The sequence below is a fragment of the Zalophus californianus genome, chromosome 11 (assembly GCF_009762305.2).
Source record: "Zalophus californianus isolate mZalCal1 chromosome 11, mZalCal1.pri.v2, whole genome shotgun sequence".
Lineage (NCBI taxonomy): Eukaryota > Metazoa > Chordata > Mammalia > Carnivora > Otariidae > Zalophus > Zalophus californianus.
In genome coordinates this window covers 29298185-29440962 of record NC_045605.1, presented here as the reverse complement: position 1 = coordinate 29440962, position 142778 = coordinate 29298185, and the positions used below count along the sequence as shown (strand labels likewise).

At 48.5% G+C, this 142778-nt stretch overlaps 1 protein-coding gene across 1 annotated transcript; it reads left to right on the top strand.

The window, feature by feature from the left end:
- The first annotated feature begins 66742 nt into the window (after window positions 1–66742).
- On the top strand, window positions 66743–125838 carry IGSF9B (immunoglobulin superfamily member 9B). The gene is made up of 20 exons (XM_027581076.2): window positions 66743–66933; window positions 77998–78195; window positions 79945–80091; window positions 84903–85054; window positions 85328–85445; window positions 86767–86908; window positions 87230–87375; window positions 90004–90146; window positions 90462–90602; window positions 90686–90802; window positions 91085–91235; window positions 92342–92453; window positions 94826–95001; window positions 96100–96326; window positions 97137–97221; window positions 99390–99551; window positions 99926–99971; window positions 100411–102060; window positions 109885–110006; window positions 113213–125838. Exons 1-20 carry the CDS (start codon window positions 66870–66872, stop codon window positions 113419–113421), a joined length of 4308 nt encoding a protein of 1435 aa, XP_027436877.1. The 5' UTR covers window positions 66743–66869; the 3' UTR covers window positions 113422–125838.
- The last annotated feature ends 16940 nt before the right edge of the window (window positions 125839–142778 follow it).

Here is a 142778-nt window from a genome sequence, read left to right as displayed (position 1 = left end):
TAAATAAATAAAATCTTAAAAAAAAAAAAGAATCAGGCAGTGGGCTTTCAGAAAAATGAATTTACTTTAGCTGTTTTCATGCTGTCATTCTGAGGGAGATTGAGCAGACCATATCATGGGCCAGTGGCTAGGTTTTGGATGGGTTCATGAGATGCTCTATCTCTGGCTGGGGCAACATCAAACATATACCTTGAAAGAAGATCTAACTCTTTTTTGATTTCTCTTTATTCTAAAGGAGAAGAAAACTTGACCAGTAAGAAGAAGGAGGATTAGATTTTGCATGGCTGCCAGAATGCAGAGATGGGATGATTGACAGGAGAGGCAAATAGACAAGATTAGGGATGTCATTTCTTTAACCTCAAGGACACATTAGCCAGAGACTATGATGTGCTCCCAGACAGCTCCTCAAGTGTCCCAGAGCTCTTGTGAGGATCCACAACTGAAGGTGTCCCAACCAAGGGAGTTAGGACTCTGCCAGGGCTCACTCTAAGACGTTCTCTCTCTATTCCATGTTTTTTTTGTTGTTGTTGTTGTTTGTTTCTTTTTTTGATTCCCTCCTGCTCTGATGCCACCCCTGACTGCCTGACCATTCCAGGGGCTCTTGCCATGAGCCAGTCTGTTCAGCAGGTGCAAATGATTTACACAGAGCTTTCCTTCCGTCGCTCAGTGTTTATTATGAAATTGGAAAGAGCAAATGTCATTTTTTCACGAGTGTCCCTTGGTAGGTCTGGGCTTCGAGCCTGTCTGAATTCTGGATGCAGACTGCATCCAGAGCATTTTGTTAGCCATGAGAATTCCCCAATGGAGATGATTTAACCATCAGATTGGGTAGCCAAGTAACCAACATCATTTCCTGTGGAGACCATTAGAAATAAAATCCCAGGGGCACCTTGGTGGCTCTGTTGGTTAAGCATCTGACTCTTGATATTGGCTTAGGTCTTGATCTCAGGGTTGTGAGTTCAAACCCCATGTTGGGCTCCATGCTGGACGTAGAGCTGAAAGAAAGAAAGAAAGTCCTAATTCTTACATCTACTTGGAGGCACAGCGTTCTATGGTGGGAGGGGCCTCATGGCCTATGAAACATCCTTCTCTACAACATGGAGTCCAATGCTTCTCCCCCAAGTCCTGGTCCTCATAAATGCTTCAGCTTCCACCAGCGAGAGAGCAGTAAACCACTCTCTCCTGTGAAGCTTCGTCCCCACTTAACATTCGGGGGCTGCAGCTTCTTGCCACTTAATGCAGGCACAACAACAATCAGCATATAGATTGAGCTGCTAATATAAGGAGAGCAAAGCGAGAAAGGAGAAGAGAATGTTACAGAGCCAGTTTAGCCTCTTCTAGGGAGAAGGTAACTTCTTAGAGGAGGGGAAATCAGCTGCTTCTGCCACTTTTCCAAGGAGGTGGAGAGTGTTTTAATAGGGGGTTTTAATCACAATACCTACACCCTGCCTGCAACACACAGAAAGGAAGGGGAGGGAAGACCTAAACCCAGGCTGCTGGCTTATGTTCTGTTCCTCTCCCCATCTGTCAGTCAGCAAGTGATCATTCAGAATGTGTCCTTACTGAGAAGATTTCTGTTGTACATCCTCTATTTGTGAGTTTGGGTCCTGGTCCTCCTCAAATCCACCTACTTTGAATTTCTACCACAACCAGATCTTTGCTGACTCTTGTCACTAAGAGACATTTAAGATGCAACGTTGATCCCCCCCTAGGTGTGGGGGAGCAGGAGAGCAGATTGGGGATCACACAGGGTGAGGGAGCTTGAGGGGCAGGTAACCATAGAAGCATAGACTTAGAATATACATTTGGGATTCCACACTAGGGAACTGAGTCCTCATGAGATAAATTGGTTTGTGAAAGATCTTGCACATTGGCAGAAAAGCAAGATTAAAACTCAGGTCATTGAACTCCTGGCCCTCATTGTTGCTGACTGAGCCTTGTCTAAGCAGGGAGCTTTGCAGATGATATGGCTGTGCCACTCTGGCAGTTGAACGGCAACCCTGCCAATCATTTGTTACCTCAAACCCTTTTCAGGCATCCTGTGCCTCTCACTAAAGGTCATGCACATTCTGAGGTCTGTCCTAGCCTGAAAACATCTGGGAGAAACATATAGGGAGGCCATGACACTTTGCGCATTAAGCCTGAATAGGCATCGCAGATTTTGCACAATTCAGAGCTCTGAACAAAGTCACAAAAGTTCTTTGAGTCTCCTGGTTTTGTTACCTGGGCTCTTCTGCTCAGTCTCCTTCATTTCTCCTACATCCAAGGTGGCTCATGATTTTCCCAGTGATTGCTGTCATTTCCATGCACTTGGACTTGTCATCATCACAACTCCCACAACTGATCTCAAGAGTTTCCCCCCCCTTCCTCCACCTCCACGGTGCCTCCTCCACTCCAGGTGTTGCTCCTTTCAGTACTCTGTATAGCTGCTCTGTCCCCATCAGACATACTTTCTTTTCCCCAGGCTGGAGCAGAGCACAGGAAGGCTCACTAGTGCCCAGAGATAGGGCATACATCTTTCAGCAGACCAGACACCTGCTGGTAATGTGAGCAATTCTGTACATATTCAACAAATTTCTATTGCATACCTGCTATGTGTCAGGCACTATGCCAGGGGGTGGGGGTGCACTGTCACCTAAAACAGGGTCTCTGCCTTCACAGGAGTGTTTGGTTGAATGAGAAAGCAATCAAGTGTACCAATGCCTTCACTACAGCATAATGGACTTATATTGGCCCATAATGGACCTCTGCAAAAGGAGTTTTAAAAACAAAATGGAGAGACAGTCAAGCAAACCTGGGGAGTAGAAAGCTCTCAGATAAAGTGATGCTTGTCTGGAGTATTGGGAGATGAATAGGGTTGAACTGAACCGGGCAAATAAAGCTGAGGGGAAGGGCATGAGGGAAGGCTACTCCTGTTCTCACCTGGGAAAATGCAAACTAGAAGATCAATGGGCAAGTGTACAGTTACCTTGAGTTCACTGAAAATCTCTCCACCCAGTAGATGGCTGGGGTCCTAGTAAGCAGTTTTCTCACCAGGGACAAGATGTTATGGTGGAAAGAGCCTTCCAACGAGCAAAGTAAAAAGACACAGGCATGGACCTTGGGTTTGCTGTGAGCTAACTACAGGGCCTTGGCAAATCACTGAGGCTTACCTTGTGAAAGGTGAGAGAACTGGACAAGATGACTTCTAAAGTCTCTTCCAGCTCTGGAACTATCCTCTCCCTCTAAAACATTTAGGAAACCAAAGAAAAACAAACAAGTTTCAAACACGCTAAGACCTCCTCCTAGGAAGTCAGACTGGGGTCATTAAAGATGGTGGTAAGAGAAACTGTCCCTTCCTGGTGGGTAGATTGGACCAGAGAGGAGAAGAAAGGCTCATTCCCCTTTGTTGGGTCAGGATTCTCGTTGCTTATGAGAAAGAGGACATAGGGGCCAAAACCCACAATTGATTGAGATGCAGTGGGAACTCTTCCTGTCACGATGTTTCACTCCAGCACCTTCATTTCTATTATTATACCAAGTCATTTATTCCAAAAACATAAACCAAGCGGCAAAAGAATAACTGGCTCCCTAGGGAGAGCCCTGTCGTCTTCATCCCGTCCTGCAAGCCATTCCCATGCTCATAGGGCCTGCTTTAGGTTCATTGTAAGCCCACTCTGTGTGGGAAGGCCTGCGGGGCTGGTCAGGGAGAGGAACTCGGTTTCATCTTTGAGTCTGCCCAGAATGCTTGGCCTTCACAGTCCTGGCCTAGCAGTGCTTTCTACAAGTTTCTACTTTGATGTATTTGAAGCCTGGGTAAATAGCACTCTCTAACTTTGTGCTGTAGTTTCTGTCTCTGAAATGGGGAGGAAAGTTCTTGACAGCTTTCCTTTTTAAGCCCAGGGAAATGCTAAGGCTTGGTTCTAGCCTGATGATTGGTTAGATCAAAATCATGCCTCTCTCCTCTGTTGTTGTTCCCATCTGAAAACGATGAGCATAGCTGAGAGCACTGCCTTTTCTCCCACAGGGCCATCATGGGGAATTCCTGTTAACACTACTCCCCAGACCATAAGGCTAGCAAGGGAAGCACTTTCATGGAAGGCCTAAAGACCACATGCTGTGTCTTCGGACACTAAAACCTTGGAATTTCTAAAATTCTCCCAATAATGCATTTTGCTTGACTTCTTCTGACTAAAATGGAAATTGGTTAAGGTCAAGTGGAGCCCTGAGTTATATGGGGGATGTGGTGGGAAGAGCATGTTACCATGGCGTCTCTGGATAATCACTTCCTCCTCGGAAACCAGGAGGACATTTTGCTTGTACAATTGCATCATTTGTCACTCAGCATATGTTATCTTATATTTTAGTGATTAAAAAAAATACAGCCCATCTATATTTTAAGCGTTTTAAGGGAGAGAGTAGAGTAGTACACAGTAGGTTTTCAATAAATAATAAATAATTGATTTTGCTGATGATTATAACCCTAGCTTCAGGATTTATAAGTCTATTAAAGAATCAGAATCATGGGGCACCTGGGTGGCTCAGTTGGTTAAGCGACTGCCTTCGGCTCAGGTCATGATCCTGGAGTCCCGGGATCGAGTCCCACATCGGGCTCCCTGCTCAGCAGGGAGTCTGCTTCTCCCTCTGACCCTCTTCCCTCTCATGCTCTCTATCTCTCATTCTCTCTCTCTCAAATAAATAAATAAAATCTTTAAAAAAAAAAAAGAATCAGAATCATGAACTGTTAGAACATAAAGGGTCTTAAAATCCCAGGCCAGCTTCCTTACAGACTTGCATAGCATAAATTAAATTATTTTGTCTTTAAAATCCTTAAAGATGTGGATAGGAATGGAAGAATTACATCTTTCATCATTTGATTCTCATTTTACATCTCACCCATGGTCACACAGTTAGTAGGGACAGAGCTCAGATTAGAACACCACCTTATCCAAGGCTCATTTTCTTTCTACTACATCATGGTTCTTCTTGGTGAAAGGACAAAGGCAGCAATGTCCTGACGGTTCTATGAGCTCTGTATGGATCCAGAGACTGGGGCTACGGAGGAAAAGGGAACTAACCCTTCACGGTGACCCAGCAAGTAAGAGGCTGAGCCTGGCATGGGAACTCTTGTCTCCCGATTGCCAGCAGGCATCGTCATGCACTCCAGGCAGCCTACCAGTTTTACCTCCAGCGTTACCAAGTTCGAACGTGCTGAGAAGAAAATGTATGGATAAGGAAACACTCTGCAGTATTCTAACAGCGAGAGAAAGTCAGGCTCTCGGGGTTCTAGAACAGGGACTGGCATTCCCAAACTCCTATTGCTGTTCTGTCTCCTTCTACCAGGAGAGGAACGACAGTCACAGCTGTGACATTGTTGGCTATAAAGGCTTACTGGACGACCTCTTAGGGGAATATGTGATGTATGCATGGGAGTGGGAAGAAGCAGGATTAAAGGGTGTTTTCTCTTCTCTCACCAAAGGGAACAACTCCCTGCAAAGCAATGAAATGGCAATGAGCTTTGAAGAGGGCTTCCTCACCACCAAGAAGCCAGTCCTGGATTTTGATGCTATGTCATTTAGCACCGTTCCTTTCCCACCAACTGTCTGATATGACACCATGGAGCTAAATAGCAGAGCTGCTGAAATAACAGTCAAGGGAGAGGGAAATTAAGACACATCAGCAAGGGAGAAGAGATTTTTTTATGCAAGGAAGAGAATAAGACAGTAACCAATGAAACAGACAGAAGCAAGATGTCTGTGCCAGGTGGCAGGAGGCAGAGAAATCTTTCATGTGGCAACTAAGTCTAGGATGACAGGGATGCACTGAGCAGAGAAGCCGTGACAACAGCCTGGATTAACACGAAGCTTCTCATAAACATTTACTTATTTGATCACCTTGCCACCCTATGTGAAGAGGCTAATAGTAACCTTTATCTGACTTTAGTGGGCTAAGCATATGGCTCATGAGCTCAGAAGTTCTCATTCTTTAACTTCAACAAGAGAAGGCTAGACCAGAGGAGGGGAGAAAGGGCCACAGGGAGGGCAAATTTGCCAATTTGATGCCTATCATTTCACAGTGAGTTCTCAAAGTAAGGGCAGATATGCATCTAGTACCCAATCATAGTGCTTTTTGACCAGACTGTACTGCTTAAGCCAATGCCAATGTATTTGTTCAAAGGACATAGCAATGGGTTTTCCAGATGATGGAGGGCAATACAGAACAGGTATGTGGCACAGATATTTGAATGGAGAACAGCTGTTTTAAGATCCTGCCGTGCTTTCAGCCCTTGTGAATGCTACTCCTTTGCAGCAGGAACATCTATCATTGGCAGGGAGCACTGAGTCTGCCCTCCCTGTCACCTGCCTCATGTCTAAAAGGGACATGGAAGATCTGGGCATAAATATTATGATAAGGTCAGTGTCTCCCAGCTCAGCTTGTGATTTGTCTAGGAGCAAGAATAAATATGTACAAGTTTTCCTCTGACATGATTTTCTCTCTTCCTTGGACAGGTATCTATACAGGTCCCCTCCCACCCCCTCCAAGTCCCCAAATGGTGGAGCTTTCTCAGAAGAAAGTCTTGGTTCTCCTACCATATTTTCTCATGTCTCCCCTAGCCCCCATTCTTTCCACTAACCCCTGCCAAGTGAAAAGGTCTTCATCAATTTGAAGACTATCGGTCCCATTACCACTGTTAATGGGCGGTTTTCTGTGAGCCTGCATTCTGCCTGGCCATGATCTATTCTTTTTTTGTGGCATCAGAGGAGTCCAAGACTCTACTACAGGTAATTGAGAAAATTGACTTGCCAGTTACCAGTGATGTAACCTTACAAACTCCAGGACTCACCATTTAGAATAAAATTCTTCTCAAGCTGGATGAGACCTCCAGAATTATAAAATGTTAGAGGTCAACAAGATCTTAAAGATTTTCACTTAAACTTCTGCTTCAGTAGAAGAGGAATCTGCAGTCCAGAGAAGTTAAAGGACTTGTCCTTCAAGTCACTCTTTCCTCAATGTTCTTCCTACTACTCCAACTCACCTTTCATTCATCCTGCCCTCATGTTTAGGTACAATTACTTTTTTTTTTTTAAGATTTTATTTATTTATTTGACAGAGAGAGAGATAGGGAGAGCAGGAACACAAGCAAGGGGAGTGGGAAAGGGAGAAGCAGGCCTCCCGCGGAGCAGGGAGCCCGATGTGGGCTCGATCCCAGGACCCTGGGATCATGACCTGAGCTGAAGGCAGACGCTTAACGACTGAGCCACCCAAGCGCCCCTAGGTACAATTACTTTTAAGTCATCCTTTTCCTAAACATCTTATAAGAGAAAGTGTTTTTAAGCTTGGTATGTAGAAGATGATTGAAATGTCTCTCAATCTTTTAAGACAGGACATGTTATGTAACACCAGCAAACTCTTTAGAATTTTCATTCATCTTCCTGCCAAATTTCTTAAACACTTTCAGTGAATAAAGGAAGGGGATCTACTCTTACGTACTTTTTCATAGGTGTAAAATAGGCGAATTTGCCCTTCCTATGGCCTTGTCTCCCCTCCTCTGGTCTAACCTTCTTTCGATGAAGTTAATGTAACAGAACTTTTGTGTTCATAAAGCCATATGCTTAGACCCTAAAGTCAAATAAAGGTTAGTCCATTGGAGAACTGACTCTTTGCCTAATGACAAAAAGGTAATATCTTTAAAAGCTTTCTCTTTTATTTCATGCCAGAGTTAAAGTTGATTTATACGCTGGATACAGCCTGGGCTTCTGGCACCCAGCATGTCAGAGAGGAAAACTGGGACAGGGAGCAAGATAGGGACCCTCATAGGTGGAGGCTGTAGAATAAAAATGCAGTGGGCAGGTTTCCCCAGTTTTGTACAGTGTAGTTCTCAATATGTGCCCATAAGTATCTTGCAAAGCTTTTGAGAAACTGCCAAGAAGCCAAGCTAAAAATACCCGTGGAACAGCGCGATCAAGGAAAAGTGCAGAGATGGGTGTGAGCTCTCCATGGAAGGTGTGAGACTTAGAGCACGGGCCGACTGTGGCACACGTCTCAGGCTCTTGCTCTGGAGACTGAACCATGAGTCAGTTTGATAAGGTTGGGGAGAATGATACATCTGGTTTCAGATTCTGCTATATTTTTGTATCAGTCCAGTCTGATAGTGAAGCCTGTATGTTCAATGAGTCCTGGAATTAAAAGTGTAAGAACACACCACTTTGAGGGGAAAGTTTGCATGAATTTTTGAAACCTTCTGATGGCTCCCCACTACCCTCTGTAACAATTACAACTTGGCTTAATAAATGGCTTCCCAGTTCTACCCCAGTTTCAGGAACCTACTTCTAACACTAAATCATGCGTCCCTGACAAATATTTTCTCTAGTCTGCTTTTTCCAGTTATGAACCTTCTGTTCTTAATGATTGGGAACATTTTACCATTGGCACATTCTCTCCCTCTCTTCCATCGAAATTTAAGAATACTCAGGCTCTCACTCTCCAGGCACAATGGCCCCACTTCTACTAATCTCTCTGCTCAAGATGTTTCCAAATTGCATTAGCCTCCCCTCAAGTGCCTCTTAACTTGAGGGGCAAACGATGGGATAGAAGATGAATGGTGGGTAGGGGGAGAGATTTGCTTTTTTCCTGAGGGTACATCCAAAATCAAATTCTCCATGTTGTTTAAAAACATGCAGAATCATGTACTTGTTCATATTTTAAAATAACAATTATTATTTGAGACAAAGAGTTGTCTTGGAGAAATCAGTAGTCTAAAGACAGATGTCACAACATGGGCAACCATCCATAGGGCACAAAGAACATAGTTTAAAAAAGTAACATGAAACATTAAGCATTTATATCATGCATAGATCAAGGTGTTTGTCACTCTGATACAATTTGGTTAATCTGTCCCTGGCTGTTCCCTTATGAGGGAAACTTTCCCTCCCTTGTACCCTAAATGATTTTCTAAGTCTATTCTTTTTAGAGGACAGAGAACAGATTTGTGTGACCTTCTGATGATAGAACCTTCCTGCTGATTTGTGAGAGAGGTTGATTTGATGCTGATTCGTAATTTCTGAGAGATGGATTGAGCTAGAGGTCATGAAGTGACTCAAGGGAACTGAGTACTATTGATGAACTCCTGGGCAGTTTTTCAAAAATGTAAAATACCTGTTTTCATTTGTTCAGCTTTAACACATTTCTACAATTTTTATTTTTTGTGTATATAGTATATATAATCATTACTTAAAAAGTTAACACTCGGGGCAACTGGAAGGCTCAGTTGGTTGAGCGTCGACTTTGGCTCAGGTCATGATCTCAGAGTCCTGGGATCGAGCCCCACATCAGGCTCGCTACTCAGCGGGAGCCTGTTTCTCCCTGTCCCTCTGCTCCTCCCCCACTGCTCATGCTCTCAAATAAATAAAGTCTTAAAAAAAAAAGTTAACACTCAAGTTTGCTTTGGAGGTAGGTAGGCTTTGCTTTATCCAGTAACTCTGAAGTGCTTCACATATCATGAATGGACAAATGGTAAGTTCATTGTTGGCTGGAATCCAGGGAAGTTGAAGCGGCTCTACTTTTCTTGGCGCCAAGAGCCCTTTGTACCCCCCAGTATCCCATTCTCATCAGAGATCAGGGGCTCTGAGTTGAACGGCATCTTCTGCCTTCAAAAGCAGAACTGTCTCCTAATTTGCAGTTTATAATGCCCCAGTGGGAGAAAGTAGCATTCAACCTCCATCTTCAGTGCCACTGACAATACTCATGGGTCCTAAATCCCTGAGACAAGAGGTAATTGTCTCTGGACCCCATATTCTCTTGGCCCTCTTTTCTGTGTTGATCAGACCTGGTGCAGCTTCCCTCTGACCACTGTGCCTCATCCAATTTTGGTGCTGATATGTTTCTACAAATTTAGGAGATGTCTGTGCTTCTGAATTCCTGCACTAACCTCCTTAATCCCATTTCACCTTCAGCCAAGCTATCCCTGTCTTCCACCCATGGCAGTAACCACAAACTCTTAGGGGCCATTACCAGAGTAAACCTCTGTTCTCTGCAATACCCTATCTGGGTAATTTGGGTGGGTTGTATATTCCTCTGGAGTTCTTGTCTGAGGCAGCAGTTGGAGGACACCTTTTGGGAAGCAGTGAAGACCTACTCACTAAGAAAATGGAGGCAGGAGAAGAGAGGTTTTTGTTTGTTTTATGCATAATAGGTGTTTAATAAATATCTATTGAATGAATGAACATGACTGACTGAATGAATATGGTGGAGAGGAGAAAAGGCAGAGAATAAGAGCTCTAGGACACAAAGCAGATACAGAGAAGGAAGTGAACAGATGAAGATGGACATGGCCTACTCCCACAAAGGATCCCAAGTCCTTTCCTGATGTTTTGTTCTTTGGAAAATTCCTGTAAGTACCAGAGTGACTTGTCCATGAGTTGGATTGAGGGCAGAGCCCAACAAAGTCCCAGCATGAAGTCACTGTGCCAAAGCAGCCACAGTGGGAAAATAAGGCATTAGAAAGAATATCAGAATCAGAGGCATTGAGAGCCACATGAATCTGCCTATCTAACCTGTGTGTTTGTAGAGAGTGGCTGGCAAGCTGTGAGGTCCAGGGCTCAGGGAAAGCGGGGAAATTGGCAGGGAGGTACCAAGGAAGGGAAGAGGAAAGGGGGAACATGATGCTTGGGAGTATAATCACCACACCATCCTTGACCAGGAGTTTATACTTCTTGGCTTCTTCTTGGCTGAAGAGGATGATTTAATTAAGGTGTTTATTTCAGCCACTGAGAAATGGCTTCTTTGACTACCTTCTCTGAGACTCATGTTTTGTTTCTCCTGAGAACTAAACAACAACGACAAAACCCAAAATACCAAATACCCAGAGCTGGACTCTGTGCTGAGTGCCTTTATAAACTTCCTCACTTAATTTTTTCAGCCCTTTTGTCAAGGAGGTCTTATTTTTCTCCTTTTTTAAGGAACCTGCATCTCAGGGAATATGCAACTTATCCCATATCCATTAAAAGAAAACAAAAGCAGAAATAGGATTTGGATTGAGGACCAGCTGACTCCAATTCAAGTACTTATCCTACTATAACATATGTGCCTAGTTCCACCCTCCCCAGAAGCAGTCAAATAGTGTACATCCCAGGAAGGAGGTGATATCTATAAGAAACATGTAGAGGTCCGAGTATGTTGGGAGTGACACAACTAGAGTCCTAGGTCATAGAATTGGATACAATTGTGGGTAGAAACAATATTAAAATTTAACTTTCACTGAACATGTTTACTATGGACCACACACGCCTTCCAATAGGACCAATGAAGATGGTACTATTATTTATCTCCAGTTTCTTTCTTTTTTTTAATCTCCAGTTTCAAATAAAGAATCTAAGAGACAGGGTCATTAGGTAACCTTCAAAGGATATGCAGCAATAAGTGGTAGAATCAGATTTTGAACCCAGAAACAGCACTCTTAACCTTTATGCAAAGTTGCCTATAATGTTAGAGGGAAGGTTTCCAGAATTCACATGCAATCTTAGTGTACCTATGACAGTTTTAAAAGATGGCTGCAAATTCTAAGTCCTTATCCCTTGAATAAGGGCAGGTGTGTGACTGCTTTGAACAACAGATTCTGGGAATTCACTAGATGACTTCCAAGGCTGGGTCATCAAAAGCAATGTGGCTTCTGCCTTGTCCACTAGCCCATTCCCTTTTGGAGTCTTGGGGCCACTATGTTTTGAGAAAATCCAAACCAAATGGAGAGGTCATGTGGAGGTGCTCGGTCAGAGTCCCTAGCTCCAACTGAGCTCTCTGCCAAAATCAAGTATTGACCGCCAGAAAGCAAGTAGCCTCTTAGATGTCCAGCCAAGTTGAACCATGAAATGACTGCAACTTCAGTTGACATCGGAATGCAACAGCATGAGAAGACCTCAAGTGAAAATTACCCAACTGACCCCTGCCTTCCCTCCCTTCTCTAACACATGGAGTTATAAAAGAAATTTATAAAAGAAAATTGTTTTTAGCTGCTGAGTTGTGGGTACTATGAATATTATATATTCATACCAGAGCAGCAACCCAGGCTTCCTGGCCAGTCTTTCCTCCTGCAGTCCTTCCTACAATGCCTCACTAATGAACGGTCCCAAGTTAAAAACAAAACCCCAAAAACTGGTAGAGAAATGAACTCTGGGGCTTCACTGTGTGCCTGACATGTTTGCATGTTAGTTCACTTAATCTTTATGAGCTATCTGAGGCAGGTATTATTCATCCCATTTTAAAGATATGGTAACTGAATCTTAAAGAAGACAAAAGGCTCTCAACCTAATTTCAAATTCAGAGTACTTTCCACTCTCTCACAGTTTTGGCTGAATAGATCAAGGTGAACTCATGGCAGAGCAAGAAGCAATAGCCACTCTCACCTACCATTGGTTGAACACCTACCATGTTCTAGCCCTGTGCTGGGCCCTTAATATGTTCTTGGACATTTTCATTAATGTCTATTTATTAACCCTATTTATTAATCATTATCATCCCATCATATAGGAAAGGAAACTGAGGCTTACAGAAATTAAGTAACTTGCCACAGTCCTATAGGTGGTAAGATAGGAGCCATGACTTAATCCTATGTGAGCCTGGGCCCACCTGTGTCCTTAATGCACATCCTATGGGGGACATGTAGGGCTGGAAGGGGTGACCTTTTTCTGTCTATTGTTTTTATTGCTGAACATACACACAAACAGAACAGCATACAGAAAAATGTGCAGCCCAATGAATTATCAAAAACTAAAAAATCTCAAGCCAAATATTGACCACCCAAAGTCAAGAAAACAGAACACTGCCAGTACCCTAGTAACTCCTCCCAATCACTACCTCTTCCACTGTCCTGAAGTTAACAATGAGCATTTCTCTTATGAAAACAACCTAAGACTGGTAGTTTGCCCATTTAGAAATTTTATATAAGTGGAATCATACAGCATGTTTTTTGTGTTTACTTTCTTTTATTAATGATTGTTTCTGGGATTCATCTATGTTGTTTTGTGTAGCTATAGTTTGTTAATTTTCATCAGTAAATAATATTCCATTATATGAATATAACATAATTTATTCATTTCATTGCTGATGGACCTTTGGCTTGTTTTCAGTCTTTATTAAAAATTACACTGCTGCTATGACATTCCAATCCATGTCTTTTGGAGGACACTTGCACACCCTTCTGTTGGGTATATATCTAGCAATAAGGCTGCTAAGTCATAGGAGATGCCTATGTTCAATTTTAGTAGGTATTGCCAAGCAGTTTTCCATAGTGGCTGTACCAATTTGAACAATGGCCAGCAGCATATGAGAATTCCTGTTGCTCTATATCCTGGTGAAAATTTTATATTATCACTTCTCTTAATTTTAACTAGTCTGATGGGTGTGTAGTGGTATCTCTTTGTGGTTTTCATTTGCATTTCTTTGATCACTACTTAAGCTGAGATATTTTCATTATATAATGGCCATTTGGATTTTTTTTTAAAGATTTTATTTATTTATTTATTTATTTATTTGGCAGTGAGAGAGAGCACAAGCAGAGGTAGCAGCAGAGGGAGAAGGAGAAGTGGACTCCCCGCTGAGCAGGGAGCCTGAGGCAGGACTCCATCCTAGGACCTTGGGATCATGACCTGAGCCGAAGGCAGATGCCTAACCGACTGAGCCACCCAGGCGCCCCCCCATTTGGATATTCTTTTCTGTGAATTGCCTGTTCAGGTTTCTTGTCCACTTTACTTTTGGGGTGTCTGCATTTTAAAATATTCTTTAAATATGTTTTCTAAAATAAAATTTTCTTAGAATATATGTACATGTATGTATGTATGATATGTATGTATGTGTGTTTGTGTGTGTGTGTATATATATTTAAGACCATATGTGTGTGTGTGTGTATATATATATTTAAGCCCTTTGTCAGGATAGGGATGCCTTTGCCAGGCCATTAGGTAAGGGATTAGGGACTCAGATTAGGGACTTCTCTCCTTGAAGGTGAAAATATGCAGATTCTCCTCTTTGGGGCATTGTGCTGGGAGAAACAAATAACTGCATGTTGGAAACCAGATGGCTCTAAAGCAAGGTAAGATTTGAACCCATGTATGATATAATCCATGCAAAACCACTAGAGTGAAGCATAGCACCGTTTTACAGCTCTCAGGAAATTGAGATGACTGAATCTTTTAGGTGTTGGGGTTACGTAGAAAGGGAAGGACCTAGAGGCCAGGATGCTAAGTGGGAGCCTGCCGTAACTGTGGGGCAGTGGGGTGGAGGCAGAGGAGTTGGCAAGGGTTTGGGTGGCTTCTCCAGGCAACTAAGGAGCTCCGGGATGAACATCTTTCTGCTGAAGCATGGGCTTAGGGAAATGCTGTGATCTCTGCTCTCCGTATTTGCATCTCAATTCCCCCTTTGGCAGATCTTCTGTTTGCATAATGTGTTTCATTTGGCCAGAGTTGCCACATTCTGGCAAAGATCCTGGAACCTACCTGCGGCTCTGAAGGGTGTGGAAGTAGGTAAAGAAGCTCTCCCCCAGGAGAGGCCAGAGATCTCTGCAAGCTTCTCTTGTCAGATGATGTCATTTTCATGGGTGACAATGTCCCAGCTGCCCTTCCATCTCTCTGTCAGCATTCTGTACACCATGTTGTCCCTTGAGGGATGAACCCAGGTGGTTCTGAACAGCTCAACCCTGATTTTATTCTTCACCAGAGTAAACACCGTCAGCACAGCCCACCAAGCTCTGAAATCAGATTCACTTCCCCACAGGACTGAGGGCCCCAGGAGGATAACACCAGCCCTCTGTTGTCAGCCCCCTGAAGGAGAGTAATGCACTGGTGGGCAGTTTTTCCTCTCCTTCTTCATCTTCCTTACATTTGGGATCTTCAGAGCTGGACATGGAAGGGAGAGCAGAGGCCCACTTTATTACCTATCATCATCTCAAAGGGCAGCAGAGACACAGTCAGCTCTGCTCTTGGAGCTTCGCTCTGGGGCAGGGGCAAGCAGCTTGGGTAGACTCGTGAGGAGCTGTCCAGACCTGGGCCTAGAGGCCAGGAGGCACTCCCTCAAGGACATGCCCAGGCAAGAAAAGAGAGCCTTAGGAAACCACATTTATCTGCTTAGTGGGAAACAGGGAGCAGGGAGCATTGGAATGGTGCCTTAGATGATAACACTTTGAAACATAACTTATCATCATATCTCAATGACAAGACTGACTGCATAAATTACTAAAGGCAGGGGGGAAACCAAGCCAGACCCCAGTTTCAGGGTCTAAGTTGATGGGCCACATGGAGGTTGATATCCAGGTGAAACCTTTTAATGAAGGGTCTTTATAAATGTTTCTTTCTTGGGATCGTCCTGGGCTCACAGGAAGAAAGGGAATGTGGCTCGGAAGGTGGAAAAAGGGAAGGGAAACCGGAATTCAGGCCTGCAGGTGGGCTAAATGTAAGAGTTGATCTGTTTTCTTTGATGAAAAGAAAACCACAAGCTGAGTGCAGGGTCATGGTACATGACACCCGCAGACCCTCCCACCTCCCCTCGTGTCCCAGATGTTGCAACAGGATGCTGCTTTGGAGGGGATTACACCTTGGAGGTGATTGCATGCTGCTTATGCCTCCGGCCCCCCACAGCCTCTTCTCTCTGCTCACGGGACCCCCAGTGGGCAGCATCAGCCCTCCCAGGACCCACTGCCTCTGACCCCTCCATAGTCTCCTTCCTGCCTATACTTCCTGTGGTAGGTGCTTGGCCTCTGGTGGTCAGACACACTCCCTACCTTCCTAACAGAGGTGAAATGTATTGAACAGTTTCTTCTTCTCTGATCTTTATTCCAGTGGATGGCTTTGTTCCTTCCTCTCTTACTCTCTGGCTAGAATTATTGCCCAGGTGTCCTCTCTATGGCCTAAAGTCAAAATTCTCATTCTGTCCAATCCGTGTGGTGGCCAGCCTCTAATAAGGATTGGCTTATCCTTATTGGATAAGGATAATTCCACACTGAATTGGCTTGACCTGTGACCAGGAGGAAACTGCCGAAGTGACAGGAAGCATGACTTCCAAGATAAGGCCACAAAAGGCGCTGGCTTGTACCTTGCTCTCTCCTGGACTGCTCTCAGCTGGGGAAGACAGCTGCCAGGTCATGAGGACAGCCAAGCAGCCCTGTGGAGGGGTCCACTAGGGGATGAGCATGTGCCAGAAACCAGACTAACTTTCCAGCCATGCAAGTGAGCCAGCCTGGAGGTGGATCCCCCGGCCCCAGGCAGGCCTTCAGATGACTGCAGCTCAGGCTGACACCTGACTGCAGTCTCATGAGACTCCCCAAGCCAGCACCACCTAGCTAAGCTGCTCTTGGATTCCTCCTGGATTCTACAAACTTTAGGAAACTTTTATTGTTTTAAGCCACTGAGTTTCAGAGTAATTTGTTAAATGGTGGTAGACAACTAATATAATATGTTTCTCTAGAAATAGGTTTCTTTCATTGTGTCCTTGCCAATAATGTCTTTTTTTTTTTTTTTTTTTTTTGAGAGAGAGAGAAAGAGTGAGTGCATGTGCACACAAGTAGCAGGGAGGGGCAGAAGGAGAGGGAGAGAGAGAATTTAAGCAGGCTCCACATCCAGTGTGGAGCCCAATGTGCAGCTCGATCTCATGACCCTGAGATCCTGACCTGAGCTGAAATCCAGAGTTGTTTGCTTAACAGACTGAGCCACCCAGGCGCCCCTCCAATAATGTCTTTTAACATAGCCACACCTGTTGATAAATCAGAGTTGCTTTATCCTAACAAAACAAATGTTCCTTTCATTTATTTTGAATACTTAGCATAATGCCTAGTAAACAGTATGTCTCAGTATTAAAAAATATGGAATAAATGTCAGTGGAATCAGCTGAAGTAATTAAATCAATGAATTTCAAGGTTCTATGTCAAATAAGGGAGAATAGTGTTACTGATAAAGTTAAAGCGGGGCCCCTGGCTGGCTCAGTCAGTTAAGTGTTTGACTCTTGATTTTGGCTCGGGTTATGATTGCAGGGTCCTGAGATGGAGCCCTGTGTCAGGCTCCACGCTCAGCAGGGAGTTTGCTTCTCTCCTTCTCCCTCTGCCCCATACCCCGCTCACACTTTCCCTTTCTCTCTCTGTCTCTAAAATAAATAAATAAATCTTAATTTAAAAAGAGTTAAAGCAAAATAAAACTCATTTCTGTACATCTTTTTGTGATTTATAAGGGAGGGGAAGTCAGGTAATAAAGTTTGTAAAGTCAGTAAAGTTATTGCTAGATTGGTGTTAAAAATAACCACTGTCACTAAACACACACCACATGATGATGGTAAGGCATCAGAAGTGTAACTGATATTAGAGGATGGCCAATAAAGTGCACGGCGGGGTCTTTCATTTAAGCGATTAGTCCCATGTATGACTGCATCTGAATCTAGACCTTTGAAAGTTATCTTAGTATTTATGAAGTTAATGTTGCAGGTATCCCAGCCACAAACTCTCTCTCTTCTCATCTAGTTGTGCTCTGAGGTTTCCATCCCAGAAAAGAAGAAATTATAAGAAAGAGGAAGTAAAACTGGACTTTACTTCCATAATTGCATTTAAATTCTGCAGCAACCTTGTGAGATAGAAGCTATTATGATCCCTGTTTTATGGATGAGAATCAGGGCCCCATGCTATTAAGCAATTTGCCCAAGTCCACCAAACAGGTAAATAATGAAGCCATTATTCAAACTCAGGTCTGTCTGATTCAAATCTTTCCGTGGCAGCTTTTCACAGACTTGAAGATCTGGAAGGTGACTTCGAAATCGTGTAAACTAACTTCACTAACATGCGTGAGGACATAGAGACTCCAAGAGGTTAAGCGACTGATCAAAATAGCTCAGCTATTAATGGTGTGACCCAGATTGATTTTGAACCTCTGATTTGTTTTTCTTTTCACTTCATCATTGAGACAGTAAGACTGACTTTGCTCCCGGAAAACCAACTCAAAGTTCCACTCAGGCAGAAAAAGGTGCACACCCTGGGGCCTCAAATACAGCCATGCTATCGGCAGCGGGTGCTAGAGCCTGGGTGCCATGTCTGGTGGCTTCAGCAGTAATAGGAGACCCTTGTGGTGGATCAAGGCAAATTCTGTGCTCTTCTCTGATAATAGCACCAGTTTAATTATAATCGAGAAGTGTAAATTCCAGTTTGCTTACATCTCTAGTATGTTTCATTTCAAATGTGACTTTCTATCTCCTTCTCTCTCTTTTTTTTCTCTTCGTGCCATAAAATATTTGCATATTTGAATGTCAAATTTTCCAAGTGCTGGAAGCAACAGGCTCTGGTATGTTCTTGAGTTATTTTGTGTAGCAGCATCTGTCTTATTTCAGCAGCCACCAGAGCTGAGAAGTGACCCAGGAGCAGCCTGGCAGGAAGAGAAAATGTGGGATCCAAGGGGGGGGGGGTTCCTTGTAATATGGAGCCCAACAAAGCCTGGGGAGGCCCTTTGGTCCCAAACAGCTTCATAACAGATGTTTTTTTCCCAGTTTATTTTTATTTTTATTTTATTTTTTTTAGGAAGGCAGATTACCAAATGAAACAAATACTGAATGATGACTACAGAATGTATCTTTGGAACTTGCTAGACTAATTACTGAGGTTCCAAAATCACTTTAAAAGCAACACATTTTGTTTTGCAATATACATTCTTGTTGCCAATTTTTTTTTTTTATAATTTCAATCAGAATCCACCTCAAACTGGATAGCTGATTGCGGCAGACGTGGAATTTGGAGGGAATAGTGTCATTGGGATAGTGCATTTCAAAGTAATTCCTCACTTCCTCTGTGTATCTAATGATGTCAGGGACATTTTCCGACAACATATTCTCAGAACTTGAAACAGCTTCGTTCTGAAGTGATGCCTTCTGTTAAGCCATTATGATAATAGCTGCTTGCTGGGTGCCAGGTAATGTCTCACAACTGCCTTAGGTGGTAGGCATTCTTACTCCCCTACATTGACAGAGGAGTAAACTGAGGCTCAGAGGGCATATGATGGAAAATGGCAGAGACTGGATCTGGATGGGGATTATTCATATTTATTGTGTGTGTTGTATTAGTTATTGAGGAAGAGACTATGGCAGCAACATCTACCCATTTGATACCCTGATGTTTGAATGCTCAGACCCTGAATTTCCAGGGAGCTTCCTAATAATTTCCAGCTACTGTGGGTTTCTGGTTTACATTTCATCGATGAAATAGGATTCTGGCTTATGCACAGAAATGTGACTGCTTTGAAACCACACCTGCCAGAAGCATTTATTCATTTAACAGAAATGTATCAAGACTTACCATGTGGTCACCACTGGGGAAATAACTGTGAGCAAGCTTCCTTTCATGTTGTGGTGGCAACTACTATTTTGGAATTCAGAATATGATACTGAGCACTATGAGTAGGTCCAGATCTTCTGGTTGAGGTCCTTTTGTAGGTCTCACCAGAGACATTCTTTCGCCCTTATCAAGGATGCTCTCAGAATCCAGATAGGTGACCTAGTTCATTGAGGCGTATCTTGTTGTTCCATCCGTCCATCCATCCATCCATCCATCCATCCATCCATCCAATTACTCATGTAATTCCTATTTATTTAGTACCTAGTATGTGCCAAGGACAGTAATAGATCAGGTACAGTTTCTGCTCTCATTGAGTCTAGAAGGGGATGCATTAAATATGGGCAAATAAACACATATAAATACCTAGTCATGACTTGCAAGTGCTAGGCTCAGGTAGCCGCTGTGAGGGATATTTGAGCTTGAGAGCCACTCTGAGCTGTGTGGCAATTGTGAGCAGGAGTGGCAGCCAGGTCCCACCTGTATGCGTCTTCCAGGCTGAATGCCTGTGTGACCTGAACCACCCAAAGTGGATGCCTTTTCCTCGTTCACAGTTGCCCTTGAAGAGGTGTCACCAGGTGTGGCGGGGTGTCAGGTGCTCGGAAAGGAGAGAACAAGATATATGAAGACACTGAGAGAGGCCAGATTCAGAACACGTAAGGAGACCCTGAAGAGGCAGGGAAGGCAGGTATGTGGTGGGCTTGGAGCAGGGTCTTGGGGGCCACGCTAGGCATTGAGGTTTCATTGTCAGTGCAGTGGGAAGCCTGTGAAGGCTTTTATTTTTATTTATTTTTTTTGAGAGAGAGAGCACAGGAGAGGGAGGAGCAGAGGGAGAGAGAGAATCTTAAGCAGACTCCACACCCAGCGAGGAGCCCAATGCAGGGCTCAATCTCACAAACCTGAGATCAAGAGCCGAGCCAAAATCAAGAGTCGTAGGTAACTGACTGAGCCACCCAGGCGCCCCAAAGTATTTTTAAATTTTCTTAAAGATTTTACTTGTTTATGAGAGAGAATGAGAGTGCCCACGGCTTCACTCTAAATGACGCTGCTCAGCATGTGTGCATGGAAGCCCATGGAGAGCACTCTCCAGCTTGTCATCAAGCGCTGCACCTCCCGTTTGGAATAAGAATTGTCCTGACACAGTGACTCCAAGAAGTTTCCAAGAACTGATTGGAAAGACCTAATCTCTGTATTTGATTCTCTAACATTGGTGTCCCATTGGTGCTAATGTCTTGGAGGAAGGACTATGTGGGAAACATCTTATTTCCAGCCATCCTCAACATTGGTGTGTGTATGGTCTTTCTACCCCTCTCATTTGGCAGGAAATCACCCAGAAGATGTAAGGTAGCTGAAAGCTTCTTTAACTTGGTAAAACTATAGAAAATGCAGCTTTAAAAGAGCTGACACCTCTGTTATATTTTGGATCCATCGGAAAGAGTGCTGGTATTTAGGGACCTGCTGAGCTCTTGCCGACAGCTCTGCAGGTACAGTCTGTCCTGAAAGGTGTTTCCTCTGGCTTCAGGCTGGGCTGAGACAGCTAAAGTGGAGCCCCTGGGGGTGGTGACATCTGGGCCATGTCTCAGGTCATTGGTGCCTGTGGCTTGGTGCTCCTCAGGATGTGGCTATGACACTTTCCTCGTCTGCCTGGGCCATCCCAGAGCCTGGCAGGCCTTGTTTGACAGTGCTGTCCATGAGTGAAGCAAAACAGGCATAGGGAAGAGCAAATAGCCAGAGCCTGGACTTCAGCACAGCTGTGCTGTGCGACCTTGAACGAATCACCCAGACTCCAGGAGCTCCCAGGGTTGTATGAAGATCAAAAGATGACATATATTTAAGTATATAAAGTGATGATTTGACTTTCATATGGTGTGATATGTCAATTATAGCTCAATAAAGCTGGAAAAATAAAGAAAACTTCTTTTAAAAAAAGATTTCTGGACAATAGCACTTAGAAAGGCTTAAAATTGGGCACCTGGGTGGCTCAGTCATTAAGCGTCTGCCTTCGGCTCAGGTCATGATCCTGGGGTCCTGGGATCAAGTCCCGCATCAGGCTCCCTGCTCCGTGGGTAGCCTGCTTCTCCCTCTCCCTCTGCTGTTCCGCCTGCTTGTGCTCTCTCTCTATCAAATGAATAAATTAAATCTTAAAAAAAAAAAAAAAGGAAGGCTCTGAAAATCAGAAATACCGTGATTCCTCAAAGGTAGGGTTCTGACCCAAGAAACTGAGACCTGATCCTGGCCCTAAGCTTTCCTGGGGAAGGGACAAGGGAGACTCCCCTGGGGGCGAAGGTCCATCTCCTGAGGGCCATAGGCTCAGGGAGAGGGCCACTGCCTTGCTGCTGTGTCTAAATTAAATGTGTTTTTGTCAAAGCTGTCAGCAGGACAGCAAGGAAGTAGGAGCATGCAGAGCCCCGAGGGGAAGATTTTGGGGGACTGAGCCCAGCTTTCAAAAACGTGGGTGGTATTTCATTAATAAAATGACCCTGAGCCTTCTTCTGGTTTCTCACCCACCTCTGGATTCTGCCTTCATTCCTTATCCCAGGTCATCTTCTAGAAAGACTAGTCTTGCCCTGAACATGCTTTTCCTTGTGCCTAAGACTCAGATGAGCACACTTTCCCCACCTCTTTCTTTTCTGGGCTGGAGGAGGTGTTGCCAGTGCAGGGATGGAGGGAGGTATGGGGTTGGACGGTTCTGTGGAAAGTGGAGGGATTTGAGAGAGAAGGCAGATTTAGCATCACAAGTCCACCCGTCCTGTTACTGAGAGCATGCTTACTGGGGGTGGAGAAGGATACGGTGGTGTGCTCAGGGATGTCCTGGGAACCCCTCAGTCCCTGGCAAGCCAAGATGGCTGGTCACCTCAGAAGGATTCTAACGATCACAGATCTCCAGCCAGTAGACCAGCTTTGCGTCAAAGCCTTTTCTGGTAGATATGTTATATCACTCCCTTATATTGAGAACAGGAGGAATGAAGTATAACAGTGGGTATCAGGGTCCCTATGGTGCCCTTTGCACCCTGCTGTGATCTGGCCCCAAGCACAGCTTCCTCTCCACAAGCAAACAAATATGCAGACCTGAAGAAAAGTCCAGAGAATCCCTGGCTTTCTCCTCATCCTGCCGGACTGCTGCTCCAGGGACTTGCTTGCTCCCTGTATCTCTGGCTCAAGGCCCCACAGCAGGGGCTGCTTCCTGGGCTCCTCCCCTGCCCCACTGCCTCTCATCTGTGTCAGATTATGTGTCACGGGTAAAAATCAAGGCTGGAGATGTAGGGACGGAGCCAGATGATGGACGTTCGTCCCTGTCCTGGACAAGGATGCAGGAGTGTCCGCCACCAGGTCACACTGAACATGGCTGGGCAAGGAGAGGGCTGAGAGAGTGGGAAATGCAGGTCGTTCCCGGCAGCCCTGGAGGTGGGGGTTGAGTGGAGAGCCAGACCCTGAGCCCAGCCTTTGTGTGTAGCAGTTCATGCAGTCCCCTCAAGGCTGAGGGATGTGTTGTCCGTCTTGCAAACACGAGCGGCCAAGAGGGTAAAATGGTTTGCTTAACACACACAGTGGGGGGCGCCTGGGTGGCTGGGTCATTAAGCGTCTGCCTTCAGCTTAGGTCATGATCCCAGGGTCCTGGGTTCGAGCCCCGCATCGGGCTCCCTGCTCTGCGGGAAGCCTGCTTCTCCCTCTCTCACTCCCCCTGCTTGTGTTCCTTCTCTCGCTGTGTCTCTCTCTGTCAAATAAATAAATAAAATCTTAAAAAAAAAAAAAAAAGACACAGTGAGTTGGTGGCAGAGCTGAATCCAGGAGCAGGTCTTTTAATTCCAGGCCACGGTCCCCCAGCTTTCCTATGGGCCTCTCCGTGCAGCCCTGAGTGCCCTGGCCAAGTGTCCGCTGTTGTGGGAGCCTTTTGTCCAGAGAGGCCTGAACGTATGCCTTGCCCAGCTCCCGTGCCCATTGCTGGGTGGCATCCTGGGCTCTCATAACCCCTGCTGCAACCCTGCCACCGCGGAAGCCCTGACCCGTGGCCCTGCGGCCCGCCCTGTGGCGGCTTCTCTACTTTGCAAGAGAGTCTTCCCTCCAGTGTTTAGAGATCACCATGTCGGTGGTGAATGATCTGGAAAAATCTGTAATTATACTTCTCAGAGCTCCGGGGGCAGCCTTACCTCTTTCCCTGTTTAAGGTACCCTGTGTAAAGGCCTGTATCAAGTGTGCTTGGAGGCGGCCGGGAGGAGGGAGATGACCTGGTGTCACATCAAAGTCTGGCCCTGCGACTCTAAACTGTGGTCCCAGCGTGGAAAATGGAGTTTTTGGCTTCATCTTGGTGTGAGCCTCCCCACGTACTAGTGGGAGCAGCCCTTCTCGTCCATCCCTCCCTGACTCACAGAGGTTGGCAATCTCTCATTATTCTTCTTTTAAAAATATGTATGATAAGCTCCTACTATGTGCCAGGCACTTTTTATTTGGAAATATTACTCATGAAGTCCCTGTCTTTTTTTTTTTTTTAAATCATTTCAACTAGGAAACTACTTTCCTTTGGATGAGGAGAAAAAGAAGGAAAATCCTCCTCTTTGCCTTTCTCACCTCCTTCTTGTACTTCTGTGGGATAACGAGGAGGGCAAATGGGGAACAAGGGGCAGTTATCCTCTCTGAAGAAAGTCCCAGAAGGGACGAGGGAATGGGGTGAGATGAGCGTCACTGTCTATATTAAAGGGAAGGAGTGCTAGCCGGTTCTCCCTCCCGCTGTGCCAGGGACCCCGACATCTGGAGGCTCAGAGTGGTGAGTGCATTTCCTGCTTTCGTTCCTGGAGACAAACCTTCTCCTGACATCCAGCGTCTGTTCTGCCCAGGAGGGCTCTGCAATATTTAGCAGACCCAAGCCCCACAAGGAAGCACTGGAGTCAACCCTTGGAAGGTCATAGTGGCGGCCTGTGTCAGGAGGAGAGGAGGCAGAAGCGGAAGGGGGTGGGCTGGAACGTCCAGTTTGGAACCCCCTGCACCCTCTCACCTCCCCCTTTCTGCTTCACAAACACATTTGTTCATTCAGGCGTTCATTCAGCAATGACTGTGTGTGTCCCTAATATGTGCCCCTGGCTGCTCCAGGTATTGTAGATAGAGCAGAAAAGAAAAAAGTTCCTACCTTCATGAAGCTTGTTTGTTAGTGGGGAACCCAGAGGGAACCAGATAAGTAAACTGCTAAGTAGTGATATGGGAGAGGGGCTGAGAGGTGTGTGTGTGTGTGTGTGTGTGTGTGTGTGTGTGTGTGTGAGAGAGAGAGAGAGAGAGAGAGAGAGGGAGGGAGGGAGAGGGAGGAAGGGAGAGGGATAGAGATGGGGGAGGGAGAGGGAGATTACATTTGCAGTGATTAGGGGAGGTTTCCTGAAATTTCTTTTTTATTTTTTAGCAGACACCTGAATAAAAAGAGGAAGCAATCCATATGGAACCCAAAGAAAGAGAATTCCAAGTGAAAGAACAGCGAGCATCGAGGCCCTGAGATGGGGACCATGGCTGACATGTTTGTGGAGGGAAAAGGAGCCTAGGTGGGCTCGAATATTCTGAGGGAAAGGGAGAATGAGGAAGCTGGGGCTGAGAAATCATCTTGCTGGGGTTGGATTGTGGAGGGCCTTACAGACAAAAGTAAGGACTTTTCCTTTTATTCATTGCAGGGTAGCTGCCTTTAAAGAGATCATTCCAGCTGCTGCATGCTCTACTCCTGTTGGGGGCGATTACTACAGAGTGGGCACTATCAGGAGGTAACACCTGGATAGATGCTTAAATTGCAGGCGCTTTACAAGCTATGTCACCACGCCCCCCACCCCCTGCCATCTGGAGACAGGTGCGTGGCATGGTAGAAAGACAGGCGTGTGCACAGACAGAACTGCACAAGGTCCCCAGCTCTGTGACCTGGGCAAGTTGTCTAAGATTACTGAGCCCCAGAGACGCCCATCAGTGTGTGTGGGGGGTCAAACAGGAGGATGGGGTGACATTGCTTTCATTATGTAAATCATCACATCCACATCAGACCCTAGACCCCTACGAATCATCAAGGGCTACTGCTTGCTTAGCGCATATTCCCACCTTCTCTTCATCCTGCTTTTACCTCTGTGAGTGGCCTGTCCATTACAGTCTCTTCTTGTGAAGCAGCAGGGGTGAATTCATTTTTTTCCACCAGGATTCTGCCTGATAAAGACTAAGGAATATAGGTCCATTCGCTTGGTGTGGGCATCTACTGATGATTCCCAAATCCAACCCCCCCAGTTGTTTCTCTTCCTTAAGATCCTCACTGACATTGAGTCTCACACTCCTGAACATCTTGTGGGTAGAGACACTGACTCCCTCTTCCAGATGATCTTTCTAAGGATGTTTGTTGAGCAAATGGATTTGGGAGATTGAGATTAGGTCTCCTTTCAGAGTAAATGGCAGGCTCCCTTACTGTCCACTTCAGTAAAGATAATGTCTCCCCCAGGACAAAGGGCAGGCAGGCTTTCAGCTCACTATAAAGAATCTGAGTTTTCTTTTCTTTTCTTTCCTTTTTTTCTTTTTTTAAGTAGGCTCCACACCCAGCGTGGAGCCCAACATGGGGCTTGAATTCATGACCCCAAGATTAAGAGCTGACCTGAGAGGAAGAGTCAGATGCTCAACTGACAGAGCCACCCAGGCGCCCCAAGAATCTGAGTTTTCTAAGCTGAGAGCTCCCCTCCTGGAATGTATCTGTCCCACTTGTGCAACCATCATCTGGCCCTTTCCATGGTGTCCTGTGGGACAGGGGCTTGGGGAACTGGCATAAGCCCTGATACTGTGGCTGTTGTAATTGATGTAAGTCGTTTGTCTCTGACCCAGCAGTCTCATGTCTTCTGCCAGCATTCATGAGGCTGTAGCAGGCTACCTTGTTAGCTTGCAAATGGAGTAAAATCTCAGACCCTCCCCGCGACTTAACAACTGGAATCTTCCATAGTTCGTGGGAAGTTTCTTTGAAGTACCTTGCTGCCACCTTAAGTTCAACATGTTCAGAACTGAAACCATCACTCACATTCCTACTACCTGCCCCCCACCGTAGCACAGCATTCCTGCCTCTGCCAGTGGTACCTTGTCACATTTAAGGAAGCTGTGCCCCTTTTCTCTCTCTCCTTGCCATGCCAGACCTTTTATGAAGTTCAGGGGTACCTTCTTTAAAATGGCACTCACATCCATGGCTTCCACATTCCACAGTCATCCCCAGCCACCATGCCCATCTGGGGCCCCATCATCTGAGCCATCACTGCACCATCCTGCCCTGCCTTACCCACCCAGACTCTAGATTCACTCCACTCAGTTCTGTTTACTGCCTCTGGACCATGGACACTGTGTTCATCCTGACTGCATTCTTAACAACACTTGATAGTTTCAAAACACTTCCATATACATTCTGTCAGATATGTGAGTGAATATGACCCTCACTACAGGGCAGTATATTAGTTTTATTGTATGTTAATTTTATGTTTCTTTTGGCTGGGTGTACAGATATGTGGTCAAACTTTATTCTGGATGGTGTCTGAGGGTGTCTTTTGGATGAAATCAACATTTAAATCAATGAACATTTAGTGAAGCACATTGCTTCCCATGCTGTGGGAGGGCCTGATCCAGCCAGTCGAAGGCCTGAATGGAACAAAAGCCTGACTCTCCCGAGCAAAAAGGAACTCTGACAGCAGACAGACTTTGGACTTGAGCTGCAATATTGCCTCTTCCCTGGGTCTCCAACCTGTCAGCCCACCCTGCAGATTTAGGATCATGTGAACTGATTCTTTAAAGTAGATTTCTTGGTCTTTTAATATACACATCCTATGGCTTTGTTTCTCTGGAGAACCCTGATTAATACAGGCAAGTATTATTCCCATTCTATGGACAAAGAAATTGAGGTTCAGAAATGGCCAGTCACTTGTTCATAGCTAGTTAGGAAGATGCAAATCCAGCTTGTTTAGGCCTCACATCTCTCAGCCTTTCTTCAAATGCCTGCTACCTTTGTCACTTCTTGGCTAAGAAATTTTCAATGATTTTTCATTTCTTAAGTCATCACATCTAAATTCCTTCTCCTTGATATCAAGGTTCTTCATAGGGGCGCCTGGGTGGTGCAGTGAGTTGAGCATCTGACCCTTGATTTCAGCTCAGGTTGTGATCTCAGGGTCGTGCGATCGAGCCCCTCATCAAGCTCTGTACTCAGTGAGGAGACTGCTTGGGATTCTTTCTCTCCCTCTCCCTCTGGCCCTCCCCTCCACCTTGCACTCTCTCTTTCTCTCTCTCTTAAAAAAAAAAAGTTTCTTCATAATACCATTTTATTTTCTCCTTTGCACTCAGGGAGTTTTCCTCAGCTTCTCAGGCACCCACAAGGGAGAAGTTCCTGGGGAAGTGGTAGAGTTCATAGTCCTAAACTGAAAAGAAACAAATCATTCAATGGGTTAAAGGTATAATTGGAAGTTAAAGATATACATCTGCTTTGCAAATATGATGAAAATAAGACATCTCTTAGACCAAATAGGAGTTTAAAAGTAAGATCCACTGTAAGTGTTCTTGTAACTTAACAGGAATGATGGGCAGGCAGTTGACATGAGCCAGGCAACGCCAGGATGGTAGTGTCCACAGGCCATGTGGACTAGAGCTGCACGTTCTAACATGGTAGCCACTAGTCACATCTGGATCTTTAAATTTAAATTAATTATCATTAAATAGAATTAACAATTTAGTTCCTCAGTTGCATTAGATCCATATTAAGACTCAAAGGTCATATGTGCTGCTAAGTGGTTGCCATATTGAACATCTCCCTCATCGCAGAAAGTTCTATCTACAGAAGTAGGAAGTCTAGTCTCAAATATAAATCTCACTGAGCCCTTAACAACAGTTGGTTAGTGACAGAAGACCAAGGTGAGAGGAGGCTTCCAGGGCTGAGAGCCACAGGCCCTTCCAGCAGAAGGACAAAGCAAGAGTCCTCATGGTTCAACTTAAGGGATGGAAATGCCTGTGGGCCGGAGGAAGTAATTCCTCCCTCAGGTTGGGGGTGGAGATCAAGGTGTGGCCATAGCAGCCTGGGCAGTAGGCAGAAAGACACCCCTGCCTGGACGAGACACCCAAGGGTGTCCTGCCCCAGAAGGACTCAACCAGAAGCTACTTCAATTTTGAGGTCCAGGTGAGGCCTCTGTTTCTAGTTGCCAGGTGGTTTTAATAAATGTGTTAGCTATGCATGATAAAATTTTATGGATCAAATGAAAACACAGGATAGAATATTTGACTATACTCTATATTGCAGTTTATATTATTTCTTAGAGTATATACTGCTGTTGTGCAAATAAGTTATAATAAAACTCAATTTGAAGAAAAATAGGACAGTTATAGATTTAATATTATTTTTAATGAACATAAATCTCAAATCCTGAGGACACTTGGAAACTCTATCAGTAAGCAAGGTTATTCCCACCTATAGAAAAAGAGCCATTGTGTTGGGGGAAAAAAAATGGCCTTTTTTTCTGATTTCTCATTTTGCTTTTCTCTTCTTACATTTAAAGAATTCCCCTGGAAAAAAATTCAACCTTATTATCAACTAATCTAAGGCAAAAAGATAATTGTTCAGAGTCCAGGGCTAGCTCAGAGATCAGATGAGCATCCCTTAAGGGGAGGGAGGGCCAGCAGTGACAGTTCCCACTCAGAGAACAGGGTGTGGCTGAGGCAGCTGGTGAAGTGAGCTGGGTGACTTCTGGTGATCCTTCCTGCCTGGGGTGTTCCCTTCCAGAGAGAGTATCTCAAAGGTGTGACCCGAGGCAAAATTCTGAAACAAAAACCTTTGTCTGCAACACTTGCTTCCCCTTCCTTTTACCTATGCCCTATTCTGGTTCCCTTCTTGAGGATTTGATCTGTTGGTATGATAAATGATAGTGTGGTGATACTGATGTTTCATTCTTCCAGTTTACATATTAATGATACCATTTACATTTTTAACAAAAAGCTTCTAGAGACAGTGCAGGAATTAAAGGCAGGGAGCAGATACCTCAAGTCACAAGAAGGGGGTGTTTACCTGTGGAGCTAGTTGGGCCAGGTCACTGGCATGTGTGAGGCTGCTTCTTACAACATTTGTTGTCGTGAGTAAGCCCCCTAGTCTCTGCGGACAGCCCTAGCACTTGGTTTCCAGATGTGCCATCAGATAAGAGATTTATCAATGAGCTCCCAAGACTTTGCTAACCTGAAGTGCCATGGAGCCAGTGAGGATATACTTGGGACTAAGTTACAGGGTCAGTCACTATTCAAAAGTTCTTAAGACCAAACCCTGAGCAGGATGGGTCTGTTGGTCTGAATGTCAGTGGGTTTGTGTATACAAAGCAAGCTGGGATTCTGGAAACCTGAATTGGAGAACTGTAAGAAATCAGGCCTAGAAAGAATAGGGTCTGTGGGAAATGTGCCCATGTTCCCTGGCTGCTTCCTGTATTGACAGGTGACACTAGATGAAGTGTTCAGAGAGGCAGGGAAAACTTAAGGCACCTCTGGGCTGACAGATGTGAGGAGGGCTGCTTAGGCAGGGAGAGCCCAGGAAGAGACTGCCATAGAGCCCTGGTGGGTCCTCAGCAGACCATGGGTCAAACTTCTGAAGACAGCTGGGTGTGGAGTGCCCTGGGGGAGGGGGCTGGTGAGAGCCAGAGGGGGGCAGGGAGGGGAGTCTGGGGTTAAGCGGCCTAGAGGTGAAGAGGGGGCACCAGCACTGTTGTGGATGGGGGCGAGCCTGGTTACGCAAAGACCACAGTGAACAGGTAGGTGCCAGGGTCTTTCACCCAGGAATGCCGGGGGCCGTGATTACTTTTGCCAAACCAGTTCCAGAGCCTGCCCCCTCCCCCATAGTGGGGGAGAGCTTATTCTACTCTGCATCTTTCAGTGCCCAGCATGGTGTCAGGATCAAAGTAAGTTCCCAACATAGGTTTAATAAATATTTAGCTCCTACCATGTTCTGGGCATACAGGGGTGAAGGACATGAAGTTCTTGTCCTCATGGGAGTGGATAAACAAGAGTGAAGCCAGCAAGCAAATGCACATGATCAGTTCATAGGGAATCGAGTGCTCTCAGGAGAGAGAATAGAAGATTAGTGTTGTGGGTGGAGGGACCACCATGGATCGAGTAGCCATGAAAGGCCTCTCTCAGGTGGTGACATGGGACCTGAAGGACAAGAAAGAACCAATGACACAACCATTTGGGGATGGGGGGTTGGAAACCACTCTGGGCAGAGAAGATGCGGAGTACAAAATTCCTATGCGACAACCAGTTTGCATTTGGGAAAATTCCTATGTTTGGGAAACAGGAAAGGAGGCCAGTGCTCTCATGTGGCTTTGGAATGAGCCACACCAAGTGAAGGGGATGAACTTAGAGAGACTGGCTAAGCGTCAGTCCAGATTTCCTTAAAGGAGTGCTCTTGGCATTTAGGGTGAGATAAGCACGGATATTAGGTGGCATTTAGCGTCCCTCGCCCTCGCCCACTAAATGTGAGTAGTGCCTCCTCTCCCAAGTCATTCTGACAACCAAAAAATTCCCCAATGTGTTTCCATTCCCACACATTGCCTAATAAAGACCTCTGGAAGATAAGCGTATTAGTCAGGGCTCTTCAGAGGAACAGAACCAACAGGATTCTTGTATATGAAGACATTTATTATAAGGAATTGACTCATGTAATTATGGAGGCTGACAAGTCTCAAGATCTGTAGTCAGCACGCTGGAGACCCTGGAGAGCCAATGTGTAAGTGCCAGTCTGAAGGCCAGTAGGCTCGAGACCCCAGAAGAGCTGATATTGTAGCTGGAATCCAAAGGCAGGAAAAGACTGGTGTCCCAGCTCAAAGCAGTCAGGCAGGAGGAGTTCCCTCTTACTCTCGGGAGAGTCAGTCCTTTTGTTCTAGGCGGGCCTTCAACTGATTAGATGAGGCCCACCCACACTAGGGAGAGCAATCTGCTTTACTCAGTGTACAGAGTCTAACGTTAATCTCATTCAAAAACACCCTCACACACACACAATAACTGGGCACCCTGTTGATACATAAAATTAACCATCACAACCATGTAGGCCTTGATATTCTTTCTGTGTGTCAAGACCTGAGAGGGCTGAGCTTGCTGGGGTAAGCCATGAGAGACTCCAGGAGAATGCGACTGGGAAAGGTAGGAGGTGACAGTCCCTAGGCATTAAAACTGCCCCCAGTCCCACTTTATGATGATCAGGTTTGGGATGGGTTATTAGACAGGAATAAGAATAACAGTAAGTCTTATAGTACTTCGCAAATCCACATACATGATCTCATTTTACCTCCCAGTAATCCTGTGAGGTGGGTGAGGGTGCACTATTATTGCAATTTTGCAGAGGAGAGAAGAGGCTTAGAAAATGTCAGAGGTTTGCCAAGGTTATACATGTTGCCATGGTGTAGCTAGGGCTGGGGTGACTTGGGGGCCCCCAGGATGTTGGGGGGTTCAGGGTGGAAAGAGCAGGCTGGGTGCAGAGCATGGAGAAGGCTGCAGAGGGCAAGGGGACAGCCATGCGCGTGCACTGCAGGCAGGAGAAAATCTTCAAGGGCGCAGCGTGCTGCCGTGCTGCATGATGTAGCAGACCTGTCACTTACCAGAAAAAGACCGCCGTGGCTGACAGAGCCTGCTGATAGTGGCAGCTGGGGTCAGGGTGACTCAGAGGGAGCAGAAACCCAGGCCTGGCAGGGAGACAGCCAGACAGTAGGGTGAGGGGCAGCCAAATCTGTCACCTAAAGCCTCAGAGGATGAGGCCAGGGACATGCAAAACAGTGTGGGGCAGCTCTGTCTTTGCAGCCCTTTCCTGGACACCCCCTGTGGGGCCGCTGCCTGGACCCGCTTTCCTACTTGGATGCTTGGACTAAAGAAGTGTCAGGGAGTCTGCTCCCGGGTCTTTCATTATTGATGGTGAAGGCACAGAGAAGTAGGGCAGGCTAAGATCTCTGTGGCCTCTCCCAGTACATTCTGCTAAAGTGTCAAACAACCAGGGACTGAGTCTTTTCATTTTGGGATCCTTGGTGCCTGGCACTGTGGCCGCCCCCAGGGAGACCCTGATGCGTGCTTGCTGAAGGGAGAGAAGTCTGCATGAGGCCCTGTGGGATTTCAGAGAAGGGGAGAGGGGCTCTGTCCTCAGGAGCTCCTAGTGTAGGTGCGATGAGGACAGCTAATTAACAACACTGTGCCAACAAAAGGACCAGAAGGCCCGCACTTCCATTGGCTGAGCTGTCTGTGTCCAGGAAACAGACTCACGCCAGGCCACAGGAGAGCAGTCTGGATCCAGCCAAGGGGTCAGGGGGGCGGCTGAGCCTGGCAGCCTGGAGAGACAGGCTTGGAGGGCCTCAACTGGCTTGGCTATCTCCTCTCAATGAAATACGGTCATGCAGAGAAGAAAAAGAAGAAAATGTGGAGATCTGGAAAATGATGACTCTTTTCTCCCTGCGGATTCCTCTGAGGCAGCCTGCTGTGGTGGGGGGCACAGGCTTTGGTGCCAGACTGCCCGCAGTGAGGACAGGCTCCCGTCTATGGATGTGTGTGTTCCGCAGGGCTAAGCCACATGGGCCTGGCCATGCTGCCCCGCTCTCACATAAGTACGCTCACTTCTGTGCCATGTCACTGACACTCACTGCTTGAGTCCACCTCCCCACGGGATAAACCAGCCTCAGTTCTCTGCAGTGCAGCAGAGCCCAGAATTGAGTTATGACCGACCGCAGACCTTATGGGAAGCTTTTGACCAAGAAACCATGCACAAAGATGTCCAGGCACTTCTCCTCAGACCCTGGTCACTACTTACTCTTGCCACCTACAGACAGGGACACCACGGTTCAGACTGAGGGAGGCCTGGGCCAAAGTTGGGTCAGTTCGGTGGAGTCCTTGTCCCCAGAATATCAGGGGTTGTGAGGTTACTGCTGGGGCTGAGGGCAAATAAGGTCAGACTTCACTGGGCTAGGCCCTGGGCTTCCTGAGATCTGTGGTCTGTCCTGCTAGGAAACCACCCCTGACTGATGCTGACTCTGCAGTGATCAATGCAAATTACTGGGAGAATATAAGTATCTTCATTTTTCTTAGACTTGTAACTGGCAGACCCTTAGGCATCTCCTTCCTTCCTTAATCCGCCCCTAAAGTGAGGCAGGCGAGAAGATGGCAGTACTCCCAAAGACAGGCTCTGTGAAGGCTGGGATGGTGGTGGTGTGGAGATCTCTGCTGTAGAGGGACATAGGACACCCTCATCTGTGTATAATCATGGGGGCAGGAGTCCCCTTTGGGACTTCCCTGAAGGGCTGAGGAGCATCCACAAGCAGGCCCCCAGGATGCACAGATGGTTTGGGGCTTCCTCTGGCCCTTGAGAGAGTGACACAGAGGAACTCTGGAAACTCAAGTAAACTTCACACCTGTGCCTCCTCTTGGCTTTAGATACAGCATCTCTAGAGAGGTTCTAGCTATCACTCCATCCTTGATGAAATTTCTTGTATTCTGCTCCCAGCCCTCAACTGGGACTCAAAAATGCTAATGACTAATTACTCCCTTGAAGGAAGAGCGAAGTCCATCTGAAGAGAAAGAGCTCTGGACCGTGGCACCCGGAGCAGATAACATTCCTCTCTGGATTGTATGCCCTCATCTGTGTCAATAGGCATCAGAGCACTTGCCCGTGGGGAAGTGCCTTAAAATATTTTGGGAAAATGCTACAAGTATTGTTGATTCTTGAGCTTTTGCATTGTTTTGTGAGTCTGTATCTATCATTTCTAGTTACAACTGTACCTACATCTATCATCTATCTATTATCCATCATCAACCCATCTATCCATTGTCTTATTTCTTTTTATAAATTAATTAACCTAATTAATTTTTATTGAACTATAATTGACATATACCATTGTATTAGGTTCACGTGTACAACACGATGATTTGATATTTGTATACATCATGAAATGATCACCACAAATCTAGTTATCATCTGTCACCATGTATAATTACAAAATTTCTTTGTTCTTGTGATAGGAACTTTTAAGTAATATTTACTCTCTTAGCTACTTTCAAATATGCAACACAGTATTAACTATAGCACCATGCTGTCCATGACATCCCTTTGACTTATTTATTTTATACTGGAAGTTTGTATCTTCTGACCCCCTTCACCAGTTTCATTCCTTGCCTCCCCTGCCTCTGACAACTACCAATCTGTTCTTTGTATCTTGAGCTTGTTTTGTTTGTGTTTTTAGATCCTATATATAAGTGAGATCATATGGTATTTGTCTTTCCCTGTCTGACTTATTTCACTTGGCATAATGCCCTCAAGGCCCGCTCGTGTTGTCATGAATGACAAGATTCATGGTTGAATAATATTCCACTGTATATCCATCACATCTTCTTTATTTGTCTATGGATGGACACTTGGGTTACTTTTATATTTGGGTTATTATACGTAATGCTACAGTGAACGTGGACCTTTTCAAATTTAATGTTTTTGTTTTCTTCCGATAAATACCCAGAAGTGGAATTGCTGGATCATATGGTAGTTCTGTTTTTAATTTTTTGAGGAACCTCCATACTGTGTTTCATAACTTCCATTCCCACCAACAGCATGAGGGTTCCCATTCTCCTCCTCATCAACATGTTTTTCTTGATAAGCTTTTGATGATAGAGGTAAAGGAACCACGGGCAGAAGTAATACTACATCTTAATCTAGATTCTATAGGAGGGAGGTGTTTCCCCAAACTGGGCAAAAAAGATCCTCCTGATAGAAAACCAATGTGAAAAAAACTTAAAGAATATACTGTTTGCTTTTAATCTGCATAGAAATTGCTCCTCTCCAACTTGCTTCTTTTGATTAAATGCAACAAACATTTTTCCTTGTCAATAAAAATAAATCTTTGCCACCGGTTGGGGAAAAAAAGCAGACCAAGGAGATATTTTCAGAGTTTAGGCCTCTGCTGTTCCTTTCCCCATGAAAAAGTCCCTCAACTCGTTGATCCCTCCTCGAGATGCTCCCAGTCCTGCCTGCCTTCTGCTTCCTGGTCTGAAGCGTTGCCTGCTGAGGGGAGTCAGGGTCTCCTGGCCATGCCTGATCCTGTGTCCTACCTCCTCACCCTTGCCTGGCTGGGGGTTCCAGCCCTGCCCCACTTGCCAGAAGCAGACCATCCCAGAGAGGACCTACCTGCAGGCCAAGTCAGATGGGCCTGTGGCCTGGGCTGGGAAGAGCAGCGGTGGTCGAGGTCGGTGGTGGTCTGCTGCGGGATGTGCAAGAAGGGACTTGCTTCTTGTACGGATGGGGCTCAGGAACAACTGTGCATCCTGCTCCTCCTTCAGGGGTCCCTGACTCCCCCCACTGAGCCTTAGGTGACAGGGAGGCAGCCGCCTGTTGCTGGCATCTATGGCTTTTCTGTCAAGCGGGTGGATTAATCAAATACACCACTCATCAGGGGGTATTTATGGCCGTTTCCCCTGATTCTAATGTTCAGTTTTTATTTTCTAACTAGACATTTATTACTCCTCCCTCTCCATCATTTCTATGACAAAGGTGAAACTGTGCACTTGCAGTATGTTTGAGCTCTGATACTGTCATAAATAACAGGGACATTTACAAGGAGGGGGCTTCCAGGACAGCCCGTCCCTGCTCCCCTTGATATCCTGCCCCATTTGAGCAAATCTCAGGGGAGAGAAGGTATGATTGCATCTTGCCCTCTACTGTAACATCAGTGTCATATTAGACATTTTTCAAAGGATCCAGGGCACTCTTTACTTTTTATACTTCTTCCTTTTAAGGCAACGTTTCTTCCTCTCTGCTGCGTACTGTAATTAAACTAGTCGACTGGAGTTTCCCTCACTCCCTCACTCTTTCTGTGCTTTAGGTTGACATAGACCTTGAGAAGTGTCCCCCCAGGATTCGAGGAGTAGCCTGTAACCAGCTCCACAGGACAGCAAGACCGTGAGGCTGCAGGAACTCCGTCCTAAAGCCCATTTTGTTCCTATCATCGCCACTAATCTTTACTGACTCTCTGCTGAGTGCAAGGCATTATGTTAGGTGTGGAATCTTCCTTCCACTTCTGGGGGTAGCAACTTATATTCCTTGTATGTATCTCCCTGCTCCTCCAGTCTCAGGAATCCTGGGTGCAGAGAAGACAGAACATACCTCCAGCCCTTCTTTCGGCAACTCCACTCACAATGATGTGGAAGGAGTCTCCACGGGCCATCATCCAGTCCAGTCTGCTTCTAGGCTGCACAAACCAAGCTCTAAATCTAGTTCCCTTGGACTCGTCTACTCACTGGCTTGCTCTTGCTGGCACATTAACAGCCAGGGGGAGAAGAAAGAAACTCTGGAAAGAACCCAAAGTGCCCATTAGATGATTGTTATTATGTTGGTTCCTGTTGAAACGATGTAAGTCTGAGGTCTTAATAAAATCCAACATTTTCCAATTAGCTGTTGCTTAATTAGCAACATGAATATTCAGAACCCTCACGCCCTTCTGCATCTTCCTCCCTCAAGTGTCTCCCAGCCCAGCCTGATCCATCAGATTGTATTCTCACATCAGCAGATGGGAGGTGGAGGCCCATAGAGCTCAGGCCTCCTCCCTGAGCTGCAGGGTTCCCTAGCTCTCACCACCTCCCCTCTTCTAGGGGTCAGAAAGCTCAAGCCATCAGATCTCCCCATTTGGAAAAATGCAAAATGCACAGGTTGCCTTACTCACCACAAATTCTATGAGGTTGATTACTTCTGGGAAAGGCCCAACCTGAGCACTAGAATATGTGGTCCTCTAAGCACAGACTATTAGAGCAATTAGAAGTCTGGTTGCTTCTGGTTGCTGGTGGTTTCCTCCCTCCCTCCCTCTCTCCCTCTCTTCCTCCCTCCTTCCTTCCTCCCTCCCTTTCTTCCTCACGTTCTCCTTTTTTAATTCCGTCCTTTTTTTTTGTTTGTTTTAAATTAGCAACAGAAACTCCTTCAAAGGCATCTTCCCTAGACGCACAGTACATAGAAAAGATAAAAACAGCATTGGTCCAGTTAATGTGCAGTTGAGGATGGAAAGAATTCTGCCTTCTCCACCTACTCTCCTATCAGATCACTTTTGGGATACTTTCTGGAGATCTAAGGAGCACAGTGTATGAAACATTGATTTTATTTTTTTATTTTTATTTTTTCAGGAAAGAAAATGGAAGGCCAGGGAGGAAAGGTAAGTTGCCCAAGATCAAACAGCTCATGAGGAACAGAAGGAGGGAAGTAGACTTGGGCTTAGGGCTTCCACATCCATCCAGTGTTTCCCAGGCCCCCCAACCTGGGAGCCCAGACAGAAATGCAAGCACAAGGCCTCCTCAGATGGAAGGAGGAAGGGTCTCCCCTAGCTGCACTAAGATCGATTTTGCTTCCCTAGCAGGCGGTGGTACTTCTTCACTGTGCTGACTATGGGAAGAGAGGAGAGGAAAGATGTCCATCCTCTGCCCTCCAAGCCCCTTCCCGGGTAGCCCCTCACCCACCAAGCACTGAATATGCTGCATTGGCTATAATTTGGGCTTAGCTTGGAGGTAATTTCCCGGTGGTGCCTGCAGCTTCTTAATGCAGGCTGTCAAAATGATGTAGAAGTGTGCTCTGCCAGCCGCCCGGCTGACTTTATTCAGATACATCTAATGTGACAATTTTGTCAAAGCTTGTTTTAAAGAGCTGTTTTGACTGCGTGTTAATGCAGCCTTCCTAATCAGCCAATTGCTGCATCTGATCCCCCATACCAGGAATAAGAGGGTGATGATTTCTCCGCAGGTAAATGTCTCCCTTGTCCCTGGAGGTGACCTGGCCCCATGGCAGGGGCAGGCGTTGGGACAGTGGGCTGAGCCCCACCCCAGCTCCCCAACCCCCTGGAGGCTGTGGTGGCAGTTTGGGAGACTGTCAGGCCCTCAGGCTCAGGAGCTGAGCAGAGAAGAGCCCCCTGGAAGCTGAGGGGGCACATGAGGAAAGGGGCTCGGGGAGCTTGTGCTGATGAGGGCAAGTTAGGGGACTTTGGATGTGCTCTGAGAGGCTGGGGACAAGAGCCTGTGAGGAGAAGGGCCAGCCGGTAGGCTGCTGCAATGAGTCAATCACAGTGGTTAGTTAAATCTCTTTTCCGGAGGGAGGTTCTCCTAACTGCATGTCTGGGTGGGACGAGCCAGAGCCACCGCTCTGGGCTGATAGACTGATTCCCAAGCTTGGGCAAGTCACCTTGCTCTTCTGAGTTCCTTTCCATATCTGCAAACCTATGAGGATGGAATATGAAATCATAGGTAGACATGCCTGGCAAGTAGGCAGAAGATCCGAACAGCAGCTGCCTTTCTTCTCCCATCTCGCCATTGCTTCTGGGTGGGACTGAATCTGAGCCGGACAGCGAAATCTACGCGGAAGGGGATAACACAGCCTTATCAGCTACTGTTTCCCTCGTGCTCAGTGGCCTTGACACCCCTCTTTGATTTTTTTAAGCTCTGTGTAGGCAGGAGTTGGGAATTTATTATTTAGAATATATTCCAAAGATCTCACATATTCCTGTAAAATCCGTGGCACCTGATTTAGTATGAGATATTTAGTTAAGATTTTTATTTTCTGTAATTTAAATCACCTTTCTAAATGGTGAATTTCATGTTCTGAGAGAAGCAGAACACGAATGAATAGGCAAGTTCTTATTGGCACTTGTGCACCAGGCCCTCGCTGGGCACCGTACCTACATCAAGTCTTTTAACTGAGGCGTTGTGGTTCTCTGCCTCGTCCCAGCTCACACAGCTGGGGAGATCCAAATTTGTCCAGTGTGCTGTTGCTGACTCTGAAGGCACTGGGTGCAACAGGACATCACAGTTCTGCACTAAAAAATTGGCAGCTGCTGTTTGTGCTGGTTCCTGAGAGGTATGGGGGCTGGAGGGTGGCCTCCAAATTGTCCTCAGGCCAGGTATGCTGAGGGGGGGGGTCAAAGGTTGACTACTCTCATTGCCTGGCTTTGGGACTTCCCACGTCATTTGCACCTCAAAATGTCACCCCCTTTCTCCACGCACTGATTATTGATGTTTATTTTTAACTTGCATGTGATTAAGATGAATCAGAGCTGTCTCTACCAGCCGCAGATGGTCCTAACTGGGGCATTAGGGTTTTGGGTCTCTATGTCCTCTTTGCAGGAGGGGGTCTTCTTTGCTCCTGATCAATTGAACTGGCTGGTCACATCTGACATACTGTCTTGTTCCCAGAACCCACTGTCTGGGCTACAAGAGAGTCCTTGATCCTGTCTGAGTCCTTGCTTCCCTCTCCCCTCTTTCTCTGCACCTCTGGGAACATCTGTGCTGCTGAAAGCATTTTATTTGTCTTCATAAAGCAAGAGTTAAAAATAAAAATCAATAACCACCAGATTATCAAGGGAGGATTAATTCAACTTTTGTAAATTCTAATGAGATCTGGAACCCTAGCCAGTGGTCCAGGCATGGATTAGTGCTCTTCTGCCTGGCTCTAGGAGAAGGACTTAACAAGAGCTCTCCCTGGGGGATGCCTGCCAGACTCAAGTGTCCCTATGGCCTCAGTTTCACGAGGCCTATGCCGCCAGGATTCAGGCTCTTTCTGACCCCTGGCACATCTCCTGTTGGATCCTTGGCTCAAGGCACTCCTGGCAGAGTGTGACCAAAATACGACTTTCCTGGGAGCAAAGTCTGTTGGGTCAGGACCTGGGAGTCTTTCAGTTTGTCAGGTTGTTTTCGGGGTTGACATTCATTATGATGGAGCTTGGGGAAGCCTGCCAAAGGCTCCCCACCGTGAGAACATGCTCGAGTCTGCTTCGAGAAGCTCTTCTGAGCTTGGCTGTCCAGAGATGAATGAGAGACCCCTGACTATCCTGCGTGTTCGGAGATGTTGCTGTGAGAGGGAGCTGGGGGGCGGGGTGGGCGGGTATGGTGGTGCTTGAGCTCTTCTCCCAAAACCTACTGCACTGCTTATTTTGCTTCCAAAGAACCCTCCAGGCTTTTCCCCGACAAAGGTGTCTCCCTCTGCCAGGCTGTTCTTCCTTCAGGAACCAGTGAAGCTCACTCTCTCTCCTTCAAGTCTCTGAATGTCTCCTCCATTTCTAAACCCAGCCTCTTCCCCACACTTTTTCCCCTTAGTGCTTATCACCTCTTACCCTCTTATATGTTTATGGTGCCCTGCCTGCCTTCTCCCTCTAGAGCTATGGCGCCCAGGGCGGGCTGCCTGTCTCGTTCCGCTGCGCAGCTCCAAGTGCAGAAGAGTGCCTGGCACATGGCGAACACCCAAATACTTACGGAGTGAAAGAAGATGAAAAGTCAGTGTGTCATTCCTTTTTGCTTTCTTTCTCAGTGCAGTCTTTGAGAAAGGTACTCCGGGCTTATGAAGGGAGCATACTGTGGTGCCTCCGTCCTGTGCAACACGACTCGACAGAAGGAGGCTCAGGCTGCTGGTACAGGCTCCAGCTCTGTGACTCTCCAAGAGAGTGCTGAGTAAGAAAACCAGTCTCACAGGCTACGTACTGTATGATTTTGACATGCCGGGAAAGACAAAACAATAGTGGTTGTGAAGGGTGGGGAGGAGGAAGTTTTCTGGGGTGACAGGCTATTATGTGTCTGGTTGTGGTGGTGGTCTCATGAACCTGCATGTGTGTAAAAATTCACAGAACTATACACCAATGGAAAAAAGAGCCAGTTTTTCTCCATAATATTTTTTAAAATAAATAGAAATACCTTTAAAAAGGGAAGAGATAGGATTTATCCAGAAGCACAAGTTCTAGGATAATCCATAACTGGAGGAGGAGCCCTGCATAAATGGACAAGTGTTTCTACTATAGAAACTGCTCCGCTGCCCCACCTCAATCAGAACACCTTAGGCCCTGTGTTTATGAATGGGGGCTGTGGACAGGTTTCTTTCTTTATGTACACACAGCAGATACAATGCATGGGTGTCTGCATGCAATTTTGAAAGGAGAGCCAGTTTTTAATACAGAGCAATACCACTTCGGCAGATCATTTGCTGCGATAAGAAGGAAATACGCGCCATGAATAGAATTTTCTTTGTAAATCCCTTTCCTGGCCTCAGACCCAGTTATGGATTTCCTGCTGTTAATAGATTTGAGTCCTTTTGCTTTTCTCTTCTTGCCTGTTCTGCTGTGGTCGCTGTCCCCTCTGCCTCCAGACAGCTCTCATTTCCCTACAGAGTCTGCTGTTCTCGCTCACCACTGGACCCTAGCCTGAAAGCTAGGCAGAGCAAGAGCAAGTGGCAGATCCCACCAACCAGAAATGTTTTCTATGATGACGCCGAATGTTCTGTCAGCAGTGGGCCCTTCCTGTGTGCTAAGTGCCCTTTTGTGAAACGCAGCTGTCCCTAGGAGGGAGAGCACAGCAGTTCCTAAAGTGCCAGGAGACTTGACCGTTCCTTTTCTTCCTTCACCACTTCGCCTTTATTCCTCTGCTCATTTGGTCCACAAATGTTACTGGGACCTTCTATTGTTGGTCACTGGGCTAGGGCTAAGGGATGGCCCTGAGACAGACCTAGCTGATTTTCCTCCAACCAAATCAGAAACCTGGGAGCAATAGCTGGGTGCTCTATCTCTGCCTCCACCCTGTCTGGCTGTCCCCCAACCGTAGGAATTCCATTTGAAATATTGCTCAGATATGCCTCTTTTCTCCATCCTCACAGAAGCTGGCAAAGCCTCTTGTGGGACCACTGACCTGGACCCCTGGTCTCTTCCAAGTTCTCCCTGATAACCTTTCCCCTCTACCCCACCTTCACCCTACGCTGCAGATGCAGCTAAAGGTTTATAGGAGCACTTCCCTGTTTAAGAACATTTAATTTAAGGAATTGCCTCTGGGATAAAGGTCAAGTTCTTTCATAATGGAAGCACAGGTCCTTCCCCAGCCTCATCTGAGACCACCTTGGGAATAGCTCTGCCTCTCGCCCTTGCTAAAGCTGCTCTCTTTACTCAGGCCCCAAGGGTCACATGTCATCTTCTTGGAGAAACCTGCCCCTCCTCCACAACCCCTAAGCAGAATTAATCTTTTCCTCCTCTGTGCTCTTATTATACTTTATTCCTAACAGTGGCACACCAGTTCTCATGCCACAAGCTTGGATAAGCTTCTAGAGGGCAAGAGGTGACTTTGTGTCTCTTGGCATTCCCAGCACTGGCAAGGTACCTAGCATGGAGGAGAGAATGAATGCATACACCTGTTGAATGGAACTGATTTCAATTTTCCAGAGACCATCTTTCCAGGGGCTGTGTGTGTGTTCATGTGGGTGGGTGTGGGTGGGCGTTGGAGCTGGAGTGTAGGGGGGTGAGGGAAGGAAAGGGTTCAGGGGAGCCATAAGATCTTTTCATGGGCATTTGGCCTTCAGCCACCCTGACCCCTTTTCCTCCTCCCCACCCAATTTCTGGCTATAGGCTCAGCATTCTTACAGAAGGTATTGGGTGTCACTTTAGCTTTCCTCCAACTTTTCCATAACAGTTCAGTCATGGGGAGGACAGTGCCTCTTACTGACTCCTCCTCTCCCTGGAGGGAGTGATCACTATGGCTTCAAATATCTCTGGGGCTGGCTTCCAGGAGGCTTCTTCTCAGACTCCAGGGCCTGACCACAGGCTGAAGTCAGGTGCAGCAGTCACCACATGTCCTTCTCTCCAGGGAGCTCTCTGTTCCAGCTTCTGAGGTTGTGTGAATGGAGAGTTACCCCCTTGCCTTTCCCACTGCTCAGACCATTCAGGTCTTCAAATCTATGTCAGACTTCTTGGGGAAGGGGAGGCCTATAGTTTGGTTTAATTTACAATTTAGTTTTTGTCAGGAAATTTGTGAATTCTTCTGGGTCAGAGAGTTCTAAAAATGAGAGCGTTCTTGCTTCTCCTTCCCTTGTCCCCACTGAAGATCCCAACTGGGAGTGGGGGGTGAGATGGGCTGTTCCTGTGGTTGTTTGTTTTTTTGAGAAATTAATTTTTGATTTGTTATGTTTTCCCCAACCCACTCCTTTCCAAGAAAGTAGCCAGGTCTTTTATGTTCCCTTGCTTATGCAGATTGTATTGCCAAAAGAGAAATTGCTCAAAGACCAATTTCCTTCCTAGCTTTTGCTTCCTGAAAGTCTGGGCTCCTTGGAGGAATTCTGTTGGGGATGGGAAGAGGTGGACAGAGAATATCAGAGGAGAGATTCTCCATGGGAGGGAGTGGGGTGAAGGTCCCCTGCGAGCAGGGGACACACACCCAAACTGTCTGATAAATGGGGCCTTTGTACTTGCTCTTTGCTTAGCCTAGAATGTTCTTCTGGTCAGATACTCATATGACTTGCTTCTTCACTTCATTTAGGTCTCTGCTCAAGTGTTATCTTCCCAGGGTGACCTTCATTGACCAAACTATCAGAAATGGCAACCTTCAGTGGTTTCTTTCACTTCACCTGATTTATGTTTCTTCTTAGCTTTAGAACTACCTGACATATATGTATGTGACTATTTGTTTATTTTCCTACCCCTGGAATGTAAAAAGCTCCAGTAGACCAAAGATTTACTCTGATTCAGTTTACTACTATAGCCTCAGTGCCTAGATCAGTCAATGGTACCTATGATGTTTAATTTTATGTGTCAGTTTGGCTAGGCCATGGTACCCAGATATTTAGTCAAACACTAAATATAAAGGTATTTTTTTAGATGAGATCGACATTTAAATCAGTAGATTTTAAGTAAAGCAGATTCCTCGCCATAATGTGTGGACCTCATCCAATCAGTGGAAGGCTTTCTCTTTTTAGGAAAAAAAGAATGAGGTCACCCCAAAAAGAGGGAATTCTACCAGCGGACTACCTTTGGACTTGAGCTACAACATCAGCTCTTCCTTAGGTCTCCAACTTGTTAGCCTGTCTTATGGATTTTGGATTTTTCAGCTCCAATCTATCTATTTTCCATATCTATCTATCTATCATCTATCTATCTATTTATCTATCTCTTATCTATGTATCTATCATCTATTATCTATCTGTATCTATCTATTTATCTGTCAATTTATATATCTGTCATCTATCCATCTACCTGTCTATATGTATTTCTATGTATGTGTATCTCTCTATATATCCTATTGATTTTTTTCTCTGAAGAATCCTAATATAGTACCCAATAAATATTGTTGAATGAATGACTAAGTGAGGTGTAGGACCTCAGAAGAGAATGGCTTTATTGTATTTCTGAGAGATTGTATTCTAGACATTGAGATTCCTAGGAAAGTCCTTATAGTTGTAGAGAAACACAGCTTTAAGGAACCATGATGTGTGGGCTTTGAAGGCATCAGAGGTGACTACAATAGACTTGGGTAATAGAGACACTTCCCCCATATGGGATCCTTTCTTAGATCCTTGAATGAGGTTGAAGTAGGGATAGAAAGGGATTTTGGGTGACATTAGTGACTTATAGCCAATTTACTTCGATTTAAAGAAAATGAAGTACTAGGACATTTCTTGAATATCCACATTTATGGGTTAAGTTTTATTATCTTTCAAACATTTCAAATATTTGTTCTGGTGACGATCACTCCCCTTTTCCCTGCCAATGGTCACAATGTTTGACATGTGGTTCCTCCACTAAGAAGCTTTACTTATTCATCCATTCATTCAATTATCAAATATTTCTTGAGTACCTGCTGTGTTCTAGGAACTGTGTTAATGCTAGGGGTATATATTAGTTATCTCTGCTGCATAACATATCATCCCCAAACTTAGTGGCTTAAAGCAACCACACCCATTTATTATCTCTCAAATACCTGTGGATCAGGAATTCAGCAGTGGCTTGGCTAGGTGGTCCTGGCCTGGGGTGTTTCATGAGATTGTAATCACGTGTCAGCCTGGGCTGTCATCATCTGAAGCCCTGACTGAGGCTGGAGGATCTGCTTCCAAGGTGGCTTACTTACATGGCTGCCAAGATGGCTCCAGTTCTTGGTGGGAGTGCTCAGTTTCTCTCCATGTTTATCCTCCATGGGCTGCTTAAGTGTCCTTGTAGCATGGCAAGGACTTTCCCCAAGCAAGTAATTCACGAGACAAAGTCAGAAGCCATAATACTTGTATTTATTTATTTATTCATAGTGCCTGATCAGTGGGGGAGGGAAGAGGGGGAGGGAGAGAGACTCTTTTTTTTTTTAAAGATTTTATTTATTTATTTGACAGACAGAGACACAGCGAGAGAGGGAACACAAGCAGAGGGAGTGGGAGAGGGAGTAGCAGGCTTTTCCGCTGAGCAGAGATCCCCACATGGGGCTCGATCATGACCTGAGCCAAAGGCAGACGCTTAACGACTGAGCCACCTAGGCGCCCCAGGGAGAGAGACTCTTAAGCAGACTCAGCACAGAGCCCAATGTGGGGCTAGATTTCACCACCTTGAAATCAATAACATCGACACTTAACTGACTGAGCCACCCAGGTGCCCCACCACAATAGCTTTATGATCCAGCACTGCAAGTTGCATACCATCACTTCCACAGAGTTCTGTTGGAAACACCGGTCAGCCCTAAGGAAGGGGACTATATAAAAGCTTGGATACCGGAAGGCCAGAAGCATTGGGGGCCATCCTGTAGATCTACCTGAGGATACAAAGATGAGTAAGTTGAACAAATTCCCTGTGCTGCTTGTGTCTTGTGAATAAACTGGCATGGGCTGAGCTTTGCATATGCCTATATTATCTCCAGGTAACCAATTCTGCTTAGGGAGTCCTCTTATATCCAGTGTCATCATCACCACCAGCTTCCTTCTCTTCATGGTACCATCATTTATAACTATGAAGCACAGGACATTATACCTTATATCAGGACATAGCCTGTGTCCTGGTCATATTGTGGGTGAGCATGTACAAATGGCTTTATGTTACACAAAGACCCCCAAAGAAATGTAAAAGTCTGCAAGGACAAAGCATAAATCATAGGCATAGGGTTTGGCCCCTGAACAGGACAGATACCCTTAGTGACATCGTCCCTGATAGCTCCATCAGGCTCATCTCAGTGACACATTTCCTTGGTTCTTTGTTACCTCATTGGTTGTAATATGTTCATTTGTACTTCTTTCCTACTTGATTCTATATTCCTTGATGTCAGGGAGTAAGTTTTCCCCTTCTGGGGTGTCTTTCTCCCCTTCTAAGTCAGTGTCTCAGTGAGGACCTGGAATATACCCTTAAATAACTGGTTTGACTGACTTCAGTAGATGGTCAAGGACCAAGGTCTTTCACTGTTGTATCCCCAAAGCCTGTCATGGAAACTCTTTCAGAAATAAAATTCCATGAGGGTAGGAACTCTGTCTGTCTTGTTCACTTTTCCTCAAACAGTACTCACCAAGTAAAGGTTTAGCAGACATTTATTAAATGAATGAATGAATGCTGGCACCAAGTAGTGCTAAAGCAGTACGTGGATGAGTTAACAAGTCTCAAATTGCCATAGCTCCAGCCTCTTTCTCCATATTCTGGGCCCAGCAAATCATTAAAACCATCTTTCATTTCCTCTGGACCTTATTTTGCTTTCTAGACCTTTCCCCAACTGAGGGTAGGAAAGAGGGCTAATTGGAAGCCAAGACTTGTGGGTTCCAAACGCTGGCTTTGGACACTGTTACCTTGGAGCATAGACACAAAAAAATTATCCTCCTCTGACTTTAAGAAGGGGTGCTGAGCCCAAGGCAGATCCCTGAGTGTGGGATGGGGTTGCAGATACAGGGAGAGCAGGTGTGGTGCCTCAGGCTATAGATGGGATCTCATAACTGACTGAGGAGAGAAGCAGGGTGAGTGTGCATCATTATCCTATGATTAATATATAATAATATAGTAATCACCAGGCAGAGCTATGTTAATACAACATTAGGCTGGAAATAATACCCACAGGAAACACCATTTGAAGCCTCCCACAGCATCAGTAATTTGGCTTCTCATCATGTTAGCTTAGGTGAGAGTAAGAGGACCCTGAAGACACTGGGGATATGGTCAGATTCCTAACAGATTTATGCAGTGAAGTGCTAACTGACCTAGGGACCCAGCTTGCCTGGGACATTGCTACCAGGGGAAGCTTCAGGATTTCTCTGCTCCATTGTACCCTCCCTCATTTCATGCACAGGTGGAAAAAAGATGGGTCTCCATGGGCCAAAGGCAAGGATGGTTTGGGGCCAAGGTGCTATAGGTATGGTCTTTTTTCCTCAGGATTGTGAAGCCCTAGGACTCTCTCCCCCACTCATGAACTGTCCTGGCCTGTGGATTCCTAGCAAGAGCCTTAGGAAGAAGTGCTCTGCTTTCATTTTGTGCTTTGCTTTGGGATTCTCTCTCTTCTCTGGTCAAGAGCGTATAGACCTTGGAAGAAAAGGAAGAACACCTGCCTTCAGTCTTGGCCACAGAGACCTCTATGTGTATAGACTGCTCCCCAGGGGCTGTTTTAGGGTTTGCAGCACAAACTTTGAGAGCATGTTTTGGCCTAGCTTTGCTCTCCACACATACATCTCTCTCTGCGGGAACACTGCAGGGTTGGGATGCAGTTGACAGTGGCTGTGGCAGGGCAGGATGTAGGCAAGCCAGCTCTGGATCTCTGGCCAAGCATCATCTTCTATCTTAACATGATTTATGCATAGTAATAGGAGAATACCTCACATTCTAGGAGGTGTAAATTTCTAGAGGTAGGGGGTTGAATGGCTTGACCTCTCTGCATGACCCCCAAATTCACCAAGCCTTTGCCTTTCCAGTTTTCAGCAATTGCTTATGAAAATGACTCAAGTAAGAAGGAGCAGTCTTTGGAGTGGAGCCAAAGCTGTGTTTGCCATAGCAGAAGCAGCATTGCGAAGGTTGAAGAGGTAAGTGGGTGATGCTGGCTGCAGAACATGGGGGATGGAAAGGTTAATAAGGGTAGCTAGCTTTTAGTGTGAAAGACTGACCAGGGCCCACCAGCTGATCCAGACAGACCACATGCTTGTGCCTGCTCTGCCTGGTGATGCCCCCTCCTCCTTACCCCAGCCCTATCATTCCCATCTTTCTTAATTCCTTGGAGCCTGAGTCCCATCTTCTTGGCTTAAACCTCCATTTCTAGAAGTTTCTCACCATGTGAGGAATGATCCTATTGCTAAAAGTGACCCTTTCTTCAATGCTCTGGCTCAACACTCACCCTATAAACAAAAGCCAATCTGACTGTTGCTCACTCAATGCCAGACTACTGAGCAGGAAGCTACCATTTGTCTTGTCTCTTTAGGAACAGAGTGGGGGCAGCCTGCCAGGGACCCGGGGCTGGAAGGGGCCAGGTGCAAGGTTTACTTCTCTGGCATTCAATGTCTCTAGACAGGCATATTCTTTGGGACCTGTTGCTGTCACTTTCTCTTCTTGGCCAGAGGAGATACTCCCCTGGGCCAATTCTGCTCTGAGAAGGCAGACATGGGAAGGCAATAAGGCTAAGGGTAGTGGAAGTAGACCAGCTTAGAAAAGACTTCTGCAGAATTCCTCAGAGCCGTTCTTTTCCTGGTTTGGTGACTCTGACCTCCCAGAAGTCTGTTGTAGGGGGTGTAGAACTCAAGATTCCTGGCTTAGAGGTTAAAAAATCTAACAGACTAAGATTGGAGGTTCACCTTAAGGCAAGTAACACATGGCCCTTATGTCAGGCCCCTGGGCACAGAATCCCAGGCATCAGGTCACTGTGACATCGTCCCTCCTTGCCAAGGTGCAAGGATCCAGGTCACCCTGTAGACTCTTGGGTTGTGTTTCTTCTGTGTGAGGAAAGCCAGCTCTGGCCAGCTTTGCTTTTTCTCTTTCTGAGCTAAGGACTGGTTTAGGCGATATATTCCATTTGCTGTGTCTTTACAAGGCTGTCACTGCATTCCTGACACAAAAAATTCTTGTCCATTCCTGGCTTCTGGATAGAACAGCACTGACTCCCAGCTGGGGCAGAAGGAGGCCTCCCTACAGGCTGGTCAAAAATAAGGGGGGGGGGGGCAGACATTCCATTGCCTCCTGGGAAGAGGCTGAGACCATGTGGCTTTGGAAAGCATTTCAGGCAGAATGGCATGCTCTCTGCCAAAGCACAGCCCCAGATGTCTTCCACCTGCTATGCCCTTCGGTGACCCACAGGTCCAACCACACAGTTCAGAATTCATTGCAACCAAAACAACATCTCTGTGGCAAATATGAAAAACACATCTTGCAGCTTTATGTTGCTTAATTAATAAGCTTGCTATTAATCCCTAAACACCTCAAGCATAACCAATTCTTTGTTATGACCATGTTGCTGTCTTGGTGGGAATCTGCTTTGCCCAAGCTCTGGTTTAGCTAATGGGGGAGAAAGGCAACTTGATTAGGAACCTGTTGTCTTTCCCTTGACCCCACCTGCCCAATTCTTATTCTCTAGGTTTTTGTAGGACATTTGCTCTTTTATACATCTTGCAGTTGGTGCTTCTCCCAGATCCCTTTATTGGGTAGCTATACCCACCTCAGTTGCTCCAGGAGTATTGGCCACTATTGGTTTATAATTGTACCCTTGCCTGCAAGAAAATGCTTGGGAGGTTATGCCCCCCACCTGGGGCAATCTAATCCAATCAATAGAGATTACAAAGGGCAATCCCCCTTTTCAAGATGGGACAGCTCTGCAGTGCCCATCGAGTTCATGCTCCAGAACTCCAGGGGGAGAGCAGACTGAAGTTAAGCTTCACTGAAACCCCATCCTTCTCTGGTTTCTTCTCCAACTCATCCTGCTTCCCTCACTTTTCTTAGATTCATTCTGAGATCCCTCCATCAATAAATCCTTGGCACAAGAATCCCCATCTCAGATTCTGCATCTAGGGAACCCAACCTTAGACATAATTTACTTCAGTGAGGGTTGTGTCTGTGTGTGTGTGTGTGTGTGTGTGTGTGTGTGTGTGAGAGAGAGAGAGAGAGAGAGAGAGAGGAGTGAGGGGGAGAGGGAGAAAAGGGGAGAGGGTAAGAAAGAGAGAGAGAGAGAGAGAGAGAGAATGAAACAGATTAATTCAATTTATTGAACACTTTCCATAAACCACATGGAAAGGGTCAGGAGAGACGTTAGCGTAGAACAGAGGCATTGAGGGAGAAGATCCAGGAAGACCTCAGGGAGAGGACATCTGTCCTTCAAGATGGATGAATGATAACAAACACAAAGGAAAGGAGGAGCAGCAGAAGTAAAGGACAGAAACTGAGCCTTAGACAAAGCGTAGGCAACTTGCCCAAGTTCATTCAGTGGTAAGCACCGGAGCCAGGATCCAACCCTGTCTATCTGCCTCCAGAGGCTGTCTTTCTTCCACATGCCTCTCTCCCTTTTGTTTGGATGACTGGGTGGATACTAAAACCTCTGGTCTCCATGCCCTTCCTATTCTGCCATATCAGGACCTTGTTTACATGTGCCTTATGTGTCTCTGTGGGCACAGTGCCAAGATAAATTGTTTGTGCTCATTAAATATCTGTTGAATTGAGCTGACAGCAAAACTGCTCTTAACCCAGCTTCACCTTGTCTGTCAAGATTGAGTGAAAGAAAAATTCTCCACTCTAGAGATTTCAAGCAGAAAGGGATTTAATACAGAAATTTAGGTCTTACGCATTTGTTAGAAGGGCTGGAGAAGCAGATTCAGTATTGAGATTATTAGAATGACTCCCACAGCAATACAGAATTAGGAATGCTGCAGCTCTGAGGTGCCCCTGGGGCTAAGCCCATCAAGGTTGAAGCTGCGATTGGCCCCAGAGAAACCTCTGGAGATCTTGAGGTGGGAGAATAGACAGTAGAATCCAGGGATTAAGCAGTCAGATGAAGAGCCCACTGCTACTGTTTTTGAAACTTGGAAAATGAAGAATGAAAACTGAAAACTCCTGCAAGACTATTATGACCTTGACAACCATCAGCAGCCTCACAAATATCAACTCTATCTCCTGTCTGTCTTCCAAATCTTGAATAAGTGCATGTAATGGGTGAGATCTAATTCACATGGTGGGGGACAGAGCATCCACAGGCTACTTTTCTGCATCAGATGACCCTCTATTGGCCCATAAGTGACAGGTGAATGGCAAAAAATGCTCCTCAGTCCAAGCAGTTCTAGGTAGTGGGGTGTGGAGGCACAGGGGCATAACTGATGGTCCTCAAGCCCTTAAGGGAGGGGTTGGAAAAGTTCTGTGTGAGTGAGAGATGGCAATAGATTACACGGAGAAGTTTTAAACCATGCACTTGGAGAACATGAATTCAGAGACTTCCTCGTTACGTGGGAAGGTTCAGATTCTGGTGCTGGAGCCAAGGCTTAGGTGTTGGTGTACAGGCATGCACAGCACTGAAAATGTTCTCCTCAGACCTTAGACACATCATCATCTGTTGTAATACCATTAACTCATTTTATTTTGGGGAAGGCTGAGCCCAGAGGGTCCCAAGAAAGAATTTTCCCACTGTCACAGGAAAATTAGTAGACAAAATTGGAGACAAAACCAAAATTGGGCTTTCTCCATAGGTTGAAAACTATCTTAGCCATTTTCTTTTTTTTTTAAGATTTATTTATTTATTTGAGAGAGAGAGAATGAACAGGAGGGGCAGAGGGAGAAGGAGAGAGTCCGAAGCAGACTCTGCGCTGAGTGTGGAGACCGATGTGGGGCTGGATCTCACAACCCTGAGATCACAACCTGAGTGGAAACCAAGAGTTGGTCGCTTAACTCGTTGCACCACCCAGGTGGCCCTATCTTAGCCATTTTCAAGGCCTTCTCCTTGCATACAGGAGGTTAAGGTCACCTGCACATCCTTCCAAGGTTCTGGCTCTGGGTCTTCCACCTCTGCAGACAGTCCCATGTTAAGAACTGTGAGAAGTATAAAACAGTGTTCCTTCCTGTAAGCAGCTTCAGTAAGATCACCAACCGTTTCCAATTAAGATGGCTTTCCTTCTTCTTCATGCCAATTGGTGGACATTATGGGAAGGAAGATTTTGACTCTATGTTGAATTTTATAGCTGTTCAGCCAGAGAACTGGCTGCTTGATGAGAGTCCTCCATTCGCCAAGGTGTCCCAGTGAACAAGTTCAGTATGATGGATAGTCACTTGTTGAGAAAGTCATTAAGGAAATTTAGGCACTGAGAGAATGAAGAAGCGATGACTTAAAAATCTCTAAGGGTTTTTCTACTTCTGATGTTCTGTATTTCTGTGATTTGACCTAGACGTAGACATGGCATGAGGCCAGTGGAGTGTAGACAAGCTTGGCCTCAAGGGCAGGGGGCAGTATAGTCTGAGGCCTTGGGCATGTGCTTGGGCTGTTTGGAATGGTGGTCCCATTCTGCCTTCTCTCTATTCTGCACTTGACATTCTCTTTGTGTCCCCATATCTGTGCCTGATGGGATTTGGCTGGCGGCTGTCATTCTGCATTGGCTTCTGTAAGGCTTGGCACCTCATTTCCTGTTGTTTGGGGCCTCAGGTGCAGATGTACTCTAAGCTCCTCTGAGAATGGAGGTGCAGAGAAAGCCCAGCTGAGTTATAATGGGCTCTGTCTGGTACAGAAGTGGCTGAGCATTTCTCCCACACCCCCAAAGAGATTAGCAGGCAAGGCATGTCCCATAGGAGTGGGAGCCAGAGTCCTACACAACTGGCAGAAGAGCTTCTGCTGGAGGTGTGTGTCATAAGCGTGTTGGGCTCATCACACCATGACTCACAGGCAGTGCGTGCTCCTGGGTTTGCAGCTCAGAGGGCAGGTGGAAAGGGGGCTGGTGAGTAGCTAGAATTCTGTTCAAAACTTGGCCAAAACATGCTTTCTATGGTTCCAAAAGGACACTCTTCTAGTCAAAGGCATGTGTATGTGCCCCCATATGTGAATGTATGTGTGTGTTTGTGTACACATGTGTAGACATATACGAGAGCATCTAGGTATATTATATCAAACTATTTATGTGTCTCCATGGGAATATCTATGTGTGGCCCAGTGCATTTCATGCACATACTCATCCATATGCCTTCTTGTGCATACGTGTGTGTGTGTGTGTGTGTGTGTGTGCGCGCTTGTGTGTTTGCTGCCAAAGTTTGAGTAGGCAGATCTCTCTGCTGGGCTTTGCCTTGGGCCATTGGTTTCCTAGAGGCTGAGTTTGGATTCGTCCTCTCTGTTCTGGGTCGATGGCATTGATCCAGGAGGAGTGAAGAATCAATTGTTATTTGGTTGGAAGGCCTGGCGCCAGAGTGTGTGAAAAGTAATTAGAGGGAGAGGAGCTGATGCCAAGGGCTGGGCCCACTGCCCTTGACAGAGCTGCTGGCCTAGGAGCAGACTGGGGCCCTAGTTGGTAGATCATGGTGGAGAGGAGACTTGCTTAAGGGGATGCAGGGCATTCTTCCTTGCACCCATGATGCCAACTCAGCCTTCCTCTTTCTACCAGGCTCAGGACAGGCTCTGAGAAAATCGCCTATGGAGTGGTGGAGACTGGAGGACAAACTTGTTTCTCTGTCCTTGCTGATCTGCAGCATGGGAACAGGATCTCTTGACAAATACTATATCTTTCACTCCCATGCATTTCTTACATAATAATAAAAACATATGTCATTTATTCAAGTCTTCTAGTTTTTCAGCAAGCTTTCACTTTTCTTTTCTCATCTGAACCTTACAACATAATTATGAGGTGAAAACACAAGTATCACACTCCATTTTTTGACAAGGAAATACAGGCACATGTGCAAAGTGACTTGCCTAAGCTCCCATAGGGAGTTAGGTATAGAGGTGGGATCACAGTCCAGACCCAGCTGTGGGCTGTAATAGGAGTTCTCCTATGCCAATGATTCTCAAATAAGGCACAGACATGCATGTGTATGACCTTAACTCATCTGGGGTGAAGGTTGATGAGAAAATAAGTAACCCAGATGGCTTTGGAGGATGGTTCTTGCTACATTAAGGCAGTAGTTCCTCAAACTGTAGCATGTCTGAGCCACAGGAAACGTTGTAGGGTGCAGGTTCTCAGTCTCTACCCCCAGAGGTTCTGATTCAGTCTGAGGTAGAGCTGAGATGGGGCCCAGAATCTGTGGCTTTTTAATCACATGCTCTAGGTGATCCTACTGCAGGTGGTCCAGGAGCCATGTTTGGAGAAACATAGCTCTAGGGAGTGGAAGGAGGAGGGTGGATGACAGGAAGCAGCTAGTTCCAACTCAGGTCAAGGAACAGCTAAGAGGAAATATGAATGGTGGGGCATCTCGTCTTCCTGTGGCAGTTGGAAGAAGGAAGGGAAGCTGCTAGAGAGAGTGGGATCTCTAAACCATTAATAAAGAGGGAAGGGTGCAATAACAATTCTTTAAAACTCAGGCTATTCTGGGGTTCAGTGGGACTTCTTCACAGTGTTTCCAGCTGAACTTAGAGGAGAAGCTATAGTAGCCTTCTCAGGCAGTAGTGGGGGGCAGTCCAGATTAAGTTGTGTGGAAACATGTTAGGAAATGGAAAAGGAGCAAGAACCAAATAGAGAGCCAGGAGTCCTTGTGTGCCCTCACTGCACTGCTAATGGCATCAGGCTCACAGCCATTCTTGTTAAACACCTGGGTTCATTTTGCCAGCTTGAGGGGCAAAAGGAAAGAACTCTATAATGGATTCATCAGCCAGGAGAAGAAGGGAGGGAGAACTAGGTTAGGGGAGATTCTGGGAAGAACAGGAGGATTGGGAAAAAGTAAGACGTGGGATAATACAAGGATTTTGAAGGATCCTCCTTCCCCGGACAGTGACTATTCTATCTTATATGGTAGTCATCCAAGGATCAGGGAAATGGGACTTCCAAAAATGAGGAAATCTCATGTACATGGAATGATTCTTTTCTGAGAACTAGAGGATCTTCTTCAGAAAGCAGTAGGTCATATCAAGATGAGTCAGGTAAGGAATCAAGGAGAGTGTCCAGAGGTCTCTTTTTTCTGAAGTAAGTTGCAAACACAGTTCCTGGTCTCCATATCCTACTCTTGGAGGCAGCAGAGGGACCTGTTCTGATCCATAGGGGCCACTTGACTTGACTGTACTTCCCCAGGATCCTCTGGGAAATAACAACAGTTCTTCCATAACCATGACCTCAAATACATCATGGAGTAGGTAACATGTTTTACACTAGGGACTGTGGTTGAGGAGTGGTAATAAAAGGTGCAGAGAGGGAAAGGAGCTGGTGAGACCGTGGTTAGAATTAAGAGGAACATTTCAGGGTGACTTAAAAATGATCTTCTTAATGTTCTACAAAGTAATTTCATCTCCAAGCTAGTAATGGGTTAAGAGTGAAAAGCCATGCAAGGATGCTCATGGCTGCTTGGCACTTTTGGCCTATCCTCTACCCGTTTCTCTCTTCTTGGTGTGATGCGCCAGTCCCAGATGGCACCTATCCCCATCCTGTTTCCTGTATTCATCTTGCTTCTCACTCCTTGTGCAATTACTCATAGCCTGAGCTGGGCTGAGATGCATAACAATATACCTTTACTTTTGTATAATGCTTTGCCATTTTCAAACTACTTTTATGCCCATGATGTCATTTGATGCACACAACTCACCGTGAAGGAGGCCGTGCAGTGTCATGGTTAGGAACACGGATTCTGGAGGCAGGCTATCTGCGTTCCAATACTGTCTCTGCTCCTACTATTGGTGTGATGTTAGGCAAGCACTTTCATTTCTTCTTCTATAAAATGAGGATAATAACCAATTTTTAATGTCATTAGAATTCAATGATTCAATCTTTGTAAGGTATTTATAACAGGGACTACAGTGTGAAGCACAATTAGTGTTATTATCATTATTGTTATTATTCCAGGTTAACAAAAGAAGAAACTATGACTTAGATAGGGTAAGTGATCTGCCTATGTTTTAGAGCTAAAATTTGGCAAGGTTGGGTTTGAACCCAGATCAGTCACCTCATTGTCCCACAACACAGCAATGCCATATTACCAAGCCAATCAATATTCTCTGCACAGACTGTTCACCTTCTGGGCTGGAAGTTCATGAGGGATGGAACCCAGAATAGGTGTGATTTCTAAAGTTTCCTCTGGTGCGTACCAGGCATGGTTCTGGGAGTGTAATGGTCTTCAAGTCATTTGATCCTCACAAGAGCCTGGAGAGGCAGGTATTTTATCCCCTGATTATAAGATTTCAAAGTCAAAGGAGTTGGGACTTCAATGTTTCTGACTTCACTTGCCCTTCTGGATGCAGATAAGGGAGTTCCAGTGTCCTGAACCTCTGAGAACCGCTCTGGGGATGCAAGACCCTGCTAGCTGAGGCGCTGTCCACAGTGCTGAGGGATCTCAGCAGGACCCATGGGCCAGGGAGTTACCGCTGCGGCTCATGACTCCAGCAGAGGGTGTGTAGAGTGGTTGTTACGTGTGTTCCCACAATCCTCAGACAAGGGAGTTGTCAGATTTCACACATCTCTCTTTAATTCCTAGAGGCTCAGAAATTAGGATGCTGTACAGGCTCAGAGAGTTATCTTTAACCTCTCTCTCCTTTTCCTGTGAGTGGGGTGGGGCACTGAGAATTTGGAGATACAGCACAGAATGTGCAAGTGGCATACATGTGCAGGTGCGTGCAGAGCCAATGTGTGCCTGGGTGTCTCTGTGCGTATTGGCTGCATCTATATGTATCCCTGTGGTTCTGTACAGGGCTTGTATATATGTGTGAAAGTGTGTGGGTGGGCAGGTCTGTACGTGGTGGCATAGCACCTGTCTGTGTGGGCGGTGGGAGTGTGTGTGTGTGTCCCTGGAGTGTGTGTGTGTGGAAAGTGTGTGGGAGGGGGCTAACAATTACGGTGTGTGTGGTGCTGGTGGCATTGTAGTTGTGAGGAGTCTAGTTTGCTCAGCTTCATCTTTATCCCTCCCTATGCCACACCAAACACAGTAGCACCCACAGATGCACACACACACACCTGCACGCTCAAGCCTATTCATACCTACTTCTTCCATATTCACTGACACACAAGTAACCCATCAGCATTATAATAGCGCACTCAAATGTGCATGAAAACACTAACACATGTGCACACAAACAGGAGAACACATGTCCAAACCTCTGACAGAGCACAGAAATGCTCTCTGCTTCCCCCTCCCTCCTTACTAGCCCTGATCTTCAACTTCCAATCCTCCCTGTAACTCCACATCTTTTGTCTTCTTCCTCCCCTTCCTTGGGAGTGGCTTTCCTTGGCCTGGTGCTTTTAGTAGATCCATTTACTGGGCTCAGCCCTGGACATAGTAAGGAAGGTTACACACTGGCATAACAACTTTTTTCTCCCAGAAATGTGGATTTGTTCTCATTAATATAAATCTTGGTTACATGAGGTTCCTGCTGGTGCCACCTGCTGGTAGCTGCTACCCAGTGTCTGTAACAGGTTGGGCGTGGAGAGCTGGGTACCCTGGAGACAAAAATTAGACTGAAGCCTAGGACAACCTGAACAATGGGCTCACGATGAGTTTGAGGAAGGTGGATTTCATGTGGACAAGTCTCCTTGGGACCTGGTTTGGCCAGAAGGAAGAGAAGAACGTTCTAGGGACATCCATGCTGGGAGTTCTGGTATGGGAAGTCAGGAGATCCTATATATATATAAACTATGGATCAATGTGTGTCTTGTGATGCATGAGGATATGGCATGGCATCCACTTGCTCATATGAGCAGCTTAAGAGGATGTGGACTTTGAAAATATGTACAGATGTAGATATGACATATATGTGGTTATATGAAGAGAGTCTGCCTGGAATATATGCACAAGAGCATCCTGCATTTATGTGCGTGATTTTGCATATGTGTGTGTGAGTCCTGACAGCGGGTGTGAGTGCAATGTGTTGCGCATGTGTGTGTGTGTGTAGATGTGGATTTTAGTTGTACTAACCTACCATATGGCAAAAGCCTTGGTATTTTATGCCAAATCTTTCAATCTGGACACAGGGCCCTGAGCTTGGGAAGTGTCAACATCTACTCTGTGAACTCCTGATCCCCCTTCCCTCTGAAGGTACTGCTTAGTTTTCAGTTAACACTCAGTTTTCTCCCCTTCTCTCTTTCTGCCCTTCTCTAAATACCCATAGTTCATGGAGCAGAGTTAGATTCTGGAATTCCATGCATAGAAATTTCTCAGCTACCATCATCCCAGGGTCCAAAGGCAGCTGAACTAGCCTCTGACCCCTTCTTGTCTGCCAGGAGTACACCATTTGCCTGGATGATGAATGGTAAAGCATCCACTCTGCCCGTACCACCCCCCCACACGTGTTTTTGCAGGGCTCATGCCTCAAAGAACCTCCACAAAGGAACAGCAGCCTAGGGCAGAGAAAGGCCCCTTCTCCCCACAGCAAATGCTCTTTTCAGACCAGCCTCCCTCTTGTTGGAATGTCGCAGAGGCTTCTTGGTGCCCCTCCATTAACCTTGGGAAGTTGCCAGGAGAGCAGTCTTCATGGCAGCCTGCCCCTTCATCCCCCTTCTCTCCACATTCCTCCTTCTATCAGCTCATTGTCCGGGATTCCCTATGAGACTTTCTTTTCAGTGCCTCAACTGGCCTCCTCCCACAAAACCCTCCTGCCCTGGGCTTCCCTGGCAGCTGTGACTACCCCCAAGTCCATGAGCTTTTCCAAGTTGGTTTCCTAGAAAGGGAGTGGGGAGGGAGCTTAGCTTCTAAACCCTCAGAAGTCAGGGTTCTGGATGAATTCTTCTCCTTTCCCAAATATCTATTTATATTTGCATAAATACATCACTATGTATTTATTTCTCCCATCCTACACCCAGGAATACACCTTTCTCAAGCATATCCACCAGAATCTCCCACATATCTGGGCATTCCCAGGTTGGACAATCCTGTCTCCCGTGTAGATAAATCTTCACTATCTCATGTTGTTCCCTAGTTTCTAACTCCCTAGAAACAGACACTGGGCTGCAAGCAAGGTTAGAAGTTCAGCACCATCTTATAATTTTAAATCAGTGTTGTAGCAGCTGCTACATGTATATAGCAGCTCATATCATGGGGGTTATGGGGCCAGACCACCCTCCTCACTGGGCTTCTGAAACACCTCCTGTGTACAGTGCCTCTTCAACACCTGCTGTGGGCTGGCCACCGTGTTAACCGTTTAGCTCATTCTATTCTTCTGAACAACCCTCTTGGCTATTAATTGCAAGTTCTGTGAAGGGAAGAACCATGTCTGCATTGCTCATCCTGCACCTAGTACAGTGCTTGGCTCACATTAGGTACTCAGTACTTACTTGTGAATGACAGCTGCTGCTTAAATGGTTGGACATTTGTGGAATTCCCAATGAGGCGTAGGGAAGTTACACAAGTTGCTTAAGGATACACTGTTGGTGAGGTAAGACAGGGATGGAACTCCAGTATTCTGACTCTGAGTCCAGTAATTGCTCCTTTATAGCATATTTACGTTGTGTCCAAGCACCATGGAAACTTGTTGCTGTGGTACCCTCTGCCATGGGTGTTTTTTCCAAGAATAAATCCAGTGCTGTCTCTAGGCTCTCCACACCACTCTGAAGCCCAACAAGGGGAGGAACAGAGAGAAAGAGGAGAGAGGGTTGAGAAGTGAGGTCTTGTGATAAAGGGGGCAGTGAAAGAAGGAGGGGGATAGGGACAAAGGGAGGGGGGTGAGGTGGGGGTGCGGCTGATGGGGAGTCAAAGAGGAGCCAGCAGAGAGTAAAGGGAACTGGAGACAGGGAGGTCAGGGCTGACATTTCCATCTGACCTCTGGCTCACGTCTGGTCCCCAGCCCCTCTCTTCCTGTTTCCTGCACCTGGCAGAGCAATGCTTGAGCCAAGGCTCTGGGGAAGGGGTGGAGGGGGAAGCAAGGGAATAAAGATGCATTTGGCATCTCTTAGCACTCCTACACAAGGCCCTTTTGTGTGGGGGTTGAGAACTAAGTGTGGAGGGGTCCAAGAATGAGAGGTCTGGGGGTCGAATGTGTGCCAGAAATAGACCCCCTAAAGCCCTCCAGCTGTGGCTCCAGAGCCTGTTCTCCTCCCCCATCCCCAGCCCATCCATCTGTGGGTCCAAAGCAGAAGCACAGGCCTTCCCACACCATTGCCTGGGCTCCTTGTCACTCCCCATCCCCCACCTCTTTCCCCTTGGTTTTATTTGAGCAAAGAGAGATGCTTTCTCCTCAGCTCTTTCTTGGGCCCAGACGTTTCTCACTGCCTCCCTCCTTACCTCTCTAATTAACCCCACACTCACTTGTGTTACTCCTGTTTGCCTACTCCTCCTCTCACCTTCCTTAGCTGACTTATTTCCTCATTTCCCCTAAAACAGTCTCTGCTCTAAACATGGAAGCTTTTTTTGGGCGGGGGGGACATGCCAGCCATGTCACTTTATTACCACTTCTGTACGTTCATTTCCCACAAATCTCTATTGAACTCCCACTACATGGCAGGTACTAGGGATAGGAGACAGCAGTAAACTAGATAGACCGGCTCTTTTCTCTCAGGGGCTTAGAGACCTGCAGTTTCCCTTGACTGCAGGGCCTTGTTTCATCCATTCTGTCTCTCGTTCTCCTTCATCTGAGATTTGGCTCACACCTCACTTCCTCCACTCAGCTCTTACTTATTTCTACTGTCTCCACCTTCTTGAGGTTCTACGGCAATTCCAGCCTGGGCCACCATCTCTCTCCAGGTTCCATGTTGACAGAGTTTATTAAGTGTTGCTCAGGTGGTCATCTTTATCTTTCCAACCAGAAACTAAGGTCCTGAGTGATAAGGATCCTGGTCTGTCACCGTTGCGTCCTCCTCAATACCTAGCACAGTGCTGACTGTGAATTGGTGTTCAGTGGCTACTTGTTAATTGGAGAATTCCTTCTTCCGGTGTTTCTTGAGCCTAGGCCCTTGATCTCTCCATTCTAGCATGACCCATTTCTTGGCTGATTTCCCATATCTTCCTGATCTTCTGCTCACACCAATCTTTTGCCAATTTCAATGATACCAGCTGCTCTAATCCATGATTCCCTGTACCTCTGTGGAAGCTCCTATACTGTCCTAGAATCCCTGACCATTCAAGAGTCTTGCGGGTAAAGTCAGGTCCAATTTTCCTCCTATATAATATAACAGAGGCATGGAATTGGTCTATGGCTTGAGACTATTGGAGACCAAGACAGAGCAACAACACGTAAAAGCCTTTAAATCCCTCTCCTGCAGAACTTCATTCCTATTTCTGATCTACTATCCTTTCTGTAGATGGAGAAACTATAACTCAGATAAAAGAATGACCCAGACCCCCCCAACTTGCTGGAGCCAGAGCTGGGATGGTTCATCAGAGTCCTGATTCCTAGCTGTCTTTTAGACTCCTGAATGCCAGAGTGTGTAAGTGGGGACCACTGCTGCCTATCTGTTCTAGCACCTCACTGCTGGGCCTTCGGCTCTGTGTAGGCAACAACATACTCAGGTGGGCCAAAGTTGCCTAGGAGTCCTACAAATCACATTTTCTATGATGCAGACCTTGACAAGGTGAGGGGTTGGTGAAGATTAATGGTAGCATATTCTTGGGGGGCACTTCATAAGGAGGGTTATCATTAGGGTACTGAGTTCTGTGGTCAAATTTGATGCAAAACAGAGAGCCTCCTTTCTTCATTCTTAAATTAAGCCACAGAATCATAAAACATGCCTTATTTGAGATTGTTCTGAGCTGTTCTGGAAAACCAAGAGGAAAGGAGTTGGTATGGCTAAGGGGGCTATCTATCTGGTTTTCAGATAAACTTATCTTAAATTGTGGACCTACTTTCTTCCTTGGGCCAGAACTTGTTCCCTTGTCAGCCAGACAAGAAATGAATACAGTGTGGCTAAAATTCCAGGAACTGGTAACTGTGCACACATATATGACAGGGTTGTGGGAGAGTGTCATCTCCTACCGACTCACTGGTGTGTTGTATCTACCATACGCACATGATGGAACATCATGTGGAACATGATGGAACACACAGTTAAGGAACATCATACTGCACCTCTGTAATGGGTGGGGTTCTGATAGCCTCTCTTCCCCGTGCTTGGGGATTCATCTGGATGAAATATCATAAGGTGATCCTATGGTGATCAGAACAGTTGTGTTAAGCCAGAAAGGACTAGATGTGTCTATGGGCCGGTCACCACCCCCTAACCAAGATATGGCCCTTAGGGGAAATTGGAACAGAATAGGGAAAGTCTGGATCCTCTGAAAATTTTGAACGCAATTCAGTTTGAGTTTTATTAAGATAAAGTCTTCAGGAATTTATTTTTGGAGAGGGCAAAGTAGATTGTTAGAATAGCTACTTTTGTCTAGAAAAACAATTTATGACCAGAGGCCACCTGCCCAAGAGACAAGCAGGAATCTGGGAGAGAAGTAAGCCAAGCAAGGTTCCTGTGAAATTCTGTGAGCATTTTGAACCTAGATGGAAAATTCTTATGATAAGAAGGTTTGAGAATCCTGTAAATCTTTTTGCCACTTCTCCTGTATCAGATCTTAAGATTAGATATTTATATTTTGGAAATCCAATTTCCTTTGTTTATTTTCTTCTCTCCTTCCAAGTTCTTTTAAAACATGCTGACTGGTCCCTAGCGTATTAACAGAAAACGAGGTGAGAGGATTTGCTTCACACATGGGCTAAAATTTTATAAGGGTCAAACTTACATCCCTTTGTGCCTGGGACTGGTGGCAGCAGTTTGAATTGAAGTGAGAAAATTCTAAGATCTAGATAGTGTTTGCAAACCCTTTCTTTTTAGGGATTTTCTCTAAAGTTCATTTTTGTCTTAATTTTGGAGACTGTTTTTATGGTAGAGTGTATCATCCCCAACTGGCTGCAACATTACCTCCCATCCCATGAGCTCTCCTTACAATGGGACGTGGACACTGCTGCTGTAGGGACCTACATTCTCTGCCTTGAAATTGGGGCAGAGTCTTGACTCTTGCAGAAGTGATGCTATGCATCTCCTAAAGCTAGGACATAAGGGTAATACATCTTCCGCTTGGTTCTATTGGGATGCCAGCTCTTGGAACCCGGCCTCCATGCTGTGAGGAAGCCCAGGCAGCCTGTGGAGAAGCCTGTATGGAAAAGAACTACAGTTTTGCCTACAGCTTTGGCTAACAATGAGCATCAACTTGCTAGCCATGTGAGTGAGCCATCTTAAAATACAACCTCCATCTCCTAGTTGGTCAGATACCATATGAAGTAAACAAGAGCTGCCCCCACCAAGCTCTGTCCAAATTGCAGATTTTTAGCAAATAAATGACTCTTGTTGTTTTAAGTCTCTACATTTTGGTATGTTTTTTTTATATGGCAAGATAACTGATACAGTTCCTTAATTATATAAACACTAAACATGGTTTCTGGTGCTTATTTTGGGTAAATTATTTTGACTTAGAGCTGCCTCTCTTCCTCACAAGCAGCTGTCCCAACAACTGTTCTAACCTAGATTCTACAGAGATGTCTAGAACTGCTGAAGAAGCTAAGTGGTGACAGATGAGTGGACTATTGTTTTTGAGTCCTACTTGCTCAGTGGATATGAGGAGGGAGTGAGGATGCCCTCTTCTCCTAGGTTTGAAGCTTCTGTCAGCTCCAAGGGCCTCTGGAGATGTGCAGGTAGGTGGCCAGATGTGGTTTTTCATGGAGTAACTGATAAGACTAGCATTTTGTATTTCCAAAAAGAAGAAGGGATGCCATCTACTCCCTTATCTGATATACATACACTGCGTTTATTAGCATCATTGATGATTAATCAGGTACACTCCCATGAGAAGCTCCTATTCTTCCCTAATGTCCCTCTTGGACAGCTGGGGTCCCTGCTCATCTTGAATATTCAACTGGATGTGTCCATGCCAGGGAGGGTCTTCCATCCTTTGTGGATCCAGAAATTAGCCATATGCCATGAGGGGAAGTTTTAATCAGACCTATTCTTCACTGTGACCTGAAACAATATAGCTCTTTTGAGCTCATGTGAAACCAAACTGAGACATGTCTGATGATGATGATGATGATGATGATGATGCTAACTTTTCCCTTTTATATCTCAATTTTCTTCCCTTTTCTCTCTGCCTTCACTTTCTTGTTCCACTTCATCTCCAATAGTCTTATTGAAAAGAAATTTAGTCTTGGGCTGTCTGGGTGGCTCAGTTGGTTGAGCATCTGACTCCTGGTTTCAGCTCAGGTCATGATACCATGGTTGTGGGAGGGAGTCCCACATCTGCCTCTGCACTCACTGTGGAGTCTGCTTCAGATTCTTTCTCCCTCTCCTCTGCCCCTCCCTGTTTGTGCTCTCTCTCTCTCAGATGAATAAATAAAATCTTTAAAAAATAAAAAAAGAAGAAATGTAGTCTCTTTTTTAGATAGTTCCTTTGTATGCCTTCCCAACCCAGCTCATGCTTTTAAGCTCTTTATGTGTTTTGTTTTGTTTTTTTTTCTGCTGCTAACCTGACAGTTTTAATTCCCTAGCAGGAACCACCACACTGAGTAAGACAAAGTAGATGGCCAAGCAGATACAATCAAGATGGATGTAGAGAGTGGCCCCATCTTTTTCCTTAACTCTGCAGGTCATTGGAAGAATGTTTCCCTGAACACAGATGCCTTCCTACTCCTCTGCCTTCTTTATGGAACTGGGACTAGCCCTTGGGAATCCAGCATTTCTCTCTACTCCAGGTAGTTGCTTAGAGGTTTTGGAAGGGAAAGAATTCTGTTATCACTACTTTTGCAAATGGATCCCCATACGGCTTTACAGCCCTAAAACCCTGGGAAAGTATGTGTATGTCTGTTTATGTATATGTTGGGGTGAAGTTGTCATTCTTGGGCATGCTAGCTGGAAATTAGCCCATCAGTGGGGGCTCAGAGCTTCTAATCCACTTCATATTCCCAAGAAAGGCATTGAAGCAGACAAAGAGAGCCAAAGCAAAGGCTCATGGAGAGATGTCCTCAGTGTTATGCTCTTGAGTGTGTTTGCATGACTGGAGGGGGTGGGTGGGTAGGAAGTTCTGGTTCCCCAGGTTATATGCAGGTGCTAAAACTTTACCAATGGGTCTGCTACTCTGCTGGGGGTCCCAATTTTCCATCTCCTGGCTGGCTGTGAGATGAAAGAGCTCAGGTTTCAGGAAGGGTGTTCCTCCAGCTATCAAGGCTAGTTTTGATGCATGTTGTGTGTGGATGTGTTTTCCCAGAAACAAGTCTCCTTCTTGTTCTTTTAGGAGCTTCATGTCCTAGAGCCAGTGCTTTGTGGCCAGTGAGTGCTTTGAGAAGGTGAAATTCCTGAACTCTCCTTTGCTGCCCCTATGTCTTCCTTCCTTGGCTCATAGCCCATCCTAGGGAACTGTGCCACTCTCACATTGCTTTCACTCCTTGAAAGAACAAACATCTTCACTGCAGCCTCAGAAGACTGGTGTGAGGTGATTGTTTATAGTAGATGTTTCCATGACACTCGTTTATTTCTTCTGCAGATACAACTGTGTTGGGGGAGGGGATGAGAGGTTAGAGTAGAGAGACTGCAAAATATGGAGACCTTCCAGTTGCCTCATATATCTTCCTCTGTAGGAATAAGTCCACCTGCCCTTTTCCCTGGGTCCCTCCATCTCAAACCCCTAAACTGTTCCACAAATCCATCTTGGCTTTCTGATGCTGAGATGAGGCTAGGTTCCCAGATAGGTGGGAAGGGGAAGAATTTTGTGCATGAAGAGGCAGCCTTTTTTAAGAGAAGGAAAAAAAAAACTTTTATTGCTCAAAGTAGAGATTTAGTAATGATGAGCAACGATGACCTGCACTGGGGGTGGCAGTATGTATGTGCGTACGTGTGTTCTAGAGGAGGGGGGTCTCTGACACTCCCTCAGCTGAGCCAATGATTCATTCTAAATTGGAGCGACTTTTGGAGGTCATTTTAGTCATCCCCCTGCCTTCAGGCCGGATGGAGTTTGACTTAACAACATCACGTTTGGGTGGAAGGGGGTGCACTGCAGAGGGAAGAATGTCCGTGTGTGGAAAGGAGTGGGGGAGGGTATCGTGTGACCTCTTTGAAAAGATCTCCAGCGAAGGACGTTCCCTAGCTTTCCCAGGCTGCCGGTTCCTGGGTTTCCCCATCATTGAATCAGCATCGTTCTCCAGGGAACAGCTTTTTGCTGGTTGAAAACCGGATGTTGGGTTTCCTGGGTGGGCGGGGGCGACGTCCCCTTGGACCTGTCTGGGGTAATTGAGATTCCCGGGGTCCCGTTAGCAAGCCCGAGAAGCTACCATTCCCTTCACCAGAAACTTGCCATGCAGTGTGAGCAGAGAACAGAACAGAACAGAGCAGAGACGCTACAACGCCTTCTCCCTGGCAATGCGCATGATTCTGCGGCTCTGTGCTCGCCACACTTCAACGCACCTTGAAATGGGCTCGCCTCCTTCGCACCGCGACGGACAGACGTTTGAACCAATCGGCCCCCAGGTTTGCGAGCAGTGTCCAATGGGCGGGCTGCGGGGGCGGTCCCGGAGGCCCGGCCTGGCTAGGCTTCACCGTGGAGCTGGCTGCGCTCTGCCGGGGCTAGTAGTGCAGGTGCCGCTGCGCCGGGGGCCGGGGAGGCTGCGCGCCGAGCCGAGCGGAGCCGGGGAGGGATGGAGAGCGGGCCGCCAGGGCTGCAGGAGCACCGGCGCGGGGCGTAGGCGGGCGCGAGCGGGCGTGAGCAGGCGCTCGGGCGCGAGAAGTGTGCGGGCGCAGGAGCACTTTGCGATAGGATGAGGCTCTTGGCTGGCGCGCGGTAGTACTATGATTTGGTATGTGGCCACTTTGATAGCAAGTGTGATCAGCACCCGAGGTCTTGCGGCTCAAGGTGAGTTGAAGTGCAGCGCCCCTCCTCTGGCCCTCCCTGGCGCTTTCAGCCCCTTCTTCCCCGCTTCGGGGTCCCCGGCCGGGCCGAGCGCTGCGCCTTTCCGCGGGCGAGGCTCGGGTTCCAGCGAGGCGCGCTCTGGGGCACTGCCGGGAAGGGCTGGGGGCCGCGGGCCGGTGGGGCCGGGCGGGAAGGGACCCGAGTCCATGGGCTGCCGGGCACTCGGGGAAAGATCTTGGGATCCGGGTCGACTTCGCCTACCTTCGGCTCCGGGGCTTCATACCAGCGTGCGGAGACAGGTGCTCTTTGCCGGAGCAGCCGCCTCTTCTAGCGTTAGGGAGTCGGCGTTTTTCCTAACTCTGGCTGCCAGGGAGTTTGCGGGTCTTTGGGCAGGCTGCAGCACGCTCTAGCCCCGCGCAGCGCCACCGCTCCGCAGACGAGCCCTTGCAGGGAGGCGCGACCCAGAGCCTTGGGACTCCTGGCATCCGCGGCTCGCTAAAGGGACAGGTTTTTCAGCGCCGCGGGCGTCCCCTGCTCCAGCTCACACCCCTTCTGATTACACATCCTGGCAGCTGGGGGTCGGATCCCCCTCGCGGGGCAGGGGGCGCACGGAGCCCGGAGAGAGGAGAAGAGCTGGTTAAGCGCTTGAGTCCCTCCGCCCCCTCCGAGGAGTGTCCGCTTTTGCCTAGCCCTGCCAGGTGCCCGCGCCTGTCTTAGCCGCACCTGGGCCCCGACCAGACAAAAGTTCCCTGGGAGCCGGCCGCAGCCTGGCCGACCCCACGCCGCCCTCCCCCGCTGTGAGGCAGAGCTGGCTGGGGGTGAGGGCGGCGGGGTGGGGGTCCCCTCTGCTGCATCTCCTAGCGGAGGGAGGTTTTTCTTTTTCTGATTTTCCCCGTCTGAGCTGGGGGTGAGACAAGAGGGAAGCCAGCGAGTTGGGTGATGCGTGCGTGAGCGCGCGCGCTTTTGCTTTGGAGACGGGCAAAGCGACCTACAAGCCTCTGGGTGGCACCCCAGGCTCTCGGCCCTTGTATGGAAGTAGGAGCGGAGCCTGGAGGGTGCTAGGACTCTGAGCTCACTGTTTTCAGCACGCAGACACGACCCAGCTGCGGGCAAGTTCACAAAGCCGGGAGGGGAGGAGAGCAGGGAGAGAACCGGTCGGTGGGTGGAAGTCAGCAGGGAGGACCCCGCGAAAAGAGAACGCTCCCAGCCGCGCTAGGGCAGAGGGGTGTCGCAGGAGGCGCCTTTTACAGCCAGGGTCTTCTACTGTCTGGGGGTGTGTAAGGGGGAGAGGGGAGTGATTTGAGAAAGTTTCTAGAATGGAATGTCTATTTGAGGAAGGGAGTGAGTCTGAAAACGGAACCAGAGGAGGGCGAAGGAAGGGTGATTTTGTTAAATGGTATGTTGCCTTGGGTGGTTTAAAAACTCCATTTGTCAGGTGGGAAAATTGAGGCCAGGGAGACTGAGAAGCTCTCAGCTTCTGGGTGGTGGGTGTGAGGTGGGTGGAGTTGTGTGTGAGAATTTGTCCTTAGCCTCAGCCTCTTCCTTTCCCGGGTATTATTGTAGTCTTCCAATGCCCTGGTGCTCCTCCCCTCCAGTTTGTGGTACGTTCCTGCTATGGGACTGTCGCTGAAAGCACAAAAGGAGCTGCTGGGATCTTTGAATAAAACAGAGACACTGAAAGGAGGCTCTGAAATAAGCCTCCACCCTGAGAAGTCAGGGTGAGGGAAAAGGACTTTGTGCAAGTTTAGACACAGAATAAAGGCAAATGGGTTTATATTGCAGCAACACACAGAATGGCCAGACAGAAGGAAGGACTTCCCAACATTGAAGGTTGTTGGGCATGAAGGTTATACCCTCTTTCTGGGTGTGGAGAGGTCCTTTTGTCTGGGATGGCTTGACATGCACCCTTGAGCCTGCCACCCCTGTTGGTCTTGGGGTCCTTTTAGCTTAAAAAGACTATTTGTATGTGAGTTAAGGACCGAGGTGTAGAGTCCCATGATCTGGTTTCAAGTCCTGGCTCTGCCACTTGCTGGCCCTGTGACCTTGGACAAGTTGCTCAACCTTTTAAACGTCACTTGCCTCAATGGAACATAGGCTTAACAGAATGAGCTTGTAGGGTTTTTTGGTGAACGTTAGTGCTGTAAAGAAACGAATGACTACCTGATATATATAGTAAGTGCTCAATAAATGTTAACATTATTATTATTATTATTATATTCAGTATCTCTGGGGTTCCAGGCCCCTTCTCAATTTATCTACCTTCGGCTGTTCAGGGCATTGGGAGCTGGAAGTGTCCGGAGGGGAGATCAGAAGTCCGCCTGTGTCAGGAACCAGTACCCTTTCCGAGGCTGACCTTGTCTGGGGAGAACCTCTTTTCCCTCTGAACCCCAGGGAGGTGCGCAGAGGGCATGCAGACCTCAGGACTGCTTGGAAAGATCCGCAGAACTGGGAGTTCTGTCAGTGGCCAGAGGCTCGTGGGAAGGATGCAGGGAACCCAGGAGGCAAGCAGGTCATAGCATCACAGCCTCTGGAGGGAGGGTGAGGGGACCTGTGTGGCAGGTCTTTGCTCACATGGGAAATACCGGCCGCTGTTCGAATGCTGGCTCTGTGTGAGAGCTCAGCGGTTCTCGGACTGGCAGAGGCGACTTCTGGGGAGATGCCTGCGAGGTAGGGACTTGGAGATGCCCAGCCTTTGGGGTTTGGCTGAAGCAGGGGTTGCTGTAGCAGAGGGGTAGAAGGTAATGGGCCGCATAGGCAGTGTCGGGTTGGGACAGAGTTAGGGATGACTCCCCTTTTGACTCTGATCATGTGTGTCCGGATGGTGATTAAGGTCAGCGGAGAGGTTGGGGAGGTATTTGGAGTATGGGAGATGGTGACTGGAGACTCAGCATCCCAGACTGAGCAAGCCTGGGGGAGGACCCTGGGCCATGCCTGGATGACTCTGGACCTGCCATACAGGAGAAGTCTGGGCCTTTATTCCCAGGGCTGCCTCCTCCTGTCCACCACAGATTCTGTGGCTGGATTAGCCCTGACTACAGTGTCCCCAAACCAAGAGGGGTTTTGACTCAGGTCCTGCTGCTACAGTGCCCTCTACTCTCTGCCTGGCCTTGACTCTCCTTTCTTCCCTTTGCCAATGAAGATGGGAGGGAGGAGGTGCAGACCAGGAGGCTGCTAACAAGACCCCATGGGCAGTCCATCAGCAAGGGACTCTGCCCAGCAAGTGGCCAAGTGGTATGTGTGTGCATGTGTGCCTGTGTGTGTGTCCCCTGCACACACGCCAGAGGCAGGGGTGTGTCTGGCAGCATGCATCCTAGGAGAAGCTGAGGATGGGATGTGTCAGAAAGGGCATGGCAGCGGGGCAGTGGGAAGAATCAGCTTTCAGTTCCTGGCCCGAGGCCCAACATGCCCCCAGACTTGGAGTAGGCAGGTCCCAGAGCTGGTGGTTTCATGTTTGTGGCTCTGAGACAGAAAGATAGGATCTGGTTACCCAAGGAGCGGAGGCTGCCTGGCTGGGGAGATGCTGAAACTCAGCATCTCTCTGCTCCTCCCTCTTTCCTGGCTCCTGGCACTGCTCTCCTGAGTTTTTCTCTCCCCTCTGCCCACCCCAGCCAGGGTGGCCTGGCCTGCTGCTCTGTCTTCTCCCTTGACCCTGTCTTTTTCAGGCCTGCTGGCTGCTTGCTTCTCTCTCCCCGCCTTCCTGTGTGCTGGGGGTGGGGTGGGGGGGGGGGGCTGGTGTGAGGGTGGGGAGATAAAGGGGGCTAGGCCTGAGATTTAATGCACTTCTCTTCCTCTTGAAAGTCTCCTCCCTCCCCAGACACATCCTGTGACCTTCTCAGGCTGGGACCCAGGGTCTCAGGGGGGCAGTTTTCTTCTCTCTGCTGCCTAGGATGGGTTAAGCAGCTTTTGTGAAGAGTGGCTCTGAATTTTGAAAAGAGCTGTAATTGGTGTGAGCTGTCTGCAGATGTGTGCCACACCCCTGTATAGGTGTGCATGTTTGTGTGTATACATGCCTGTGCCTATATGTGTGTGCACATACCCGTACGTGTGTGCTTGCGCACTTGTGTGTTTGCATGCACATGTACAGAATGTAGCAGGACAGGGGGACGGTTAGGCTCCAGGCATGACGTGGGGAGTGAGACTAAGAGCAGATACCTTACTTTCCTCATCTCCTGCTCTGCACCAGAGTCTAGGAAGCCCAGAAGTTTTTGAAGTTGGAGGCTCAGCCCCAGGGCTGGATTGAAAGATGCCTGAGGTCCCTGAGAGGAAACCTAGGTGGGGGGAAGGGACAAAGCCAGGCAGAGCTCCAGGGGACACAGAGAATGGGCCTGTCTTGCTACAGTGGGCTCTGGTATCAGTTTCCTGTTAACGCAGTGCACTCTAGAGTAGAGAAGGGGCTGGTTCCCGGGGAGATGGGAGAGGGAGCTGGAGCTGCAGAGGCAGCTGGTAGCCTGGCCCCCTCAGGGGCACTGCCCTCGGGTGCCAGCTCGGTCTGCCTGAGGCAGCTGACCTATTTTTCTTAGGAATCTTCCTGCTTTTCTGTTCTCTCTTGCGTGAATAAGCAGGAGACTGGTGAGCAGAGACAGGGCCTCCGTAAGGGTTTTGGAGAACAATTCCATGTGAGCCAAAGCTTTGAGGGAGGTGCCAGCCAGCCTGACTGTCCTTCTGAGAAGAGAGGGGACCGGGACAGTCCCCTTAGCCTGTCATCGTATCCCCAGTGCCCTTACCTCCCTCCTGGTCACAGTCATCCACCGAGAAGGTCTGTGGCAGCTAGCTTGCACCCAGGCTCGCCTTCACAAATTATACGAGGTGAGCCACTGTCCTCATTTTCTGGCTTCAGAGTAGGGAATGCTGGTGCTTCACTGTCAGTAAATATGGGGCTTCGATTTCCTACTTCCTTATCTTGTCTTCTCCGAGGAGAGGAGGGTGGCCTGGTGCAGGCAGAGCCCACGGTGCCCTCACCTGGCTGGGCCTGCCTGCCTGCCGGCTCTGGAGGACACGCGTCCACTTGGCCACGCGTGAGTGTGCAGGGTGCAGGCCTCCACCATGTGGTGGGGCTGTGGGGGTGGGGTGTGGCTTTGCCTTTCTGCTGAGGAGCCATTAAAGGAGCAGAGTGGAGGTTGAATTACTGACTGCTTCCTGTCAGTGGCTCATGGGGAAAAGGCTCTTGGAAATACAATCTAGCTGAGAGCAAATTAAGGTTGCTAATAGCATCGCTGCCTCGGGGGCCGCTGAGGGGAGCCCAGCCAAGAGGGTTGGGAAGGAGAGGCACCCACAGGAGGAAGGAGGCCTGCAGTTCCTGCCCCTCCCCCCAGTGCCTTGCTGTTTGGAAGATGGAAGCTTTCCTGGCTAGGGCCTGGCTGGACTCACCTGACCTCTGACTTCCCACCCTGAGAGGTTTGATGGGGAATGGGGGCCGGAAGGGCTGTGAGGACACTGATGGGGAGACCATGGAAGGTGGGGACTTTAATGTGAGCCTGCCTAGGCTGGGTGTGGGGGCCCTTGCTGGAGGCCGAATGATGGCCAGATGACCGATAGCCCACCTGCCTTCAGGAAAGAACAAGGACATGACCAGATGTTTTGGTCTGGTGTCCATCTCACGCTTGTAGAGTGTTGTTTGCTCGGGGCAGTAGGGAGTCTGTCCTCTGCCTTCCTCAGGCCGCCCCCCTGGGTGTGTACCGCTGTGGGAGGCTCCCTGGGAGCCTGTGTCCCTGGCTTCCTGGAATCTCCTGGAGCCTCCTGGCTTGTTGGGGAGGAGTGATCGGGGGACTATTGGGGGCTGTGCCTTTTTTGGACTCAGCAGGGATTATTCTTAGGCTGGCAGATGGAGGTGGCAGTGGCTGTCGCTGGTATTATTAGACAACAGGCCTGTGGTTTGGGAGTCTGGTGCCCAGAGGAGGAGGGGCAGGGGAGGAGGAGGAGGAGGAGGAGGAAGAAGAAGAAGAACGGGAGGCTCCAGTAAGGACTTGCATTCATGAATGATGGAGGCTGGTGCTCACCCCGTGGTCTTCCCTTACCGCAGCCACTACCAGACCTACCCAGAGGCTGCGGAGTGATGCTGAGCCCAGAGTCAGTCACAGGACGCCAGCTGCATCCCGCCGCAGGCCCACCGAGTCTTGCTTCTCTGTGGAGGCCTGAGCAGAGCGTGCAATGGGGAGGGACAGCTCTCTGACTCAGGGAGGAAAGGGCGGGGCGCTGAGTCTGGGGTGCCACGCAGGAGGGGCCTTCGTGCCCGGGGCCTGTGGTCCGGCAGGATGGTGTCCGTGAGTGTGGGCAAAGACGAGACGTGGCAGCTGGAGCCTGACTGCCCCACCTGTCCCCGAGTCACTGCTGAGCCAGGTCGCCTCCCAGTTTGCTCATTTGTGAAAATGAGCCAGTAGTACTTCTGTCAGGTGGGCACTGTGAGCATTCCAGGAAATTTGTGTTACATGCCCGCCCGGCCCAGAGCCTGCTATGTGGTAGGTACTTAGAGGAAGTTACGTTGCCTGACAGCCCAAGTGCCCCCTGCTCTGGCTCTTAGACCTTCTTAGGCATTTAGAGTGTCTCTCATTCTCAGGGACCCTCCCTCCTCCAGCCCTGCCCTGCTGGAAGAGCCCCCTGCTGTGAGTGTTGGGCACAGGGTTTGTGCCAGGGCCTGGCTCCTCATGGTTCTATGCCCACAAGGGATCCAGTGGCAGTCTGGACTTGGCTGCCCACCGGGCACCACCTGGCATAGAGAGCAGGGGATTTGTACTCTGTGGGCTTCCCAAAAGGTCAGCCAGACAGCAGGGGCTACCTCGTCCTCCGTCCTCCTTTGCTCTCCTGCTTTCTCTTCCCTCTCCCGATAAAACAACTCCAGAGTGGGCTGGGCAGAGCCCCAAAATGCAGATTCGCTCTGCTCAGGGGACTGCTGTTTCCTGCCTCCTCTAAAACGGGTATGTGGAATCCAGGGCACCTCAGGCCTCCTACCGCCCTCACCCCTGCAGATGCCAGTTTCCCCTTTGAGGTTGGAGCCTCATCTCTTGGGGCTGCTGTAGGCTTGTTTGGTGGGGAAGGGGCCTGGGGGTGTCACCCCCTCTTGCAGCCCCTCCTCACCCAGGTCACTATCCGTCCTTCCCTTCCCCTCTCTCCCTGCCCTGCTTTCCCTCACTCTCCCTCCCTCCTTCTTCCTCCCTTCAGAACCAGTGGGCAGTTGCCCCAGTCAACCCTGCTGGGGAGAAGCCTACTCGCTCCCCAAAGAAATCGCCTCCATTCTGTCCCCCTCCTGGTTCTAGGGTCCTCTGAAGGCCTGTGTCTTTGTGTCCCCTGTGCCCCAGAGTTCTCTCTCCTGCGCTGGACCAGGCTCTGTCTGTGTCCGGTGTGCACTGTGTCCGTCCCTGCGTCTCTCTCCTTCCCGGTTTCTTAAGTTTCTTTCACTCTTTGATTTGGGTTTGTGTCCTCCTGGGTTAGAGTTTATCTCTCTCTCCTCCATCAAGCCCCTCTTCCCTTTTTACTGCCAGCTTGTTTACTTTTTCTTTCTTGCTTCGAGCTTTTCTGGGCAAAGTGTTTTATTAGACATGCTTTGGCTCAGAAGGGATCAGGCTTAGGAAGAAGTGCCTATAGGTGAGGAGTGAGAGTGCTGTGTGTGTGTTTGTGTGTGTGTGTGTTGAGGAGTTGAGGAAGCTGATAAATATTTAGGGTTCAGGTGTCCGTTAAGCATATGCCTTCAGCTCAGGTCATGATTCCAGGGTCCTGGGGTCCTGGGATCGATCATCGATCATGATGATCATCCATCATCGATCATGATGATCATCCATCCAGGCTCTCTGCTCAGCGGGGAGCCTGCCCCCCCCCCCCCCCGTCCCTCTGCTGCTCCTCTTGCTTGTGCTCTCACTCTTGCTCTTTCTCTCTCTCTCAAATAAATAAAATCTTAAAAAAATATTTTAGGGTTCAGAAAACCAGGAGGATTGGACTGAGTGTAGAGGCTGGAGCAGGGGCTCCCACCCCTCTGCTTTCTTCTTGGGAAACACCATCTCTTTTTGCCTTGCTTAGAATCCTTGGGATGCTTATCTCACTGAGTCCCCTCTCCCGCTGCTTGTCCTTGGCTGAAAGGGTCCTTGTGCTGAGAGGAGGGGTGAGGCCTACTGGTTGGGGTGGGGGGCGCTGGCCTTGGGTTGCATACTCAGTCCTGAGCCCAGGGGCCGGCTACGGGATGGGGCTGGGAACCTGGAGCCAGCACCAGTGCCAGGGGAGGTGTGAAAGAGACTGCCTCATTGCCATGCGGTGAGAATGAGGCAGCCCTGAGCAGCCGGCACTGTGGGGACCCGTTTCAGAGTCAACCCACCCCCTGGCATTGCCCCCGAGAGCCCTCAACCCCGGTAGCCGGGGAGCTACAGAGCCGAGCTTCACTGCCAAAGGTGGGCAACCGCCTTCTCAGCAGTGCTGGCCATTTCCTCAGACCCTCTTCCTCTTGCCTTAGGCTTTAGGGCTAAAGCCCTGGGAAGGAGCCCCCTTCTGTGGACAGCCTGTGTCCCCCACACCTGGTAACCAGGCCCTGGAATAGTTCCTTCCTCTTCCCCTAGGCTCCTGTATTTCTCTTTTCACCTCCTGGAAAGTGTGTGCAATGCACACTCACATATACATGCACACAGTCACATACACACATATACACACTCACACATGCACACACACATTCCCTCATGAACACACATCCATGTCCTTTTGCTAAGAGCTACACATATGCACACATGCACATACATTCATACACACTCATACATCCTTTTGCCATGAGCTGCTCTCATGCACACAGACTCTCACATGCGTACACACGTTGCTCCCCCTGCTCGCTCCTGGTGCCCGCTGTTTGCCCATTCCTTCTGGGTCCAGGATCAGCCTTTGTGCTCCTGGAGGCTGGGAGGCAGGCTCTGTGCCTATCTAGGTGCCCCTGGGGTTGTGGGGGAGGGGCCTGCTGCAGCTGAGCCCTCTCCTTGCTTTCCTTGAGGGGTTGGAATTCAAACCTAGCCTGAAGCAAGGTTGCGGGTGGGGGGATTGGGAAACCTGCTGGGGCCTCAGGCAGGTGAGTGCAACACTCTGCTCTGCTCCAAAAATATCTGTGATCTTAGCTCTTTCTCTAGAAAACAGTGATGTCACCAGCAGCCAATCAGCTTCTAGAAGAGCTTGCCTCCTCCTCCTTCCGCAACTTAGGGAGGAGAGGGAGAGGGGGATGGGGAGGGAGAGAAGGAGAGACACAGAGATGAACAGACAACGTGTAGGCAGACATGGAGAGAGATGCAAACACAGAAACGTAAGCACACAGAGAGCCCTCCACACAGAAAAGCAGGGAGAACCTCTTCCCGGTGTATAGGCGAAAGGAAATCCACACATTTCCCCCAACACACACACAAAGACATACATACTGATAGAGACATGAAACTGAGAAAGACAGACAAGTAGAAGCATTCGCATAGAGGGGGAGCTAAAGAGGAAAAGACAGAGACACAGAGACTTGAAGAGAGACAGAGCGGCACAGAGAGACATGGAGAAGGAGTAGGAGAGGGAGACTTCTGTCTCAGAGCCAGAGAGACAGAGGAAGAGTCAGAGAGACTGACAAAAAGAGTCTAGAGACCTCTAGAAGGAGCCAGAGATGCAGAGACATGAAGGAAAGACAGAGACGAGAGAAGGAGACAGGCAGGAGCACACAGGGGTCAGAGATGCAGTAAGAGTCAGATGCAGAGGTACCATGACAGAAAGGCAGACAGACATGTATAGAGGGACAGATGGACAGGCGGACGCCGTTCTTCTGGGCATCCTTTCTGTGGTGGGAGGACCCATCAGCTTTTGGCTCTGTGCCTCTCATAGAGCAGCTGCTGTCCTTGGTGCTGCCTGGAGGGGCCCAGCCGGGACGGCGAAAGGAGGCGAGTTTGGATGGGGCGAGCTGTGGTCTAGTCCGGAGTTGTGTTGGGTAGTGTGAGGGAAGGCAGGAGGGAGAGGCTTCTCTAGGCTGTCCCTTTCACTGGGAAACAAGCTGGACAAGGTGACTTTGTAGGCACGGAGTCGTCGTGTGGGAGGGAGCAGTTTCAGGCTGAAGGTGGGGGCAGCACGCCTCCTGTCGGGGCTCGGGAGCAGGCTGCCCGGTGAGAAGCAGCGCCTGAGTTAACCTGTTCTCTGTGTTCTCCAGCTTGGGGGGGGGGTCTCTCTCCACTTTGCCTTCCCAATGCCAAGAGGATGCGTGCACCCTATCCAGACGTATGTTTTATCATCTGCCAAAGTTGGGGTGATTTCCCCAGTCTCAGGGGTCCCGCTCTGTCCCCAGCACCCTGCTTTTCTAATGGTGATGTCTGGGGCTTGGAATTTTGAGGGCTGGAGACCCCTCCTGCTCCCCTCTCTGCAGCAGGCGCAGTGGGGCAAGGGAGGAGGGGCCTGGAGAGGCCAGTCAGGCCTGTGGGGTTTTCCCTCTAGTGTTGCCATGAGCAGCCTCTGCTCAGCTTGTTAGGGATTCCCCCTGCTTCTGTATGGAGTACTCTTGTTTTGTGCTGTGAACATCAGGCTGAGCTGGGGGTGGGGCGTAGGAGGAGGCTGTCTCTGCCGCTCCTACCAGGCTCTGGTGGGAAGCATCCTGCACAGGAAGAGATTCCATATTTACACTCTCAGCTACAGCAGGCCCCTGTAGCCCAGGCTGCGGGTCTTCACAGCGAGGCTGAGGCCCCTCTACTTTCTCAGTAGCCAGACCCCTTAGAACTGTTTGGGGGGGGTACAGTGGGGGAGGACATGATCATGGCTGTGCTCTTTGGATTGGGGAGGGAAGATTTGGCTAGCAGGACTGGAAAGAACTGCTTCCTTCTCTTCTTCCCCACTTCTTCCCCATCTCAGGTTCACGGATACCTGGGACCCCCAGGGCTGTGGGAGGTATGAGCAGGGAGGGGGAGAACAGGTTCAGGGTGCACTAGGGACCCTCTGGGGAGTGACTGAGCTTTTCAGGAGGAGGGCCTTGGGGAGGGGGGTGGGGGATGGAGGTCCTTGGGCTCGGATGGGCAGGGGGCTGCCTCTTGGGCTGCAAAGGCAAGATCTCCTTGTCACCTCCCTTTGTGCATCCCAACTTTGCTGACCCACTAGCTGCCCACGGCCTGCGAGAGGAGCCCGAGTTTGTGACCGCAAGAGCCGGTGAGGGCGTGGTCCTGCGATGCGACGTGATTCATCCGGTGACGGGACAGCCCCCGCCCTATGTTGTGGAGTGGTTCAAGTTTGGGGTACCCATCCCTATCTTCATCAAGTTTGGCTACTATCCACCCCATGTGGACCCTGAGTATGCAGGTAAGGTCTGGGCTGCAGGGGGCTCCCCCACCCCACCCTGCCATTTCATCTCCTGGTTTTGGCATGGCTGGCCTTTTTCTTTTTCAGGGGTCATGGTCACTGTTCCTCCAGCCTGTCTCTCTATTGCCGCTTCTTTTTCTGACTGGTCTGTTATCTGTTCTCCGTAGTCTCTGCCTCTTTCCTCCCATCCTTGGGACTTTGGTAGGTTTTAATTAAGTGGTGGGGAGGAGAGGGACGAGGTGGCGCCGACACAGAGCATCACAGCACAACTGGGGATGTGCAGGGGCAGAGGCAGTAGTAAGGACAAGGAAGCCCAGAGAGCCCACCGTGCGGGACAGCAGGGCTGCACTGAAGGACAGCTCTGTGCAGGAAGAAGCTGAGTCAGAGCCGTGCTGCCCTTGGCCCGGCGTGTGCTGGTGGCCACTGTGGACTCGGCTTTGTCTGCCTTGGCCCACTCCTTCCCTCTGGCTCTGACGTTGGGGCCTCATCCCATCCCTGAGCGGAGGCAGACGTCTGGGGCTAGTTCATGCCACGGCGGTGGGCACCTGCTTTCTGCCACCTCTGCCACTCCGGCCTCCCTCCCCCGGGCCCCCGGGTGTCTTGCTCTGTAGTTGCTCCCTCCAGCAGGGGCCTTGCTGTGTGTCACTGCCGTGCCTGCCCGCCAGCCGGCCAGGGAGGAGAGCGTGGGGCGTGCGTCAGGGTGCATATGTGAATGGGAGTGTGAGTGTGTGTGTGTGTTCACGAGTGCATGTGTGTGCTGGGGTTTTAAAGGAAGACAGGACGCTGGCAGACCTTGCTCTTATCTTTACTTCTGACTCCTGAGGTCTGAATTGCACTTCTCCCAAAAAGCTTCCGCTTCTCTCTCTCTCTCTCCCTCTTGGACCCATCTCTCATTCTCTTTTTGGCCGTGGTTGGTTTTGACATTCTGGTTTTTAGGCAGATTGCCAGCGTTGAGACAAGGATGAAAACAGACACTGGAGAAGCGGTGGGCTGAGGTGGTGGGTGAGGGAAGGGTGGGCCCTCAGGGCTGCTCCTCATCCTGGGCTCCCATTCCGCTTGCCTCCTGCGGCATCTCTTACCTTCTCATCTCCATGAGTGAGACAAAGATGGCCTCCTAATGGGGAAGAGGTTGGAGTCAAGGAGCGTAGCTGGGGGGCCTCTGCTCTGCCCGCCAGCCCTAGCCTCATTCTCGGGCCTATGGGCCCTGGTGCCTCCCACCACTCTTGTCCCTGCCTGCCCTCCCTCTGCTTTACCGTAGGTCAGCCAGGCAGAGAGGTGCTGGGCGTGGGGACCCAGGTGGGAGGGGGATGTCACTCAGCCTGAACTGAGGTTCAGAGGCCTACCCTAGAGTCCCCTACCTCGCCTTCTTCTGTTTGCACCTTTGCTCCCTCCCTTGCTTCCTCCTGCTCTCTTTCTTCAACTCTGCATCCCCCGTGCCCTTCCTTTGTCCCAAGAGACCTGCAAAAGGACAGGAGTATTCCAAGGGACTGCAGCTCTTCCCAGTGCCAAACCCAGAGTTACAGTTGCAGCTGGGTGGGGCCAACTGAGGCTGGGAGAATGTCTCCGTGGCCAGGCTGCGTGCCTTTCCCTTTGCCGCCTGCTGCCTGGGGTTGGTGCCGGATGTAATTTTGAGGCCCTGCCATGGGAAATGGTTGGAATGTTACAATGGGTCCTCTGCCTTTGGCGGGCGTTGTGCTGCTAGCCTCATCCTGATGGCTTCCTGGGCTTTTGTCCACTTTCTTACTGCAGGCCGGGCAAGTCTTCATGATAAAGCATCCCTGCGGCTGGAGCAGGTTCGCTCTGAGGATCAGGGCTGGTACGAGTGCAAAGTGCTCATGCTGGACCAGCAGTATGACACCTTTCACAACGGCAGCTGGGTCCATCTTACCATCAACGGTGCGTATGGGCCTCATTCCTGGGGATGGGTGGGTGGGGAGTGACCTGGAAGTCTACACTCTGAGGACCTGCTTTAGGGGAAGCCTCTTTCCTGACTGTACCCTATCCCTGCGCCAAATCTCTGCTGCAAGAACTAGTCAGCAGGGCTGGGCCCCGTTGAGTTAGCAGCTCCCACCTCCTGCTCCCCCTCAGCTGTCTCCCTAGAGCCTCTGGGGTCAGTGGAGGTGCACGGGAGAAGCAGCACAAAGTGGGGTTTGCTGTGGGTGTTGGCGTCAGAGTTCCTTAGAGGGAGGTCGGAATCTGGTTCTTGAAACCAGAGGGTTAAGGCTTTGTGGAAGCCAAATTTGTAACTGCTGACGCCATTTCTCAGCCTTGGGAAGACCCTGCTAGCCCAGGAAATGCCTTCCCACACTAGTGGGATTCCTGGAGTCCTACCATGACAGTTTTCCTTTTTAGGTTAATATTTTGGTTCCTTGTTAAATATGTTCATTTGAGTGACATGCAGTGAGGGTCTGTTGTGTGCTTTGCCTGCACCAGGTGATAGGAAAACGGTGGTGACAAAGTCCAGACACGGTCCCTGCTTGTACTGGGTTTACTGTCCAAGGAAATGTAAGAATCCCGTGAAGAGTAACCATGTTAATGGCTGTCAGGTGTTTAGAGCTCTCATGAAGTGAATTGTGCTGTGTGTTGATGCTTTTCAAGTGTTTGCAGAGGCCACGTGTGAGCTGGCCCAGTTCCCAGTGCTGGTGTAGGCTGGGGGCCTGGGTCTGAGGCTGTGACCACACCAGGCACTGGGCCTTCTCTGTGTCCGCAGATGGAGAGTCTCTCTTGTGTCCCTGGGAGTCCTTACTTGGGAGGAGATATTCTGGAGGAGCCAGGAGAAGCTGGAACTGTGGAGAAAAATCTGGAGAAGTGGCATATATGCTTTGGATGTGCCACACACAGCTTGGGTCCTTATGGTTTTGATGTCTGTGACTATAGATGCCGTGGGTGGGAGAGAGAAATTGATGTGCCTGGCTTGGAAGCTTCTGATGGTATTGATCTGCTCTGAAGGATGGCTCTGTCTGCCATGCCTTGTAGGGTTGGGTCGTTCCTCCCACGGGGGTCAGGCCATACTCTGTGGCTTGAGAACCTCTCCAGGGTCCTGAAAGAACAGGCTCTTTTAGCCAGGGCACTGATCCCTTAGCCATTATGGTCCTAGAACAGTGCTGGTCCACACTGCCCAACCCATTCGATGCAGTTGGCTCCTGTCAGTCAGTCCCAAGAGACTGATTGGAGGCTTATTTTAAGTCTTGGGTGGGCTGTCCCCATCACACAGCAAGCTTTTGAGTCACCTCCTTTTGATGACAGCTGTTGTGTGTGCCCAGAACGAAAACTCGTCTTAATATTAGCCCAAGCAAAACATAATTAGGAAGGTAAATCGGCTGCTAAAAGCTTCACTGACTGAACACCGAGCCGAGAGTCCTCATGTTGCTTTCTGTGTCTTCTGTGCCCTTCCAAAGCTGGGCTGAAATCTCCACCCCCTTTTCTTTCGTGTCATGCTGGCAGTCCATTCGGCTACCTGAGACATGGAGTGCTCAGTAGGCGCTCACACGACGGGAAAGTAGAATTTAGTTAAGAATTGTGTGTTCTGTTATGTCCCTGTGCGCATGAGTGGGAGTTGATTCTTTGAGAATTCCTAATTGCTCAGAGTGGAATGAGCATGGGACAAGACCTGAGAAGGTTTGGTTTATTTCACGAACCCACTGCATTCATTTCATGAATCCAATAGCTGTAGGATCTCGGGTAAGTCTCTGAGCATCAACTCTTCCAGTGCCTGTTTGCAGAGGTGTTGTGAGGATCAGATGAAATGCTGTGTGAGAAAGCGTCTTGCATAGTGTCTGGAACGTTAATTACATGTGGGTCAGCTGCTGGCCATCCTCTTTCTCAAGAGAGAAAAAAGATGAAATCAGATGAGCGTGTAGTGGGAGGGAGGCAGTAACACAGGAAGGTCCTCAGAGTGGAAGATGCAGAGGACCGTGGTAGTTTGAAAGTCCTTGTCAATTCACAACACATCTTGAATCCTGGCTTTTAGTATTTACATGAGTAACCTGTATACCCTGGGCCTGGAGATCAGGCTGGAGTGCTCCTTGTAAATCTTGTAAGTAAAGGGAAGTAACACACACACACACACACACACACACACACACACACACACACACACACACACACACACACACATTTTGAATGTTTTCTCTGTGGCCTGGAGATCAGGCTGGAGTGCTCCTTGTAAATCTTGTAAGTAAAGGGAAGTAACACACACACACACACACACACACACACACACACACACACACACACATTTTGAATGTTTTCTCTGTGGCAGGCTCTGGGGACACAGCAGTGGACCCAACCCAGACCTAGCTCTTAAGGAGACTTCCAGAGGCAGTAAGCCCAGGGACAATTGCAATATGGGCTTTGGGAGAACAAAGGAGGGAGAGCTTCTCTGAGGGAGTGACTCCTGTGCAGAGACCTGACTAGGGAGTTAGCCAGGTGCAGGGATGGGAGGTGCAGAAGGGTATTCCAGGCAGAGGGAACAGCATGACTGGAAGCCTAGAGGAAGGAGAGTCAGTGCGTTCAGGGAGGGCGGCAGGTTGTTCATAGGGAGGTGTTGGGCAGGAAAGCTAAGATTGCTCCCCTCTCTGCCCCAGGCTTCAGAACCAGAGTTTACCATAGAATACTTTGCCCTTAGCCAGGAGCCTGCCTCCCAAATGGGGAGAACACAACAGACACCTTTCAAGGTGAGAGAGCTCTCTCCCTTTATTCCCCCCTCCCTTCACCCGCGTTCTGAGGTTCCTTCCAGCATAAATATTTCCATTATGGAAGGAAAGAGTCTAGAGAGAGTGCCAACATTCCATTGCTTCCAAACTAGAATGTTTAGTGTCAGGCATTTTCTGACAGATTTCACCTTTGGAAAATGAAAGGCCAGTGAAAAATTAGAATTACAAATGGTCTCATTCTCCTTCTGTGTTTTCCTGAAGACCAGTTGGGTGGAAACAAACCCAATTATTCCTTTATCACATAGAAAAGACCCAAAAAGCCCAAGCCAAGTCTTGCTTTAGGTTAGTGAATTACTTGGAGGAGAGGCCAGCCTGTTTCTAACCTGCACTATTAATTATAGGGCACTTGTGAAAAAGAATTAAGTCTGGAAATGTAGCTGGCAAGCTAACACCTAATTCTGTAAATAATCGAGAGTCAAACCATTATTTTCCTGAAAACTCGAGATTGTTCAAAGTACTTTCCTGATTAGCACCTAAATAATAAAGTAATTATGTAATTAGTAATTAATTTGTCACTTCAGGACGTAATTTAATTTATTATCTTTTCTTTTAAGCTTGATACCAGAGGTAATGGAGGCTGAGACTGTATTAGCTGCATTTCAAGGGGCAGGTTTGGCAAGAGGGCCTCTGTTGGAGATGAACACACATTCCGTTTTGGAAGTTGGGACTTCAGAATCCCCGTATAAGGATTTGGGATGGTTTTTGCCATCACTTTTATTGCATTAGATGTTGGATGAGGATTGATGTGCTTGAAGGTGTCCATTGTGTGTGTTTCATGTGTGATGAAGTATGCACCCTCCCGGTGCCCCTTGTGTGCCCACGCTGGGCTAAGGGTGTTGGAAATGTTGGAGGGAAGTGGTATTGTCATGATCTTGCTCCTAGGAAGTTTTGTGTGTTTGAATTTGTGTTGGTCTGTAGGTGTGTGTATGTGTGTATACTAAATGCGTTTGTCCATTCAACAGATGTTTGTTGTGTGCTCTCTTACATGCCAGGAACTGTGGGAAAAGCTGGGCATGCAGTGGGATTTACAGAAAAGATCTTTGTTCTCAGGGAGAGTCAGTGATTGTTGCTTTCAAGAAAATAAAGCGGTCCAAGGGGGTAGAGAATGCTGGAAGTGCTATCTTAGATGGGTCAACCACTTAAAGCAGAGATGGCATTTTAGCAAGGGTTTGCATGAACCAAGGGAGTGAGGTCTGGGTACAGAGAAGACAGCACATGCAAAGGCCCTGGGGTTGGGTGTTCTTGGCACATTTGAGGAAGACAAAGACAGCCAGGGTGGCTAGAGTACAGTGAAGGGGGTATGTGGTAGCAGACGAGGTTGGCAGAATGAGGGGCAGGCAGGACTGAATCTCAAAGCACTCTGACTGGTTCTCAGGGCAGTGCTGTCTGGAGAGGTGACACCCATCTCAAAGCTTCTCGTGGATGCCTCAGAGGTTTCGGGGGAGATGATTATGATGAGAGTAATGGCAAAATAACCAACATTTCACACATACTTACCTGACAAGATCCCTTTCACAAACTTTATCTCACTTACTCCTCACCTCAGTCCTGGAGGGGGCCAGATTTAGGTAAAGCCCAGAGAGGCTGAGTGAAAGACTGGGGGATGACGGAACAGACGGGAGCTGGGGGCAGGTGGGCGCATGCTGTGAGAGAGCTTGCTTGTTGATTGCTCTGTCCTTAGTGCTGAGCATAGTAGCATCATAGATGCTCAGCAAATGTTTGTTTATTGGGAATTAGCTGAGTACAGTGGGAGAAGTTGAGAATTTGCACCCAGCCAGACTGACTTTGAATTTCAGGTCTCTCCTCCCCCTGTACGACTCATGGGCAGAGGATTTTACCCGTCTGCCCCTTCCTTCGTTTATCCGAGCGCCTCACAGAGGGTTATGTATGAACACAGTGGGCATGGTGCCTGGCATGGGTGGGTGCTGCATGCAGGGCAGCAGCCTGGCTAACCGCCGCCCCCCCCCCTCCCCGTCCCGGGTCTCTCTGCAGCTCCTCCCACCTTTACAGAAACACCCCCCCAGTACATCGAGGCCAAGGAGGGTGGCAGTGTTACCATGACCTGCACAGCTTTTGGGAACCCCAAGCCCATTGTCACCTGGCTCAAGGAGGGGACACTCCTAGGTGCTAGTGGGAAATACCAGGTAAGTGTGATTCTCCATTGGAGCTGCTGCACTTCTTCCTCCTTGCTCCCCTTCCTTTGCTTCCTCCCTCTCCTCGGCGGCCTCCCACTTCATGTGACTGGTAACACTCTGCTGAGCACGCAGCCTGGCTGGTGTCTGGTTGGAGGGAGATGAAACATGAAGTGCCTGGCTCCGTATTCCCCTAGTGCATGAGCCCCAAGTCCCTCTCCACCTGGGGCCGGCATTGGTGGGCCCCCCGGGTGGGTGCTGAGCTCCGTCTCTCCTTGGCCCCAGGTGAGTGATGGCAGCCTGACGGTGACATCGGTCAGTAGGGAGGACAGAGGTGCCTACACCTGTCGTGCATACAGCATCCAGGGAGAGGCTGTCCATACCACTCACCTGCTTGTCCAAGGTAAGAGCAGTTCCTCTCCCTTTCATGCCCTGGAACTTTTGCAGTGACTTCCAGCCCATATGAGCTGCAGAGAGGTTTGCCCAGGGCATAGTTGGCACAGCTGGGGTGGCTGGAGAGATGGGCAGCCCACAAGGAGTGGGGTTGGGCTCCTCCCGAGTATTGTGTAGCTCACAGCCAGAGCTCCCATGGTGACCTGCTGTGGCCATCACGTGGGATGGTGGGAGGCACCATGTTGAGTGGGTTTTGGGTTTCTCTCTCTGTCCAAATAGTGTCCTGCCATGCCTCCATCTTCCCCAGGGGAGGGGACCTCTCTCAGATTCCCACCCCATTAGTGATGGCGTCAGGAATTCAGTCCAAACCTTAGACGTTTAAACAACACTGAGGGCATTTGGCAGAGCTGGGGTCTGCCTGGTCAGCACTGGGAAATGCCAGTCCGCCCTGCCTGGGGCCCCAGAGTGCTCCAGAGGGGGCAGCATCAGGTGGCGGGGTCTCTTTGTGCTGAGCCCAGCCATCTTCTTTGCCTGCCCCCCACTACTGGAGGAACAGCGAGGGCTAGGGGTGGCTGTCTGGGCTGCCAGGGCTGCTGAGACACATGTTCTTTCTGCCTCCTTCTGACTTGGAGTGTTGAGTGGCAGCGGGGGCCAGAGGTCCCTCTGCAGCTTGGAGAAGAGCTGCCCTCTCAGCAGAGAGCCAGGGGGCAGCTGTGGCCTGTCTGGAAAGCCAGTGCCAGGGAGAGCTGGGATTTCACCCGCTGGTGACTCTGCTTGCCCCCTGCCTCCTCGCCCCCAATCTGCCCTCCAGACCTTTGGCTGATAAGCAGCACAAGCCCCTTAACTCCTTCAGAGGCCAGATTATTCCTTGCTCTGGATTGAAGAGAGTGGCCTTTGTCCCTCCTGCTTGTGCCCTGCTTGGATGGGCAGGAAGGGGTGTGTGTGTGTGGGGGGGCGTCAGATGGTTGGTTTGGGGAGCCAGGATTTATAGAGGCCGTGTGTGCATAGAGGCGGGGTGCAGGTATACACCAAGAAGGGTGTCTGTAGCGGTCTCCCAGGGCTGGGACACACTGGCCACATGCCAGGACCTTTTGCATCTCTGGGACTTTTAAGGAGAATAAGAAGCTGAACACTGGCAGCAGCTGGAAGCATCTCTGTGACAGGTGCCCAGGGTATGCTGCTCCCTCGTGGGCCAGTGCTGCCCCCCAGCTCCCTCCCAGAGTTCTGGGCACCCCTTCCCGAGGTGTCTCAGACCTTCCTGGGAGGCCCCCCGAGCTGTCGCTCTCCCCTCCCGCACCAGGTAAGGTCATGTTTATTTCCTCTTTCCCCAGGGCCTCCCTTCATAGTTTCCCCTCCTGAGAACATCACTGTCAACATATCCCAGGACGCTCTGCTCACCTGCCGGGCAGAGGCGTATCCCGGCAACCTCACCTACACCTGGTATTGGCAGGATGAGAACGTCTACTTCCAGAAGTGAGCATACTGCCCTGCCCTCTCAGGGGGGGTCCCCAGCCACCACGCCTCCCAGGGGCAAGGCTTTGAGCAGGGGCTGCCGCAGGCCGCCCTTGGCCTCTGGGAGCTTGCAAGAGGGGTGGTCCAGCCTGTCCCACGTGCAAGGCTGGTGTCTGCACACAGCAGGCTTGAGAGGAGCCAGGAATGTGAGGAAGTCTGGCTCTCCTTGCCTCATTCGCAGGGTGAGGGGACTCCTTGCTGCCTTGCTCTGCTGTCTCATGGAAGACCCTCTTCCCTACGTGCCAACCCCCCGCCCCTCCTTATCTCCTTGTGTGATTGCAGCGACCTGAAGTTGAGAGTGCGGATCTTGATTGATGGGACCCTGATCATCTTCCGGGTGAAGCCAGAGGATGCGGGGAAGTACACCTGTGTCCCGAGCAACAGCCTGGGGCGCTCCCCCTCTGCCTCAGCGTACTTAACTGTGCAGTGTGAGTAGGAGCGAGGGAGAGCCACACATGGTGGGGGTTCCAGAAGATGCAGGCCTCATTAGCCAGACTGGAGGCTAGAGGACAGCAAGAGACTGAGGGTCATTTGAGGGAATGTGGGCAGAGGAATGACAGGAAGCAGGGACAGCCCAACAGGAGGCCAAGACCTGGACTGGTCAGTTGAAGTGAAGCTAGCACTTGCTGGGCATCTCCTATGGGCCCGGCATCGCTCCACGTGTTAGCTGATTCATTCCGTCAGCCAAGCTCAGGTTGGATTCAAGGATCGGCAGACCTTCTGAGCAGTTGTCCTTGCACTGAATGCTAGCCAGCACCTCTCTCTGGACCATGAACAAGATGCTCTCTGGTGCTTTTTTTTCCTCCGGTATATGAGGGAAGGCAGGTGAAACTGATGCAGGGTTAGATTTCCTGCAAGCTCTGTGCCTTCCCCCACTGTGGATGGGTGTGTGGGGTGAGGGGGACAGAGCCCTCTTCTGGGGTGACTTGATCTCGTTCTGCCAACACCTGGCTCCCTCCTGGCTTTCTCCTTGCTCTTCTCTTGGGCTGCCAGAGATCCAAATGGATGAACTGCTCCTCATGGCAGAACAGCCGAGGCCTTTTGTGCAAGCACAATAATTCAGTTTGCTAATCTTGAATCCATCAGCATAGTCAATGCTTTTCCACCCCCTGGCAAGCTGATCATCGTGAGAAAGAGAGAGAAGGATGAGTAATGAGGATTAATTTCTTCCTTTTGATTTGTGGATGGCCCTGTCATTCAGACAACAAAGGTGCTGCGTTGTTACCATAGGTGACAGGTGAGGGCTGGTGTGGGAGAGCCGCTCCCCCAGCAAGGGCATGCAGCGGCAGGGTGAGAAGGTGAACAGTCTGGAGACTCCTGGGTCAGCATTTGAGCTGAGAACAAGCAGGAGAACCGTCGGTGACCCCGGGAGGTGGGGCTGGTCTCCGAAGCCACACTGCAGAGCTGGGTGTTTGCACTTGTCTCCTGTTGAATGGGCCTTGGGGTGTTGGAGCCAGGCTGGACCTTTGAGCCCTGCTCAGCTGCTAACCTCACATTCTCATCGTTTTCTTCTTGATGCAGTGACTTTGCCAGCAGGGACAAAGGCAACACTTCACCATTCCCACTGTCATCAACTTTAAAGGGCTTTCAGCATGCTACATTAGGAGTCCCGAGTTTTTAAGGGCTATGAGGCCCAAGAAAAGCGATGTGATGTGACCCAGAACATCAGGCCTGTCCCACCCAGACCTGCAGTAGGAAAAAGCCAGCCAAGAAGCTATTTGCACGTGACTTAGCTTGTGCCCCAACCTGTGCTGGATGTGAAGGGGCCTGGGGAAGGGAAAAGTCCACTTGGAGTAGCATCTTGTCTGGTTATGTCACTTGGGCAAAAAGGTGGCAGTGGCAGAGGGAGAGAGCCAACAGGGGTGGTCTTCAGAAGGATGATGAATCTAACCAGGAGTAAGCCCCGCATCCGTGAAGCCGTGGGCCATTTTTCTGCCTAGAGGGGTGTGTGGTTTCCCCGTCTCTCCCCAGTGCCATCACCCATTCCCGCTTGTCCTTTTTTACCTCCTTGTCTTCAAAGAGAATCCGGGGGGTGAGATTTCCAGGTGGGTGAGACAAGGATCTTTATTTCTGCTAAAAAGCAGTGTTCAGAGTATTTCCCATTCATAAACCTTTGAAAATCTTGGAGAAGAAAAAAAAAAACTCTACATACAAAAGTAGGAAGCTATGTCTAAATATATAACTCGGCCTGGTATTTATGTAATGCTGTTCTCTGAAGAGCTCCAAATGCTTAAAAGATACCAGCTCATTCATCCTCACTGCCTCACTGGAAGTTCTGGACCTTTCTCCTTGGTAGCCCTCAGGGGAAATTGGGGGAATCGAAAGTTGATGAGTCACCCACATCACAGGATGTGCCGCTCTTGCTGTTCTCCTGAGAACCTTTCATCCGTTCTGTGGCCAAGGTTTATTCTGCATTCCAACTGCACAGAGGGGAAACTGAGGCTCAGAGGGGACTGGGCAACTAGCCCAATAGAGAGGAGAGAAAAGAACCACCGGTGGTCATGCCTCTGAACACATTATGCATAGAACTGACATTCTTCTTTTGGCTTAGGATGTGGACCGAGAGCTGCTTGGTGTCCCAGAGAGATTTGGGATAAGGAGCAATTGGTGGAGGGTGTGGTCAAACGTTGACTTTGAGTTTGGAGTCTAGGGGCTGGAGATATGGACGTTGAGAGTCCTTGTTCTGCAGTTCAGTCCATGCGTAGAAGCATTTGAGGAGTGTTATGGATCGGAGCAGACTAGAACATGCCTTTGTTCTGAAGAATGCAGTCAGCTGGACAGGCAAAAGCCACCTGCAGCCTGCACTGCATGGGGGTGGCCTGGTGTGGACTCTGGGCTTTGTCCGTCTTGTTCCTCGTGGTGGCCCCGGCATCTGGCACTGTTGTGAGCACTGAGGACACATGGGTGGGTGGGTGTGAATGGCAGTTCCTTGGAGATGGGGTATCTGTATGAGACCCCGGGGGTGTGTGAGGAGTCTTGGCCCCCTGCCCAGATTTCTCACTCCTTGCCTTTCCTCATGCCTTTCTTCTCTCTTACCCCACATGACCCCTCTGCAGACCCAGCCCGTGTCCTCAACATGCCCCCTGTCATCTACGTGCCCGTGGGAATTCACGGCTATATCCGATGCCCTGTGGATGCAGAGCCACCGGCCACCGTGGTCAAATGGAACAAGGATGGCCGCCCCCTGCAGGTCGAGAAGGTGCTAGAGAGATGCATGTGGGGGTCACAGTGAGACACACTCCTGCCGCTGAGGTACTGCCTCTGAGGGTCTGGTTCCCTGCCAGGACTCCTCCACTCCCCACCAGAAAACTCTAGGAACCCAGAACTGCTTCCTGTGGGGGTCTGCTGTCTGGTAGAGCTTGAGCCATTCTCCCAGGGCACTTAGACAGCCCCTGCCCCAGGCTAGCTGGGGCTCTGCCCAGGCCTACCAGCTCAGGGCTGGCCTGGCGGGGGCCAGGACCAAGCTTCTGCCCCCTGACCATTGCTCCCTGCTCTGCTGTCTGTGCTCTGGCAGAACCTGGGTTGGACCTTGATGGAGGATGGCTCCATTCGGATTGAGGAGGCCACAGAGGAGGCTCTTGGCACTTACACCTGTGTGCCTTACAACACCTTGGGGACCATGGGCCAGTCTGCTCCCGCACGGCTTGTCCTGAAGGTGAGGCCTGGGGCTGAGAGTGGCCCCCGTGGGAGTGGGTACCTGAAACGCTCGGCGTCATGGCCTTGCTGTGCTCTCCCTAGGACCCCCCGTATTTTACGGTGCTACCAGGCTGGGAATATAGGCAGGAGGCCGGCCGGGAGCTGCTCATTCCCTGCGCTGCTGCAGGGGACCCTTTCCCTGTCATCACGTGGAAAAAGGTACCTCTGGGTTCTGGAGCTCCTGGGAAGTGTGGCAGATGGGCAAGACCTATAGTGGCTCTGTTCTAACAGGGCCAAGTGCTGAGTAGCGGGTCTGCCTTCTAGAGTGATGGGTCCTCTGGAGGAGGGATGGTGGGGGGGTGCAGGCCGAGTGTGTGGGTTCTGCTCTCTTCCTGTTCTCGGACTTCTGACATGTTGGTGGCTTCTCTTCTTCCCTGTCGACCTGGTTCCTCCCCTGCCACCCCGCTCCTGCCTTCCTCTTTGCCTCCTTGTTTGGCCAAGGTAGGGAAGCCCAGCAGAAGCAAGCACAATGCCCTGCCCAGTGGGAGTCTCCAGTTTCGAGCCCTGAGTAAGGAGGACCACGGGGAGTGGGAGTGCATCGCCACCAACGTGGTCACCAGCATCACTGCCAGTACCCACCTGACCGTCATCGGTACGGGGGCTGTGGGCAGGAGGGCTGTGGTCTGGGTGCTGGGCACTGTCCACCCTTTCTGGGCATCTTTCCTGAATCAGCCCACCCCTGAACCTGGAGCCTGCCGCGTGTAGCCTTAGCCCTCTATAGACTCGGGGTAAGGGAAGGTGACACGGGGCCTGTCCCAGGAGATCTTTTTCTGGCAGAATGTACCCAGCAACACTGCCAGACAGAAATGGGACAGGTGCGTGGGCAGGGGCAACTGCTCAGAGGTCTGTGTCTAGGGCCTGGAAGGGGAGCTGGAAGAACGGAATGAGGGGGACCTGGGAGGGGACCCGTGCACTTAGCTCCATAGGCTGGGCTTGGCATGGAGATTCCTGGCATTCCCATTTCCTGGGGTGCCAGGCATTATGTTTCCACTTCTTCTGCCTGAGGTGTGTGTCTCTAAGACCTCAGCTTGTACCATTGCAGCCTGCCCCTCTGGGGACTGACAGCCAGTCGTAACAGTGGCCAACACTTTGAGCATTTACCACCAGTTTTAGGCTCTGTACCAAGTGGTGCCCCATCATTTATAACCTGTGAGACGAGAGCTGGTAAGTCCCCAGCGTACATCCATTTGAATCCAAGGCTGGCGTGGATCGCACACCTCACTGAGCGTTGCATCGCTAATGAGTGCTGGGTCCAGGACCCGAACCCAAGTTGAAGTTCTTAACAGTTGTGTTGTGCTGCCTCTCACTTTGATGTTCGGGTGGAATATGGCTGTCTCATGAGGCCAGAGAACTTGACAGGACAGGGGCTTTTTGGCTTTGCCTGTGACCTTAAGGGAGAGTGTCTCTGTGTTTGCCAGGTGAGCACAGGACTTTAGCCTGGGGTGACGAAGGTTCTGGTTTCCCTTTGGCCATATTCCTGATGCTCATGCCATGTCTTGCTAGAAGGACTAGATGGCACAGGGGGATGGGTTTCCTTCTGCAGCCCTACTGCTCAGGGTGTCCGCTCCTCAGAGCATCCCTGACCCCTGAGCGCTGCGCTTGGGGCACTGCATTTTGCTACTGTGCAGTGCCACTGTGGGTGCCCAGCTCACTGGACCCAGTTCATTTCAGTCTGAGAGGACTTCACTTGGTCTCCAGGCACCAGCCCCCATGCCCCGGGCAGTGTCCGGGTCCAGGTCTCCATGACAACTGCCAACGTGTCCTGGGAGCCAGGCTATGATGGAGGATTCGAGCAGACATTCTCAGTTTGGTACGGACCTCTGTGAGTCACCCCCGCATGCTTTGCTCTCTGCTTCTCCCTCCCCCAACCCCCGACTTCAGTCAGTCCCTGGGATGGGTCGACATTATGAGAAGGATATGGTTCTTCGCCTGCTAGACCTCCAGGCAGTGAGGTGTGTTGACGCAGTGACTTGGTCTTATGGGGGAGGGGTGTGTCTGTCTGAGGGATTCCGCGCGTTCTGCGTTCCCAGCCTGGAAGGTTTGGGATGCCAGTTTAGGTTGTTTCCTGAAGTGACCATCGCCCTCTGCTGCTCTTTCCCCAGCTTATCTCACGACCCCTTTTTGTGTCCTTGGTTCATGCTTCTTTTAGGTCCCTCTGTCCTCTGGAGTCTGGAAGAGACTCCTAATCTTCAAGGGCATTGTGAAACAGCCCAGCCAGAAGCGTAGAATCTAATTTTTATTCTGTCGCTTCCCCAGTGGTTCCAGAAACCGATTTGAAGTGGTGCTTGCCTTCTGGCCTTGTCTTCAGCATCTCTATTTTCTCTAGGACCCTGTGTCTCTATTGTGTTTATATCTCTGCTGTTAATTTGGCCAGATGTAGTGATTTGAGATCTTTGCCTAAGCCTTGGGGTAGGTGAGGGATCTCAAAGATGCACAAATCAGGCTGAGGTCAGGAGGCACGGAAAAGATGGAGAGAGGAGCCATAGCTGACCTCCTTCCCATTCCCCAAAGATTTCTCTTCCCACACATTCCTATCCTGAGCCAGGAACTGGCCACCTGCAGCGTGGGACATCTTTGAGCAGGAAGGATGAGTCCTCCCACTTCCTCCTTTTCAGACCTGCCTCATCTGAGTGTATTCCCAATCAGGCTCAGCCAGAGCCTGGGAAGGAGGAAACATCCCTGCAGAGGACAACTCATGGAGATTCAGGGAGAGCCCTTGATACACTTCTCAACAGCAAGGGAGGTTGAGAGGAAGCTGCCCTCTTTCCCATCATGGTGATTTGTGGATATGTCCTGAATATCCTAGGGGTTTTGAGTTCTGGATAGGCACACTGAACCTAGGTGGTGAGCGTGGGGAGCTCTCTGAGTTGCAACCAGAACATCCTCCAATCCTTATCTCTGGTCCTCCGGAGGTTGGGGAGGGGGCCTGAAGTAAGGGGGAGGGGGTTGCTCCTGACAACTCTGTCAGGTGGCCACTGCAAGAATCATGGTGCTGCCAGGTGGCTGTGTGTCCAGGGAAGGGCGTTTGGCATGGCCAAGCCATCTTTGGGGACGTCCAGGTGGCAGGTCTGGGCATAGATTGGGGTTTCCCTCACTGCTTGCGGTCCTGCTCCACGCTGCTGCTCATTTGCACCGCTTTATTACACTTTGCTCACTTGCTTTGGTGCCCGGGGCCGGGATGGGGGGTATGGGTGGTTGCAAAGTTTGGGGAGTCCTCCTTCCCTCCTCTCGTTCTGATTGCCTCTGACTCTCCCAGTACTGACTCAGACACTTGGCACTAGCTTCTTTTTTGCTGTGCTTTCTGCTGCCACAGCTCAAACTCCTAAGCATTCATGTTAGTGAGCCTTTAAACATAGAGGGAACCCGGTGGGCGGGCGTCCGCTAAGTTGTAGCTCAGAGCTGCAAGAAAGCTGCCCAGGGTCTCAATCCCATAGGATGATGTCTCCTCCCCGTGGTGATGCCGGGGCACTGCACCTGTAGACGGCCGGCTTCATTGCCAGGGGAGAGTTAAGTGGGCGGTATAGAACAAGGCCTAACCTTCACTCCTAGTTCCCGTGTTGTCCACACACAGCGTGACCTTCCCCTTGATGGTGAGTTCTAACCGTTAAGGCCTTAAGGATCCTGGTCCTCACTGTGGGGAAACCCCTGGTTATTTTTGTCATACACCCTAGACTTCCTCAGATGACTCAAAGCTGGTTGGACTGAGTGAACCCTCTGGGTTACTTGATGCCCCACTTTTGGCTGTCCCTAGGAGGGTGCGCAGCTGAGGTCACCTGGGTTCTTCCCCTAGTCTGCCATTGCTGAGCTGCTCATCCTCACTTTCCCACAATGGCACCTGCCTTGTTCCTCATGTCCTGACTTCTCTCAAGGCAGAGCCCCTCTCAGCGTTGTGACCAGGGTGAGATTCTCCCAAAATGCACTTGGTAGTTTGACCAGGATCTTGAATGTCACTTATACTTAGGGGCTCCTCTTAGCAGAGGAGGTACCAGCAGTGGCCGGCGACCTGGCACAGCCAAAGTTGGGTATTTCCCACCTTTGGTCATTACCTCTTTCTGTCCCAAAGCCTGGGAAGGCCAGGTCTGCCCACCGCCACCTCCTTGAGGACCTTGCATGCACTCTCCTGTCTCCAGTGTAACCCACCCCACCCCCTTGTCCCCGATCCTCTCTCTTTCTTTTGGCCAGGATGAAGCGGGCACAGTTTGGGCCCCACGACTGGCTGTCTTTGCCAGTGCCACCGGGACCCAGCTGGTTGCTAGTGGACGCCCTGGAGCCTGAGACAGCATACCAGTTCAGCGTCCTGGCCCAGAACAAGCTGGGAACGAGCGCCTTCAGTGAGGTGGTCACTGTGAACACTTTAGGTGAGGGCCCTAGGCTGGGATGTCTTGAGGATATTTCCTGGAGGAGCTGAGTAAAGACGATAATGGTGGTGGTGATGGTCCTCGCAGCTAACTTCACTGCTTACTATGTGCCAGGCACCTTCCTACGTGCTTTACGTAATTATGTCATTCGCTCTCCCAGGAAGGACTTGTCATACTGTTCTGTGGGGTTTGCCTGGACCATAGTGCCTTGTCCCACGTCAGAACACTTTGGGCCAGATTCCTGTTAAGGAGGAGGCTTAGTATTTATCCCTCCTTGCCAAGCCACATGTTTGCATCTTCCCGTGGCTTCACAGGGCAGGCTGGGAATCCTGCCTCCTGTGCTCTTACCAATTCTTTCCTCTGGCCCATGGCCTCGTCTGGTGGTGGGCGTGTGGCCAGTGCTCCCCGTCGAATCTTCTAGTCATGCCAACTCTTCCTTCCTGGACCCAGTGGCTCACTCCATCCCACCCCAAGAGCAGCTGTGAACAAGTGGCACCCCTCCAGCCTGTTCCTGGATCCTTTACTGCCACCAAGGGGTGCAGCAGTGGTGGGATGCTTACCCCTGCTCTAGAACTTTCCTCCTGGTCCTTGTTTCCCACCTGGGCCAAGAAGGCAATTGAGAGCAGAAGTGAGCTATGGGAAGACATTCCTACTTCCTTAGAAGAGAACATAAGATACATTTTGTAATATCTTTTTTTTTTTAAGATTTTATTTATTTATTTGACAGAGAGAGATAGTGAGAGCAGGAACACAAGCAGGGGGAGTGGGAGAGGGAGAAGCAGGCTTCCTGAGGAGCAGGGAGCCCGATGCGGGGCTCGATCCCAGGACCCTGGGATCATGACCTGAGCCGAAGGCAGACGCTTAACGACTGAGCCACCCAGGCACCCCGCATCTATGTTTTTAGAAGTGCTCAGAAAGTAGGATCATGTAGGCCACATCTTTTATGTGACAGTCTTGTCCCTGAAATGACTCATGCAAGGGAACGTGACACACTCTGAGGGACACATGATGAGCCAGAAGACAGCATGTAGGGAGGTGAGGGAGCAGTGACCTCCGCACCGCCATGCCCCTTCTCTCTCTCTTCCCTCTGTGCTGCAGCATTCCCTATCACAACTCCAGAACCCCTGGTGCTGGTTACCCCACCAAGGTGCCTCACAGCCAACCGGACCCAGCAGGGTGTGCTCCTGTCTTGGCTCCCCCCTGCCAATCACAGCTTTCCCATTGACCGCTACATCATGGAATACCGTGTCGGGGAACACTGGGAGATCTTAGATAGTGCCATCCCAGGCACTGATGGAGAATTCTTTGCCAAGGATCTGTCACAGGTGAGGTGCCCAGCTCTTCCCTGCTGCTGTTCCCAAATTCTGAAAGTGACATTGACTCGCTGGAGTCACCGGAAGCTTTGAGTGACCCAAGTCAGGTGTACGAGGCCCAGCCATGTACTGTTCCCTCCCCACACCAACTCCTTTATTCTCAGATCTGCTACCAAAGTCTGGGATCCTCAGGTCATGGCAACTGAGGGCAGGTGAGGGGCCCCGAATGTGTAACTAGAGAGTGACCTCAGCTTTCTGCTAGGAATCTAACTTTGGCTGGGCAGAGGATTTCCGAGAAGGATAGTCTCCTCACTTTGCCCAGGGAAGGACCCCTGCTTTAACAATTTAGACTTCCTGGAGGAAGATACATTATTTTTTTTTCCCAGCTGACCCCCTTTAAACTTTGATGTCTCTCTAGCTGGAGAGAGGAAGCAGCTTATTTCATGGATACAGACAAGCTCATCTATCTTTCTGTCTTCCTTCCCTGGACACTCATTTAGTGGTAGAACTGGCTCATGGGGGCTCCTAAGAGAGAGTCCATGTTGTGCGTCTCTCTTTCCAACTCTGCTTTCAGTGACCTCACAGTTGTAGATTGAAATCTGCCATGGTGGGAGTATTTTTACCATGGAAATTGGCGAATGCTACAAATTAGGACTTTTTTTTTTAAACTGAGAGCTGGTTGTTCATCACTTCCAGTATGCCACTGCTTTGGGTACCCTGTTCCATGAGAGATCATTGCAGGGCAGGTGGGGGAGGGTCAGTAGTGGGTCAGTGGCTGTCTCAGGTCTGTAGGCTGACAGGGTCTTGTCCTGGGGGCTGTAGGACACCTGGTACGAATTCCGGGTTCTGGCCGTCATGCAGGATCTGATCAGCGAGCCCAGCAACATCGCCGGCGTCTCCAGCACAGGTACTTGGGCTGGTGGGGGGGGGGGGGGGGCGTCTGTTACAGCTGTAGGACGTAAGAGCCATGTAGATGTCCTTTGCGAGATAGCTAATATGGGGAGGGAGGCTGAAATGGAAACGAGAGCTCTGGTGGAAACTGAGTCACCGCATTTCTTAAGGCCCTCCAACCCATCCTTCTGCTTCCATGATGGACAGGATTTCTCCAGCTAAAGAGCTGCATTTATGACACTTTCTATAAGATAGCCACAGGGAGAAATGTAGCTCATCTTCTCATGATAGTAGTCAAAAAGAACTTGGTTTACGTTCTTTTGCTATAAAATCCCTGTTTCCTCCAGTGCCGTCCTCTGTAATGGACTGGGGCGGTGAATTGGAGAGACAACAGGTCAGCACATATTTGTTGAAGGCCTATTATAAGACTGCTTTATAATTATGGTGGTTTTATTTGGAAAATTGCTGTTTGGTGTTGTTTCCTCCACTCCTTCGTCTCCCTAGATTTCTTTTCAGGCTAAATAAAGCCAACTCCCTAGCATTTTCCCCATTTATCTTCCTTTCTCTTGGCCCTGGTCCCATTTCTACACATCTTTCTCTAGCTACAGTTCCTGAGACAGCAGAGCCCCTCCCTCGCCCAGTGAAGTGGCTCCCTTGGTATGGGAAGAGGCTTTTGCTTAGTGATTAAGCAATGGCACCATTTCTGTGGGCACTGCTCACACAAGGACCTGCGGGACCAGTTGGCAAGGAGCTTGGCCAAGAAGCTCATGCAGCAGGACTCACAGAGCTATAGAAGCACCAGGGCAGGCAGACTTGGGGAGGGACAGGGGAGAACCCAAGTGGCACCAGAGCACTGGGGGCCGTGGGGTGTGACTTTTGCCTCATGTTAAACACCATGGCACCATGGACCTTTTTTTCTTTTCTTCCTTCCTTCTTTTCTTTCTTTCTTTCTTTCTTTTCTTTTCTTTTCTTTTCTTTTCTTCTTCTTCTTTTTTTTTTTTTTACTACAAAGGTACCCTGTCTTGACTTCCCTCCAGGGAGGGGACTCAGAGAGGAGGAGCAGGGAACAGAGCTTGAAGCCAAGGCCAGAATAGAAGACTTGAGGGTTTTCATCAGTGAACTGTTCTGTGTTCAGTGGCTTTATGTCTGGCACCTGAAAGGAAGCCCACATACCGGGAAGACTCCCGTGGGTGAATGAAGGCACAGTGCCCTCAGCCCCCCGTCTCTGAGCCCCCCATTCCCAAAGGCTCTAGCATTCCATTTGCCCACTCAACTCATCAGCACGATTTGGGTTATTTTCACCCATTGTTCTTTTCAGCAGAACGATGGGCTCTGGCCAAATATATCAGAATCCACAGAATCTAAAGTGTGGCACTTTCTATTATAACTGACTTTGAAGTGGGGTACAGTAGATGGGGGTCTAGTCCTGGCTCCATCACTAACAAGCTGTATGGATTTGGGCACAAAGTGAAACTCACTTCTTTACCTGTAAAATGAAATTGGACCTGTGTTGAATGTCCCTGCTGGCTCCAGCATTCTGAACCCGAAACGACCAGGGTGTGCTCACCCTCCCTGTAGAAATTGCTCAGCTGTGCTGTCATGACTTAGAGATGGATGGATCTGAATTCTGTAGTCACAACCTCTTCTCCCTGCTGTAGTATTTTACCCTCAAGGTGCCTCCACAGTAAGTTCTCATTTTGTCGAGATGGCATGGCAAAAGGCAGCAAATCCTAACAGGAGGCCAGAGGTACGGTGTCATGGTGCAGGCACTGATAGGCAATATTTATGTCAGCAAGTCGCTCAAACTCCGCCAGCAACACTTTCTTTACCTTAGAGAATGAGAGCGATGGCATGTGCTCTGTTGGCCTCATGTGAGGGTGTGTGGTAGTATGCATGAGAACCCTTTGCAAAAAGCACTAGCCAGGTAGACATCATTACCGAAATTATTACCGCTATGGGGTAAGACATAGATGCGATTCCTTCTGTCTAAGCTCTGTAGCGATCACTTGACTTCCGTAAACTAGTCTCTCTTCAAGTGCTAGAGTTGAGCATGGAGCCTGAGCCTTAACATTATCTGTTCTGCAGAGGTAGGGAAGAGTGCTGGGGGGCTAGGTGTCAGAGTAGGTGGGGGCTTTTACAGGAGCAAGGGGAGGAATCATGCATGCTCCTTGCACCGCCCTGCAGACATCTTCCCACAGCCGGACCTGACTGATGACGGGCTAGCTCGGCCTGTGTTGGCTGGAATCGTAGCTACCATCTGCTTCCTGGCAGCTGCCGTCCTGTTCAGCACCCTGGCCGCCTGCTTTGTCAACAAGCAGCGCAAGCGTAAGCTCAAGCGCAAAAAAGGTGGGTGTCTGCCCCCACCGCCCTGCTCTACCTGGCCCAGTTTCAAATGCTCCCCATTGGAAGAGATGGCTCACGTTTAGCAGAGGCCCCCTTGAAAATAGGGAAATGGGGTCTTATGGGTAGGACTGTCAGCGGGCCTTGGTCTAGAAGAGGGAGTAAGGAAGAAGGATGCTGGGGAAGGTGTGATGGGGCCAGAATGTGAGAGAAGGCAGGTCTGTGGTGGTGGGCATGGGACTCGGGACTGGGCCCAAAGATACCTAACCTTGGAAGGAGCTCCTCCCTTCTGTGGCTTTGCTCTGGGCCCTGTGGGCACGCGAGACGAGTTTTGTGTCCCTGGCCTCAGCTGGCTCTCCTCCCCGTCTTCTTCCTTCCAGATCCTCCACTCTCCATCACTCACTGCAGAAAGAGCCTAGAGTCTCCGTAAGTGCCTCCGCTGTTGTGCTGTGTGGACAGAGGGTGGAGGGTGGACACAGGCAGGTGGTGTGCCCCGCTCGGCCCCCAGACCAGTATCTCTAAAGTGTTGGCTGCCCACTGATCTGCATGGTATTTTTAAGTTGCACAGAGGGGGCAGTACTGTAGACAGTGAAGTTAGAGGTGCAGCTGGACAGAGCGGGGCAGACAGGAAGGGCAGGGCGGGATGAAAGGTGGAAATGTGGGTCTTCATTCAAAAAACGGCCGGCACGCATCTAGACAGTGGAGCGTTGGCCAAAGTATTTCACGCCAAAATGTGCAGCCCATCTGCACCCCTTTTTTTGAGTATTATCTTAGGTGTTTGTGGTTGTTCGTTAAGAGGAGAAAAATAAGAGGAGGCGCAGATGTCCCCTACCTCACACTCCTGCTCCCTCACTCACCCCCACAGCTTGTCATCTGGCAAGGTGAGCCCCGAGAGCATCCGCACGCTCCGGGCCCCTTCGGAGTCCTCCGATGACCAAGGCCAGCCGGCGGCCAAGAGGATGCTGAGTCCCACCCGGGAGAAGGAGCTGTCGTTGTACAAGAAGACCAAGAGGGCCATCAGTAGCAAGAAGTACAGCGTGGCCAAGGCTGAGGCGGAGGCCGAGGCCACGACGCCCATTGAGCTCATCAGCAGAGGCCCTGACGGCCGCTTCGTGATGGATCCCTCTGAGATGGAGCCCTCGATGAAGAGCAGGCGCATTGAGGGCTTTCCCTTTGCTGAGGAGACGGACATGTACCCCGAGTTCCGCCAGTCAGACGAGGAGAACGAGGACCCGCTGGTGCCCACATCTGTGGCTGCCCTGAAGTCCCAGCTGACCCCTCTGTCATCTAGCCAGGAGTCCTACCTGCCACCACCAGCATATAGCCCTCGGTTCCAGCCCCGTGGGCTGGAGGGCCCCGGCGGCCTGGAAGGTCGGCTCCAGGCCACAGGCCAGGCCAGACCTCCCGCCCCCCGGCCCTTCCACCAGGGCCAGTATTATGGGTACCTCAGCAGCAGCAGCCCTGGGGAGGTGGAGCCGCCACCCTTCTACATGCCAGAAGTGGGCAGCCCCTTGAGCTCGGTCATGTCCTCCCCACCCCTGCACACTGAGGGGCCTTTCGGCCACCCCACCATTCCTGAGGAAAACGGAGAGAACGCTTCTAACAGCACGCTGCCCTTGACTCAGACACCCACAGGAGGGCGCTCCCCTGAGCCCTGGGGCCGGCCAGAATTCCCCTTTGGGGGACTGGAAACCCCGGCCATGATGTTTCCCCACCAGCTGCACCCCTGTGATGTAGCGGAGAGTCTGCAGCCCAAGGCCTGCCTCCCCCGAGGACTGCCCCCCACCTCCCTGCAGGTGCCCGCGGCCTACCCGGGCATCCTGTCTCTGGAGGCGCCAAAGGGTTGGGCAGGCAAGTCGCCGGGCAGAGGCCCCGTCCCAGTGCCCACCTCCGCTAAGTGGCAGGACAGACCTATGCAACCTCTGGTGAGCCAAGGGCAGCTAAGACATACCAGCCAAGGTATGGGCATACCCGTGTTGCCTTACCCCGAGCCGGCCGAGCCGGGGGGGCACAGCGGCCCCAGCACATTTGGCCTGGACACCCGGTGGTACGAGCCCCAGCCCCGGCCCCGGCCCAGCCCCCGGCAGGCCAGGCGCGCCGAGCCCAGTTTACATCAAGTGGTGCTACAGCCCTCCCGGCTCTCGCCTCTGACCCAAAGCCCCCTCAGCTCCCGCACCGGCTCTCCTGAGCTTGCCGCCCGGGCCCGGCCTCGCCCGGGCCTCCTGCAGCAGGCGGAGATGTCGGAGATCACCCTGCAGCCACCGGCCGCTGTCAGCTTCTCTCGCAAGTCCACGCCATCCACGGGCTCCCCTTCCCAGAGCAGCCGCAGCGGGAGCCCCAGCTACCGGCCCACCATGGGCTTCACCACGCTGGCCACAGGCTACCCCTCCCCTCCGCCGGGCCCTGCAGGGCCTGCGGACAACCTGGATGTGTTTGGACAGACGCCTTCCCCTCGAAGGATGGGGGAGGAACTGCTCAGACCAGAGCCCCCCCCACCGCCATTACCTACTTCAGGGTGAGTGTGAGCTGGTTTCTCCTGCCCACCTCCACCTGGTCATCTTCCACCCCCCATTCCTTACCCACCCTCCGCCCCTTCCATCAACCCAAATGACAGGGCTTGTCTGGACATGCTGCAGCATCCCTTCGGGAGAGTTCTGGTCTTGGCATCAGCAGGGTGTGGTCACGGGGTTGAGGGTGGGGCTTACCTGCCCAGGTACCCTGCCAGGAGCACGAGGGAGCCTCTCCACCCAGCCCAGAGCTCTCAGAAGGCCCCCAGGGTGATGGGGAGTGGACACACATGGGCAAGGGGTGGGGGGACGTGGTGTGTCCGAGTGAGTGGTCACCTCAGTTACACTTAGAGTGGAGAGCTCTCCACATCCCTGTGATCCTGGCTTTGGGGGTGGTTCCAGGGTTTACCCAGAGACCTCGTATCCAGCCTCCTTTCCTCCCCTGACCCATCCTCCCTGCTAAGCAGGACCCTGAAGCCTGATTTCCCTGGGCCACCAGGCCTGGGGCTCCTCTTCCCAGTCTCCTGCCCCCAATCTCCTGCCTTAGCAGCCTAGTGAGTGGGGGGAGCCCCCTCCCACAAGCTCTCCAGGGGGCACATCCTGGAGACTGGAAGCAAAATCTCAGGCCTGTGAACTGTGTGCCTGGAGCCACATACCCTACCCCAACCTGTGTGCCTCGCAGGAAGCTGCAGACAGACAGACAGACAAGCTCCTGCGGTCAGCCTGCCTGAGAGAGCACACTCTAAACTGTAGCAGCTGGTATTCCAGGTACCAGAGTCGGCCTGGACGCCCGTCTGTGCCTCTTTTTCTCTTGTCTTTCTTCCCCTGCCCCCCCTTCCCTCCTCCTCCCCCTCTCCCTTCCTTCCTCCTCAAGTCTGGCTTTCTTTCTGTCTGTCTTTCTTCCTTCTCCATCTTCTTTGGGTTGGCCCGACTTGCTCCGAAGGGCTTGCAACATCTCCGGAGTGCCCCCCTCCCCGCCCCCAGTCCCTGCTGCCCTCCCTCCCTCTCTCTCTTTCTCTCTGGTTCCGTCCTTTGGTCTCTCTTCTTGATGTGGCCGCCTGTGCAGGGGAGCAGAGTGTTCCAGAGGAGGCTGGCCCGGTGGTAGGCAGGATGGGAGGTGGTTGGAGAGGAGGGAGCCCAGCGCCCTTCCCCTGCCCCACGTACTCCCACCCTCTCTGGTACCTGGAAGTACAGCTTCTCCTCCCACTGGCCCCTGGTCCTGGCGGGCGGAGAAGGTGGAGGAGAGCTCTAGCTAGGACGCCGGGCCTGGCGCGCCCACGGGACCCCGTGCCTCTGTCTGTGCAGGAGATGCTGTGCGCCACAGCCCTGTCGTCTGTGCTTTGTGCAGCGCTCATCTGCCTCGTCCATCGTGCCGTCTGGTTCTCTGTCTCTCTCCTCTCCTTCCCCTCACCCCATTCTCTGGCCTCGCTTGTGGTTCTCTGGCCCCTGTGCTCCTCCCCTCCTCCCCTCTGGGTGTGCGTGGGTGGTTCCCCCACGGCCCGTGTTGATAACTGCTTTGTTTCTGATTGATCTCAGCTATCTGGGCAGTGTTGTCGAGACAAGCCTCTCCTCAGCTCAATAGGTAAGGGAGCTCCGCGGCCGGGGCGGGGCGGGGGGTGGACAGGCGGACGGGGCTTTGGCAGGGCCATTGCTTCCTTTACAGGGGAATCCAAACCATGTCCCCTCACCCCCTCTGTGGGCAGCAGCCTTCGCTGCTCCATATGCCACGGCTTCTGGGTTCCCCACATCATGCTGCTCCAACAGCCTCACCAGGCCACGCTCGGGCACCGCCTAGCTGAAGCTTCCGACCCCCACCCCACATGCCAAGCCTCTCCCAGAGCCTCCCTGCAGTTTTCCTCACTCAGACACTTGCTGCCAACACACCCAGGGCCTCTCACAGAAGTCCCCTGGGACCCTGCATGCACCCCAAGGGGCCTAGAATGCCTACGATCCGCTTTGCATCTCTGCACCTCTGGAAACATCAGGGCCACACTCAGATCCAGAATTCCCCCCCCTTCCCTGCCCTTTGCCATATTTTCCCAGCACCCTCCAGCATAGTGCCCCCCCACTTCCATCCTAGCCCCCCAGAGACTCAGATCTTCCTCTGGGGTTGCTGGTCCCTCACAGTCTTCTTGGGATCTTTCTAATATTCTCAAGGAGCACAGGGTTGGGGTGTGGCCCAGCTCCTCCCCTCACCAGCTGGGTCATCCTCAGGACCAGGTCACCTGTAGTTCTATGAGGGCAAGGGCAGGGGAATGTCCCCACTTCCCATGTCCCTTGCCTTCAGTAGCCTGTTCTTGGTTGTAACAGGACTGAGATGTGGACCTCGCCCTCAGGTTCAAATTGCTTTCAAGATCCCTGTAGTAGCCACTCCTGATCTCCTTGGGTCACAGCTCTAGGGTCTTGGGAGGAGTTCCCCAGGGGGAGAGGACAGGCTTCCCCCAGGTGGGAGGAAGTTGAGCGGTGAAGCACTGTCTACTTCCTCTGCTCTCCACCGAGGCTGGTCCTCTTCTGGCATTCTTCCAGGTGGAGGTCTTGGGAACTTGGCCATTTTAGAGGGGTAGCAAGTCTCTTATAGAGGCTTAGGGTCACCTGAGACTCACTGTCTCTCATGGTGACTAAGATGCTTCTTTTTGCCATGGACGTACTTGCCTGCACCTCTGAGAACAAGCAGTGTGGGAGCAGGAGAGCCTCCTGGTTTCTCTAGGTGAGAAACATCTGCATCCCTCGCCCACCTAGAAATGTCAAGGGTGGCTGATGATCCTAACTCAGGACTATAAGTCTTCAGTCCGAAGAGTGGCTTCCCATAAGGAGGACTGGACTGCTTTGCCATTTCTTTATGATCTGCAGCTATAAACTTGTTAACAGCCAAGAGGCCCTGGGATTGTGTCTGAGGCTGGTTGGGTGCCACACTGTGGCCATTAGCACTGGAGAGAGAAGGGAGGGTGTCAGGAAGGAATTATGAGCCTACCTTCATGAGGGGCCTCCTGGGGCCTGCTGGATGGACGCCCCAGAGTGACAATGACTGGACCATCCTCCACCATCCTCCACCTTCCCTGCTCTCCTTCCCTGAACCCCAGTTATGACCCCTCTGTCACCAGAGAGGTGATAGCTGAAGGACCAGCTGTCACTCCACTCCTGGAAAGTGCCTGGACCCCATTCCCCATTGTTACCGCCACTCGCCTCACCCAGTTGTTGACCCCTCTCTCCACAACATCCCCACTGCGCCAGATCTGAGAGCTGAGCTGTCATACTGTCCCTGCTGTGGCAAACCCAGAAACCAAGGGCAGCGCTGAGGGCAAATTGGTTCCTTGGGGGCCTGGCCAGCATCCCCAGCCTAGGAGAATAACGTGCTCCCCGCAGCCTCGGAGTTAGATCTTGATGCTGCTGGGCAGCAAGAGCCACTGCTCACTCCTGCTTGCTGAGAGCCTCCCCCGGGCGCGGTAGCTGCTGGGGCCATTGGGAGGCGTCAGGCTCCTCTTCAGACGCTGTCTTCATGCTGCGCCTTTGCATGTGTCTCCACTCGGTCTTGCTTGGAGAAGATGTGACACGTCTTGTCTACGTTCGTTCTTGCTCTGTTCCTGTTTCCTTCAGTCTCTCTCCTGTTCCTTCTCCCCCCTGTACCTGCAGTGGTCTTCCCCCCCCTTCCTTTCTCTCTCCCCTTTTTCTCCTCTTCCCAACTCCCATCTCAGAGCGGGGAGTTGTATTGCGTGGACCTGCCATTTCTGGGGCCGGCTGGGAGGCCGGCGGTTTTCTCGGTTTCCTGTCTCATACCAGTTAACAGTTCTCTTCTCACCTCCCCCTCGAGCCCCTCCCCTGTTAGTGCCGACTTTGGCCTCTCTGATCAGGTGGGTCTGGGAGGGTGGATGGACACCCCCCCTTTTACTGGTGGACCGTAGGAAGGAGCTCCCATTTGGAAACACGTCTCTCCCAAGCCCTGAGGCCAAACACTGGGTTTGTCCCCTGACCCCACCGGAGAAAGCTGTCATCTGTCATTACAGCTGGGTGGGAGCTGACCTCTGCAATCCTGGCTTTCTGTTTTGTAAGTGGAGAATGGCGGGGCGGGGACCTTTTTCCCGGCCATACCTTATACACAAGTGGATTTCCTCGTCCCCCTTCCATGGTCTAAGGTCAGATGAGCAGAGTCTGCTGTCAGGAGGTTATGAAGAGGAGGACAACTCTCCTTAAATCACAGGGGCAGCCACCAACTGTTGGAGTGGTCAGCCCTTGGGCAGTAAGGGCAGGAACTGTCCAATGGATTCTGACTTCTCTGACCCGTGGTTTGCTGACTTTTTGGACCTTTTTGTCTGTGTCTTTTCTCCACTATTCTGGGTAAGCACAGAGCTAAGCAGCCAAGGCCCCGGGCTAAATGGTTGTGATTTGGGTTTTGTATGGATTTTATGAAAACAGAGAGAGAGAGAGAGTAAATTCCAGGCAGTTTTTGGTAGTTCTGAACCACAGAGAAACATCACTGGGACAGAGAACTGGGGTTTAGGGGGAACTCCATATGGCATGGAAGATCCAGAAAAACCTCTAGGCTTTTAGGCCTCATACTCTTACTTCCTGTGAGGAGGAGGGCCCCAGAGTTTGCTGGATTCCTGTATGTTTTAGAAGAATTGAATTGGACTGGGAAGAGAACGGTGACCTCCATTTCTTAGAAAGCCCAGGGTTGGATGCTGTTCTAACAGAGTAACCTACTGGTCAACCTCAGATTCACTTACCAGCTTTATTCCAGGGATAGGATGAGGTTGCTTAACCCAATTTTCCACTGTCTGACAGGGAGCATCACCAAAAGCTTCATTATCTGATAGGTCCCCTGTGGGCTTGATATTGACTGCAGACAAGGTCACCCTTCCTAGAAAAGAGAGACAATTTGATTCCAAAGGGCTTTACATGCTACAGGTAAAGTCCGTTGGGCCACATTTCACATATGTCTTTTCTGTATAATTTGTTAAAAATAAAGATCCATTTTTGCCCCCTCTTCCCCACTTCACCCTATCCTTCCAGACACTTGCTTTTGTTTTTCCCTCCTGCATCGGTAGAGTGTCTTGGTGCCTCCAGGAGCCTTCTGTCTTGTTCCTGTGTTTGAGCACTGAGCTCAAAGTGAAAACAGGTGGACAGCAGGTGTCCTGGAAGGGCTGGAGCTTGGCTCTTTCACAAGGGAAAATTGGCTTATCCTCCTCAGTGGATCATTACTGTTTGGGAATTTTTGCCTGAAGATATAACTTCAGCCAGCTTTTCCCCATCCCTGGTCTGTCTTACTCTGGCCGTGCCACTGAAGCAGAGAATGTCAGGGACTACTGCAGCAGGGTGAAGTGACTACCGCTCAGGTGAAGTGTGGGAGCACTGTTTTCTTCTAGATAGCTTCTGGGCCTGTTTCCTTTAGGAGGAAGTTGGAAGAGCAGTTTAGCCTAATGTTGAGAGTCTTGGCTCTGTCACATAATAACTGGATTAGTAGACAAGCTGCTTAACCCTACGCATTCAGTTTCTCCCTCTGAGAAACAGGATCAGTCTAGTATTTACTTCTTAGGGTTGTTGTAAGGATGAACACAAACTATCGTAGAGAACATAGACCAGTGCTTGGCATGGTAAGTGGTAAATCAATGCTGAGTGACAGAAATGATAAAGGTAATGGTATGTTAATTTTAGTAATAACATCCTTGGAAGTTTCACCTGGCTTGGAGAAACCCTAGGAATGTTCTGGGGCACTCTGAGCCAGTTTCTCTCATGCCCTCCTGGATCACCCTGGGTTTTGTGGTTTAAACACTGCGCCCCGGGGCCACTTCCTTGTCATATGCCTCCTCGGACCATGCGTCGCTCACCTTGTGTGGTCTTTTTGAAGAGGCTGGCCAGGACCAGGAGACAGGTAAACTGAACGGCTGATTCATACCTTTGATTTTCCTTTTAGGTAGCTGAAGAAGCCCTAGTCAAGGATGAGAAGGGGGTGAGGACATCCCGCTAGCATGGCAGAGTCATGCTCCCTCATACCCTAGCCATCTCCACCCTTTGCCCGCCTTCCAGATTCCTTTGCAGCCGCCGCCACTGCTGTGTAGGATCTCTGTGGGTAGAGTCTGAAGGAGGAGGGGACGGGGAATTTGCAGGTTGCGTCTTTGGGGGTGGAAGACCTGACTTCTCATGGTGCGTTGGACTTCTGTCTGAGACCATGTGTTGCCTGTGTGTGTGTGTGTGTGTGTGTGTGTGTGTGTGTGTGTGTGTGTGTGTGTGTGTGTGTGTGTGTGTAGGTGGGGCCCTTGAGCTCCATGCTGTCAGGGGGATATGGAAAATCTAGAAGCTGTCTCTGACCTGAACTTTGGAGGAGCTTCCTGATACTTTATTTACTAAGAGGCTATGGAATGATGACATCCATTAAAGAAGATGGAGGTTGCTTCATTGCCAGTTAATGCAGGAAACCTGAGAGACCAGAGGCTTATCAACAATTAGTCTGTAAGTTTTTTCTTCCTTCATCCCCACAAGTATGACCTGGGGAGATGGGGCTGCAGACCCCCCATCCCTCTGTCATTGTTGTGCTGCTTTGGATTGCTTGCTCACTACTGGGCACTTCTTTTCCCCTCACAGGGTTGGCTGTCCTCCTTTTAATCAGGAGTTACCCAAAACCAATGTGATGGAGTTGGAAGAGGGAGATGTGGGGACTGAGGAAGAGTGTGATTCACCTCAGTGCACTATGGCCCTAGAATGTCCCTACTCCCCTGATGGTATGCGAATGCCAGCCCTGGCGGGAAGGAAAGAGCAACTCCTCCCTCTCTGCCTTTATTCCTCAGGCTCCAAGTTTGGCTTACTTTGAGAAGAAATGACATTGATAACATGTCTTCTAGATTTTCTTTTATGACTCTTGAAAAATTCTCTCCAATATGCACCGGTTGTCACAGCCAGTTCGTCCTCTCAGCTCCCTCTGGTCCCCTTTGTCACAGGGGCTGCTCAGGCTCCAGGGGAATTGTGGGCTCTGTTCTAACCTCATGGTTGATCCGTTAGGCACATGACAGCATCCGCCCCGCAGCTGGGGGAGAAGGAGAGGCCGACATACGTGGCGTCTCTCCCAACCCGTTTCTCTACTGAATCTCAAGATGTAGAGATTCACTTGGGCACTTGCTACCGAAGGCAAGGGCTTTGCAAGGCTGCCAGATTTGGACACTAACCATCGTAATCTACTTCCACTTTCTTTTATTCTCATGCATGACTGATGACATCTGAGCCTAGTCTGCAGAGGTCCAGGGAGATCCCCCCTGCTGAAATGTGGGTAGATGACAAGTATTTGTTGCTGTTAGCTGCTGGGGTTCTGCCTCACTCTGGTGGACGGAGGGGAAGAAGCCCAGTGAAGCTGGGTTTTATATACCCTCCCCCTCACTGGATATTGGGTTTCTCATTTGGCCCTGGCCTTCTCTTTTCTGGAGGTGGACAGTTCACTGGGATGGGGTTCCTCACCTCCTGCTTTAACCCACCCTTTTACTTTTCACTTAAAGGTCGTGATGATTTCTAACAACTTTGGGCAGTGAAGCTGCTTTCTTCTCTGACCTTCCTCCTCCCGGTTTGAGTGGCATGTGATGAGGCTCACTATTAAAGTCTGTCTCTCCCTTTCTTAGGTCTCCTGGTTGCTCTACAGATTGGTTTCCATCTGAGGCAGGCCTCCCACTGCTGGAGTTTTCTACCGGCCTTTCTCTCTTCCAGGAGCAATCAAGAGGCAGGTGTCAAGGAACCACTGTGGACACCTGGGACTCTGTCCTCCTGTGGGTCGGCTGTATGGTTTTCTTCCAGCCCCTCTTCAGAAGCTCCCTCTTCTGGGAGCTGACCTGTGCCTCTCTAATTGTCCCTTCCAGAACACATCCACCTGCACCCGAGAATGCTGCTGTACCTGAGAGGCTGGAGGCTCTGAAATACCAACGGATAAAGAAGCCCAAAAAGTCATCCAAGGGCTCTTCGAAGTCAAAGAAACGATCCGGTAAATGGCAGATCCTCTCTTTTCCCCTCTCTCTGCCGTTATTATGGGATTGTTTGGCTCAGGATCCCATCCTTGGGTTTTCTCTAGAATTAAATCCACCAGCTTATGTTATTGTCTCTTTTTAATATTAATTACCAAGTAATACATAAATATAATTTTCATGTAAAAATAAGAAAGATAAAGTCTCTGATTGTCCCCCCAATTGTTTCCTCTCTCCTGGGATCCATCCTTCTTGGTAGTATGCATGCTTTCAGAGCCTTTCTGGGCATACGCCTCTCGAAAATACATTGTATTGTTTTAATGCATTTTTAAATAACATAAGTAGTATCTTATTTTTTTTCATTCTGCCATATGCCTTTTGGACCTATCCCTATTTCCTTATATTTTTCTCCTCTATTATTTCAGACCTTCTAGTTGGACGTGGGAATTATGGGATCCTATTCAGTGCTTAGGGGACATCATGGCATGGACCCAGCCTCTGCAGGATGACCAAACTTTTCTCAGTGAGATAGAATGAAATCTCCTTATCATAGAAAGGATGTTTCTATTGAAATATATCTGATATTTATATCCAACAGTGATCAGTAGCTGCTAAGATAGTGTAAAAATGATTCAGCCCTTTTTCACACTTAGAAAATTCTTTAGTATTTATCATGTACTCTTTTTTTTTTTTTTTTTTTTTTTTACCAGTGGTTTTTAGGAATCTTGTCACAGGCTGTCAAAAAAAGACAGCTGAACAGTTTCCTTGCAGATCTTTAATAACCACTGGAGAGTAACTTTCTTTAGAGACTGGGTTATGGAAAAGTGTTCTACAGAGGCCCCTGGAATCTTCAGAAGACAGTGAGCACTGTTTCTCACTTAGCCTTTGGGTGGTGCTATTATCCTATTTGTTTATAGAGGGGAGTACTGAGGCAGAAAAGAGGAAGATGATTTTTTTAGGGTTTGGTTGAGAAATTGGAGCCCAAAGCTGAATGTTCAACCCCCTCAAGCCCATTGCAGTTGAAGAACCAATATACCGACCTACCTACATATCTATGTTTTGTTTTGTTTTAACAGAAAGAGCCACCTCAGATGCCTATACTCCCTCTTATTCTGTCATGCCATCCTGTTCCTTGTAATATGTTGATGGCTCTCAAATGTCTGTTTTTAGCCCCGGTCTCTTCCATGAGCTCGAGTCTCGTATTTCCAGTTGCCTGCTGAACACGCACTTAAATGTTTTGTAAGCCTTTGAAAAGTCCAAAATAGACTTATTGATTATCCTCTCCAAATCTGCCTCTCCTCACTTCCTCCCCAGCTTCTTAAATAGCACTACTAACTACCTCGCTGCTCGGGCTACTTCCGCCTTGCTTCTTCTCTTGCTGTCACGTGTCCCGTCCAATCCATTTGGTAAGGTCTTTGGGCCCAACTTTTACAGCAGATCCTAAATCTGACCACTCTTATTTTATTTTATTTTTTTAAAAGATTTTATTTATTTATTCATTTGACAGAGAGACACACAGCGAGTGAGGGAACACAAGCAGGGGGAGTGGGAGAGGGAGAAGCAGGCTCTCCGCCGAGCAGGGAGCCCGATGCGGGTCTCGATCCCAGGACACTGGGATCATGACCTGAGCCGAAGGCAGACACTTAACGACTGAGCCACACAGGCTCCCCAAATCTGACCACTCTTTCCCACCTCATTACTGAACCCCCCAAAGCAGGCAGCCAGCAATCATGGCAAGCCCCATTTCTGCTCTGGACGGGAGAGGGTAGAGAGACGAACGGTGAGTTCGTCTGTGTTACTGTGATTCCCACCCTGATTATTGCAGTCGCCTCCTAACTGGTTGTCCTGCTCCATACTTGCTCCTTCTACAGTATATTCTACACTCAGCAACTCGAGTGATCTTTATAAAATGTAACAGCATGGCCTTTCATTCATGGCAATGTGCACATACACACATCTGATGAAAACCTTCCGGAAGCTTCCCACTGCAACCAGAGCAGATTTCAAACTCCTTATGATACCCTTCTCCGTCTTTCCTGCCTCACTGTCCTCTGCTTGCTCTGCTTCAGCTATGGTAGCCTTCCTTCTTTCTCTGAAACATTTTACGTTGGCTCTTAAGCCATGGGTTTCACTTTTGCCCCTCCTTCTGTTGGGAACACTTCTCCCCCAAAGCTTCAGAAGTCTCATCATCGTTCAAGACTCACACGTGAAAGTAGAACTGTGCTTTAGTCCTTTGCTCTCACATGGTCCTGTTTTTCTTCTTTCTTTGTAGGGCTTTCAGTATCTGGAAATTTCATTTCTGTATTTTTTATTTTTTTAAAGATTTTATTTATTTGAGAGAGAGAGAATGAGAGATAGAGAGCATAAGAAGGAAGAGGGTCAGAGGGAGAAGCAGACTCCCTGCTGAGCAGGGAGCCCGATGCGGGACTCCATCCCGGGACTCCAGGATCGTGACCTGAGCCGAAGGCAGTCGCTTAACCAACTGAGCCACCCAGGCGCTCCACATTTCTGTATTTTTTAAGTCCTTAATGTTTATCTCTTCCTCCTCACCCCACACTAAAGCATAGTTTCTAGAAACCCAGCACTTCACTGCCGTATCTGCCGAAGAGCCGTGAGACAGAGGAGTGGCCCTGGCAGTGTAGGAAGGGCCACGCCTGGCTCTATGGCAAGGATGGAAATCTTGGGTAAAGTCCATCACTGCTGGGGGAGAAGGGGGGTGAAGAAAACGTACTGAGTTCCAGCCCATTCTTAGAAGCCCTGATCCCCAACACCTGGAATGATGCTTGGTGCCCGGGAGGCATTAAAAGAAATACTGATAGTACTCTAATAAAAATTAAAATTCTAGAAACACTAGGTAACAGATTTAAATAAAAATACTTAATATTAAATAAAAGATAAAAAAGAAATGCCGATGGACTAGACCCATCCTGCTTTCTTGGCTCTCGGTATGAGCAGGGGAGCAGACGCGGGTCATTGGTGCTCAGCACAGCTGGCTCCAGAATGGGAGGCCCTTTGGCCACAGGGCTCCCAGCCCCGGCTGGGCCAAAGGGACTGATGGGTCACTGGTGTGGTGAGGACGGGGCTTCTCTGCTGCAGTTGCCTCATTTTCATGCCAGGGTATATGTCTCAGCAGATGAAAAAGGTGAGCGTGTGAGGTTACCACCTTCCCTTTCACCCACTTTATTTTCTTCCCATTTGTTTGGTGTGCCTGTTCCCTTCTCCCTAGACGGTTCTGCCTCCCAGGCTCAGCAGCTTCCAGACTCCCAGGTTCTGTGGCCCGATGAAGCCGTCTGCCTCCGAAAGAAGAAGAGACATTCTCGGCCTGACCCCTTTGCCCGCCTCTCAGACCTGTGCCACCGCCAGCTTCCGGAAGACCAGACGGCGATTCTCAACAGCGTGGATCACGACGACCCCGGCCACGCCACCTTGCTGTGACGCGGCGCAACTCTAAGTGGTCCCAGAGGGCTCTGGGCTGAGGGGCAGGGGAGGGAGGATGAGGGTGTGCCAGCAGAGGGGCAGTTTCGCGGGCTGCTCTGATCTTTGTTCTGCTCATTCTCTCTCTAGCGAGAGTGCAGCCTCCGAATCCTGGCCAGCATGTCTCGCTTTGGGGACAGCGGGCCGGGGGCAGACCTGTAGGTAGAGATCAGGAAGTGAACTGGGGACAGGGAGAGATCTGCCTCCTCCCCTCTTCACTGGCTTGGTTTTTTCTGACCTCTTCAAATACCTTTGGAAGTGAAGAAGGGGAAAGCAATGGCTTTCAAGTCCTGGAAGGGGGCTGGACTGCCCATCCCATCTTCCAAATCTGCATATATATAGATATAGATACAAATGCATATGTATGTAGTTTGTGGGTTTCTCTATGTATATATATATGTACATTGAAGCAAAGTGCTGTTTATTTCTGTGGTCAGTGAAGGAAGGAGGACGAGGGCAGCCGACTTGAGGGGTTTGTAAGGAGGACCGGCAGAGAGCCGGCTGGGCGTCCTGATGTCTGTCCTGGGTGTTATTCCTCCTGAAACAGGATTCATGCCTTCCCGGCTGAACTCACCGTTCATCTCTCTACCCTCTCCCGTCCAGAGCAGAAATGGGGCTTGCCATGACTGCTGGCTGCCTGCTTTGGGGGGTTCTGTAATGAGTTACCACAGAACTAAACACAAGCCTTTATTTCTTGGTTCCTGGGTGAAGAGAGGGTGGCCAGCAAAGGGCCAGACTGGTATCTTTCTTTCTTCTACAGTTTGGCTCATGCTACGGCAGTCGAAGCTGCTTAGCAGTGGGGCCAAGAGGCAGGTCCTGATGCACAAACTCGAGCTCATCCGTCAGTAGTCCCTCTTAGTCCAGCCAGAGCCGGGAGCCCTGCGGCCAAAGGGCCTCCCATTCTGGAGCCATCTGTGCTGAGCACCAAGCTGCTGCGGCTCTATTTATATCCTGCCTCTGGCTCGGCACCCTCCAGAGGACTGTTCCAAAGGCACTGATTGGATTCCTCCTTTCCTTTTGTGGGAGCTAATTCCCCAGATTGATTAATTGCCACTTGTGGGGAGCCCGCCTGCGGCTGGCTCCTTTCCATCTCTCCACGTGTTGCCTGCAGACTCTTCTTTGCCCTGGGCCCTCCTCCATCCCGAGGACCCAAGCTCCAACAGGATGGGATCAGATGAAGCAAGGGTGCCCCAGGCTTCCAGGCTCTGGGGGCACTCTGGATCCCCTCTGTCCTCCTCAGTTTTATTTATGTGGAACTGGCTGAGGCGGGGGGGTGGTGAAGGTAGAAGGGGTGGTAGGTGAGGGCCTGGGCTCTGATCCTTTTTCTGCCAAAATCTTGTCCTAATTCGAACTCTTAGCACCCAGAAGCTTCTGTGAGGTTGTCTTCCAGTGACTAAAGATGCATCTCTCTCTTCCAGTGAGATAATGATGCTGCCCAAGAGCAGAGCAGAAGGTCCTGAAGACGAATGGGGGTGCCCCTGCTCTTTCCCCTCTTCTTCTGCAGGAGCCTACCCTCTGGCTGCCTGGGAGGAAAGGTGGCTTTCAGGTTCCATGAAGTATTTCCTTCTTGGTGCTGTTGTCTTGGCGGGTTTGGGGACATCTACCTCTCCCCAGTTGCCTGCTTGGATGTTGGCCAAGTCAAAGCACTAGAGGCATCTGCTGGTCTCACTGCAGTTGCTAGTGGCTTAGCCCTGATGACCTCGGCAGGCGGAGGCTCTGAGAGCTGGGGAGCTGCTCCTTGCTGGGAGCTTCCATCTTAGGGAGTGGATTCTTTTCTGCCACACAAGCCCTGGTGCCTCCTTTCTCTCGCCTAATGAGGGGGTACCGACTCCGCTGTTGGGGTTCTGTCACATGTCACACAACCAGAGTTCATTTCTGAGGGCGATGAGTCATTGTGACCCAGGGGGGAAGGGGCAGTTTCTGGTCCTCATCTTGCTGACTGCTCCATTCTTCTGGGCTGGGCCTGCGCCCTTGGGGTGGAGCCTGGACCTTCGGGCTAACACCCTTCTCTGGGCATCCAAGACCCCCCACTTTACCACCAGGTGGCAGCCAGCGAAATGGAAAAGCAGAGGTTGGGCAACTCCATCTGGTTTCCGAGGCAGCACTACCTCTGCCACCATGTCCCACAAGTGACTCGCTGAGTACCTCTCCTGGGGCATTTGGGGTCTCACACCAGGTCAGTTTGTAGCCCCTGTGGGTGTGTGGTTTGCCGAGCAGGGCGGATCCTGGCTGAAATGTGAATGTGGGATGCCAGGGCTATAGGACTTCAGGGTGAATTGGGCCAATCTTTCTGAGCCTTGTGCTGGGAGTTCCAGGTGCTGAGCTTAGCAAAGAAGAGGAGAAGATGAGGTGGAAGGCTTTGCCTCTTTAGAATGTCCTACAAGGCCGAGAGCCAACCTCTGGGCTGAGGTGCCTCAGACTATGGCTGTGCTTTCCCGAGGGGCCCACCAGCAAGCTCTCACCAGGGCTAACAAAGGTGCTGACTCCTGTCTTCTCTTCCTCTGGCAGTGCCCCTTACCTCAGCACATCAGACCAAATGGTGGGAGCTGTGCTTTTTGCTGGCCACTGAGTGGCAGCTGTGCTGGTGCGTCCCCAAGGCTAGGGAAAGGACACACAGCCGAAGTATCTCTCAACGGCCTCACACTCACTTCTCTCAAGATGGCCTCCTTCTTGCGACAGTGTCCTTGAAGACCGGCAGCCTTTCTGCACCCCCGGCAACTATTTCAGTCCTTCCTTGAAGGGCTGCGGTGGAAATTGGCAGAATATAGTGCCCTCTGTCCACGTGATGGAGGGTAAAGATGTTGCAGGAACATGCTTCTGTGCTAGGTGCGTGCACGTGTGTGAGGGTGTGGTTGTGCACGTGTGTGTGATGGGGGTGTAGCCATTTCTAGGGAACAAATGTCCTTTATACTCTGCCCTTGAAAAATTGCAATGTGCACTCTTGAGCTTCCTACGACTTTTGCGCTCCACTCTGTGGGTGATCAAATGTCTTCCAGACTTCCTCTTTTATGGTCTGGTACCTTTGCAGTAGAAGCAGCTCAGATAAAAACCTATTCCTGTGTCTCAGACTTTTGCCTGCCCCTTCATTCTGCACCCTGACCAGAAACTGTGACTGTTTCAGGGTTAGGCGATTTGCGGACTGGGACAAGGGTAACGTGATTCTCGAAGGAGCCTGAAGCTGAAAGTATGTAGGAGGGTCTGAGACTGCAATTGTTTGGGGAATAAATGAGCAATAAGGAGAAGGCGAATCCTGTTTCTTGATTGCTGGCTGACCACACCGAGTGGGTTTCATGGCTTGCGTGGGGCCATGTGTGTGGATCGTCGTTTGTGGCCAAGTTCAGCACGTGCTGGTGAACCCCACCACTCTATCTCCCTGCCTGCCTCCCTAGCTTCTTTCCTTGCGAGATGGGGGGCGGAGTAGGAGAGACCTTTGGAGATTCCACTTTCTCTATAGGAAGGATGCTTCATCCCACAGGGCTGGTGGGGTCTATGCCCCACTTTGAAGAGCCTGTGTCCAGTGATCATGCTCTTGGGGGCATCTCAAGCAGGGGTGGATTGGGGTGAGTAATTAATATTTTTCAATGCTCTCTGTCTTTATTTTGATTTGGGATCTAAAATATTTAGGGTTGTACTGATTCCAGTTGTTTTCCTGTGCCTTTTTTTATGCAGAGGAAACTGGGTAGGGTTCAGATATGGAATTTCCTGACTAGTTTGGTTTTTGTTTTATCTTGTTTGGTTTTTTGCTGAATTGACAAAACAGTAGCTTCAAGGGAGAAACAGACTTCACAAAGCGTCAGGGCGACTTTGCCACTCCCCGGGATTAGAATCCAGGGCTGAGGTGCGCGTGGCTGCAGCTGTTTCTTCCAGTTTTGTTAGAAAAGCCTTCTGGGGGGCTGGGGTGGGCTGGGGGGAGAACTGTACATAAAGTACATTTTATTACTATGTAGAAACATAAGAAAAGAGAAGCTAACGGTTAATCTTGGGCTTGCTTTGCTTGCATGTAAAGGAGCTTTGGGTGCCATCACAGGGATTTCTGGGGAGTAGTAGGAAGGAGTCAAAGGGGAGAGATGGGTGGGAGCAAGGGGCGGCTCCCCTGAGTGCATCCCCACTGCTCCCCCTGGGGAAGAGTGCACATTTTCACCAGACCTTATGGGCCAGCTCCGCCTTTGTATCTTCTCCAAAATAAAGGGAGGCAGGCTCCGGCAGTCTGGAGGCTTGGAGCCCCATGGGGCTGTGCTTATTGTTTTGGGGAGAGGGTCCAGATCTAAACTGAATAAGGGAATTGATCGGGTGGGGTGTTTCAGGAAAGGGAGTTAGAGAGTTGGAGCACAGAAAGGAGGCCAGTTTCTTTTACCTGGTATCTGTAAGGCTGGAAGGGGAATAGGGGGCTAGGTCAATCACGAAGTAGAAAGAAGCTGGGGATCCTGATATATGACAGTAAGGCCAAAGCCAGGGGACATCAAGCCTTACCTTTCCTTTCTCATCGGGGCATGTGATAACTTAGTTACCCCTAAGGGTGCAGTGTACAAGTTGGGGGGTCATCCCAAGAAAAGAAAGAGGAGCAGTTGCCTGGGGTGGGGCAGGCTGTGGAGTAGTGGCAGTGAAGATCATTTGGGGGACAGGTGTGGGAGGGTGATACAGTCATTGAAAAAAGACTGAGGGGTGGGGTCTTGGCACATAGGCCCAGACTGGATCTTGGAAGAGGTCTTGCTTCTTAGCTGGACTTCCTTGCTTCTTCTAGAATTAGCCTACAACACGAAGTGCCCAAACCCAACATGGTCATATTCTCTGTGATGTCCTTCAGCTTCATCTGTTTGTTTTCAGGGGTTCCTCAGGCCCAAAGCTAGGAGACTTGTCTTGAGATCCCCATCGTATTGCCAGCTCTTTGTCAGCAGAGAAGGAAGATTCATTCTCATGAGCTGTGTGTGTTTGTTTTCATAAGCAGAAGTGGCAGATGGCCCTTTCCCTCTCTCCCATGATCTTGAACTGCTCGTAAGACATTGTTGCTGGTGATGGAGAGGAAAAACTGGGGTTTGCTTTTACATTTGTCACCTTTTCTTCTTGAGGCACAGAGACCGCCTTCAGACCATGAAGCCACACAGTGGCTTTATGCCTAGAGGTTTGGGTCTCACTTTCTCCTCCTTTGACAGGGTAAGGCCACCAGTCTGATTGACATAGAAGAACAAAAGAGTTTCACTCTAAAGTCAGACCAGCCATTCTGCTGTCCTCTTTGATGTCTCCAACCCTGCCTCCTTTCAGATTGAGAGGTAGAATGAAAAATCTCTTCTTTAGAAGAAGTCCATAAAAATCAAGCCCAGGTGGGACTTCAGCCCTCCTAGCACCTTAATGTTTGGTTAAGGAGGGGTATCCATTACTACCCCTCCTTCCAACTGGTTGTGAAACCACACCGGTCCAGTGCTTTATTTCTGGGCCCCCTGTCTATACTTTCAAATAAGTCTTTCATGAACAAATATAATATCCTCACCACATGCTCTGTGTTTTGGGTTGCTGAGAGGGTAGACGTGTTTTCATAACCTCATTTTAAGCTGATCAAATAATTTCCAGTAGATTGGGTCCGATCCAAAGGCCCTCCTTCCCCAAAGATTTCTGGGTAGGAAAAATTAAGCATTAGTGCAAATATCATTAATGGTTCACCACACCTTACAGAAGGAAGAGTTGAAGTATCTTGATTAATAAATACTTTGGTAGGAGAGCAACCAGCAATTAAAATCACTTTAGGTATTCTCTTCTGTGATAAGTCTATAGTATTACTTGGGGTTTCTGAAGAGGGCTGAAGAAGTAATTGCCAGCTCTGGACCCCTGGCTGGGAGAGCTAGATTGGGGAGGTAGAGTGTACAGATTCTCAGTTCCTGTCCCTGGTACCTTGGCTGTTTGCCTTTCCCAGCTCACGAGATGGGGACGTGAATGGCTGTCTGGGCCTGTTGTTCTGTTCTTTTTGGTCTTAAAGACGTGTGCTCCACCATCCCCACCTCTCCCTGGCACTGGGTTTCCTGGATTTATTTTAGGAACTAGGGCAAGCTCTCCACCTCCACCCCATATACACACCAATTAGGCCTTTCCTTCCTTACCCTACTTCTTTATGGCTCCAGGGATCTTGAACTTGTGCATGGTTTACAGTGGGGAGATGGTTGGGTGGGGAAGGGAACCTGGGAGGGGAGACGGGTTGGGCTGGGAGGGGGGATTTACATTTTCAGCCTTAGAAATACTGCGAGCATGCTTTTGGGTGATGTGTGGGATTTTCACATAGTAGGTGGAAGAGGGAAATGCTGGCCCCCCTCATGGGCGATGAGGACTTAGAGGCTTTTGCTCCCTTTTGGATTAGGGCATCTATGAAGCCTCATTCCTGATGGAGGGGAGTAAACCTCCTCATGGTCATCTTGCAATCCTTGGCAATTGTCAATCATTTCTGTCAATGAATATCTATATTGCCTATGTGAACAATGAGAGGTCTGTCATGAGTAGACAGGGTCCTAGCTGGGTCAGAGAAATGGGGCTGTCTCACATGGCCCTCTGAAGTTGTCAGGTCATCTCCCTGGTCTCCAGCCCCAGCCAGCTGTCTAGTCTGTGTTCCTTTCCTGGGCTCAGGAAGTGAGAGTGTGCATGCTGTGTGGGTATGAGGGTGTCTGGTTTGTCTGTGTATGTGAGTATATGGGCTGTGAGAGTGTGTGCCATGTGGATATGAGTAGGTATGGTGTGTATATGGTGTTTTGGGGGCACGTGGTGTGTGTTGTGGTGTGATATGGGTGTTTTTGTTTGGCGTGTTTAGGGTGTGGGTATGTGAGTGTGTTGGATGTGTGTTTGTGGTATGTGGGTGTGTCTGTCATGTGTGTCGTGTGTTGGTGTGGGGTGTATTTGTGGTTTGGGGTGTATGTGTGGGGTGTGTGTGTGTAGAGGTTTATAAGGACACTGATTTGTCTGAGTAGCATCAGGCCCTAGATGACCCTCTTTTTGGTTGATTCTTTGATAGGCAACTTCTGTTTAGGTAGGAGGGTGAAATTAGTAATATACCATCTTTAGTGTATTTTTTATGGAGATTGTATATAAAATTATATAAATCCATATAATTTGTTCTATTTTAAGAAGAGAGGGGAACTTATGTAAGGGGTGGGTGGGTGCAAGGATCAGATGCAATAGTCAAGAGTGGGAGGCTTCAGGCAAATGGGGCATCTGGGGAGTGGGAAGTGGGAAGACAGAATTCAAGCTGGGCAGGAGGAGTGGGGCTCACGCCCTTGGCGCACATATATAAATATACAGAAAACCTATATAAAGTCTATCTAGCTAGCTTATCTATATATCTATATATCTATATGAAGTCATAGTTTGCTTTATTTTTGTACCTGTGCTTAGAGATGTTTTGAGCAGGACTGCCTTCCCCAGGTGGTCTGGAATACTAGCTCATGCCTTGATGCTCCCACTTCCCCTGCCCTTCCTCCATGCCTTTCTTCCTCTGAGACACTCTCTGTTCAGAGTTGCTTGGGTCCTTCTGATAGAAATGTGTGGATATGAAAATTTAAAAAATAGCAAAACAATAATTCACTTGCAGAAAGGACAAGTGAGCTGAAGGTTGTAGGAAGCTGTTGGATTTGATACAGGTGCTTACTACAGTGAGGACGGAGAGTTGAAGACTGTGAATCTATCCTCTTATTGCTGGGGGTTGGTACCCAGTTCCCCTGGAGGAGTCTGGCTCAGCAGCATTAGAAAAGAGAAGGTTAGGATTACCTACGGGCTTACAGCAGTACTTGTCCTGGTTGTAGCACTTGACTCGAGCACTCCTGGAGGGTGTGGCAGTGAGACGGAGGCATCTTGAGAGAGCTTGGCCAGGCTGCCTGCATGGGCTCAGATATAGAGAAGAATACCCTGGTCATTCTTGCTGCAGATTCTTGGAACCAGTGTGAATGTGATATCTCATATAAATATATATGCTTTTTACAGCTATTATTTTAATTGGAAAATAAAGTGTCGTTGGAAATGGGATGGTCCAGTCCTGGGACACTGAGTGGAAGATGAGGTATGAGAGAAGAACTTTGGGCATGATGGGGAGGATGGGGCTGGGTGGAACTTCCTGCCGCCTGGCCTGGGACCTACAGACCCCAACAATATAGTGAAAGAATTTGGCCCAGGATTGGAGATTCTAGAGAGTGGGAGCTTACTTGCATTGGAGCAGGAAACTGTGTGGCCTGAAGAATACCTCTTTGAGAATTCAAGACCTCACATATACTGCAAGGCTGTGCACCTTGCAGCCTCAACAATCGTCTCTTGGGTGCTAGCTTTTTCTTCTGACTTGCCAAGAGCTCCGAATGATGTATTTGAAGCCGGTAAGGGGCCAGATGGTACAGGCAGCCAGGAGAGACTTGTGGCTGCAATCTCTGCTCTCATCCTGCTCGTCAACTACAAAAGGCAATATTAACCCCGCCTCTCCAACCAAAGTGTCATGTTATCCAAGAGCTTTTGTCATAGGGAGTTTGATCATTAAAGGGACTCAGATGCCCCAGCCACTGAAAGGGCTCTCTTTACATTTTGGGGATTTTATGGGAAGAGTAGGTTGGGGTGGAGCTTGAATCTGATTCCTGACCCTACTGCCCTCACAACCGTAGACCTTATAGGGCTCTGGCATTCACTCAGGCACTGTCCTAGAGGCCCTGGGATCACTCGCTCAAAACACTTCTCATTTTCCAAGGACACTGAAGGAAAATGGGCTTTGTCCATGCAGTACTAGAAGGGCTCTAATTATGAGTTCAATTGGCCGTGTGTCCATCCTTGACTAACGTTTTCTGCAGTCTTCCAGGAGGCCAAAGGAGGATATAGCCAGATGTTTCTTAGTAAGACTTTTCAGGGAGGTTGGGCAAGAGACAAAGCAGCACATTCTATGTCCCTTCCCAGCTCGCATCCTAACCCATTCCAACCTACCCAAGCCTCCACACAAAGAGGGCTTTCCATTATTGGTTTTTGTTTTGTTTTGGTTTTTTGTTTGGTTGGGTTTTTTTGCTCTTAAAGTGGTCATCCTTTCTCTCTCTGTGGACCCTGGCCCATTGCTGGTACTCAGTGCAACCAGCAAAATAAATCACTTTAGTATCCCAGGCCCCTCAGAGGGTTAGTACCCTCAGTAGATCTACAGTTGCTCTAAAAAACTCTACTTCTTCCCACATTATACTCAAGGCTTGATCCTTAAGAATCCTCAGCAGCATCAAAGTATACAAGGTCAAAAGTTGTTGACCACATTCCCATTTCATTCTTTAACCTCCAGTTGGACTCTTCATTTATGGAAGGAAAAGTGAAGACAAGGGACGTAGCCCCCACCTTGAAATTTTTGAGCTTGGAAGGGCTGTAATGCTTACTTCTACCCTTTCCATAACCCTGGCCATAAGCCCTCAGAAAGATGGTGAAAAGATAGACACTGAAGAGGGGGGAAGGATAGATAGCCCAATGTAGACCTCCAGTTTCTCTGAAGAGCCATCCTTTTGCAAAGGCACATGGAGCAAAATGGCTTGAGATCTGATTATATATGGAGTAAGCAAAATTCCCTGTCTTTGAACCTCTCAGTTAACAGGACAAGTTGGTGGGATGGGTGCTCCGATTAGGCCTACGAGGCCCATAGCCCCCGTTGGGGACATGAGTTGTTCCATATGCTTGTGCCATGCTCCTTGGTCCCCATGTGGTAGAAGGGATATTGAATTTTGGCTTTTCCCTTTTGGTAGCTGGTGGCAGGATGTGTGGAGTTGTTTTACTTTTGCTACCTCTGTCTGCTAGATGGAACAAGAAGAGTTTGGAGTAGACTGAGTCACTGGGAATTGCTCACCCAAGGATCCGGGTGGGTCATAGCCTTTCCCCCTTTATCATCAACTAGGAGCTTGGGGAAGAGGGGTTTTGTCTATTGCCCTTCGGCTTTTTGCTCAGCCCTTTCACTCCTCTTTGCTGTAGATGTCCCTGCTGCGCCACTTTGGGCAGTATAAGAAGTGGGAGGTGGGAGAACAGGAGAACCTGCGCAGCACTCTTCCTGTCCATAAGGGATTGGCCATGAGACTGGACTGTGGGGGTATCATCTGTTGTTTAGTAAGCCACAGTGCAGTGTGCCCAGGGACTGGGAGGGAATGCTTTATGGAATAATCTCGACTGCTGGAACTTTAGATGGAATGGTTGGTTTAGGGAAGAATAGCAGTTTAAAGCTCCATTTACCAAGGCGTATACATCAATCTCAAAAGATCTTGACATCTCATTCAGATTTCATTTCCACACTACCATCTGTGGGGCCAGAGAGCGAGGGCATGGATGACGTGTGTTTCCCCCCGTTGCTCCTTCTCCACAGCCATTGACTTGCGGGGACTGCATCCTGCTTCATGCCAGGGATGCTTGGTTCCCTTCACCTTCAGCTTTTTCTCTTCTACCAGGACAGACTCTGTTGTCCCGAGCAGACTTCTTCCATCACACACCTGGAGGCAATTTTGTATAAATTTCTTTTCCCCAGAGGGTGGGGGTGGCTAGGCAGTGCAGGTGGGGAGGGGCTCCTGATGCCCCCTCCCCAAGACCTCTTAAAAACTCCATACCTCCAGATGCCTGGTAGCCTTTTGTGTGAATTCTTTTCTGATGAATCTGGATGTGATGATCAGTTTCGTCATGGGAGTTCTTGCTCTCATTTCAACCTCTTTCTTTTCCTTCAGCTTCCTTTGGGAGTTGCTCTCCACCCATGCCAGGCCTTCTCGTGAAGACCATTCAAACCTCGTTTCCATTCTTGAATGTCAAGTATTACCACATAACTGCGCTAGGGTGCTTTATGGTGCTGTTCTTGAAGAGGCCAGCTGGACTGAACCTCCTTCGTCCCACTGGTTCCTTAAATCTTGCTGTATTTTGTCTTCTATTTGATTTTTTTCCCCCTAGGGGTTGGGGGTGGGAGACATGCGGGTGGCTTTTGTGTTCTCTCCCTCTCTTTTCTTTATGTATGGACTGGTTAAAGTCAGTTATCATGGGCAGCTGACTTCATGGTATTGGTTGGCTGACTTTGGTTAATTATTAAAGACACACCAACAAATTGTACAGCTGCACACAGAACACCTTTAAGTGTGGATTTGAATGGCAACTAGAGGCTTACTTTTTGAACTTCAGGTATGTAACTCAAAAGTAAATAAAAACACTATTTTTTCAGTAAGCTTTTTTTTTTCTTCTAAGAGACAATTTAGAAATCAAACGATAAGAACATTAAATCGGTGCTGTACCAAAGCCTTATATGAACATACTTACACTCTGTATAGCCTGTCTCTGCTGAGCTTCTTGCTCTCTCTCACCCTCTTCTCCAAAGCCTGGGAAGGTCAGCGTGTGCCAAGCCTGGGGCTGGGTCTTGGGAACCTGTGGGCCAAGGGGACCCCTTAGAGCAGAGGATGATGGTGAAGATGGGACACCGTTCTGCTTCCTGAGTAGACTCTGCAAGGAAACCAGGCATTTGTGTATGTGTGTGTGCGCGCACGTGCGCGTGCGTGCGTGCGTGTGTGTGTGTGTGCTTACAGGTGCACAATGCCAAAGTGAATGCACTAACTGGGGGTCTGAAAGGGAGACCCAGGTTGGGTCTGGGAGCGGGCTAGTTGTAATGAAAGGGGGGGGTGTGTCCTCTCCCCTACTTCCTGTCCTTCCCTTTCCTCTCCGTCAGGGAATGGAGGTGTAGGGAAACAGCTACACTCTTAACCAGGTGCTTTTCCCTCAAAGTCTCCAAATGCTAAGCATCTATAAAGAGCCCATCTAAGAGGCAGGCACCTCCAACCACCAAATCACAGACTGCCAAGATTGGGAGGAACCTTCTTCTCTCCAGCTCTTTCTTGCTTTCTTGGGGAAGGGGGCTCCTCCTGCAGGGTCCCTTGACCTCCATTCCTGGGCCCCAGGCCTGTTCTAGCTGCCACCTCTCCAGGTGGGCTCCGATTGGCTGTCCTACCCCTTTTTTCCCAAACCACAAAGAAGACCCGGCTTGAGATGACCCCTAAGCCATGCCTGCTCTGTGGCCCTAAGCAATAATGCCTGCCCTGGCTACCAAGGACTCCTTTGGCCTTAGACTCTTGCCAGTTAAAAAACCAAGTGACATCCCAAACTCAATTAGGGAGAGGATCTGCAGCCTGTGTTGGCTCAGGCTGCCATGCCAGGCTCCGCTCGCTGGTACTTTCAGGCTTGCTGGATACTAACCAACTCATCACCAGTAACACTGCATGTTCATATAGTGAGTTAAAAATCAAAACAAGCAAACACGTACATACACAAACAAAGAAAAAGAGGACAAAGACACATCAGACGACAAGATGTGTAGCCAGTGAAGGTATCCTGGGAGTGTTGCAAGTTAAACTGATTAAAAGAAGTTGAGTATTTAATTGCTCCTCATGTAACATTACTCTGCTTCACAAATGTTTTGTATTTTGATATAAATAAACATTTGCTAAAAAAGTTTATTTTCTAATTTTATTTATACCTAAGAAGTATTTTCTGATATCTTCTAATCTCACCTCTGGCTTTAGGTCTCTCTAATTAACCCTAAAATTTTAAACTCATGACTGAACCTGATTCTGGAAGGATTTGAGGCTTGGAGATTAAGGAATGACTCTTCATTCATTGAGCAAATATGTACTGAGGGTATATTATGTGTGAGTCCCTGTTCCATGTAGTTGGAATCCATCGGTGAGCAAAACAGATAAGGGTTCTATTCTTCTAGGGCTTCTAGTCTAGTGGTGGGGAGACCAACAATAAGCAAATACTGCAATAAGAAAATTACATAGAATATAATAAGGTGATAAGAGCTTTGGGAAAAAAAAAATAGAGCAGGATAAGGGACAGGTGGAGTGCAGAGGGAGGGCAGCTTAAACTGGTTGCAGTTTAAAACAGATCACCTGAATGGGCCTCCCTGGGACAATAACACTCGAGCAAAAACTAATGGGTAGCTCAGCTCAGTGTCTAATGCGCATAAAGTTCTTTAACTTGGTAGATATTTTTTAAGATGCCTGAGAGCTTTACAGACTAGAAGATATGCTGACTCTTCAATTATGGGATGAAGAGAGTTTTTTGATTCCATCTTTGTCTGAGCCCCCACTCTAATCCAGGCTGGCCCTAGGCAAAATGTTACTACAGGAGCCAGGGGTGCCCTGACCCTTCATGCTTGAGTTATGTCTTTCCTTTCACTTGAAGGGATTAGCAGCCTTCCGCATCTCATTCCATCATCCCCAAGGTTGATTTGGTGGATTTGACTTGCCTAAATCAGAATGCTTTCCCTCTCTTAACACACCATCTTTCTTATTTTTTTCTTTCTTTCTTTCTTTCTTTCTTTCTTTCTTTCTTTCTTTCTTTCTTTCTTTCTTTCTTTCTTTCTTCTTTCTTTCTTTCTTTCTTTCTTTCTTTCTTTCTTTCTTTCTTTCTTTTTCTTTCTTTCTTTCTTTCTTTCTTTCTTTCTTTCTTTCTTTCTTTCTTTCTTTCTTTCTTTCTTTCTTTTCTTTCTTTTCTTTCTTTTCTTTCTTTCTTTCTTTCTTTCTTTCTTTCTTTCTTTCTTTCTTTCTTTCTTTCTTTCTTTCTTTTCTCTTTCTTTCTTTCTTTCTTTCTCTTTCTTTCTTTCTTTCTTTCCCTCTTTCTTTCTTTTTCTTTTTCTTTTTTTTTAGAGAGTGAGAGTGCTCATGTGAGTGCGTGCACGTGCCAGTTGGGGGGAGGGGGCAGAGGGAAAAGGAGAGAGAATCTTAAGCAGGCTCCATGCTCAGCACAGAGCACAAGTCAAGGCTCAACCTCAGGACTTGAGTCAAAATCAAGAGTTGGAGGCTTAACCCACTGAACCACCCAGGTGCCCCTTTCTTGTTTCTTGATATCCTTCCTGTGTTCCATCTCTGCAGTACTCTCTGAATATCAACTCAAAGGATGCTTGGTTTTAATTTCACTTGGTCTTTGGGTGCAGGGCAAATGCCATGATATCCCTATTTATGCTCAGAGTCCCAAGTGAAGGAAACAACCAACCAACCCATCAGTCAAACACAGACACAGACAAAAATAGGTCCATCTACAAATTTAAACATATTTGCCATGGAGTAAAAAGTCTCCGTATAAAATTCCCTGAACACCATGAGATGGGGCTCTGGTGCCAGGGAGCTTTCTATCTAGTGTCCACGTAGCTTGCTTTGACCTTGATTATTGGTCACAGTTCTCATCCATACCTAGTTTCCATTTCATGGCTTCTGCCCTCCCTTTTTCTTAGCAGGCCATAACGAAAACCTTTTTGTTTTTTTAAAGATTTTATTTATTTACTTGATAGGGAGAGAGAGAGCGAGCACAAGCACGGGGAGGGGTAGAGGGAGAAGCAGTTTCCCCGCTGAACAAGGAGCCGGATGCAGGATCCGGTCCCGGGACCCTGGGTTCATTTACCTGAGCCGAAGGCAGTCGCTTAACCAACTGAGCCACACAGGCGCCCAATAACAAAAATCTTTTTGATACTTCTTGTAGACTCTGGACTTGATTTTTAAAAGCCGATACATGAAGGAGCATTTCACTGTCTCCTATTTACATAAATGAATGTGGTGGCTACGTCGCCAAACCCACCCTCACGCAGGCCAGCTCTCAATTTCGTCACAGTAGGTGGCAAAACCCAGTGGCCCATTAATCCTCTCCCAGTGGTGTGTATTTGACAGGAGGAGCCTGTGGACAGAAAGGAACATTTTTGTCACATTTGTCAGCTCTGTGGCAAAGATGAGTTTTAAAAATATTAACTAGTGAGGAAAAAAATAAGTAGTTTGGATCAGGAGGCCCTTCTCTGTGTTAAATTGTGTTATTTTAGGGACTTCAATCTATTTTTAAAATTGGCCCTAACTTCATGTTGACCCGGTGCTCCATGCTTTAAACAATCTTTCACATGTATTTCATTTGGTGCTCATGGTAACTTTATGGCTTAAGTAAAATATGTGTTTCTCTATTTTTTAGAGATAGAAATGAGAGGGTGAGAACCAACAAATGAGTCACCAGTGTTCCTTTTTTCCTCTTCCCCTCCCTCCTTCTGCCTCTGCACCCCCTTTGCTTCCTGCCCCATTCCCTTCTTTCCTTCAGCCCTTCCATACCCCTCCTCATTCCACAAAGGCTATAAGGCAGCAAGAAGTTGCCTAGAAAAATAAGAAGAGGCCTCAGACTTAGTCCTGGTCCTGTATTTTTTCCCTTATGCTTCCTCTCAGATGGACACGATCCAGTGCCTGGATACCTGTATTCTCCCAGTGAGGTCATATAGCCCCCGAGTCATGAAAATGAGACTCTGGAACCCTACTGAGCAAAGCCAATACATTTATTAGTGGGAATTCAGCTAAATGACAGTAACAAAGAAAGGTGGGGAAAGACCATGTGATAAGCAAACTTTATAAGCTTTATAAACCTCAAAACATTACTGATTTCTGGGGTCAAGACCCTTTGCTTTTAGGTTTTAGAAAGAAACCAGGCTGTCCTGGGCAGTAAGGGACCTTCTGTCCTCATGCAGACTGCATGGTGCATGGAAAGCCCAAGTCAGACTTGTAAACTAGCAGAAGTTTCCTTTTGTATCCCCAGTCTTCCCTTTTGGGATCCTTTCCCCTATTTCCATTGAATCCTTTCCCTCTATGGTCAGGGCCCCTGTACCCTTCTGTTTACAAACATGGTGTTAAGGAAGGATCTCAAGATGCTTTAGTTTCTTCATCAGGGGAGGTGGGTAGAATCTTTCCCCAGGACCATGAAATCTGATTGTAGCTCACTCTGCTTCTGAGAAATTGCCTTTCTCCTTTATGCCCTCAGCCCCCGTCTATAAACTGGCCATATTTACGATGGTTTGCTCCCTATCCCCCCCAGATCCCCTGACCCCCTTTGTCTTGGTTCTGCCATTGAGTAACTGATGAATTTGGGGAAATCACTTAACCTTTCTGATGGAGTTACTCTTGTCAGCATCCCTCCTTCAAGAAACACTGGGTGGGAAGCATGCATTCTCTGTGTTGGCGCTTACTCTCAAACATCAGGGTGCACTGGTCATTCTCTCTTGGGGAGCTCCCTTAGCAGCACCAGATTGAGCCACAAGGTTCTGCAGCTCAGCCAGAAGCCTTTCCAAGGAGAGAGACAACATTCTTTCCCTCTTGCTGGCAACCCCAATCTCTATGACAAGTTATTTTAGAGTCCTTATTTCATTTGGCTTTGACTGGAAAGCTTACCCTTTCTGCCCAGATAGGGAGGCGAGAAATAAGCCTCTTAGTATCTACAGATGCTCCCCATAAGGCAGTGACTGTAGACTTCAGTTTGTCCCTTCTTTTCCCTCCCCAGGCCTCTATCTTACCAGCACAGAGTTATGGGGTGGGGGATGTTGCTTCTTGGTAGGTTGTGCTGGAGTAACTGGCCCTCTTAACAACTGTGGCTATTTTGAGAAGGAGAGGTATTTAGCTCCCCTTTATCCTCAGTTTGGAGCCTTAGTTGCCCATTTGAAGACAGCAGGAGTGTTGCCCTTTAAGTGCCCCTTAACACTCTGTTACACTAGCTCATTGTATGTCTGCCTCACTCATGTGTAAGCCCCTTGAGGATTGGGCCCTATCTGACCTCTTCACTGTTGGAGTCCGAATGCCTCTCACAAGAGAGAGATTTAATAAATACATTGAAAGAATGAGTGGCTGGTCAGAAAATGCCTATTCTGTTTGGCAGCATTGAATTTGCTGGTCATTGGTAACCTTGGTAAGAGCAGCTTCAGTGCGCTGGTGGGAGCAGGAACTAGACTGGATCAGTTGAGGCATGGAGGATGAGCACGAGAGACAAGTCTAGAAACAATACTTTTGAGAAGCCTAGAGTTCCAAAAAATAGAAAATCTGAGGCGTAGTAGGGCCAACAGATCAGTAGACAATTGTCACTGAAAAGATGGTTTGTTATAGTTCCCAAGGGGAGAAGACATACCATACTACTAAGGGGACACGCAGGGGCACACCAGAGTTGTTCAGGAGGCAGAAGGAGAGGGGTAGCTAAGGGCAAGAGTCTTTACTGTAGTTTCCACAGGAAGGAATGAGCAAGGCAGGGGAAACAGATTAAGGGTTGGCTAGTTTGGATAATTTCAGCAGGCTCCATAGCACAGGGGCTGTTCCTAGTCGCCTGGTCCCTGGCCCTGGGCTGATTAGGGCATGGGGATAATGGGCTAGAGTGTGAGAGCCTGATAAAGGAGCTGGTTGGGGTGTAGACACTGGATAGGTCGGTTTGTATTTGAAAAATGCACTTGTGGGCAAATTATCTACTATCTGTAGGTATTGGCTAGCCCTGGGGGAGGCAGTCCCTCCAGGGTCAGCAAGGCCCTAGATATCAGTGCATCAGAATATAGGAAACAAAAGACAGAGTTAATATAGCTTGTCGCAAAGGGAAATAGCAAAATGGGATGGGAGTGAGGGAATGATGTCACAAGGATAAGCTTTATTTGTTTTTAAGTCAGGAGATATTAAAGTATGTTTTAGGACACTAGAATGAGCCAATGGTGGAAGAGACTCATGATACCAGAGAGAATGGTGGTAACAAAAATAACACGGTTCTTGATTAAATACAGCAAAGAGGATCCAGACCACATACAAATGAACTGGACTTTTGAGAAAGGGTGGGGTATGTTATCCTTTGGGACAGGAAGGAAGATGATGTCAGGATGTCATAGAACTAGTGGAGAGTTCTTATTTGGTGACTTGTGTTTTCTTATGAAGTGAGAGACAAGGTTGTTGGATAGACAAAAGATCAGAGGGGTTGTGGTGGTGGTGGAAAAAATATGAAGAATAAATGAGCTTCCTTGAGAAATGCTGAGAATTGCTGGGCTGTTTTGTGTGCCAGTTTGAGGTTGGTGACAATATATTGTGTTTTATCCAGACTTGTGGATTTTCTAGAAAAGCATGATTTGGAGGAAGAGGGACAATGTAGTTGAGAGAGATTATAAGATAATAGTCATAATAAACTGTAGAATCTAATGTTAATAAGTAAATAATATAGAACAAGATTAATAAATACAAATAAAGTGATGGGTCCAATGGTTTGGAGTCTTGATTGCTATTTGGTTTTTTTTGGGGGGAGGGCAGTGTGGGCCACAATGCTTGAAGAATAGGGGCTTGTGGTCAGATCCTGGTAAGAGTGTGTTCATAATTTAAAGGAAGAGTAATTCTTGTAATGACCAGGTCCATGCTGTCACTGTGGATGAATGGCTTAGGTAGGGTGAGAGAAAATTCACTAAAGACAAAGAGCCCAAAGAGATAAGAAGGGTGATGGGTGGCTCACCTGGGCAGGTCATCACTGAAAGTGATGGTGGAAGTTGGGAAGAGAGGAAGACTGAGGCAGGTGCTCAGTGAATGGAAGGGTCTTGAGGATGGGAGATGTGAGCAATGAGAGGGAGGAAGTGGTAGCTTTGAAAGGCATATATCTTAAAGGAGCAGGTTCAGGGGAGAGAAATGGTCTGGAGGCATCAGATAGAGTCTCTGCTTTCCTATAACTTAAATTCTGGTGTAGGGAGCCAGCCAACCAGTCAATCTCTTACTCCATCAATATTAAATTGTATTGGGCATTATGCAGAGAGAGTGATTAGTTGGCCGCTTTAGATTGGATATTTAGGGAAGTCCTCTCCAAAGTAACATTTGAGTCTTGTCTCATTGGTGGTAAGAAGGGACCAACCAGAAAAGAGCATCCTAGGTAGAGGGTGCAGTTAATGCAAAGGCCCTAAGACAGGAATGAGTTTGGTATGTCTGAAGAACAAAGAACAGTGAGATGTGAGTGTGCAGGAAAGAGTGGCAGAGGGGCAGAAGATAAGGCTGGAGAGATACATCAGGGCTTTGCAAACCTGAATAAGGAATTCAATTTTGTTTTAGGGTGATGGAAACTCTTTGGAGAATGTTAAGCTGGGAAAAGGTATGATCCAATTTACGCTTTAAAAAGATCCCTCCACTGCTGTTGGAGAGTAGGCTGTAGGAGGGTAAGGGCAGAAGCAGGGAGACCAGGGAGAAGACCATGCATGTAGTCCAAAATTGAGAAGATGGTGTTATAGATTAGGGCAGTCATAGTACAGAAGGACAGAAGGAATGCCAGTTTGGTACATGTTTGTAGGGAGGTTTGACAGGCTTGCTGAAAGATCTAATGTGGGAGGTGAGGGAAATAGAAGAGTTAAGAATGACTCCTAAAATTTTTACCTGAGTGAGAATGAGAAGACCGAAGGGGGAGGAGACATGAAAAGGGAGGGAAATCAAAAGTTTGTGACATCTCATGATTATTAAACATCCAATTGGAGATGTCAAGTGACCAACTGGATATATGAGTCTGGAATTCCAGAGGAAGACTAGGGCCAGCGATATGGATTGAGGGATGATCCTCAGAGGGATGGTGTTTAAGTCCTAGGAAGTTGGTAGAGCGGAGAAGGGGTATATAAGAGATATACTAAAAGACACCCAGTGAAGAAAAGTAAGGTAAATACAGAGAAGTGACTACAGGTTTGGGCAGTGTAGAGGTATGTAATTAATGGTGTTGATAAAGGCAGCCTCAGTGGAATGGTGGGGACAGCAGTCCAGCTGACGTGGGCTAAGGAAGTCAAGACAGTGGCTATTGACTAATCTAAGGCTAGGAGGCAGAGGGAAAGTTCTGATAACATGGGGGAATTTGCTGACCACTAAGTGACAGTTTTCCAGGACATTGTTTAAAGGTTTAGGAGCACAGTGGGTGCTGTAATGTCCTATCTTGATCCCCTATACTGGACAGGTGCTTCCATCCTCCAGCTTCTCTGGTGGTAGTAACTAATGGCTCAAGTTCCCCGTTGCTAGAGAAACACCCTTGACTGACACGAGTTCTGCCAAGAGGTTATATACCTCTCCCCCGGGACAATGACTGACACAGGAATACAAAAGACCACAACATTTCCTTAAGAGAGTGCACCTCTATGGTGATCTCCATGGATTAGGGCAAGGCTAGAATTCAGCTGAGACCACATCCTTCTTTTTTTGTTTTTTTAAAAAGATTTTATTTATTTGAAAGAGAGAGAGAGAGAGAGCACATGCTTGTGAGCAGGAGGAGGGACAGAGGGAAAGGGAGAGAGTGAATCTCAAGCAGACTCCTCGCAGAGCATAGAGTCATTGTGGGTCTCGATTGTACAACTCTGAGATCATGACCTGAACCAAAACCAAGAGTGGGACACTTAACTGACTGAGGCACTCAGGTGCCGCAGACCACATCCTTCTTTCCCCAATTCTGTTTAGAACTTCTTACCCTCTTACATGTTTTTTCTTGAAGAATATTTCTACCACATACCACATATGCCTAGTTGCTTGCCTTAGGCTCTGCACATAGGGAATCTATTCTGCTGCTAGGAGACTCTAAGGATGACATTCTTGTGTTGGGTCACTTGCCAACTCTGGCAACAGGACCACATCATGGTGGTGAATACAGTGTTAAGAGCCCCCTTAACCCCCTGGCATGTGCTTACAATGTAAATGCTAAGATATCATCTATGCTGAACTGAGGCAGGGGTCAGGTGAAGGGGATGAACTGGGTCTTAGAATATCTTATATTTGAGAGATACTGGGAAAAGAATACTTATAGGAATGTGGAATTATTGAATGGCTGTTGCAGAATGCCACTGATGCTTTGAAGAAAGAAGTTGCAGGATCCGGGCAATCAATCACCAATTTGAAGTAAAGTGTGAGTCAAAATGCTTCCTTTGCAGCTAGAAAAAGACTTCATCTCCTGCAACAGGAGGGCAAACAAAGCTGAAGACCAGACCCAGGACTTAATTGTGAGACTGGAAGAATTATGGAGAAGGCTGAATTTCAGCCTGATGAGTCTTATGCCAAGTCACAGCTTTGATAAAGAAGGAGTGAGACCCTGTAATCCAGAACGGGAATATATAGATGAATGCATTGGGAAATCCTAAACCTCCAGGTTCCTCTCAAACCTCTGACCTCTTGGAAGATAGAATCCCCGCCTTGCTTGAGGAACATGCAGATGCCTCAAACGAGGCAAGTGTCTTCTTGTAAGACACTTCCTTACCAGCTATCCCATTCTTCCCTTCTTATCACCAGACAAGTAATGAGGGTCAAACCTCAGTGTGACACCGCTGGGCAACTGTTGAGTCTGCTGAGAAGACAAGGGTTTCACCGGGGTCTGGCTAACATGCCCTGGGCAGGGATTGGGACAGTGTGCCTGCAAGTAGATCCTGGGGGCACTGAACCAAAAGGGCCAAAACATAAAACTCTCTGCAGGAGAATTTGTTAACATGGGAACACTCTCCTATGACACAGATCTTCACAATCTTGCAAGAGCCTTGGAAGGTGATTCTAGGAGCTGCTGGAATGATTTTTTTTTTAATTATCTTGAGAGCTAGATGAATGTGATGACCCACATGAAGTGAAATAAATATATCAGAACTCTGCTGCAGACTGTGGAGGAATGAATCAAGAGGCTTGGAGAAGTGGGCATGCTAGAATGGACCATTATATAGAACCAGGAAATCCACTGGCCTACTGTGTTTTCTGATTGGGTTGGAGGACTCCCAATTTACCCAATAGAGAAGAATGTGTCGGTGAGAAGGGCACCAGCATGGATGGGAGCCTCAGCAGTGGCTGATCTCCGCAGGCTGGGGCTGGAGATTGATCATGTACTTTCAGAACAGAATGTTTACCAAAAACCTGTAGATGGTATTATTATTAATGGTGAATCATTAGAAGCATCCTTTTAAAGCCCTGAATAAGAAAAGAAATAAGGCATCAGTTCTATTATGAAATATTGTACTGGAAATCCAATCACTGTAGTTGAAAAATGTAAAAATATAAGAGGTTTAAAAATTAGAAAGTAAAACGATACTTTCATTATTTTCAAATAATATGAATAGCTACATAAAAAATCTGTGTGCATCTGTGAACAAACTATTAGAAATAGTAAGAGAACTAAGTGAGATTGCTGGATTTAAGATGAGTGCTATTTCTTTACACTAGCGACAGAAAATGTAAATTAAAAAGTACCTTTATAATAGTGATAACAACAAAATAATATAAACAGGAATAAATCTAACAAAAGATGGGCAAGACCTTTACAGATCAAATGGTAAATTTAATTGAAAGACATAAGAAGGGGCACCTGGGTGGCTCAGTCAGTTAAGCGTCTGCCTTTTGCTCAGGTCATGATCCCATGGTCCTAGGATCAAGTCCCGGATCTGGCTCCCTGCTCGGCTGGGAGCTTGCTTCTCCATCTCCCTCTGCTGCTCCCCCTGCTTATGCTCCCTCACTCTCTCTGTCAAATAAATAAATAAAATCTAAAAAGAAAAAGAAAAAGAAAAAGAAAGACATAAGAACAAGCCTAAATAAATGTGAACCACAGATTGAGACAGACAACTATCTCTGTCTCCTTGTGTTGGTGGCTGGATTTTTCCTGATTGTTTTTTTTTTTTTTTTTCCACTGAGGATATGGTCCTGCAGGGGTCCTGGCTTTATGTAGCATATGAGGACCAACACTCTGCTTTATGTGGGACTATGCCTTGGATCTTGTCCCCAGGTGTTAAAATCCCAGCTCTTTACTGAAAAGATTGGACCCTTCTCTCCCCACCCCACCCCTCCATCCCCAGCTCAGGTCAACCATAGCATCAGCTTAAGCTTAGGATTCTAGTTTCCAATTCCTTTTTAATTTTTGGCTACTGGCAATTACTAGTACTTTCTTATGAAAGCTCTGCGTTCAGAAATATGTGTGCTTTATTTCATCCAACATTCTAGATTTTTTGAGGCAGGAAGCTTTCTAGGTCATCTAGTTAGCCTTCATACCAATTGGAGACTGACAGTCTCCAATTTTTCTTTGTCTTTGTTTAAAATGTGCTCCTTCTTTTCTTCTAAATAGCATATTTATAAATATGTTTCTTAACGTAATCTATGGTGTCTTTTTCCAAGGACCATTCAATTCATTCACACTGAGTCACAACTGTTACACTTTATGTAGCATTCTTATTTCATATTTTTTTATTCATTTTATTTTGTGGCTTCCTGGTTTTCCTTTTCTGTATTTTTGTTTGGTAGCAACCAAACAAAATGTTTTGCCCTTTTATTAAATTTGGGAGTTTAGATATTATTTCCATTAATGATTATGTTTCTTTCCCTCACCACTATTAAATGGTGACAAATGCCAACTCCCCCCCCTCCTCCACCTAGGATCCTCTATTATCTGGCTGCTTCCTACACCCTGTGTAAGATGAGATTTTAGAACATTTCATTTCCCTACTTTCCTTTTCCCCAACCTGAAATGATAGCTTTGAATATTTTTACTTCTACCTCCCCGTCCTAATACCTACGTTTTGCTGAGAGAGTTTAATACATTTACTCTAAGCTATTTTTAGGATTTATCCTGCAATAGGTCTCTTCTGTTTTAAGAATCTTTATTTCTTAGATTATATATTCCAGATACTCATTTTCAATATACATTTGACTACATATGGATATGTAGTCAAAATGACATCTAGGTGTGTATTTATTACTCACCACTTTCTTATCTCCATCACTCTCCATCTTGAAGTCTTTGACTTAAAAAAAAAATTGAGAGTAAAGATTTTCCTCAAGTTTTTTTTTTTTTTTTTCTTATACAGGTTCATAGGTGATATAGTGTCTGGACCATGTCTATCTGCAAATATAATTTTTGACTCCTTGTGATAACAACAGCAGCAGGGAGTTTTCAACCCTCTTGTAAGGCACCAGAGTGAAGCCTCTCAGCTCCCTGATCATCTCTCATTCTTCTGGGCTTGGGGAGAGAGAAAGTTGGACTCATTTGCTCAGCCCTTTCTCTGTTCCTTGGAGTACTGAGAGAACAGGCACAGTCCCATGAGCTATTATCACTTCCCCACTGGGGCTCAGGTATCTCTGCACACCAATTTCCTTTCCTGATCTTGGGATTTTCCCAACACTTGTACCTAAGTCAACATGTTGCAGAGGAAGAACAAATGAAGCCTCATGTTAAATCATGACAGTGGTCAAGATTGCCTGTGAGAACATGGCAAGAGGGATGAGCAAGGGGCCAAGAATAGAATCTTGGGAAACACCAACATTTAAGGGGAAGACAGAGAAAAGGGAGCCTAAGAAGCAGACCTAAAAGGACAGATCAGAAAGGGGAGGCAAACCAGGGAGTAGAGAGTCTCAAGGAGGAAGTGGTCAGTAGAGTCAAAACATAATAGAAAGGTCATGTAAATATCATCTGTATGTCTTCACAAGCTGGGATGAAATCACAATAACTTTCCATTGAAACCATACATTTCAATGACTCCATGTCTCATTTGCCAAATGAGCAGGAAGGATGCAAACATGAATGCTGTGCTACATGGTCTAGAGAGAGCCACATATTGCATACATGAAGTGCTGGTTCCTTCTGTTTCAGGTGTTTGTTTTTGTTTCCGGTGAGGACATCTCAATTCCTAAAATTTCAAAGGGTAGGGACTAGGGACTCACCATTTTCTCCCTCTCTTCCTCAATATAAATTATTGGATGTGATTGGATGAGTGGAAAGAACAGCATCTGAGTCCTAAATGTAAATGGATATACTGAGATGCAGAGGGAAATAATGAGTGGTGCTACACTGTATCAATTAGAGTTCCAACAAGAAACAGATAATTAGAGGAAGGTTTACTTATAAAGGGATTATTTTTATGGATGTGAGAGGGATGTAGGAAGACCACAGTGAGGTAACACAGGCACGGGGGCAATTGGTGGCTGACTGACACCATCTTATGCCTGAAGGCAAGAAGGGAAGGAGCAGTCACCATAATTGGGAAGGAGAAGGTGTCATATAGAGCAGGCCACCTTGAGAAGAGCAGTGACAAGGGAGAGAACCAGCTCCTGGTACAGAACCACGGGAATAAGTACCATGATCTCCTTTTTCTCTCCAATCTCCTGATAAGAATTCCCACAGGTTGGAGCCAATTAGAGGCCAGAGGGTACAGGAGTCCATTGATAGAACCCATACAGCAGAAGAGAGAAGGGAGGAGAGGGGTAGGGAATGGATCTTGAGGGACAAATGGAAGATATATGGCACAAGCATGATCTGCATACAGAAAGTAGGACTTAGATTTATGCTCAATTAACAGGCTCTGTCACATAAGATAAGGACCAAAAAATGCATATTGGACTTGGCAATTTAGAGTCCACTGGCAACCTTATTGAGAACAGGTCTAGTGGAAAGATCAGAAGAGGAAGCCAAATTGCAGTGGACTGGGTTAAAGGGGAGTTGAGGACATGCAGAGAGTGATAAAGACTTTCAAGAAGCCCACAGTGATAAGAGGAGATCTGGAATGAACTGGATCTGGGAGACTGCAGGCTATAGTAGATGTCCTCCATTCTTTATCCCTTCTTGTGTTTAAACCCTTTGCCATGTAGTTTCCTAGTGCCTTCCTTCTTGAACTCTGGAACGGATCAGGTATCTTGCTTCAGCCCGTGGGATATCAGCAGATATTGCAGAAGCAAAAGCTTGGATGGGCCTGTGCTTTAGGGCTTTGCTCTATCATGTTTCTGCCATTGCCACGAAAACATGACCTTGGTAACCTGCTGGAAGATTACTGAAACAAGGAGCAGAGCCAGAGGGCTCTAATTGCTCCGATTGAAGCCTGCCTATGTTAGAAGCCAGAGCAGATCAACTGATCCCCAGAAATTAAGGCAACTCGGGAGACATATCTAGCTGACACCTAACTGATTCCAGATAGATAAGGAACACACACTTATTGTTATATGCCACTGACATTTTATAGTTGATTTTTAATGCTTGTGTGTATGCATGTGCATATACTTTTTAAGTAAGAAAGAAGGGGAAATAAGAGTAGATTTTAGAATCTCTACTTCTAGATTGGATGACAGCAGTCTAACTTTAAAAAGCCAGACACATTATACAAGTGTATTTTAAAATACTTTGGAGATCATGTAAGCAATAAGGAAGAAAAGAATTGGAATTCCAGAGAGAAGGAGCCCTTCTGAGGAAAACTGGGCACTGCCAATGATTTTCTCCTCTGGAGGCATTTATTAATTCTAGGACCAGTCCTGTGTTTAGTCTTGACCCCTTCAGAGGGACAATACTGGGAGACAGAAATTAGGAACCTTTAGGGCTCAGAGCTGGTATGACAGATTTGAAATGCAAGGAGCCCCAAATGTATGGTTACATTCTTCCAATAGGATATTTTTCTGAGATTGGGGCTGTGCACAGGAGGGTGGGGAACTAGGGAAGGACTTGGAAAGGCAGAGGGAAATATTCTGTAATCTCGAAGGAGACTAACTCCAGATAGAGAGAGGGGCCTCCTCAAGTACAGTCTGCCTTTTCCTCAAGGCATTTGCCAGATTTTGAAACTGCATGGGGGAAGGAGCCTGAAGAATTAAACTTAAAATCTTCAAAGAGCAGAACTACATTTCTAGCAGAAAAATATATTGAAGAGCAGATTGGACATGCCAGAAGACAGGGCTAAGGAACCAGAAGCCGGGATAATAAGTGCAGAGACAAAAAGGAAAGGGGAAAGAAAGGAATGGAGCCAAAGAGACACGTGGAACACAAACAAAAAGGTCTAATAGAACATATAATTGGAGCCCCAGACAGGGAAGAGGCAATGAATGGGCAGAAGCAATATTGGAAGAGATAATGTCAGAGAAATTTTTTAAACTGTTGGAAGATATCCCACAGATTCAAGATGCTCAATGAATCATAAGGAAGATAAATACAAAGGAAAACACACCAGGCACATGATAGTCAATCTGCTGAAAATGGAAGATAAAAAGAAAAATCTTAAATGGTTCAGGAAAAAAAAAAAAACAACAGCACATTATCTTCAAAGGAGCAACAGTAAGATTAATGACAGCCTTTTCAGCATAAACATTGGAAGACAGAAGACAATGGAATATCTTTAAAGTGCTGAAAGGAACAGCCAACCTATAACTCCGTAAACAATAGAATAATTTAAAATAAGATAAGGAAAGGATAAAAAACAGATGATACAAGGAGAAAAGATATTTATCTTAAAACTATCTAAAATATATTGGTAATTATATTGACTTTAAATGGGCTAAGAAATCCAATTAATAAGATAAACATTGTCAAACTGGATTTAAAAACCACAACTAGATGCTGTTTACAGGAGGATATTATATAAGTAAACAGAAAGGTGGGAAACAATAAAATTTAAAAATATATACCACAGAAGCACTAACAAAAGGAAAGTTGCCAAAGCTTTATTAAATCAAACAAAGTCCATTTTTTTTTCCAATAAGGAATGAGTTTTATTGGCTTGTTATCTCTTAATCTTTTGTTTTTTTTTCCCTGAAATTTTTCACTGGCCTACACCTAATGACTTTGAACATATGTGCTTTAGTGTGGGGTCCATGGCTAACCATAGACCCCAAGAAAGTCTTAAAATTTTTTATGTTTTTTTTTTAATTAGGGGTTTTCCTTTAGATCATAGTCTTAAAATTGAATTTCACCATTTTCTGCATCATTCTGACTCCATATAATCAAAGCATGCCATGGAATCCCAATGACCTTGTTTGTTCTAATGGCACAGATGTAGATAGATGAAGTCAATTTTAAAGTAAGAAATATTTTTTGTCATTAAGGTTATGTAATGATGATGAAGTGGGCAATTTATTTTTATTTTTTTTAAAGATTTCATTTATTTATTTGACAGAGAGAGAGAGCACAAGCAGGGGGAGTGGCAGAAAGAGAGGAAGAGGGAGAAGCAGGCTCCCTGCTGAGCAGAGAGCCTGATGTGGGGCTTGATCCCAGGAACCTGGGATCATGACCTGAGCAGAAGGCAGACGCTTAAGGGACTGAGCCACCCAGGTTCCCCTAAAGTGGGCAATTTATTTTTATTTATTTTTTTTAAGATTTTATTTATTTATTTGACAGAGAGAGAGCACAAAGCAGGAAGAGAGGGACAAGCAGGCTCCACTGAGCAGAGAGCCCAACATGGGGCTTGATCCCAGGACCCCAGGATCATGACCCAAGCCAAAGGCAGCTGCCTAACCAACTGAGCCACCCAGGCGCCCCTAAAGTGGGCAATTTAATAGGAAGATATATCAATGCTAAATTTGTGTGTACTTAATAACATACTTTCAGAATGTATGAAGTCAAAATTGATAGAACTAAGAGAAAAAATTAGACACGATCAGAGTTGGAGATTTTAATATATTTTTCTCAGTAATTTACAGAACAAGTAAAGAAAAATTAGTGAAGATTTGGAAGAGTAGAACAAATGATCAACTAACTTGAACTAACTGACATATGTAGATGTCTACACTCAACAACTGCCATGTACATATTCTTTTTAAGTGCTGATGGGTCAGTTACCAAAATAGACTATCTATGGGGCCAGAACACTAATCTTGTTAATTTCAAAAGACTGAACTCAGAATAGTTCTTTTCCTAGAGTGGAATTAAATTATAAATTAATAATTATAATATTTCCAAAAGTTTTTCAGTTAAGGAATTCTAAGTAACCCAAAGTTCAAAGAAGAAATCACGATATAAGTCAGAAAACATTTTGGTTAGATAATAATAAAAACGCTTGTGAAATGCAACTAAAGCGATGTTCTGAGGGTAATTTTCAGTTCCAAATGCATACATCAGAAAAGAAAAAAGTTGAAAATCAATGATCTAAAGCACCAGCTCTAGAAGCTAACACAATACTAAACTAAACCTAAAGAATACAGAGCAAAGGAAGTAATAAAGGTGTATGTTATTGAAATTTAACACAGACACACACATGAAAGTTGACAAAAGATAGTTATTTGAAAAGATTAATAAAACTGACAAACCTCTAGCAAGACTAGTGAAGATAAAAAGGCAAAAATCATAAATTAACATTAACAGGATTTATAGCAAATTCTACAAAAAGCAACATGGTGGAGGAGTAGGAGACTTAAATTTCGTCTGGTCCCAGGAATTCAGCTGGATAGGGATCAAACCATTCTGAACACCTACGAACTCAACAGGAGATCAAAGAAAAGAACAGCAGCAACTCTCTGAACAGAAAAGCGGCCACTTTCTGGGAGGTAAGATGTGAGGAGAAGTGAATCCGAGGTGATATTCAGGAGGATAGATGGTGGGGGAGGGGGCCTCCATCAGCTGCTACCGGCAAGTGATAGAGCAGTGGAGCACAAAATCAGAAATCTGAGAAGTTGGCTCCGCTGAGGGATGTCACTCCAGTGGTTAAGTGGGGGGTGGAACCCTTGCGGGGACAGTGTGGTCTCAGGACCCTCAGGGTCACAGAAAGACTGGGGGTGACTGAGTGCAGCAGAGCTTCCAGGTATCGGAGCGGGGAAGCAGGCTGCAGAGACAGAGCTGAAGAGTGGGCTCTCAGCTCGGGGTTGCCATAA

Excerpts from the sequence above, each read along its gene's own strand:
- IGSF9B (XM_027581076.2), top strand. The coding sequence starts at position 66,870 with ATGATTTGGTATGTGGCCACTTTGATAGCAAGTGTGATCAGCACCCGA. Across the intron at positions 85,055-85,327 it reads GTGCTAGTGGGAAATACCAG|GTGAGTGATGGCAGCCTGAC; the intron begins GTAAGTGTGATT and ends CCTTGGCCCCAG. Across the intron at positions 90,603-90,685 it reads CCGCACGGCTTGTCCTGAAG|GACCCCCCGTATTTTACGGT; the intron begins GTGAGGCCTGGG and ends TGCTCTCCCTAG.